The sequence below is a fragment of the Silene latifolia genome, chromosome 10 (genome assembly GCF_048544455.1).
Source record: "Silene latifolia isolate original U9 population chromosome 10, ASM4854445v1, whole genome shotgun sequence".
Taxonomy (NCBI): Eukaryota; Viridiplantae; Streptophyta; class Magnoliopsida; order Caryophyllales; family Caryophyllaceae; genus Silene; species Silene latifolia.
In genome coordinates, this window is record NC_133535.1 from 157,807,883 (window position 1) to 157,949,642 (window position 141,760).

Here is a 141,760-nt window from a genome sequence, read left to right on the forward strand (position 1 = left end):
TCAATTTTTTTTAGAGGGTGGCAAATTTAATTATAACATTTTATCATTAAATGATCTTTTTTTTAATAAAATATTGATATTTTCACATCTTAAGGGAGACTTAGTAATCCTTAAAAACTAGTAGAATAATACTCCGTACCAGTATTTATTTATGTTCTAGTACTAGAATATTTCCTCTTGGCAACTAAAGCTACGGTAAAGTGTAGTTTCGAACCCATTTGAATTCTCTCTATTTCTTTCAATTTTCTCTCAATGTATTAGGATTATATTTTCGGATGATCCGACAGTCCTAGTTTTACCTTGAAAAATGATTGTTCGACGAGGTGAAAAATGAATACTAAAAATTCAATTAAGATAGATAGGTGAGAGAAAATAGAAAGGATTCAAACTTGTTTCAAAATAGGAACAAGGACGAGTTGTCTTACCTTATTGAAAAACACAAATTATCATTTAAGACGGGTAAAATACATACAAAATCATATGACAAGTTGTCTAGGAAATGAAAAAAGTTGTCTTTATTACCCGTATGTGGTAGTATTTGCTTTGTTTTAAGATTGACTTTGTTTCAGGGGCGAAGCCACCTAGTAGCAAGGGGTGGCGGTCGCTACCCCAAACTTTAAAAAATTGGTTTAGAAGACGGAATTTTGCTACCCCAAATATTGCTGAATAGTTGATAAGTAAATGTTATCTCATTAAGTGTACAATAGACATTGTGGTTCAATGGTAAAAGACTTTGGTTTCCAACCTAGCGCCTTGGGTTCGAATCCCACTACCTGCATATAAAGCCTAAGACGGATAAACAAGACTTAGAAAGAACTTAGAAAGAGCTACTTTCTCTATAAAGCCATTAAGATTAAGGCTCGAATCTCAACGACAACCAAACTCTTGATGGCCTGGCAGAGTATTGGCTTCAAAGCTAACAGCCATTTTCAGTATTCTCAGTTCTTTACAACCAGTAAAATCTCTGTTGACGGGTTCACAAAATCGATCCTTGTGTAGTATATTCAAAGTCAGACGGACTATTTTCGTTTTGTTTTGATAAATACTAAAGTATAACTGCTCCGCATTATCTTAGCAAGAATAAAATGAAATTAATCTGTAAAATGAAAATGAGATGGACAAATTTCGGGTGTGTGAATACAAAATCTTGCAAAATAGGATCGGTAAGATCTATATCTTCACAAAGGGGAGTTTAATGTTAGTTTTCAGGTCCTGCTGCAAATAAGTTGACGAGGCCACGAAAAACCTGAGCTGAGAGTTTATGTGCATGAAGAATCTCCCCATCCAAATTCCAAACACCTTCCTTGCCAACCGATGTAAATACAAATGCAGGCGTCTGAAAAATACGAATTCATGCAAATTCCCAACTCTATTATGAGAATCTGAAATTCTAAAAAGAAATGAAAAACTATATTGAGAAGAGTGAGACACCATCACCTTATGGTGTTCGACAAACTTGAAATCGAGGGGAGATCCACCCTTTCGAGCTAGATGGGTAAGGTGCCTGCAGTGAGTAGCAGTATCCATTAGTACAACATAATGGACTGTTCAACAAATTATGTGAACGCCACTAATAACCACTTTAGACTACTGATAGACCTGACAAAACTAATCTGACACGGATGATCCCCTTGTTGGGTATACGGAGTTCAATATATAAGACTTGTATTTCAGAGAGAGAAAGGATTGTACATCAGATGTACTACATCATACTTAATGACTTTTTGAGTTTTTGTGTATTTTTTTCGAGTACTATAGAGGTTATAAATTACATTTTAGTTTTATGATGTCAAAAAGTCAATTTTTTTTGAGCTTATATGTAATTTTTTGGAGTTATAATATAACTTTTTGAGATTAAAGTTTAAGTAAATAAACTCAAAAATTTTAGATTAAAACTCAAAAACTTTATATCAATGCTCAAAAACTATACCATCTGATGTACTACATCTAATGTATAATCCACTTACTCTATTTCAGACAAATGTCCGCTTTCTTTGTTTCTCACTTTTTTTGGCAGAAGTAAAGAAGACTAATGTCAACTACCTCTTGGTCATGAAAACAGCCGAGTAACAATAGCACAACATTACCCCCCTGCCTCAATGGCTCCTGCAAATTGCGAGGTAAGGAGGGGTCGGATGAAATAACAGCCGAATACAAGTCTCAATCAACATATGCCATCATGACGGGAAACTCTTAAATGCAACAAGGTGCTCCTCAAGATTAACTAGAAAAGAGAAGCTAACTCACCACAAATATGATGGATGAGGGCAAGTTTTAATTAAGATAAGATGCAAGAGACCATCTGAAAGGTGTGCATCGGCCACTAAACCATCAGGTGCTCTTTCATTGCGACAGGAGATAACAGCAGCTCCGACACTGAGATATCGTCCTTTAGCACTTAACCATTTTGGTTCACTTGTGCTTGGACTAGGCATACAGCAGATTTCACAGTTTGTTCGACAAATTTCTCGTTCACGCTTTTTATTGTGGTTTTTAAGTGACCGTGTCCCCACCTTCAGGTTACCTTCCTCAAGATGTTGAGTCGTTTCCTCATACTTGAGGTCCAAGTATGACACTTCAGCCTCATATGACCTAAAAAGTTAAACAAAAAGCAACTTAATGAAATATTCGGGTCGGGTCATGCTGGTTGAGTCAATTTATCAGTTCTACATGCAACATAACTTACTTGTGTCTAAGAAACACTTGTGTGCCAGCAACGTCATAGCGTTTTGGACCCATCCAACGATACTTTTCACTCTCTGTTATGACATCTCCGTAGAATCCATAACTGCAAGTTAAGATGCATTAGATTTTGGAAACCTCCATCATATCAGACATATCTAGATGGCAAACGGAAAATAATGCTCGATTCAAGCAATCTTTGCATTATCCAGCTCAAAGAGAGGATAAAGGCAATTGTCGATCTTAAGTGCCGAAGATTAATAAGTGCACAATTTCAAATTGGAAGGAGTGCATAATCACCAACACATTGAACATAAAAAACCGGGACGCATAATGGTCGATACTGAATTTTACAATCCAAAAACAAGTTTTTCTACCATTAGGACTTTACCTATATTGCAAAAGGTAGAACTGCTTGAATTTTCGATAATTTTAAAATTTGAGCATTTAGACTTGCTGACTATGAATTCACAAGAGCTATTCATATGATATATGCAATATTAGATTACCCAACAAAAGAGGCCGTGTAGCGCACAAGAGGTTCAACTTTCGAAGTATTGGTTGCTTTCCACCTCACAACTTGAGCAATATCAAGACCAATCCTTTTTCCGAGGACAATGTGCAAAGCTGACGTTGTGGGATCTCTAACACCAGTTGTACTGCACATAAGAGTGAAGGAAGCTGTGATAAATTATAAACATAATGTACGTCCACTTAAGTAATCGTAACTTCATATATCCAGGAAATGAGAGGACGCAATGGAAACACTACGAAGCATGTTGTTTTAAGCATAATCATCTCATACTTCATTCATTTTATGAATGTGGCACTAATTCATGGACCATGGTCCTACACTCAGTAGTCAGTACCATACAGAGGCGCATGCGTAATTGTCAGAGTGTAGATTTTTTTTTTAATCTATGGATCCAATCGGAATAATGTGGCACTCTCCTACTTGAACCGGTTTTAAAATTCCATGAGCCACATGTCACCGACAGTTGGGGCAATCTCCTTCGGGTACTGAAGGCAATTTAATGGGTTGACCCCTCCCAAGTTTGGCTTTTTCATTCGCAAGAGTCAGGAATCGAACCCCTGACCATTTGTTTAAGAGATGACACAAGCCAACTTTGGTAGCCACATGTCCATCATTGATAATAGATATACTATACTAGATAGAAAAAACAAAAGTCAAAAACTCAGTCAGTCTTCTCATCTAAAATGATCACTGCTCCTCCCCCAACCTAAAACCTCAAAATATTCGGTTACTTACGCTCAAACTAAACCTCAAGATTAAATAGTTAAGTCTCCACTCTTCCGAAGTTATCAACTTACTTTCAATCCCATCTTTTATTTCATCAATCAACACGATATCATCTTCAGACATTATATGCAAAAGTATCGTGACTGGCAAGGAGAAAAGTGCTAAGAGCAACTACTTGACGCAAATTATCATTACGGGAATGCTTGTCTTCTACTCTTCCCTAATACTTGTCCTTGCACTCATACTTACTCTCTCGTGGTAATGATTTCAATATATTTTCGCATAACGCCTTTTTCACTAGATTCTAGTAAGTAATTCTCTTCATACATCATCTACAAATCAATGAAATCCATAATGTAAGGCAATGGCAGCAGTTTATCATACATAAATACTGCATAGCGGATATGACTTACCATATCACAATGGCATCAGTTGAACCACCCGGAATAAGCCCCAATCTGAACCATTTATGAGGTATGGAAAATCCAACATCATCACCTGAAACAAACAAGAAGAAGAAAAGTAAAAAACCAAAGCACTGATGTTCCCAAAGTAGTACGGACTACGGCGTAACACAGTAAAACCTAGCATACGAGGAGAGCTAAAAACTAACCGCTGCTGCATGAAGTTTCTTCAGTTCCTGCAATTTTCACATATACCCATTCACAAAGAAGCACCTAGTAATAATTGATAACTTCAGGACATAGCTTCAAAATTTCTCGAAGCTGGACATGGAGAAGGCTGATTTTCGTTTTAAGTAAGAAATACCTGCAGGTGCTTCATTTGGATCAAAAACCAAGTCACTTGGGTCTTTTTCGGTAGAAGTCAAAAAATCTGGCGGAACTGGGGGACACTTGCCTTTGAACCTTGAAGTCGTAAGACCATTGAGAATCTCATTGAATAAGCCATCACCACCCTGCAAGTGAATAACACAATTTTTTTGCCAAATAGATACTTGGAGAAAAGACGGATGCCTTGGAAGTAGGAACACAGAAAGTAAATACCAAATCAAAAAGAAAACTGCCAATTGTGGACATCATATTTTCCAACTAATTTACTCCTTAACTCTTATCAAATCAATAGATAAAAAAAGAAGCTAGTCTCCTTAACAGTAGAATGTATTAGACATCCGCCTATATCGAGCTCCCTCGTATAATTGGTTTTACCATATTTTTCAAAATATGTGAGGATGTCTGAAAATGTAGTGAACCCAAATGAATACAAATAACATTATACCTCCAGTGATACAATAACATCATACAACCAAGTTATATCTTATCGAGCTTATGTGTAATTTTTTTGAGCTTTCTTAAAGTTAATTTTTTTTATGTTTAAGTGAGTAAATTCAGAAATTTTATGGTATAACTCGACTTCTTTAAAACAAAACTCGAAAACTTTATTATATAGCTCGGATTCTAGAGCATACAAATGGGTACAACTGGTTGTAGGATCTATTAACTGCCCAAATGAATGACGAGAGTCACGAAGAAAGGCAAATAATTAAAACAACTATGCCACGTTTGGTGAAAACTTTGTTGCACCCATTCCGGTACAAACATGATAACTTCATCATTCTCATGTTTAATCATATGAGCAATCAAGTACAACTGTGAAAAAAAAAAATAGAAGTGAACGCTCCGTCGAAAATTACAGTGGCATAAATTCAAAATCATATCTCGAAAGAAAGATGGAAATTCACTAGGCATTATTTTGCTATGGGCAATCATGTCCTTTCCGAAAAGCAAAATACTTTGGTGAAGTGTCAAACGAAATAAGGAAATGGTCCCTAAGTAATACCTATAGGCTATAACTAATTAATAAGTATATAGTGGAACAAACGGACAAACAACCTGATGTGCTTAGGTCTATTGAACCTCAACTTAAGACAAGAAAGCGACCTAAAAAAGAGCAGATGGCGATTAAAAAATCACAAACTTACAACAGCAACAATACCATCATATGTATTAAGCTCACGGCTTGTCATAGATGCCACTTGATCAAAAGCATGTCCAGCCCTCTCTGTAACTGTTACCTGATGAATGATGTGCAAAACCATTTGTATCAGTTAATATTGATGCAAGAACCCAATCAATGTGAACCTCTAAATTAAGCATCAGAACTATAAAGCAAAATGTTAAGACATCTTTCCTACAGTAAGAGATTCTAACGATGAACATCCATACAAACACAGTTACACAAACAGGGGAAAATAATAGTTAAGAAAGCCCTCGACTACATCTAAGGGCAACTAACTTCAGTAAGAAGACTTTGAGTCCCCCGAATTGTGAATCAGTCAAAATAAGAATGTAAACTCACAAAACATGAACTATATCCCAGGGATAATTTTTAATCACGAACAGTTCCAACAACCTAGAGGCCACCAGAGAGAAGAACATTTGGATAATATACACACGAACAAGCATCAATGAAAGAGAGGGGGTAAGCCCAAAGAGAGTGAAAGAAGGAAAACAAGAGCTAGAGAGCAAGGCAAAGGGATCAACAAGATATAATTAATTCGAAAGAAGCTGATCTCGAGGTTGAACTACATAGTACTCCATGCAATATCAGCAATCAGTGCTATTTTGAATGTAATATAATAGCAAATTATCACCTTACGTAAATGCAATAACCTAGGAAGAACTATAATATGCGAGTTCATTAGAGATTAGTTAGGTGAACTAAAAATGAGACAGATGATAGGAAGTAGGAAATACCTGTGCTTTCACTTTAGCACGAGAGAATATTGGAGCTACACCTTCCCATATCTTTTGACCATTTCCTTTACCACTCTTAGGATTGACAAAGACCTATGAGACAAAATTACAATGATTTTCAGAGCTCGTTTGTAGTCTTCGTACGTGCTTTGTAAGCTTAGGTTTTAATAGAGTGAAGCACAATGAGGGTCCGTGGGGATGAGGTGCAAAGCTTTGGGACGCGCCTTATGTACACACGATGTTTTTGCAAACAATTTCTTATTTCAGAATAAATTTCATGTGACAATACCTCTTTTAAGATTTCACAGAGGATTAACATGTAAAGAAGTAAAACTAGCCAGCTAAAGGAGTAGAGGTAGTCGGCAAAGGGAACGGACTAATAAAAGAACTAAAGAAAACATTTGGGGGGTGATTTGCTACATTTATAAGTTAAGGAGCTTAATTGCACGTAGTATCAAACTTCTGGGGGTGATTTGCTATATTTCCCTTATTCCAGTACGACTTATGTAAAAGTCATAACTAAGGCAACCCAAGGTGTTTCACTTAGTGGCTTAGTACCTCACTGAGCCTTGCGTGTAGATGTGCTTTTAAAACTAAGCTTGTATGGGATAAGATTACAGAGAGTATCTCACCAGCAAACTCTTTGGTCTTCCCATTTCCTTGTTAAGGTGGGCAGTTATTTGATCAACTAGCATTTGGCACACAGGCTGGTTCTTGTGACCAAAAGTGTATTCCACCAACTGCCAGAGGGAAGGATTGGCCTTTGATTTCTGCATACCGTGAACAACAAAACGGTGCATCTGTAGAAGGAGAGACGCATTAAAAATGAACTTGGCTTACATCATGAAACAAAACCGCACAATGATCGAGCAATCAACCTCTAAATCCTGATGCAAGAAGCAGCATCCAGCTGGCTGCTGAATCACGCCCCAACCAGTCAACTTAGTAGCATAGACGTCCGAAAAATATATTTCAGCGGCACTTTCAGAACGAAATACACGGCCCAAACATGGTGATTTTTCCTGCTAATCAAATCCATCATTAACTTCAAACGAACTAACAAAGCCTCATAGGGATTATCCTAAGTATATGCATGCAATTTATCATACGATAACTGTATGTGTCAATTAACAACCCTTTTCTAACTTCCTATTAAGAGGCACTAAGTAACTTCAAACTTGTCACTGTTAAAAAGAGAGAAATTTTAGTAGCATAGGGCCATAGGCTATCAAAAAAAAAAAAAATTCATCTCCGCCATCCACCTACATCCCCTTAACTAAGCATTCCGTAACACGAAATTGTGAAACATAATTATGTTCCAACCTCCTATCTAGACGCTTTGACAACGATACAGCATGGATTACATCTCCTTAAGCTAACACAGCCAAAATCTGCCAAACTCCAACAGCTTAAATGATCATCTTTGCATAATTTGAAATTATTACTAATAATTAAGACACTAAATGAGAAATCTAATAACAACCCATTTTCTTAAACTATTCCAACAACATTACTCCAATGCCTGAAATCCTGAAGGACTCCCTCAAATTGCGAGGCAAGGAGCCTTACCCTTGTATTAGCAACACAAAAGGCTGTTTTCGCATGACCCAAGATGAAAATTGCGTCGAGAACTACAATGAAAGACTGATACTTCATCATAGAAAGAAGGGCAACCACTTTAAACTATTCCAAACACACAAAATCATTAAAACAATTGCAAAAACATGATCAAAACCAACAATACATTTACAAAAACAAACAACTTCAAAACAAAATCACAAAGATCATAAATTTCCTCATTAAACCCATTAAACTAATCAATTATGCATCAATTATTCAAAATATGAACAAATTCTTCAACAAATAAACAATGAAAATTTCAAAAACTCACATCACATAAAGAATCTGCAGATTTCCAAGATAACCCAGTTGAACTAAAACAAAGAATGACCTCTCCAACATTATCCAAGAATACTTTAGAACTAAATAAGAATGGTTCACCCTCAAAATGTCCATTTGTTAGACAATTTTCTTCAATTAAATTATCTCCATCTCTTTCCATTTTTTAATTTTTTTTTTTTTGGGTGGATTTTATTAAGAAATTAGTGGGGATTTTACCCAAATTGTGAATTAATTCATAGAAAAGTATTGAAATTTGAAGAATTGATGATGAATTTGACCAGGGTGGAATTGCTAAATTTGGGGGAAATAGTCAAGCATGGGTCAATGTTTGTTAGCATCGGGGTGAAATTAGTTTGACTTTCCTTGTTGCAAATAATTGAGTTTTCTTTTTAATTGTATTTATCTCTATTTAATTTTGATTATTAGTTAGTTATTATATAAACTAATGTATTAATTTTAATATAATTATATTAAGTAATGATATATATTTCTAGGAGTATTTTTTGTTTATTTTGAAGGAAGGTGAGGGCAGGGGCGGATCCAGAAATTGTAAATACCTAGGGCTAAAAGTTTATTAACGTTTTTTTTTTTTTAAGATTTGTATTACAACTAAGTTGACAAGCCCATTTTTTTTTTCTACAAGTACTACACAACTTTAATTTATGTGTCATTTTAACAAAAGCTCTGTGAAATTCGTTTGTATTACCAATATACCGAGTTATGTAATTTTTGTTTGTATTACCTATATACCGAGTTATGTAATTTTAACAAAATCTAACTTGTCCAACAAAACTCCGCAAACAAAATCTCACTTGTTAAATGTAATTCATTTAAAATGATGCGTATTAAATAGGGCGAAAAAGATACCTAAAACTTTGTAAAATTTAAAATTAAACTAAATTCCAAAGAGTGAGTCTCCTAAGAGGCCGTCTCATTATAATTACTTGTGAAATATATCATTAATTACCCTAAAAACTAACAAAAATAGATGGATAAATGTCCTATCACATGAGAGGTCTTACGTAAATACTATTGTGAGACCGTCTTATAGAATACTCCCTCCAATTCACAATAAACCTCGCTATTTCCTTTTTCGGTTATTCACAATAACCTCCCTATTTCCTATTTTGGTAAGTGTTTGTGTGGTCCAAATTTAATTGTATGGTGGGGTAGTGTATTTGTGTGGTCCAAATTTAATTATAAGGCGAGGTAGTGTGTTTCCTTAATTTTTGTGCCAAAATAAAATGGGAGGTTTATTGTGAATTGGAGGGAGTACTTAATTTATAATCCATTTATTCGTTTATAGGAGAACTATTCCCTCTATTTCTTTTCATACTCTATTAAGAAATAATAATTCATAACACTTGAGGATTTGGTCATAAATAGATAAATAATGAATCCCAACTTCATAGTACTTCTTAGGCACTCTAGAGTAGTATTATAGGAGTAGTGACTTACTATGAAAAACAAGTACAGAATTCCTTGCAATAGGGAAAAGTAATCAAAGTGGAGTATTGAACCGCATCTTTCCAGAGTCCGTTTTTGAAATAATGATCAAAAATAAAAGAATTGTCGTTTTGGGTCGGTTTTGAAAACAATTATCGAAATGGTGTCCACGTAGGCTCGTTTTTGACGAGCCTGTATGAGGCTTAAACACGCCATACGTATTGGCGTGTTTACTTCAATGAACACGCCATACGTAATGGCGTGTTTAGGCAGTTCAAAAAACTAGCCCAAAGTCAGTAGCAACATAAGGAAAGACATAGAACACGCCATTACGTATGGCGTGTCTTGAGAGGAAAACACGCCATTACATATGGCGTGTTTTAGCAGCCCAATTTTCCAACCCCTTTCCAGTGACTGATCAAATTGCCAAAAACTAAACACGCCATACGTAATGGCGTGTCTTCCTCTTTAAACACGCCATAGCGTATGGCGTGTTTAGCCAGTTGTATTTTTTTTTTTTTCATTGCTGCACAAATTCCCTTCGTTCTCGTATCTTTCCTTTGCCAAAACAGAAAACCAAACTCAACAATGCTCAACAATGCAAAGGACAACACAAACCATTGCCTATTATAAATAAAAACCGAGTTTACACAACACATAAGTTTCGCACAAGGGGATTAAAATCTAAGTTTTACAACTAAAATGTCAAAGAAATTAACCATCTAAAATGTCAAACAAACCATTAATCTTCTAACTATTACATCAAGTCCTCAAGTCTTCTTCTTGCTTTTTCGTCGAAGGCGATTCCAAAACCCTTTCTTAGGCTCCGGGGTACCTTCTTCATTGACGGGTGACATTGAAGACATGGAAGGCATTGAAGACATGGCCGGCATTGAAGACATGGAAGGCATGGAAGACATAGAGTGTCTAGCCGGCATGGATGAGTTAGAGCGTCTACCTCTCCTTGTGTATTGAACCAATGGTGCATCGTCATCCACATTCATTGAGTTGAGGGAATCTTGAACCATTGGTGAACTTTCTTGCCTTGGTTCTACGGTTGGTTGAAGGAGATGGGAATAGCCTACATGTTCAAGCGATTGAGAGGAGTAGTCCCGTAGGTGTGAAACCATTGTCCGGAAATGTGGAGGCACCTCAAGAGGCATTTGTCGAAGCTCCGTATCACATGTATTATGGACATTGACGAAACCTTGCGCCTAAAACAAAATAAGTTACCATATTTTCCCAAGTTTTCCAGCTATTCAATTCATCCTCATCTAATTGATCAATCTTATTAAACTCAACGATGGGAGCACTAGCAAAGACAAGATCATCATCACCATCTTCTTCATTTGCCAACAAATTCTCATCAAGTATTGCCAATTCCTCATCAATCTCATCACCTTCTAAGTTACCATAAAATTCCCCATCATTTACGTAATTAGTTTCAAGTGAAACAAATTGAGCAACATCATCTAGCCTAATACTTGGTGTAGGAATGACAATTTGACTAGTAGAAACTTCTACAAATATGTCCATTGAAGGAGCATGTGAATGACGAATACTTGCCCATAACGCTTTAAAGGCTCCCTCATTATTAAGGGGAACAATTTTGAAACACCCTAAGACTCGGAAATTTCATCATTACCTTCAATTGAGTACCCAAACTTTGAACACCGATTCCCTTATAAATCTCTTCAACTAATTCAAGATATGTCATCTTTGTACTAGCTAGAATAAAACATTGATTCCCTCCTCTATAGGTTACACATCCATTTTGCTCACTTCTCCATCCCAATAACAAATAAGAGGAAAATCACAAATTTCCATTCTATAAAAAAAAATGAACAAATTTAGTATAAATCAACTACCAATAACCTAATTTCCCTAAAATACATACCTAAACAACAATTAAAAATCAGAAATCGTTCATCCTACCTAATTAGGGTTCGAAAATTTGGGGCTTTTTTTAAACAACCTTAAATTAACACATATAAGTTGTAGATCTAGGTACAAAACAACATAATTACCAACAATGAAGACAAAATAAGCAAAATCTACATTCAAAAGATGAAATTAAATAAGTTAAAAGAATTAAATTACCTTGCTAATTAGGTAGAATGTGTAATTTGAAAAGCAAAAACCCAATATAATGCCGGAGATACGCCGGAGATTCGCCGGAGATGAGTGTGAGGTGAAGAAATAAGAAGGGGAGTGAGGTTTGTTGAGGTTTGTTCTATCGCACTTGGTGTTTGTGAGGCGGAGATGATGAATGTTTTGTTTAATTTGGTAGAAAGGGACGGATATACTAAAAAAAAAAAAAAGAATCTGCCTAAACACGCCATACGTATTGGCGTGTTTCTATCTTAAGACACGCCATTACGTATGGCGTGTTCTATTTTCTCCCATTATGATAGCTACTGGACTCAGGTAAGAAATTTGGGCTGCTTAAACACGCCATTACGTATGGCGTGTTTTATTCTTAAGACACGCCATACGTAATGGCGTGTTTCCTTTCCTTCCTTATTCAGCTACTGAAATTGGTTCCAATTTTGAACTGCCTAAACACGCCATTACGTATGGCGTGTTCATTGAAGTAAACACGCCAATACGTATGGCGTGTTTAAGCCTCATACAGGCTCGTCAAAAACGAGCCTACGTGGACACCATTTCGATAATTGTTTTCAAAACCGACCCAAAACGACAATTCTTTTATTTTTGAGCATTATTTCAAAAACGGACTCATCTTTCCACTGAAAAGTAAAAGTCTCACCACCAGACTCACACAGTGTTAATGATATTTATATACACGCTTACATATATACTCCCTCCATTCAACTCCACTTTACAACTTTCATTTATCACGTTTGCCAACGCAATTTTTAGACGATAAATATCGTTAGCTGCGTATTTGCAAAAATTATAAAAGTTAGATATTTTTAATATACTTTTAAAGACGAATCAAATAAGATCCCGCATGAATATATTTTCACTTATGTATCGAGAGAAAATTGAAGTTGAATGTTCGCTTGTGAATAGTGCGCAAAAGAGAAACTTGTAAAGTGGAGTTGAATGGAGGGAGTATTTTTTTTAACTAAGAAAGTTACTCGGGCTATAGCCCGAGTAGCCTAGGCCCAGATCCGCCCCTGGGTGAGGGGCTAAGTTTTAAGTTGAAAATATTTTTTGATACATTATGTTTGATATCCTCTAATTGGATTATGAGCTCGACCCCTACCGACAATGAACCCGTAAATCTCAATTTATATATTATAATCGACGTGAGACATTTCTATGATAAATCGAATGATTGGCATGGTGATAGACTAATTCGCAATCTCTAGGTGGCTCTAATGGTGGAAGTTGATGGTGTATGTAGCCTAATGTGAGGGTGGGAGTTGATAGTGTATGTTGGAGTGAGAGTTTCAGGGACTATAAGAGATGGAAAAGGATAACGATTTAGTGAAAAGGTAGACGAGGACGATGATGGCTTTACTTGTTATGGTAATAGAAAAAATAGTGATTTAGAGCTTCAGAGCCTTAGAGGTGTTGTATTGTTGTGTGATGATTCAGGTGGATCTAGAATTCAAAATGTATAATAAAATCACTACTCGGAGATTGAAATATCATTTATCATTAGGATAATCAAGTATTCACGTACATAATAAAAAAAGTCTAGAAGGTGAAATTTATAATGCACATATATAATGGATACTAGATGTGAGTTGGGAACGAGAGCCACAATCAGAAAGTGATTAATAGCATATCAAAAATGAGTTAGAATTTATGAAAAATGTTTATAATTATGAGTTGTAAATAATACGGAGTTTACAACCCAAATCAATAAATCATTGCTATCATTGTATAAAGCTTCAGCACATATGATACGACCTTCTACGAAGAACATTGTCATGTATGTCCAGAGATTTTTCCCATTGTGCATCTGATAGAAAAAAAAATAACGGCTGCAGATGTCCTCGTTAAAATTGAAAACATAAAAAAATAGATTTATATAACAAATTAACTCGTTAAAACCGAAAAACATAAAAAATAGATTCATATAACAAATTAACTCTCATGATTATCTCCTAACCTTGAAATTCAACAACCACTAAAACAGTCAACAAAGTTAATAATAATAATTAATGCCACTAATAACAACCTTGAAAAGAATAAAAAAATCCCAACATCATCATAATGTTCCTGTAAAATCCCTTTTTCTACTTTCTCAATAACCTTAAAAATCATCTAAGGAATCCATAAATTCTACCATTTTATCATCTTTCTTCCTTTGATCACTGCACTCGTCTTTTACAACAAACTGGTATGATCAAGTTCTAATTTTTCTTATTAAATTTGTTGTTTTATAATCAAATTTGTTGTTTTTTAGGTTGTTTCGATGGAATTTATGTAAATAAAATGTTGGGTAATTTTTAATTGTTTAAAGTTGATGTCTTTTTAATTATTGCTGTTTTAATTTTCTGGGTTTATGGAGTAATTAGTGCCAACTTTGAGGGGACAATTAGAGAAATTAAGATCATTGATTAAAACTAATTGGGTAATTTTGATCAGACCGTCTTGCTTGTGACCGTCACAAGCTTGTGACCTCTCACAGCCCCCCTCCCACTTGCTCCTCATTGTGAGAGGTCACAAGCTTGTGACGGAATAGTGCAGTCACAAATGAGAATTTGTGAATTTTGATATTGATTGTATATATATAATTATATACCCATGTTCGACACGACATGACACTTATAGAGTTATAGATATGAGTATAAAATGAGGCGGGCACGAAATTATAGGATAGATGGTTAGTGGGTAAATGGGGCGGCTACGATTTTAGACTTCCATGGTTCCACCTGTTGGGGACGGTATGGTTTTGGAAATCTCCGCCATGGGTGATGGGGTGGGTAGGGTTATGAGTTTTACTTGGTGGGTACATGTGTGGGGGAGCCTACATCTGCCCTCTTCCCGTCCCAATGACATCCCTAGCGTCCTCGTAAACGTTTCGTCATTTTAGGGTGAGGTCCTCGTGTCTCAATATTTGCACCTTTGTCCAATGGCCGTACATGAGTCTGAGTAACATAGGTTACAGTTTTGTAACCGCTGCTTATATTATGAATTAGCTGTTGATTGATGCAAATCTGAACACAATTTTCAGTATGGATCATCTGGTTACTTGAAATTTATATTTTCAGTTCAAGGAAAATGTTGCCATCCAATGAATGATATCCTTTATGGAGCCTTTGAGGCAGTGTGTAATGGTGTTTTTATTGGCTTAACGCCTCCAGTTGGGAGAACGGAATAGAGATTAATTGAGCGACTAGGGTTTGCCACTGATTATAGAGGTTTTTGTGCATGCTATTTGCGAGGTTCGCTTTGTCGCTGCTGGTTTCTCTTAGTCTACTGTCACTGACAGTAAAATGAAATCAGCTGTAAACGCCTGTGTGCAAAGCTTGTTACTTGACCATGAAATCTGAAATTTCGGGCTGTTGTTACCCAAATGAGATCTTAAGATATTGACTGGAAGCTCTTTCAGCTGGTTAATGTGTCCTCTATTGCTTATGCAGGTCTATCTTTTAGGTTGCTTCTTAGCTTTTCCGGGGTAAACTCAATGCCCACTGTGATATCTCCTCAGTGGCAGGACAAGGCTGGTGGATTCTTCTCTGCTTCAGGTTTGTTCTGTTCCATTTAATTCTGATTTCTCTTCACAGTTTCAGTGTCATGATGCTTAACCATTGCTACGTGCAATACAGGAGTGAAGCTTAAGGAGGCTGGACATTCAGCCGGGACTTTCGTTGAAGAGGTAGCCAAGGATGCAAAAGAGAATGTAGCTGATGTAGCCGGACGAGTTGGATCTGTTTTTAAGAGTAAATGGTCACTTTTTCGACAACCCGCTACTAAACACGCTGTACAGGAGCGGCTAATTACGGCTGCTGCTTCAACCGGCTTTTTTCTAAGGAAAGGTTTTTCAGAGACCAAGGAAAAAGTTGCTGTAGGAAAGACAAAAGTTGAGGAGGTATTGTACTGTATATGTTTGATTGAGTTTTTTTTTTTTCCATTCCCTTTTTTTACGAGTCTTGCTTTAAGCAACTTGTTAGATATAATAGCAACTTATATCTTGAACTTTCTGCTGAAAAGCTCTCTTACCTAGTTGACTATTCTCCTCTGGAACTTGGATAAATATCTCATTTTGCTCTATATCATGGCATAAAAACAGCTTTAGGCGATTATAAATCACAACGGTTGTGGCCTTGTGGGTGTTATGTACAATGTATTTGTCATAGGACAAAGTAATAGAGGATCCTTGGCTTGCGGCCAACTATGGGGCTCTATCTTATCATCGTATGAGTTATGAGTATCTGACAGCTGATGTCGGGCTATATATGTGAACCCAGGTCTCATGAAATGTGGTTTCTTTTTAATTTGCTAAGACAATATTCAATGATGGAAATTTTTTATTGGGGCTCATTCTAGTCACATAACTTTCCATTGACAAAGGGCCCAAGTCCTAACGAAGCTCCAAGGAAATCCTTGTCATGATAATCTGATGAAGGGCCTCATTCTTGTTTTAAGTAAATTTTTTCTTTCAAAAGCGTAGAATGGTATTGTTGGGGTCATTCAAAGATTATTGATGCTAGTGTATGGCATTTCCTTCAGGTGGCAAAGAAAACTGCGCTAAGGAGTAAATCTATAATATCTGATATTGAAAGGTGGCAAAAGGTATTCAACCTTTTCATTTTTGTTGTTTTTCATGGGATTTGCCCAGTTAACTTCCATGTTTTGACGTCCATTTGCTTTTGTCCTTTCAGGGTGTTGCTAGCAGTGATGGTATGCTTCTCTATACCTTTTGGGATTTTAGAAGTATTATGTTACATCTATACTCTTAGGTCAAAGTTTATCCACTTTATTATTTTTCGACTTTAGACCGTTGCATACTGGAGAATGCAAAAAAATTGTGAAAAGATTGTTAAAGTAGGTTGGGTCAAACCAGTTGATTTACTACATTTTAGAAGCTCATGGGAGATTAGTTTCATTATTGGACTCGTCCTCCCTTCTTCATCCTTGCTTTCAAGAATTTTTTTCTTCGATTGTTGGTAGTGGGTAGTTCAGTACAACAAAGTCCAAAGACTCGACTTGCATAACACTCTAAATATCCTTATTAGGGCATTGTCTTTGTGTTAACGTTTCACGTCGTTGGCAGCTTTGAGGTGGACAATTACGAATATGCTACCCATTTTAAAATGCTATTGAGTCATTATTGACAATCGTGGTACTATGTGATATAGTCTAAGGTTGGGGTAGCATTTTGGGATAACATCTTTGTCATTTTTTTGTTGGATAGGCGACGTTTTTCTTGCTTCCTTTAGATGAGCTGTTAGTGTTATATGGAGAAATTATTTTGCTTTTCAGAAAGCTTAGTAGGCTGTTGCTAGTAGCCTTAGTACTCTCGCATAGTCGTCTCCATCAATTGCTCTAGTTGTAAATTTTACGTTTCTTGGATCTAAGTGGGGAACAATCAATAATATCTGCTCGCATATCATCTGTCACCAGTATTTGGAATTGCTATAGAGGTTACTGTGCAGCGGCAACAATCAAGCAGGCCTATCCCCCAGATTCTGGTCAGATGTGCTGATCACCTCATAGCATCAGGTCATTCTCTGATATTTCTTCAATTTAACTAGTTAGCTTTTTGGATTAATTTATTTTGCTTTATATTGATTAAGTTGATTTTTTTTTCTCCTTATTCTTTTTCGTCTTCGATGCTTATCCTCAGGACTTGGCACACCTTATTTGTTTAAAGTGGAAGGAGACAAGAAGGCTATTCAACAACTCGTTTCTTTGTACAATCAAGGTTCAACCTGATCTTGCTGCTTTAAAAATTCCATTATTTTACTGAATTATGGTCCTAAATGCTGTCGTTGAATCTCAGAGCCCAATGCTATACCGCCAGAGAACGCAAACCCGCTTGACATTGCTGTTCTGATTAAGTGCTACCTTGCGAGTCTCCCTGAACCGCTGATTACATTTGAACTCTATGATGAGATCAAAAGTGCTCGTTCCAGTATCAATGTTTTAAAGAATGTACTGAAGAGACTTCCAACAGTAAATTACATGACGCTGGAATTTGTTACTGCCCTCCTGCTTAATGTCTGCCAGAAATCGGTTCTCAACAAGGTGCGGTCTGTTTCTCCGTTTCTCTATCCTTTTACTTGTTAATTTGCATGCTTTCCTTACAAATTATTCTCTCCAACTCTTGTGAGAAATATGACATTTGTGACCCGGGATGCATCTCTCTTTTTGGATAGGTAAATCGTATTACTGTCAATAGTTTTTGTCCATTGTTCCTCTGCTTGCTCATTTCAAGCCAACCATTTTAAGACATGCTCATCTTTACTTCCTTCTTTTCCGATGAATCTATTCTCGGTGCTGTTTCTCTCAGTTATCCTCTTCGTGTGCGTCCTAGTTTTTTCTTGCAAGTCTTATTGTCAAATGATGGTTTATATTTTCAACTTTTAGAGTGGTTTAGTCTTATCCATTGACGGTTTCAACTTCATTGAGTCTGTATACATGAGTATTGAACAGCGTCTGTGCATGTATCTTTTGCGCTTGATAGGTATTTAAATCTTCATTTCTCTGCAGATGGGCGCTCAAACTTTGTCCGAGGAAATGGCACCTGTTATTATTTGGCAGCATGAGCAGAGGCCTGAGTCCTATAGACAGTTCTGGCACCGTGATGCTAAAGATTCGATAAAGACAGCAAATAATTCAGCACCCAAGTATGGCTCATGGGACATTCTTGGTGAGTAGTCTATTACTCAAGTTATCGAAACCTTTACACACCTTTCATTTAGTTTTCAGCGTCACTGTTTTCATGTTAAATTATCCCAGAAACATTGTACTATTCTTTGTGTCCATGTTTACAGTTTTCTTTAAATGTTTGTCTGCAAAGTTGCCGTGTTTCTTGAATTCTTGGTATTTTTTTTTTCTTTTTTCCCGATGAACTGACATTGCTCATATTATGATTATTTTACAGAGGACAGTGACGATGAAGATGCATCATCCCCCATTCCATTGGACGACGGCTTGCCAATTGACTTTGCTGCAGTGGAAGTTATCAGGTGCCTCATAGACCATCACAATGCTATTTTCACTGACGCTAACGAGACCATTTGGAGATAGATAATTCTTAACGATTGCTTCCGTGTGCATTGTGGCTCAATTTAGTTCCTGGTGTCTCTTTTTTGTCCTTCGTCTGTGTCAACAAGGTCTCGTGGATGCTCGGTTTGGCTATCTAGTTTCCTAGTGACCAGACACTGGCTAGCCTGACCGAGAAGCAACTGCTACTCTGAACTTGTTATTTGTAAATATGATTTAACTGCAGTTTGTCATTGTAAGACATTGTCCGTAAATTAGTCAAGGTTTGATTCCAGTCTCTCTGCAAATCGTATACATTTATCATTTCGGATACACTAAGGCCCTGTTCTTTCTAGCTTTTTAGAGCAGAATGGAGCTGAACTGAATTGAATGGAGCTGAGCTGAACTGAACTGAATAGAGCAGTAATCGAAGAACTTTACGCATAATAACAAACATATACCAGTATTACATTTCTTTCATCAGATTATTGTATAAAAGCAAACAGTATTCCAATTACATACAAACCCTAATTAAGGGTAATGACAACGTCATTCTGAAATATACAGTGCGACTCGTTTTATGAAAACATAAAATTATGGATTAGTTAATTTGTTTTCATGTATAAAAGCGAGTAACACAAATATATTTCAGGGTAACGTTATCATCTCCCTATCCCTAATTCACGATCCGACTCCAAAACCAATGTTCCTTCCAAATTTGATCCATCTTTTCAAGAGGAATATTTCTAGTCTCAGGCAAGAACCAATACACAAACCCAGTCATAATCAAAACCCACCCACCAAAAAAGAAGAAAATCCCAGCTTTGAAATTACAAAGCATTGCCAAAAAAGTTTGTGCAATAATAAAAGTAAATAAAAAACTTACTGCAACTGTAATACTTTGTCCTACTGATCTTATTTCTAACTGAAATATTTCACTTGGTACTAACCATCCTAAAGGTCCCCAAGACAATCCGAAACCGATAACATATACACATATTAGCACCAAAACTATATATGCATACCCTTTACTGATTCCGCCATGGTCTCGTAAGAAAATTTGCATTATGACACCGATACAGACTTGACATAAAAACATTAACCCACCTCCGAAAATGAACAGTGCCCGTCTACCAAATTTGTCGACGATTAGCATTGATATGAAGGTCGACCCCATTCCGACAAACCCCGTTAATACTGACGACAAGAGCGATGCACTTTCGCCTAGGCCTATGGTTCGGAAAAGTAATGGTGCGTAAAATGCAATAACATTAATCCCGGTTACTTGTTGGAAAAACGGTATGGCTATCGACATGACTAATTGAGGCCTACATTCGCGATGTAGGATTCGATTAAATTGGTTGGTTTTCGTCGTAGTACTACTAGCATATATAAGATCATTGATTTCTAGTTCAACATCAGTTGTACCTCTTACTCTTTGTAACAGTAAATTCGCTTTCGACAGTAAATTATTTTTACTGGTGCTTCTTTGGATTAGACTGTTGGGTGTATCAGGAAGAGCAATTGCACCTGCTGTTAGGATAAAAGCCGGTAACCCGGCCATGGCTAAGGACACTCTCCATCCCCATCCTCCTTTGATCTTCTGTGTACCGAAATTAATTAAGTTTGCCATTAATGCTCCGATTCCTATGCTGAACTGAAAGCTGTTGTTGAATGCTCCTCTGTACTTCGGTAGCGCCATTTCTGATAAATACAGTGGCACAGACTGTATACAATGTTACAGTTTGCAAACAGCAAGAAATTTGTTAAGTCAGTGTCGGATAGACCTGGCAAACGGGTCATTTGGGTCGGATTTTTACAAAATTTCCGTTTCTTCATACTTTTTTTTTTTCCCGTTTTTTCAAAATTTCCCTCGCATAATAGACCTGGCAAACAAATCATCTGAGTCGGTTTTTTTACAAAACTTCCGTATCTTCATGTTTTTTTTCCCGTTTTTTCAAAATTTCCCTCGCATAATAGACCTGGCAAACAAATCATCTGAGTCGGTTTTTCTTACAAAATTTCCGTATATTCATGTTTTTTTTCCCGTTTTTTCAAAATTTCCCTCGCATAAAAGACCTGGCAAACAAATCATCCGAGTCGTTTTTTTTTTTTACAAAATTTCCGTATCTTCATGTTTTTTTTCCCGTTTTTTCAAAATTTCCCTCGCATAATAGACCTGGCAAACAAATCATCTGAGTCGATTTTTTTTTACAAAATTCCCGTATCTTCATGTTTTTTCCCCGTTTTTTCAAAATTTCCCTCGCATAACAAACATGGCAAACAAATCATCTGAGTCATTTTTTTTTTTACAAAATTTCCGTATCTTCATGTTTTTTTTCCCGTTTTTTCAAAATTTCCCTCGCATAATAGACCTGGCAAACAAATCATCCGAGTCGGTTTTTTTTAACAAAATTTCCGTATCTTCATGTTTTTTTTTTCCCGTTTTTTCAAAATTTCCCTCGCATAATAGACCTGGCAAACAAATCATCTGAGTCGGTTTTTTACAAAATTTCCATATCATGTTTTTTTTTCCCGTTTTTTCAAAATTTCCCTCGCATAATAGACCATGCAAACAAATCTTCTGAGTCGGTTTTTTTTTACAAAATTTCCGTATCTTCATGTTTTTTTTCCCGCTTTTTCAAAATTTTCCTCGCATATTCTGAAAAACAGGAGGAACAGAAGGAAATGAAAAGAGCATTACTGAGAAAGCAAGTACCTGATTAGCAAAACCGACTCCAACACCAAGCAGAAGGCGGCCGAGAATAAGCATATAAATATCTTGAGCAGCACCACCAATAGCTGAGCCAACAAGAAATGCTGCACCTCCAATTAAGATTGATGGCTTACGACCAAAAACTCGAGTTACTGATGAAGCAAAGAAGGATGCAATGAAGCCAGCAACATAAAGTGATGATGTGAATGAAGTTAGCAACTCGCTGTCGAATTTGCAGTAGTTGCTAACTTGTTTGTCTCCAATCATCTTCACATATACACTAGGGAAGAATTTCTTGAGGAAAGGCTCCATTGATGTCACCCCACCTTCAATCAAACAACAACAACATTAACCCAATGCCGCCATGCCGGGAATATGAATATCCATAATTGTCAAATTACATCAACTAGTTAAGCTAGTTGATATCTGCACTCTGCTAGTATATAAACTACCTAAATGTGTCTTTTTTCTTTTTAGCATCGCTAAATTAAGCTAGCTAACATCTGCAAAATTGTCGAATAATATTAACCAGTTACGATAGCTGACATCTGCACCCTACTAGTATATAACCTACCTAAATGTGTCTTTTTTCTTTTTAGCATCGCTAAATTAAGCTAGTTAACATCTACAAAATTGTCGAGTAATATTAACCAGTTACGATAGCTGACATCTGCACCCTACTAGTATATAAACTATATATAACCTACCTAAATGTGTCTTTTTTTCTTTTCAGTATCGATGACATCTGCAAATTTGTCAAATAATATTAACCAGTTAAGCTAACTGACATCTGCACTCTGCTAATATAGTAACATATAAAAACTACATTACCCTAGTGATTCCCTCAATGGTTTTAACATAAAGCGGGGTAAAGGAAGGTCGGATGTATACCTGAAATACCGATGTCATAACCAAAGATGACACCACCCATAGCAGCCATCATACAAGAGAGTATAACAAACCAAGTGACCTTACCATTATAATTGTCATTATTACTTGGATTTAGGACTATGCCTGCCATAACACTATACAACTTTGAAGTATTAAAAGTTTAGATGTATTTGTATGATCAAATGAGTGAGAGGTTGTGGATTAATTGTGGATGATTTAAGCATTTGTGCAGCAGACATTCTTGACCAATGCTATCTACTGTATTATTATGTCATGTGTTATCTTGGAGTTATTAGAACCTATAAAAACAATAATGGACTTTTCTAATACCTAATTTGTTGGAGAGTAGTACATGGCTAAGTTTTCATGTTGTGAAGTTTGACTGTTTTTAGAAACAAGTTGTATCGGAGTTCTGGTTGATCTGATATGCATGGTTTGTTTGAGATTTTACCTTATTATTAATTAAGTGAAATCATTTTCATAACATGGTCATGATTTTTTTTTTTTAAAATAAACTTGAGATAGTAATGTATAAGACAACTAAGTGTAGACCTCATCATAAGATTCTTAACATGAATCATCTATGGTATTATGTTTTTCTATTAGACTAGTCATTAATTAATCAATATTAATGTAATGAGTCATATTCTAAAATTATGCAAGGAAAAGAAGGTCTACTTCCAATTTGATTCACATTAATTAATCAATATTAATGTAATGAGTCATATTTTAAGGGTGGTTCACATATTTCTACTTAATTGGTTATGTGAATTAAAATCTACCCATTTTATGTATTATTACATAATTATCAAACACGAAAGAATGTAAAAGAGACTTGATTGAGTGTTTTGAAATGAATTAAAAATGTAGTTTTATTAGTAATGATAATTTATTCGGTTATTTTAGACACTAACCAGTAACCATCTTTTATTTCTCTAAATCACTATGAATATTAATAATTTAGACCTTATTATTCTTTATCCAACTTTTCAAGAGAAATGATAACGCCAACACTGAAATGTACTCTGTCACTCAATATATACTAACATTATTTTCATAACTTAATTTTCCAAGACGTATTCTTAGTGGCAAGAGTACATTCTTACAATTTTACGTACCGTTATAATCTACCATTGTTAAATTCTAATCTTTATCTTTATTTTAAAGTCAAAATTCAATACTCCATCAATTTTAACTACACAATGCCTAAGTCGATAATCTTATCAAGAGTTACGATTCCATGTATATAAGTATGTGACATTGTAAAGTCTCAATCAAATTAATATGTTAGTAATTTATATGCTGACGGAATTTACAAAAGATCCACAAAACAAAGCATCACACAACACACTCCTAATATGGCTTGTTTAAGAGCAAGATTAATAGTAAATCACCATTATAATCCATCATCATTACATCAATATCCTCTTACTCAAACGAAACCAAAATCCCAATTATTATCAAAATTGACCCTTTTTAATTATTTCCTTCATCATCACAATTCCACAAACCCTAACATTTCTCTATCTTCTTCTTCACTTAATCACTCATCTACTAGCAAATATACTCCCAAATTTACCATTAAAGCTCACTCATTTTCAACTAATACACCATCTTCATCTTCATCATCAACAATGGTGAAAGCTATTAGGGTTCATGAACATGGTGGACCAGAGGTTGTTTTCCATCTCTTTGTATTATTATGCACACCAACTGTTTGCTGAAATGCCCAACTGAAATTATGATTAAAAATGAATGTTATATATAAATTATGGTTTTTTAATTGTTTTTGTATGTGGGTTGATGGGTGATCATTGATCACTGATTTTTTTTTAACCTTTTTGTTGATGATCATTCGAAAATAGTCTCTTTGTGTTGCTAACACGAGGATAAAGCTGCCTAAATCCAACCCCCTTACCTAGCAATTTGCAGGAGCCATTGAGGCACTTGGGTAATGTTTTTGTTAGTGTATGTTGATGATCATTGTCAATTTTCATTTGGTGTAAATGGGTGTTTTTCGTTATGAGTTATTGTTAAAAAGTTTGCTGCTTTTGCCTTTTGGGTATCCTTTAGGTGTGTTTGGATTGAGGGATTTGGAGAGAAAAGAAAGGGAGAGAGAGTAGGGGATTTAAAATCCTTTGTTTGGATAGCAAATGAGGGTAGAGGGAAATGAAGGGGGGAGAGATTTTCAAGGCTAATCAAAATCTCTCTACAATGGGCAAGATTTGGAGGAAAATTGTATACAAACACCCACACTCCATTTCCCCTCCCCTTCCCTTACCTCCTTCCCCCTCCCCTTCTTTTCCCTCCACTTTTGCTAATATAACTATTTATGTGGCCAGTGATGATTAAAATGTCGGTAGTAAGATTGCGTACATCTGAACCCCTGTTGTGTCGATGTGGGAGTATATGACTCTGGAGGTTTTAGGGTAGTGCTGCTGTGGTTCAGTGCATTTTAACCGAAAAGATGCAATCTTTTAATTGTCCATTTGGGAATTTGTATTCTTATTTGATGATATTTATGATGATGATGATGATGATGATGATGATGATGATGATGATGATGATGATGATGGTGATGGTGATGGTGATGATGATTGCTGTAGGTACTGAAATGGGAAGATGTAGAAGTAGGGGAGCCAAAAGAGGGCGAGATTCGTGTGAGGAACAAAGCAATCGGGCTCAATTTCATTGATGTTTATTTCCGTAAAGGAGAGTATAAGGCTCCTACAATACCCTTCATACCAGGTTCGCTCCGTTTCTAGCTTATGTGCAGTTCTGTTTTAAAAGTATCAATTCAAGCTGTGAAACATGCTCATATCTATCTATTAGGTTTACTTATATCACACAGATAAAATGAACTGTGTATAAAGCAGTCTCACAAAAACTATATGGGAGACTCACTCATTCAAAATTTTTGCCGATTTAATTAGTCTTTGGGCTTAATTGCGTTGATGAGACTGCAGAATATGTTTTTGAATATATATCTGATACGTATGTGTTTTGATTAATTATCCTCTTTCATGAATTAAAATACTGAGTTGGCACGAACGGTATGATTATGGGGACAGGAATGGAGGCAGCCGGGGAGGTGGTTGCTGTTGGTCCTGGTTTAACTGGAAGACAGGTGGGAGACATTGTTGCTTATGCTGGTAGTCCAATGGGTTCATATGCTGAGGAGCAAATACTTTCTGCCAACAGAGTCGTGCCTGTTCCATCTTCTATTGATCCTATTACTGCAGCATCTGTCATGCTGAAGGGTTTGACTGCTCATTATCTCATTCGTCGTAGCTTCCAAGTATGTCTCACTCCTATCTAATTGTCATTTTGAATCCAGCAATGCACTAGGCCATTCATATACTCATTCATATTCGTTATTAGGATTTTGCACCGAAATGCGTATACAAGGTTCTCTGATATAGTATCACTCATTTATGAATTTAGTCTCACCTCCAAATGATTGTTATATGTAAGCTTGTTATTGAGTATGAGGTAGCTCACTATCCTTTGAGAGCATGTTTCATCGTGTGTCCCGTGCTATGTTGCTCAGACTCGTTTAGAAGGATCCGACACGGGTGCGTGTCCAAGTGTCGGACTCGGCCAATTTTAATAAAAATATGCATATTTTGGCTTTAAACGAGGTGTCGAAGTGTCATACACTTGTCTGAGTATCGAGTGTCGGACACGGGTACATGAGGGAATTAGAAGAGTCGGAGTAACATAGGAACTCCCGTGTCTGTTTTGGCATGGGTATGACTATGACAAGGAAAACTTCAATTAAACCAAAAGTATGGGATTTTTTTACATAAAATAGCCAAGTCTAATCCTTGGACACAAACAAGATGTCCACTTGTAACCGAGTTCGAGTAACATTGTTTTGATACCAACATTTTGTGTGTACTTTGCAAATATTCACTCTGCTGGGCACTAGCCGAGTGTTCTTTTGTATCTTCTGACCTTCAAAATTCTAGGTTCAAGCTGGTCATACTATCCTTGTTCATGCCGCTGCTGGAGGAGTAGGTTCCCTATTATGCCAATGGGCGAATGCCCTTGGTGCAACTGTCATCGGTACTGTCTCGACAAAAGAGAAAGCAATTCAGGCCAAAGAGGATGGATGCCACCATGTGATACTCTACAAGGAAGAGGACTTTGTGACTCGTGTTAATGAAATTACAGGGGGACAAGGGGTAGAAGTTGTTTATGATTCTGTTGGCAAGGACACTTTTCAGGTAATTTGCCTGACCTATCCTTCACCGTGGAAGAACTCGATACCTTCTCATACAAATATTCAAAATATTGTCCTATAATCATATATCTACGTCTACGTTACTTCAGGAACAATAAATCTCATTATCATGGTATAAAATTATGGTTTGAGACGCTGATCTCAGAATTGGTCGTTGCGACCTGATCTGCTACGTCATGCACTCATGCCATAAATGCAACTGATACCCGCCTCAAATACAATTGCAGTAACCTTAAAATTATAATACTAACCCGTTCGGGAATCCGTGTTTGGCCATTGGTGGATTCATGGGTCCTAAGACACCTTAAAACAATTTTTTTTTCAACTGTTTGCTAAATTTGTTGTCGGAATAAATATGTCCTATGTATAAGGGCCGTTTTCCAAGAGAATTGCTCTTCAGGAGCTCATCTAGCTCTTGCGTTATTTGCATTTTAAGGTACACAAGTGCATTATACTACTGTACATTAATTTTAAGAAGGAATTTGTATTTTCAGGGATCATTGGATTGCCTAAAACTGAGAGGACACCTGGTTTTGTTCGGTCAGTCATCAGGGACACCTGATCCTGTTCCAATATCAGCACTGGCAGTGAAATCTCTCACCTTAACAAGGCCGACCCTAATGCATTACACAGTAACCCGGGATGAGCTTCTGGAAGCTGCAGGAGAACTATTTGAAAATATCGCTAAAGGCATCCTAAAAGTTCGTGTTAATCACAAGTATCCGCTATCTCAAGCAGCCGAAGCTCACACTGCCCTCGAAACCAGGCAAACCACTGGATCGGTTGTGCTCATACCAGATGGTTCAATGTAACTTTTCTGTTGTTTAAACAGTGGAACTCGCAACTGCTACGTTCAGCGAGATTTGTTCCTGTACTGAACATGATGTAATAATTTAAAGATCATAATACATGCCTGACATTCTCGATTTAAATTATAAGTTTTTATAAAAAAAATCCGGATTTCGATTTTAAAACCTATAAGTTTACTTGGCTTTCGTATTATGTTTCACTCCCCTTTTGTTTTTCACTTTTTCTTTTCTGATTTTCGCTTTTTTGAGGTGTGCGTTCATCCATTGACGGTTCTAAAGGATGATTCATGTCAGCCGACCCCAAATTATTTTGGGATTAAAGCTCTGATGTTGTTGTAATACATGCCTGACATTACTTCATCAACACGGTTTTAGAATCGGTTGAAAATTGTAAGAATTTTTTTTTTTTAAAATTCCCATTGATGCAATATCATAAGCTGATTTAAATGCCAATTTCCGTCACAAATGCAATTGAACACTGGTTTCGCCATGCAAATTTACTCGAAAAATGTAATATTTCCTATAAACAACTGATTACAGAAAATCAGTACTGCAAGTACAATTAACATGAACTAATTACAGAACAAAATCTTAACAGAAGAACCTAAATTCGAGTATCTACACGATGAAGAAAATCCAGAGCTCGAGAAATCCCATGAACGACAAACATTCGACTACTGTAAATCTCCGGTGAGACGATTTCCACTCCATTAACAGCCAAACCATAAGAAACATTAGCATTAGCATTAGCATTAGCATTCACAGTAACCTGAACAACATTCCCTGGTAACAAAGTTGACAGTACAGTCTTTACAGGTAATGCAGTTAACTCAATATAACTATACCTTCGACCGACAACATGATACCTAACAACCCGATCCAATATCCAATTCGACGAACCCACAAACCCGAATTCCATTGGTGCTAAAACAGTAACCGAATCCAAATCCGGGTATTCTTTAACAACCTGATCAAGAACTGAATTCAACCCGATTGCAAACGAGACGAAACCCGTTGAACTCAATGTTCTGATCATCCTTACCCATTCCACTGCTCTCCGATTACTCGAATTAACGGAATTATTACAGTGTTTCGGATTAATTGAAGTGAAGGGAGAAAGAACACCATGAATTGAAACAAAATCATCAAGAAACAAATTGGGATGCGAAACAGTCACATTATTGATCAAAACAACAGAATAATTCAACCCGAAATCACGGAATTTTGTTAAAGAAACATTTTTGGAAGGAATTAAAGTAGGCAAACAAGAATAATTCTGTTTTCCAAAAAGTTCTTGAAAAGTAAGACTAACAGGGAGAGTATGGTATTGCAGTAACAACTGCACAGAAGACGGAGAGACCGACAAGTTAGAAAAGGCGGTGTCGTGGAGAGCGAAGACGGTGGCAGAAGGTGGCAAGGATGAGGGGAAGAGAAATAATTGAGGGGAGAATTGAAGCAGAGTTGCCATTATGGTGAAACCGTTGTTTCGGAGGATTGTTGTTGCGGTAGTGGAGATGGGTGAGTGTGTTGTGGTGTTGGAGACGGTGGTTGTGGTGGTTGTTGTGGTGGTTGACGGTGGTTGGAAGGTGGAGATTGCGACGGCGGCGAGGAAGATTGATAGTGTTAAGTAAATTGGTGCATGCCACCAGTGTGAGCATGAGTATGTTGTTGTTGACATTGTTTTTCAATTTCTTGAAATGTGTGAAAATTTTGATGTGATGATTAATTAATTAATTTATAATATATTTGTAACAGAAAAACCGTTATTTGTTCACAACAGAAACCGTTAACTAATTAACAGAATTCGGGTAATAATATATACTCGATCCTTCTGTTCCAATCATTTGATTACGTTTAACTAAAATACTATTCACAAAAAAAATAAAATATAAATAAATGAATGAGACAAAAGGAGTAATTTGTACTGAAAATTGACAATCGCGCGAGTTAATATTGGTTCTTGAATGAGGTCTACTAGTGTAATGAGTGACGGTTTTGGACAATGTTAAAATATTAGATAATGCTCCGAACATATCCGTTACCTTATTGGAGTAATTTTAATCTGAATTCGAATTAAGTAGAATAATTAGATAAAAGCTAAACATATAGTTTATGAAATCCGTAATAACAAAAAATAAAATGGTCTCGAAGCATATAAAAAAATTATCAAACTTTGATCTTTATTTGATAAGAATAACAATGAAATATCTATTACCCGGTCTGTCTCATTTATTTGTTAACCTTTTATATCCTTTAGAAGGAATATTTTAATCAAAAGTAAACAAATGAGTAAGACGGATAGATCATATTTTTGCATTATTACCTATCAACTCTGAACACTAAGTACACTAAGAACTTAACTAGCTACAGACTCGACATAGTTTATGAAATCCGTAACAACAAAAAAATAAAATGATCTCGAAGCATATAAAAAAATCAAACTTTGATCTTTATTGGATAAGAATAACAATGAAATATCTATTACTTTGTCTCATTTATTTGTTTACCTTTTATATTCTTCGTGAAAATATTTTAATCAAAGGTAAACAAATAAGTGAGACGGGATTTTAACACTAAGTACACTACTACAATGAAGAACTTAACTAGCTAAAACAAACAATGAATTATCTATTACTCGGTACGTCTCATTCATTTATTTACCTTTTATATCTTTTACGATAAATATTTTAATCAAAAGTAAACAAATGAGTGAGACGGAGATATGAATTTATGCATCATTAATTCATTATCTATCAATTCCAACACTAAGTACACCACTACAATGAAGAACTTAACTAGCTAGAACAAACACCACTCCCACCACCATTGTTGCCACTACCACCACCGCTATTACCGCTACCACTACCACTACCGCTACCACTTCCGCTACTCTCACCAACACCGCTACCACCACTACCACTACCACTACTACTACCCGGAGTAATATCAAGCTTAACAATAGCAATTCCAAGTCGAGCCAACCCAAATTCATCAAACCCATCAGTCTCATACCGAAACGTCCATACTTGAACCACGTCACCGACTTTAAATTTCTCGGTCGCAACGACTTCTCGCCACGGAGACACAAGGGCATAATAGGAATTTTCACCCATATACATCTTACCAAATTTTATATACTCTCTATTATCAACCCTATCTAAAGTTGATGGTACCACCAACCTAGACTGAATTTTATAAGTCCGATTATTATTAATCGACTCGATTTCAATACTTGTCAAAAAATCATTGTTTTGCAGACCATCCATCGAAAATATTAGTCGATTTTCATTCGGTTTTACGTCTGTTGAACGTAATTTCTTTTGTGCCATCAACTCTAATTTCTTCCCATGTAATAACTTTTCAATAAATTCCTTGTAATGCTCTGGAATATTTTTTTCAATTGGACCGCCTTGAGCGTTTTCTTTCGACTTTTCTTTCGACTTTTTTGGAGACCGTTTCTTGGTATTCGACCTCTTTTCTTTAGCTATATCGAAATCATTATCATAATCATCATCGATTACTATTCCTTTCGCTTTTCTTTTGTTAGTAACACGGGTTAATTTGTTTTCGAGCATTATTAGGGCTTTTTTCTCTTCCTCGACACTTATCTCATTGTTGACGGGTACTCCAATATCGTAATTTGTTGTAAAGAAAGGAATTTCTTTACACCCCTTGTTAGTTTTTCCCATCTTTTTTCGACCATTCTCATAATTATAATCATAATAATAATAATCATCCTCGATTACTATTTCTTTCCCTTTTCTTTTATTTAAAACACGAGTATTTTCACTTTCAATCATAAGGATATCGTCTTTTTCCTTTCTTCCCTCCTTCTCGACACTCTCATTGTTGACGGGAACTCCAATATCGTAATTTTCATTACACCCCTTCTTGGTTTCTACCTTCTTTTTTCGACCATAATCGTAATTATAATCATAATCATCCTCGATTACTATTTCTTTCCCTTTTCGTTTACTCAAAACACGAGTATTTTCACTTTCGACCATTAGGGTTTCGTCTTTTTCCTCTGATTTCTCCTCCTCGACACTCTCATTCTCGACTGAAACTTCAATAATATCCGAGTTTGTTGCACTCACCGGAGCTTCTTGGATTAATTCTTGCTTCTTTATACGTAATAATTTTTCAGCTTCCATGCTTATTACAAGCCTCAAATTAAATTTTTTCTTAAAAAAAGTTTCTTTAAATTCCTCTTTCGATAAGTAATGTCGAAGATGATCTATTTCTTCCAAAATATCATCTACTTTTTCCGCAAAATCCATCCTTAATTCTTCGTTTTTTTCCGTTAATTCGATCAAATTTGTTTTATTTGACCTAATTACGGAAATTTGCTAATACAAAAACAAATTATTATATTATAGTTGAATTGAAATTGAAATTGAAATTGAAATTGTTAATTTGTCGAATTGTGTGTGTATATATATATAGATATGAAGAAGTACGGAGTAGTATAGGATTAGTAATTAGTAATTGTAAGTTGATCAGGACACAAGAGTTCTTCTTACCATAAATTAACTTGGAAAGCAAGTAAAATATGTTTGAAATATCTGAAATATGGTAATTATTATGTAACCTAATCTTATTTAATTTCCTTATTTCAATTGGTTTTGGAATTTATTAAAAAAATAAAGAAATTGATTAACTAGGTTTCCTAAATTTTATTGTGTGGAAAAAACTAACTTGAGTTCCAAGTATGTGGGATTTATGGTAACTTTCTAGCTAGACATGTTCCAAACACAAATTATCATGTAAATATGGGGGTTTCACACTGAATTAGTGTAAAATTACCTTATATTTTACCGTAACACCATCCTATATTTTTTTTTACTAACGATCTTTTTTTTTTTAATGAGGGTATATATGTCTTTATATTGACGAATGGATTTATTACTATATAAAATCGTTTTAAACAATAATACCAACTCAATTTTCTTTTAATATATAGCGATTATTTTAGTATATGTTTTGTATTTTTGTAAAAATAACAAAACCAAGTAGATAGATGATATAATATCTAAGTGGAAAATCATCCATTAGCAAAAGTAAAGGCAAGATATCCGTTAAAAGATTTAGGATATTGCATTAAATTAATCAATAAAAATTAGTGATGTATAGTAGTAGTACAACACTTCTATACTAACCCTTAATTTGAATCTAAAATATTAAAAAAGTATTCCATTAATTAAACTCAATAACTTCTTAATTAGAGAGCTCTAGATTCAAGTCGCACCAAGAGTATTCTTATTGAGGTAATATTAGGGTTGTTTCTTTTCAACTTCGAGTCTATCACCTCTTTAAAATGGTGGTTAATCTTGGTATATGGTTTGCAGGATATCAAGTATATATACTTGAAAGATATCAAGTATATATACTAAAGGCGACAGTTGCGAGCTTCCTCCTAAGTATGTGGGATTTATGGTAAATTTCTAGCTAGACATGTTCCAAACATAAATTATCATGTAAATATGGCGGTTTCACACTAAATTAGTGTAAAATTACTTTATATTTTACCGTAACACCATCCTATATTTTTTTTTACTAACGATCTGTTTTTTTAATGAGGGTATATATGTCTTTATATTGACGAATGGATTTATTACTATAGTATAAAATCGTTTTAAACAATACCAACTCAATTTTCTTTTAATAACGATCGATTATTTAAGTATGTTTTGTATATTTGTAAAAATAACAAAACCAAGTAGATAGATGATATATCTGAAAAAGTGGAAAATCATCCATTAGCAAAAGTAAAGGCAAGATATCGATCGGTTAAAAAGATTTAGGATATTGCATAAAATAATTAATCAATAAAAATTAGTGCCATAGTAGTACAACACTTCTATACCAACCCTTAATTTGAATAAAAAATAATAAAAAAGCATTCCATTAATTAAACTCAATTAGAGCTCTACATTCAAGTCGCACCAAGAACAATCTTGTTGAGGTAAAATTAGGGTGGTTCCTTTTAAACTTCGATTCCATCACCTCCTTAAAAAGGTGGTTAATTTTGGTATACGTAAGTTTCATCAAAAGTGAAATTCAACCCCATTTTTTAAATTTACACAAGAATTTTAATTAAAAACAATTTATATTGGTATTAAATAATTTATTAAATAACTAAAAATTACTAATTGCAACTTTACGAATTTTTACATAATTTATTAATCATTGAAGAATACTTTTACATACATATTTAGTAAATTATTTATAATTTATATAACATTCATACATATATAATAAATTGTCTATATATTATAAAATTCAAAATAAAATAATTCTCAATATTTAATATAAATATAAAAGTTCTAAAATTATAAAAAATATATTTTATATTTGATAAATTGTATTAAAAGTAATATTAATATAAGAATTTGGTGAAAATTATGAAAATGGGGTTGAATTTCACTTTTGGTGAAACTTAAGGGGTTTGATTGCTCCAAATAAAACTTATGGGGCCTAATTTCACAATTGAACAGAGTTAAGGGGCCTAATTACCACTTTCGCGGACTTGAAAGATATCAAGTATATATACTTGAGAGTTTACCAAGTGCATACTAAAGGTGACAGTTGCGAATTTTCTCCTCATTGTATTGTCAAAATTAAAAGTAAACAAATGACCGATATGAAAGGGTACTAAGATATAAATCAAATTGGTAACAAAAAGATGATCTCATTACTCTCAGGTATATATAAAATCAAATTCAAATAACAATGAAACAAAAACAAATGAAATGAAAAATCAAGAACTAACTAGCTAGCTAGAACAAACACCACCATCACCACTATTACCGCTACCATTACTCTCACAACCACCGTTGCCACTACCATTGCCACCAGGACTAATACCGGGACTAACATCAAGCTTAACAATAGCCATCCCAAGTTGATCCGACCCTTTATCACCCTCATACCGAAATGTCCACACTTGGATTACATCACCCACTTTAAAATTATCGACCGCGACGACCTCTTTCCAAGTACTCACAAGAGTATAATACCAATTCCCACTCATTTGCCACTTACCAAGCTTTATAAACTTCACATTAACTCCATCCAACGTTGAGGGCACCAACAATCTAACATCAATTTTATTATTACAATCTTTTTTATTAATTAATTCAAATTCTTGACTTCTTAAAAAGTCAACGCGACATTTTATTGGAAATAAAAGTCTACCATGATTTGGATTTACGTCTGTTACTGTTAACCTTTTTTGTACTATCAATTTCTTTTCCAACCCATGTAACTTGTTAATACCCTCAACGTACGGTATTGGAAGACCGTCTTCGACTTGAGTCTCCTCTTTTTTAAAAATAATTTTACACCCCTTCTTGGTTTTTGCCTTCTTTTTTCGACCATTCTCGTAATTACAATCATAATCATCGTCGATTACTATTTCTTTCCCTTTTATTTTACTTAAAACACGAGTATTTTCACTTTCGATCACTAGGGTATCGTCTTTTTCCTCTTTTTCCTCCTCCTCGACACTATCATTGTTGACGGAAACATCAAAATCCGAGTTTGTTGCACTAGAAGGAACTTCTTCTTGGACTAATTCTTCCCTCTTTTTACGTAGTTGTTCAAATTGCATGCTTATTATAAGCCTCAAGTTAAACTTTTTCTTAACAAAAGTTCCTTTAAATTCCTCTTCCGATAAATAATGTCGAAGATCATCTATTTCTCTCAACAAATCATCTACACTTTCTTCTTTTTCGTTCATTCGTTCCATGATCGAGTTTATGCTAATTACGGAAATTTGCTAATACAAAAACAAATTTTTTGAATTAAATAAATAGAGAAAATTAGAGATTGAAGAATTATTAATATTTAGACGTGAAAAAATTGATGATTTTTCGAGTTGTATATATAAAGTAGTAATAGTAATTTTACGTTGATCAGGAAACAAGAGTTCTTCTTACCATAAATTAACTTGGAAAGCAAGTAAAATATACGGAGTACTCCGTATTTGAAATATCTGAAATCGAAAATAGAAATTAAATAACGCTATTGAGAGACCGTCTCTCTAAAGTTTTTGTAATCTGAAATATGATATAGTAATTATTATGTAAACTAATTTTTTATTCCAAATTCCTTGTCTCAATGGGTTTTGAATTCATTAAAAAAATAATTAAGTATATTATTTAACTGGACTTTCCTAAATTTACTAATTTGCTTGTGAACTAACTTGAGTTCCAAGAATGTGGGATTTATAGTAACTTTCAAAAAAAAATTATCATGTAATTAAGACGCAGTTTCACACTAAATTAGTATAAAACTACCTTATATTGTACCTGAACACCAACCTATAATAATTTTTTTTTTATCAACTACTCGTACCTATGTTTTAGTGAGGGGTATATATTTCTTTAACGAACATAATTAAAGCACTTTAGTGTAAAACCGTTTTAAACAATACCAACTCATATTTTTTTATTTACATCGCTTATTTCTATTTATTTTTGTATTTTTTTTTAAATAACAAATTAAGATAATAAAACCAAGTAGATAAATGACAATATATATATCTGAAAAAGTGGAAAATCATCCATTCGACCATTTAGGTCTCCTAAGAGACCGTCTTCCACTAAATTAGGATATCCGTTATAAAAGATTTAGGATATTGCTTGAAATTTTCCATTAAAAATTAGTGACATACTAGTACAACACTTCTATACCAACCCCATAATTTAAATCTAAATAAAATAAAATAAAATAAAATAAAAAAACTTAAGAAATACTAATAAAAAAATAAAATATGAAAAATTATTAATTAATTTATATAAACACAATCCTCTCTACTTGTTTTCACCACAATTACCAATTTCAATTACATGATCACCATTGTTATTATTATTATTATTATTACCTCCAATAACTTGACTAGGGGACTTCCTCTTAGGCTTAGCTTCTTGTAACATTGACACAACATCCCTCATAGACGGCCTATCGACCGGGTTTCGACTAGTACATAACACCGCGACTCTAAGAAGTAACATCATTTCTTCTTTAACTGATAAACACGATGCACCGGCATTTGTGTCGAGAATGTCGTTGATTCCATTTTTCGATTTGATTTTGGACCGGACCCAATCGACTATACTCTTTCCATCACCAAATTCTGACTCTACAGATCGTTTCCCACTTAAAATCTCGAGTAGTACAACTCCGTAACTGTAGATATCACTTTTCTCGTCGACTTGTAAGGTATAAGCATACTCTACAAAACATAAGTAACACCCATTTAATCAAGTGTGACAATTGATATGGACTTAATAAAGAAGGAAAAAGTATTGAAAGGTTATTAGTCAATGTAATGTATTACATCAAAGAACGCAAATTCTTATTTCAGACAGATAAAATACTATCATTTCACGATAAAATGTTAACAATTCCTGATTAAAATTCTCTTATCAGTTTATTATTAAAAACGGCAATTTTAGTTATAACTTTTTATCACTTTTCTCGTCGACTTGTAAGGTATAGGCATACTCTACAAAACATAAGTAACACCCATTTAATCAAGTGTGACAATTGATATGGACTTAATAAAGAAGGAAAAAGATTGAAAGGTTATATATTATTAAGTCAATGTAATGTATTACATCAAATTAAAGAACGCTAATTCTCGTTTCAGACAGATAAAATACTATCATTTCACTTTAAAATGTTAACATTTCTAGATAAAAAGTTTTTATCAATTTATTGTTAAAAAGTGATAATTTTAGTTATTACTTTTTATTAAAATGGTGATATTTTTCTCGTCTTAAGTTAAAATCGTCGCAGGAGGACTAAAGTAGGTTAGAATGTTAGAAGCTTTTGGTTTGACAAATTTATTGGTGGGTCCAAATTAAAATGATTTTAGAGACAGAAAAAGAAAGAAAATTAAATAAAGCAATTCACGCGTAATAAGTAGTGGAGCTACAGAAATATGAGGAAACATGAAAACAGTTGAAAGGAACAACAACTAGAAAGCCACTAATAAAATTAAAGATAATTGAGTTTTAATTAATTAAAGAGCTAGTGTGGAGTATATGTCAAATTTAGTTCTATGACAAAAATAAAGTTATTAAATTTGCATTATTCGGTTTGATTTCAGATGGAGTGAGTCGGATTACTATATATAAAAGTACTTAGGATTTGAAATTACGCCTTTTTATTAAAAATGTATATCAGTTACGTGAGAACGTGTTTCGGTAAGGTTTGAATGAAGTAATTTTTTTTTATATAATCGGTTTTTTTCCCCGAGTTTTACTTGATTGATCAACATCACTAGGTTGATTGTGATGCTAGCAAATAATTCCATTTGCATGGGTAGATTTAATTTTTGTGCCCACCAAAATGAGTGAAACAAGCATGCTTCCAAATTTTTGAACATGGATGTACACAGTTTTATGCATTATGATTGAATTCATAGATAAGAACAAATGCATTTGGACCACAACTGTTATACTCCGTATATTGAAAGTTATGATATAGTATATGCACTGCACTGGCGAAGCCAGAATTTGAACTTAATAGGGTTGAAAATCTCAATTAGGTAAACAGGTAATGGCATAAGGTTATCTCCAAAAATGTTAGAAAACTTTAAATAAAAACTGTGAAATTTCATCCTTCAACGGGTTGAGCGCCCTGCTAGCCATTCCCTTGCCCCACCACCGATTATATGATTATATTTTATGGAAACAAAGACTGTTCTGTTTCTTATAGGTGAAAAACATAAAAAAATTGTAATGTTGTAGAAGAAAATCATCCTTAATAAACTAAAAAGTAGTTGCTCTTTTACAAGAGCATGGATTCTCTCCATTTTTCTTCTCTAATACAACAATATTAAATCATTATCCATTCTCCACCTCACCAAACGATGAACCGTTAGATCATTTCGGGATAAAATCCACGCCAGTGAGGATAATGAAAGGAAATGAAGAGGGGAAGAAATGGAGAGGATCTCAATTGCTTTTACACTATCGACATCAAGTATTTAAAACTATAGATCAAATGTGGATATATATGCACATTATATAACTAAATGCAATTATAATTAAAAATGTGAAGAGGTAAGAAATTTACCTGGTGCAATATAACCATAAGATCCAGCAATGACGGACATCGACTCATCGGTTTGAATAAGCTTAGCGACCCCAAAATCCGCTACCCTAGCCTCCATGTCAATATCCAAAAGGATATTACTAGGCTTCAAATCGCGGTGAACAATAACAGGATCACAATCATGGTGAAGGTAACAGATACCTTGAGCGACCCCAAGAGCAATCTTATACCGAGTAACCCAATCCGCCAACAAATTAACCCCTTTATTTTTACCATGTAGTAAATCATCAAGACTTCCATTAGGCATGTACTCATATAACAACATTGTACTATCTTTATTACTACAACAACCTAATAATCTCACAATATTCCTATGTCTAACATTCCCTAACACATCCACCTCAGCCAGGACACCTGTCCGCCTTCGCCGTGACGTCTCCTTTTGTTTCCCCCAAAGCTTCTTAATAGCTATTGTTTCGCCACCCGGCATCTCGGCCCTGTAAACCGTCCCGGCGGACCCCATTCCAATTATCTTGTCACTCATTGCCAAACACTCCAACACATCATCTGCTGTGAAATTCAGCCTTTGGAAGGCTGTTAATTTCCATGGACCAACCTCTTTATTATTACTGTTACTTTCACTAATCCGCTGACTGTAACTGGAATGAAAACACCTAATCCCGGCAATTAAAACAAATAATCCTACACTAAATGCAGCTGCCATAATCCACACAATCGCGCCGGGTTTCCTCCTATTCCCCTCTTGATCCACATCTCCTCCTCCTCGTCCTCCTTCTGGAACCGGAGAACCCGACTCACACGGTTTTCTGAGTAATTCACCACATAATCCTAAATTACCACTAAATGAAGAAGGATGTAAACTTGGGAAAATGGACCCTGAAGATGGGATAGGACCACTTAACATGTTATATGACACATTAAATGTCTCTAAAGTTCCACAATTATCAAAATTTGATGGAATTCTACCACTTATATGATTATAAGCCAAATCAACAACATTAATTGAAGGCAAAGTAGAAATTTCCCAAGGAATAATTCCTTCCAAAAAATTATCCCTTAAATTTAAAGTCACCAATTTTTCACAATGTCCTATATCCCAAGGTATAGGTCCATTTAATTTGTTACCTTCCAATTCAATTTGATACAAATTTGAACACCCTTTTAAAAAATCAGGAATTTTCCCTGAAATTTTACAAAATGATGCTGACAAAATTTGTAAATTTGGACCACCCCAAATCAATTTAGGCAATTCCCCATCAAAAAAATTCATTGAAATATTCAAATTTTCCAATTTTGGTGCAATCCCAATATCATTAGGGATAATCCCACTAAAATTATTGTTACTTGCATCAAAATAAACAAGATTTGGCAACATTCCCAACCCATTTGGGATACTTCCATTTAACATGTTATTCTCAATTCTTACCCTTACCAAAGAAGTGCAATTCACAAGTGAGCTAGGCAATTCTCCATTGAATTCATTGTTGAACAATATGAGCTTTTCCAACTTGTTCCCAACACATAAGTCCTTAGGTAAAGGACCACTCAACTTATTCGACGAGACGTCGAGTTTTAGAAGATTCCCATTGGTTCCTAACCTTGATGGCAATGACCCATTTAGGTTATTACTCCATAGAAGAAGGAATTCAAGATTTGGGAGATTCGCGACGTCTTGAGGAATTTCACCACTTAGCTCATTTCTTAGTAAACTTAAGAAAGTAAGCTCCTTTAGTGATGAAATCCCCTTAGGGATTGAACCCGAAAGCGTGTTGTTCGAGAAGTCGAGAATTGTCATGGCTTTCATGTTGGAAATGGTTGAAGGGATGTCTCCTGAGAGATTGTTTAAGAATAGTAACAATGTGGTTAAGTTTGATAAGTTTCCAAGTTCTTTGGGTATGTTGCCAAATAAGTTGGAACTTGATATGTCTAAGTATTTCAAACTTGACAACATACCCAATTCTCTTGGGATAGTACTATTAAAATCATTGTAACCCATTTCAAGACGTTGAAGTTGGTCTAAAAACCCGATTTCCGAAGGTATTGAACCATTGAGTGAGTTCCCGGCTAAATGCATGAAAGTTAGCCTAGGAAAAAATCCATAACTCCCCGGTATACCGCCTTCAAAGTAACTTCCACCGAGGTTTAAGTACTCTAGAAACCGGTTTTCGACTAGGTCTAGTGGTAATGGGCCTACAAAGTTGTTACTATAACAATTCAAGTGTCTAAGGAACTTAAGGTTGGAAATGCCATGTGGGAAAGTTGAGTTGAAGTTGTTGTGACTTATATCAAGTGTTCTAAGGTTGGAAAGCTGAAAAATTATGGAGGGAAAGTTGCCTTCAAATGCATTTTGGCTCAAGTTAAGGTGGTTTAAGGATGATAAAAGTCGAATCTCTGGCGCAATTGCGCCAGAGATATTGAGTGATGAGAGGTCTAAGGAGATGATTTGTGAAGTGTTGAGAGCACATTTTATGCCAAACCATGAACACCAAACATGGGAATTGTTGTCCTTAGAAATTTGGGTATGATCCCAACTTTTTAAGGAGTTTTGAGGGTCATTGAGGGATGATTTTAGGGATAGTAAGGAAAAAACTTGAATTGGGATTTCTTTAGTGGATGCTAGATGAAGAAATAATGGAGAAATTGAGAGGAAAATTAAGAGGAAATTCATGATTTTGATAGTGAATTGTATGAAAATTTGGAAATGAAAGAAATGGTGTGAAAGAAAGTAAATTTAAGGGAAATATGGTTAAGGGTATGATGATTATTATGATGAGTGATAGGAGGAGTAGAAGAAATGCTTTTTTGGAGTGCTTGATGTTGAGGAGATTTCATGATGGTTTTTTGGTTTGAGTGGGACTTTGGGGTTGGAGAAGGGTATGTATGAGATAGATTGACAAAAAGAAGATTGGAAAAAGATGGCATGGTAATTATAGTATTTGTCCCCTCATTTTATCCTTAATAGTGTCCAAAATATATCAAAGGTAAGGTAGTTATAGTAAATGTCACCTTATTTTATCTCAAATTACTTATCGGTCGGTAAATTACAAAATTACTGACGATACCATAACCGATTGCTTATACTTCGATCGGTAGTTTACCGATTGTCATACTAAGCACCGACTGTAGCCAGCCGATAATTAACTTTTTTTACAGATCCATTTTTGTCTGATCGGCCTTTTTAGTAGGTAATCTAACTAGTTCTAGTAGTGAACAATCTTACTGGCTAACTTGATTAACATTTAATTTATCTATTAATATTTCTTTACATATTATTCCATCGAGTTTTAAATATTTTAGTTCAGCTAGCAAATGCATGCAGATAGGGTTTTCAAAGTGAAGATATTATCATCATTATTATTTGAATATCTTATTATATTCCCCGTTAACTTAGCTGTCAACTATAGATATCTCTATATTATTGATGGATTATTAACTTTCATCGACTATTATCGAACATGTCAAATGTACAACATATATGAAATTAAGTATGAAATAAGTGAAGTTATTATCTATAATAATTTCTTTTTGGTTGTAATTCACCATCTTTATAGGTAAAAAATTTTAGAAGGCAAATTTTAACTTTATCTGTGATGCTTCTACAAATGTTTGGTGATGTTGGGGATATCTTTCTCTTTTCTTTTCTTTTGAAATTCAACTTTTTCATCATTCCTTGTTTCCTTTATCTTTGGCTATCAAATTGATAGATATGTGTTAATATTGACACTTATGTCACGCAGGATCCAATAAAGTTTATTTCAAGTACCCACCTTATATTCTCTTGCTTCTCTTTTAAGTACTTGTTATCATTTTTATACAATTTTTTTTATTGTCTCATACTCTCATGCTCTAAACTATGATCTAAAAGTAGTTATAGAAGTTGATGAATAGAATTATATTCATTAATAAGTCATGGTATAAATAATTAACCGGTTTTAGCTTAACTGAAAGCAAAATGTGAAAGAAACGATTACAATTAACCCGTTTTAGTTTAACTGAAAAAACAAAATGTGAAAGAAACAATTACAATTAACCTATTTTACACAAACCCTTATGTAAGCCAGCCTCACACAAAAATTTCTATTCAAAATAAACTTTTTTAAACATAATAAGAATGGAGTAATAGCTAACAAGGGTTTAAATAAATCATTAATTTCTCGATTCAGAAACCGCTTTTAAAACTTTGTATACATGTCCAAAACTTACTCTTTTATAACTTGGACCACAAAATATAAATGGTAATTACATGAGAATAGAGACATTAGGGAATGATAGTATGATACCATTTGAATTAGGAATTATTACTATTTTTAGAGACATGTATAAGGGATTATTTATATTATATTGGATCTAGAGAATTATTACTATTTGTAGAAATTGGAATCTCTTCCACGAGCTATCCCTAGGCCTAATACGTACGTTGGAGATGAAACATTATTGAGGCTTCTTCAACATGCCAACACCCATGAAGAGAAAAAGTGAATATTGTCTAGCCTTGTGCATTTAGGCATGTCTTCTTGTATATGATGAGCTATGTCTTTAATACTTTGAGACTGAAAAAAGTGAATGAAAATTTAAGGTTTTGTTGTAAGGAACATTTAAATTTTAGTTTTGTGTAAGACGGTTTAACGTTAATATAAAAATTAAAGTATGGAACTTATTTGAGTAATTGTTAGTCTACTTATCTATTAGAGGATCATAAATACTTCTGAAAACGGTCTTACACGAATATTTTGCATAATTATGTCAATTTATTATTACCTTCACACTAATATCAACGTGATTTTCCCGTTATTTGAATTTGTTCGACACAATTATTGTAAAAATCGTCTTATATATAACATTAACCATACTGACCCTATAATAATCTAAGATTTCTAACTCTGTCCAGTGTGTGTTAATCATTCATGTTGGAACAGTGACGGAGCCAGGCTTGGGCTAGCAAAGGTGTTGTCCCGAAAAAATTTGAAATTTTCAGTTGAATTTTCACTTTTCTTTTAACTCACCTTATTTTATTATACCTTAATGTATTAGTAGTTCATCCCCATTAAAATTTATCGCTTTTATAATGTAAAATTCTGACTACGTCGTTGGCTCGAGATAATAATAATCAAAGAAATTTACACAACAAATAGTCTCACTAGAATAGAATGGCGCGACAATTTTGAAAAAGAAGTAGGTGGGAGATTTGTCCCCACAAGCCACTATATAATTCACGAGATGGGATTATGACCCTAGTAGAGATATTAATTATTAAGCTATACTTAGATTATTAATTATGTTTCAAATGTGATGCATTAAGGTTAATTTAATTTAACAATGGTAGTAATATTAATATTCGTATAACCGGTACAAATGATAAGATATATACGCTTTTTTTTGCGTATAAAGAATTTAAGGGCGATTTTAATATTAACGGATTTGAATTCAGGTCATGAGTAAAATCTTTTATGACTTTAGCTAATAAGTCATCAGACATTTACAAATACGTTTATTATGAACGGTTTTTCTAACCTAAGTTTAAATCCCGTCAGATCAAAATCCGCCTATACTAGTGATTTCCTTTAGACCAAAAAGAATTGTCTTTGGAAAGTATTTAAATCAAAATAATACTTTTAACATGTAATAGCTAGTCTTGCCATAGACGGATATATCCGTCTATAGCTAAAGACAGGTCAAATAGTTTGAAAGTGGTGATATTTTTGCCTTCATCACCCCACTTGTTGCTTGTCCTATTAAGAATGTGGTATTGTATTTTGCACGTCTTTAATTATAGACGAGATTTTGTCTTAGGTGTGACAGGTATGAAGGAGACAATTTGATTTCTTTTCTAAAATTCTTTCGAGAGCCCCACATTTATCGCCATGACTTTTTTTTTTTGTTGTGTGTAGAGGTGATAGGCCCTTTAACTAATCATAGCTCCTAGTAAAATTCTTTCTCTTTTAGATTTCTAAATTCTTACACAAATTCTTAATAGTCTTGAATTTAATCATGATGCCTTTGAAAATAATAAATTTTGTTGTATATTTAAGTCTATGTGGATGTCCAAATGGCCAATTGATTGACAAAAAATTTAAAATTTCAAATAATTTAAAATTATAATATATTCATCTTCATAAATTAAGTGGTTATGAAGATTTTTTCTAATTTAACCGGGTAAATTAATGAGATGATAGTAATGACGTGATACTCATTGCTTGAGTTTAAACTCCGTTAGTGTTATATACATACATCCTTGTGACTCTTATTATACTAAAATAAAGAATAAAAAATAAAATATGTGATTATCGAACCTATCTTTTATTAACTAATAGACTAATCTAATGAAATTTCGATATTTCATTATCTCTAAAATAACCGAAAAATATTAAACTACGTTCTTTTTCCTAGTTTAGACCCTTAAAAAGTTTTACAGAAAATAAAAAATTACATTTCTCTTAATCATAAAGTCACAGTGATAGTCAATTTTCCCTTTGTGACACACTTTATTAATTAAGACTTTGTTGCTTTTAACTAGTAGAGGTGAATTGAACTGAGCTGAACTGAATGGAACTAAAATCGTATGAATTGACTTGAATAAAACTGAACTAAAATTAAGGCAAAAAGAACAGGTCCTAAATAACCATTAAATTTAAATTAAACTCTTTAGTCTAGAGCACATTGTATAATAGAATCTCATTGTGCTATGTTTCTCAAAGTAATTATCATGACAAAATTAAATGTTATAGGCAGTGATTAAGCTTATAATGATCACATTAGTCGGCTACTTAAACTTGAAGCATAAATCATGAAGATACTTCATCTAAGCTAATGATTAATTTTGTCTTTAAGGGCACCAATGATGGAAAAGTGGTAATTATTCATCATAAAACCCCTTTTAACTTAAGTCAAAGCATAAGGTGAAACAAATTTACAAATACTTGTGAGATAATGTGTCTTATTAAATTATTAAAAGATTATTATTTTTGTACCTTAGTTTTAAGTATGTTTGCAATCCTTTTATTATATATTAAACTGGGACTTAAAAAAGTACGAGTAACTGTTAATTTAGTATTTGTTTTCGTAAAACGATTCCTCTAACATGTATTTTAGGGCACACATTATCATAAGATTTTGTCATGAGATATTCAAGTATAAACTCATTTTTAGTATAATTGGTGAGAATATCTTGTCAATTTTATCATATAATGTATGTCATTAGTACACAGCATGAATATAATCCTTCATGATTTTACCAACTAAGCAAGTTGAAATCTCCATCCTAAGACAAATTAAGCAGCTCATGACATGACTGTAGTCTTGCTTAGGACGGTGTTGTGTTAAGACATGTCACAACGATCTTTTCAATTTAACATTATTTAAATCGATTATAAGTATCATCTTAAATCTTAATTAACTTAAGATAATATGTACTAAATAAGAATTTGTGCATGATATGAGTATGTGCTATGTTTATTTTGTAGATAAGTGTATAAAAATTATGTGTAATATACATTTATATATATTTCACTTTTGAAATAAGATGATAACAATGTCGGTAAAACAAAAACAAAGTATAAACAGTTATCGACCGTAATCCAAAAAAGGTATTAGAACGAAAGATTTCGTTGCCTGCAACAGAAAAATTATAATACCTGATGCACTAAATAAGTATTGCATTTATAATAATGAAAAAAAAAACAGTTTTAAGTAATGAATTTGCTACTAAAATTCACAAATTCTCATTGAAGACATGACATATCCGTCACAAGCTTGTGACGGATACCACTTTACCTCACAATGTACCCACTTTTTCTCTCTCTGCAATACTATTCATGTGGTCCCCTTTCTCCACTAACCCATTTTATTACCATTTTATCTCACAAAATATGCCACAAATGGTAACCCGTCACAAGGGAGACCAATTGACTAAAATTATAGTGAGGCTTTAGACAAATTACTTTTTTTATATAGATAGATACGATAAAAATAAGAAAATAAAAATAAAAATAAAAAACTCTTTATGTTAAACTAATCATGTACACAAATTCTTATTTCAAACCGCCATATCCGTCTGAAATGATCAAACGGATACCATTTCCTCTCACAAAAAACTCATTTAGGGTGTGAGTGGGAAAGCACATGGGGGTGGCCCACCACCCATGTGCTTCTCACTTGTGATAGGTCTTATTGCGGTCTGAAATAAGGCGGTCTTAAGCAAGACGGACTGAATCATGTAAATTGAAACTACCTGTTACCCAATAAAGACCTAAAGTCCCTAATAATAAGCCAAAATCCCATGTACAATTAGTCACAAACGCGACAAAATCAATACATACAAAACTTAATATTCACTAAAAATTTATTAAAAGAAAAAATAGAAAATTTGTCCTACACCTATATAAAATGTTAAAATTTGTACTCTATAATGTCTATAATAACTTTCGGTGGGACCAAATATAGTGTTTTTAAAAAGCACAAATTCTTATTTTAAATCGTCATATTCGTCTGAAACGGTCAGACGGATACCATTTCCTCTCACAAAAAACCCATTTAGGGTGTGAGTGGGAAAGCGCATGGGGTGTCCCACCACTCATGTGCTTCTCACTTGTGAGAGGTCTTATTGCAGTCTGAAATAAGACGGTCTTAAGCAAGACGGACTGTTTAAAAAGTTACACTGTATAAATACAAGCATGCCTCATCTCATATCATAGGCTATCTAAAAAACTCATTGACTTCACAGTCACCTTCTTCCTTTATCACACCGCAAAATGTAATTCTCAAAGTGGAGAACAAAATTATGACATTTCTTGAATCAAATTGATGCAAGCATGTGATTTTTTCTTGATTTCTATACTTTTTTTATCTTTCAAATTATTTGCAACCCATTTTGTGGAGCCTTATTATATATCTAGTGGTTTTTTGGGTGCATTTGATTACACTTGATTATTATATTAGTAGTTTAGTATTCCTAATTTCCTTATAATCACAAATTTTAATAGGACTTGATCCAAATTTTGGATAATGAACTTATGAACATATAAGAAGATCTATTTTAGTGAATGAATTTTGTACGAGACAGTATTATTTGTGAGACCAATCTAATTTTTATGTACGTCTCATATAGTTATGACGTTAATAAACTCCGTAGCACAAATTTTTGTGATACCTAAATATGTTGACCTCACAAGGTAGAAGCATTGTATGATCTTTCATAACTTAAATTATCATTATCCAGACGAGTATGATTGAAATTTTATTGTTTTAAAGTATTTGTTTGATTTATAGGTATATATATTTAAAAAATTTACTTAAATTTGGATGCACTACGGACAAGAATCACAAAGAGTGACTACTTAAACTTATTAGGAATATATACAACTCGATAACTTGTTAATGTTTTATAAACCACTTAAATAATATTCATTAATCTAGTCCTGAACCGAACTGGACTAACCTAGGTACACCGAAAACCAAATTAGGATAAACCAAGTGTGCCTTTGTGGGATTAAATGATTTTGAAGTACTCTATTTGCTAAAGGTAGGACCTTTACACAATCATTAACTCTTAAGAACTTCTTCCATCATTTGGTGTTCCTATTAAAGGTTGCTTTGATTTTAAGTCAGTAGGAAATCATAGCTCCACCTCCAGTCCTCCACTAATTGTCACATAAATATACTCAGAAAAAGACAATAATTTGATTTACGTTTTGTATTTTGTTGTTGTTATTATACTCGTACACAGATTTTGAGAGACGAGTTTTAGCAAATTTTTATTTTAGTTGTGCTTTTGGAATACACACTTCTCCACTATTTCTTAGATTAATTATTGTGTTATTAGTGATAACTTTTCAGATTTGTAAGATCAAGCATGTCAGTATTTTAGATTTGTAACACTGCCATTTTGCAGCTCTATTAAAATAATATATACATAATTTATTATAAATCACTTTACGTAGAGCTTGTATTAAGGGCATCAACAATAGAGGTTTGTCAACCAAGGTTTGTGTACTTTTTAGAGGTTTGTTGACAAACCTCTCTATTGTTGGGAATGAGGTTTGAGGTTCATAGATGAGAATGGTTACACATTTGTATACAGGTTTGTCGGATGGCGTAAGCGAGTGGTGGTCCAAAATGTACCCAACATATGAGAGAAAAAAAATGGATAATTGGAAGTGGGTCCTATAATATGAACCTTGCAAAGGTTTGTCTATTGTTATGTATAGATTTGTTATTGGAGAGGTTTGTTAATTTAGTGATGTGTCAAGTGACAAACCTCTTTAGAGGTTCATCTATTGTGGATGCCCTAATAACCGTTATGAAATAAACTTGTACTTATTGTCAAAAAAAAAAGTCTGCTAGACTTAGAAATATCAGCAAATCTTATTTGTGATAGTAGTTCATAAGCTTGTAACATCTGACAAAGTCACAACCCCTTTTATTTTTAACATTATTTAAATCGGATGTGAATCGTCACAAGTTTATGACCCTCATAAGTCATAATAGTTGTTAAACTCCCGATCCGGATAGTAGGATCTTACCAAGAAGTGGTGACCCATCCCGATCCTAGGTAGGGTCTTAATTTTGTAGAATCTTACGATCCACCTTGTCTCAAATTTTTGTAAACTAGAATCCTAACCCGATCCTACGATCCTACGATTATACGACTCAATCCTACATAAATAACATTTCCATTTTTTCGGTTATCATAACTTTATATATGACTTTAAGATAGAAAATTATGGACACATGATAATATTGTAGTGTTTTGAGGGAAAAAACGAGATTTAAACATAATTTGATGATACGATTTATCCAAAGTAGGATCCTGATCCTAACAACAATACTCATAAGTCACAAGTACGAATTTGTGTAGAAGTATAATGCAGGAGGTTATCTTCCCAAGATGACCCTTCCTATACAATTCAGTTATGCAGATGGTAATTAATCTATCTAATTAGTAAAATTACTAAGAAGTTTTACTCATGAAGGTAAAATGAATACTCTATATAAATTAACCTACTCCTAAGTCCCGAGCATAAATTTTGATCGATAGATAAAATAATTTCAAAGTTATGGAGTAAAGCCTTACCTTTGTGTAGTTAAAATTGTACTGGCATTTGCCACCACGTCTTGAGAATCAACATCAAATAAGGTAGCGTCCTAGGTTTCGTAGCGGTAAATCTGGTGTAAATCCAAATTAAGATAAGAAACAGAAATTACCACTGCAAAATAAGCACAAATGTCTCACCCAGTATTACAAAGGGCGTAAATATCACACCGGAAATTGTCACAGTTCAGTCTGTCTCAAGTTTGTGAGTGTGTGACTACAAAATAGAGATATATGAGATGACCAATAATTAGGAGATCGAGATTTACAACATTCTGCCAAAGGATACCATAACTAAACAGCAAGGCCTTTTTTTCGTTGATGCTATAATAATATATTGACAAAAACCCGTCTTTCCTACTAATATGGCCTTCCGATATTTTACAGGGTCACCATTGGATTATACAAAGGCGCTTCGCTTAAGAGGCTGATTCCCCGTCCCTCAAAAGTTCCTGCAAGAATGCAGTTGGGTATTTTCAGTTGTGTTTTGTATCGTTCAAGCCAAAAGGAGGATATAAAAGTTTTTCGTAGGAACAGAATAAGAAAAAGGCCGAAAGTAGAAGAAAACGGGTGGACTTAAGTGAGACAAGCTTACATGAGAGACCAACCCCTCAACAACAATAACAACATTACCCCAGTGCCTCAATGGCTCCCGCAAATTGCGGGGTAGGGGGGGGGGGGTCGGATGTACGCAGCCTTGCCCTTGTGTTAGCAACACAAAAAGGCTGTTTCCGAATGACCCAAGATGAAAATTGCGTCGAGAACTGCATCGAATGGCCGCTACTTCACAAAAGACAGAAGTGCAGCCACTTTAGTGAGCCTAGAATTAAATGGGTATATGCAAGGAATTGGGCTGGTCTTACGTGTGACGTGAGATTGTCTCATACAAGAGTTTAGAAAGGCTTTGTCAAATACACTAATGACTTCAATGGAGTATGTGTATACCTCTTTAGTTGCAGAAATCGATAACTGCTGTCGCTCTTTCTTTTCTCGGTGACACTCTCCACACCAGTTCGAGAAATCCTTTTGGTACTTCTTCAGCTCTCGGAAGACAGAACTGTATGTATACAAAAAAAGCCAATAAGAAGCTTCTTCTTCACACGTACAAAGAAATAAAGAGTAATTTATGTCAATATTACTACAAGGGGATGCTATATCAAATTGCAACCGATTTATCAAGGTTACCACGACTGCATTTTGAATTATTATGGGCCATATTTACAGCATAATAACGAAATTGGGAGGGAATCGGTTTCAAGATCAAGTCTCAAACCAGCTCATACCACGCCTAGAGCAACATTCATTGAAAACGTTACACTTGCAACTCAAAGAGTAGTCTTCAATTGATCATTGCAAGGTCGAAATACCAATCAGTCAACACATTTTCGATTTTTCTCCCGGTCCACCAGCCAACGGAAAACCAATTCATTGTCTGATTGTAGGAAACAGCTGTTTTCGAGTACAAATGTTTTCATACTTTTCAAAAGCAGCAAATTGTCATATACGGAGTATAACCATATGAAAGTGCTTGTTTTTATCATAATTACCAAGGTAATAATGATGAGTGAATTCACTGAAAGCTGGCATCTCCACTCTAGAACACTCATACCATGCGTCAGTCACTATGCGCTCGCTAACTACTTGGTTGCATGAACTGTTGGACACCCTCACACCCACAATTCATGATTTCACCAACTTAAACCAGAAACATATAAGAATTGATGGACATGGAATCTATTACAGTGAGAAATTATTTTCCTAACTGGCCCCAGTCACTGGATATCTCCCTTTTAAATAAGAAACATTAAAAATGATGATTTGCACTATTTCTTTTCTCAAGTTCCTCTTCCCACATTCAATAGTGCATCATCAAGCAGCTTTCCTAGGTTTATCACACTATCTTCAGTTGTGCTTTAAATTAGGGAATTTCAGGAGATTTTGCATCTCATAAGATCCTGCCTCCATCACATTAATATTGTCTCCATTTCACTTGAACGGTCAGAAAATGGCACTTTGACCGACATTTTCTTACTGTGAAGTATGTACAGTAGTGAATTTTTCTTGAAAATAATAGTATGAAACTATGAATAATATGAGAGATCAAACATGATTAAGTTTACAATGTAGCTCTACATATATTTGGAGAAAAAATATTGGTCGAAGTTGATAATCATCAAAGTCAAATAGAGACGATAATTTTGGAATTGAGGTAGTAATTGGTAAGTGCATGGGCAACCGCTTGTATCACTGACCACTGATGATTATAGGGCACTCATTGCTCAGTGTAGAGTCCTGTAGACTGCCAAGATACAAAAACTACACCAAACTAAACTATCTAGGACTTATAAAATAACTCAATCCTAACAATGTTAATGAAGTAATAGCCATTGACTCATTGTTAGCAACCACAAGATTGAGAATAAGCAATTATTTGGAAAGAAATGGGGTAAGATCTGGGTTTAGAAAAAAAAATAGAGCTTTGATAAGCTTAAATTGAGTGTTGTTTAATGCAAAAAAATAAATATGACACAAAACTAGATAATTTACAAAATATATTGCTCTGAAAATACCTTCTGCACCATAAAATCATGTTTAGCCTTCGCCCATCAGTTGTGGCTCTAGCACCATGCCGATGACGACCACGATGAAGAATAGCACGTCCACGAACATGGGAATAATCAAAACTTTCCTGAATAGACAAGGAGAAATAATTTAAATACAAAGATCATCTATTGTGCATATTGAAAAACACTATTTGCATATAAGAAATTCTAACACAGTTTAATAGTTTACAAACACAAGCACTTCAGAATTACACTCAAAGAACAAAGACATACTCAGAGTAACTGAAAATATTGTAGTGACTTCCTACCTACCAAATGATATCACGGCAGAAGGTCCAACACACATTCAAACACAAGAGCAAAATATGAAGATAAGAAAGGAAGGGCAGAAACGCCATAACATCAAATTAAGAACTGGTTTCTGAGCAAAAAAATTACTGGAATTGAATCCTCACTGACCAATAAAATAACAAAAATTGCATGTGTCCTTTACCTCTATTCTTAAATAGTATCTCCCTTTTTATCAATTTCAGAAAGATTCAACGTCTAGATTAAAATAAAAGGCGGAAGCATAGTCAGCAGCTTCATTATACACACACACGAAAAAATCCAGGGGTGTCTAGTTGTCAACATTAAGTGTGAAGTATGTATGAGTGATCAGAAGTCCAGAGCAATTACATTACGGCAAAGTTTGATCAAAAGCTTAGGGGAATAAGGATTGTAAACCAGTACTTGAGGTATGAATCACAATTAAAATATAGCAGAAGTTGCAATGCATATAAGGCAGAATGGTGCCAAAGAGAAGCAGCCAATTCCATATACCATACAGAGACACTTAGCCACTGAAAAAACAAAACAGAAACATAATTCAACAAATTATCTAGGCAACAAAACTGACTACAAGAAAAGGAGGCGAAATTCATAAACGAAAGTACCTCGGGCTGTGTTTCGGTATTAACATGTTTATCACATCTAACACCTCGAAAGAACAATTCTCCACCAGAAAATTCCTTGCCCAAGCATATGTTCAAAGTAACTTCAGCATCATCCACATGGAAACCTATGAACCAAAGAACTTGAAGAGTTACTAGATGTCACCCAAATGTACCAAACTGACTGAATGCCAAACAAAACGAACAAGAAATAAGAAATTCTCAGAAGCCCTTCAAGTGGCTGAATAACAGAAAGACGGTAGCCAGGAGTCCACGACTTTATTCCATTATCTTGATTCCCTCCAAAAGCCACTAACTATAATTTTAACAGCGCTGAAAGTTGAAACAACTAAGAATTCTAAGACTATTTGGGTAGACGCTTACCCAAGTCAACATCTTTGTCAGGTCCATATTCAACAACAAATCCATGATGAGAATCTAGCGTGGATCCACCAACTTCAGGGAAGAAAACTGCAAAACAGAACCTTTTTAAAGCGAGAGAATTCTTAAAACACACTACCATGTCCCGTGACCTAAATTAAACTCGAGAGCTTTAGTAGAGGAAAAAACGCAATACCTTTTGATATGGGACGTACAAAGTCCTCCATCAGCTTATCAAGCATAGTTTCAAAGCCAAAATCATCCAAAACAGCACCAAAACGGTTCATTGTATTAGGCCTCATGATTTTGCATCTTGTATCATCAACCCACTTGTAAATATTTTCTACCTAAGCAAATAATATTTCAAACAAATGAAGAAAATGGAAAGCCAGATAAATTAAAAAAGCAACACAGAAAACAAAGACTAGAAATGAGACCCCGCACAATACCTCGCTTATCAACCAATCACAGAATTGAGGCTGCAGCATTTCAAATGTGAAAATTCCAGGAGCAGGCTCAGACATAATGCTTCTAAAGCTTTCCTCTGTATTTTCATGTATTGCTTTAAGAAATGCGGAGGAAAAGAAGTTTGTAGCATGCATACTATAAAGCTCTTTGTGAAGTGGCTGCAGATAGTGAGAGAGATAAGAACTTGTACAGGATCAGTTAGCTTTATAACTATTATTCCAAACAAAAAGTTTGCTTAATAACTAAAAATCTGACATCACAGAAAGAGAAGTGTACAAATAGATTGTCGGACCAAAGTGTTATCATCGAAAATTCGAAACAATCCAGCCAAACAAAACCATCAGATAGACGAACAAAAGTTGGAACCCAACTTCCAAATTTAAAGGAGAAAAAAAAATGTGAAGTCACTCTTCACAGGCGCAAAATAAAATCATCAGTACAGATAAACTTTTCGCTAGATAGATACCCACAAACGACGTGCATTTCCTAGTTAAACAATCAATTACATTGGCTTCCCTTCAACCATGTCAAGAAATATGCTCAAACAACATAACCAGCACCATGGGTAATGGAACAGAGCAAAAATAAGGGCCAAGGCAGTTGAGCCAAATTTCATCATCATCATCATCATCATCATCATCATCATAAGTAGGCCAATGAAAGAAATCAAAAACATAATTTACGTCTAGTAAAGTACAATTATCAATTATCTCAAGACTGAAAAAGTTCTCAGCCAAAGGCTACCTGACAAGTACAACCCGGAGGGGAGAGGTGGTATCTGAAGCCAAAGACCGGCTCATACGCAATTCTCTCCACCCTAAAACTAATTGTGAAAAAACGATAACTCCTACCAAAATAAACAGTCTCCTAACTACTGCTCTGCTCACTCTTTGGGAAATTAATTACTGCATACATCCTTTCCCTAAAATAAACAAACACAGAAGCTCCCTATCAAAAATGCAATTTGAGCATACAGCTTGCTCTTCCTTTCTTTCATTTAGCTAAGAAATCTCCCACTTATCCATCAGCTGCACACATTCTAATGCCTATTTAGTAATGTGCATGTTCATACCCTGCAACGTTCTTTCTGACCAGTCACTAGAAACCATGCATAGTGTGACTATACATCACACACATTATTAATCCCTTCACATCAACAAATTCTGTCAACGGAAACATACCCTCTCTACACTCCACAAAAATAACACTGTATGGATAGAAATTTCGGAGGGAAAAAGAGGAGAGCAAATTGGCGGGAAAGAGAAGCAAGGAAAGGGTAAGGAACGGAGACAAAGGATTCAAAAATTTGAACCCTCATTTCCCTCCATTCCTGTCAATCCAAGCAATGTACTTTGAACCCTCCACGTCCTTCCCCTTTATTTTCCTCCAATTCTAGACTTCTATCTATCCAAATCAAAGTGTAAAATTTCATAATTCGGTCACATTCTGTTTCCACAAAGACCAGGTTTTGCTAGCATCATAGATACCTTCATAGCTATAATGAACCTTATCCCAAATTGACAATTTCCTTCCTACAGAACAACCAAATTAACTTTCTCCCACTCTTCTCAATTAAATAACCTTCAAAGTGTAAACTGATAATCAGGTAACATCCTATTTCCCCAAAGACCAATTTTGTAATCATTGTAAATACCTTCATACTTCATAGCTATGACAAACCTTACTAAATTGATATTTCCCTTCATAAAAAACAATCTAACATATTTTCCTCCACTTTTCTCCATAACATCCAAGTATCTAACAATAACATCACCACCAACAATAAAACAAACACAATACCAGATACTCTGCTATGATCACACTTCATTGCTTAAATTAATTAAATCACCCGAAAAGAGGCCATCTTAAGCGCAAGATGATCTTAAACGACATTTCATACAACCACCACCACCGCCACAATACCTGAAAATTCGCTCTGATCATATTCATTGCTATGACGAGCTACTCCGCTATTACCACACTTCACTGTTTAAATGAATCAAACTGTCTAAAAAGAGGCTATCATAAGCTTAATACGATCTTAATTGACATTCATACAACCACCACCGCCAGAATACCTGAAAATTTGCAATGATCATACTTCATTGCTCTGACGGGCTACTCCCTTAAGCTTACAACATAATCGCTATTATGTATAATTAAATGAACCACACCGCCTAAAAAGAGGCTGTGGAAAGCTTAAGACAATCTTCAAAGACAATCTATACAACAAGAACCACCACAGTACCACACTACCTGAAAATTCACTATGATCATACTTCATTGCTATGACAAGCTACTCTTACTTAAAACCGCCTTAAGCTTACATCACAATCACCATATATATTACTAAATGAACAACAGCGCCTAAGAAGAGGCCGTCTAAAGCTTAAGACAGTCTTAAATGACGTTTCATACAACCAAAACCACCACAATACCTGAAAATTTGCTATGATCATACACATTCATACTTCATTGATATGACAAACTACACTTGCTTAAAACCGTCATAATCTCACAACATATTCACTATTTCTATCACTAAATGAACCACACCACCAAAAGAAGGCCATCTTAAGCTTTGTACGGTCTTAAACGACATTTTATACAACAAAAAAAACACAATACTTGAAAATTCGGTATGATCATACTTCATTGCTATGACAAACTACTCATGCTTAAAATCGTCCAAATCTCACAGCATAGCCACTATATCTATCATTAAATGAACCAATTCACCTAAAAAAGCCGTCTTTAACGACGTTTTATACCACAATACCTGATAATTTGCTATGATCTTTTGCCGATACTCCTTAAACTTCAGCGCCTACACAAATCAAAATCAAAATCAAAAAACACATAAAAATCACAATTTGAGCCAATTACACAAATTAACAACACAAAACCACAAAATTGATCATTTCTCACCCTAATTCTCTCCCCTTCAGGAGCATACTTAAGCAAAATCTCCCTCATAAACTGCGCTTTCGCATCGCGAGACGACGATAACACCGACGCCGGTAAATACCGCTCAAGACAGCTAAAAAGCAGCGGATTAAACCCTAACATTAAGTCATCATAACTATCAGGTTTGTGCTCGGTGTTAGGGCTTAGACTTAGCCGGTGCGCCGCCGTGGAAACCACCACGCCGTTGCCATTCACAGAGGATGTCTGCGGCGGTGCCGGCGGTTCGGTGGTGGTTGTTGGGGCGGCGATTGGTGGCGCGTCGACTGACATCATTGATAGAGAGAGAGTAGTATGAGGGTTTGAGATTGTGAGAGATTTTTGGTTTTTTTGGCCGTTGGTGGGAAGTTAGGGCTTGTGAGGTTGTGACTCAACCCCCTCAAGTAAATTTTAGGGCTCTTTTATACGATCAGTTCCGTTTCCGTAAGACGATTTTACGTTAATATTATACGGAATGTAAAAGTATCTTATAAACTCTATATGGCAATGAAGTGAGTTTGGTGTCGTAATTGCTCACATAATCCGTTAATTATATAAAGCCATTTTGGACAGCTCGTGTCAAATTAATTTTATGCTAATTTTTATGTAAGCCGTGTTTTGGATAGGGATTTGTGTTTTCCTCATCCTCTTATTGGTTTATATGGTAGATAATAAAAGATGATCATGGATTATGAATTGATTCTCATTCGTCGTATCTAACACTATATAGGTCAGTTATTGATGTTAAGATTTTAGATTTAGTAGAAAATATCTAGATACGTTGTCATTGTTACAATGCATTTAATACCTAATTTTGCCAACTCTATTTGTTAATCTCGTTATATCAATAACACCTACCTTAAACCAGCCTATGCAAGACAAAAAAATTAAAACAAAATAGTTTTTCAAAACCAATATAAATAACCGTCATTCAAAACATTATAATATTATTCAACTTAGTTGATAAAAGTTTTATTGGGCTGGTTTCAAAGTCCCTTTTACAGGGGTTTCTAGTATATCTGGGATTTTCGTCTCGTATATCTAGGTTTTTGGATGAATAGTGTTCTTCTAGGTGTAGTTAAATTTGCAACATAAACATGCATGTGCCTTAAAAGCTACACGAAGAGAGTGATACAATGACTAGCCGAATTGTCATATCATGTTTTGAAATCCTTAGTTTTACTAGAAGAATTTGTCCTTTGACTTCTATTAGAAATGTTTTCGATTATAACTATCTTTTATAAATGTCGTTTTGCGTTTTATTAATGAATTGATCTTTTCTTCAAAGAAAAGAGTTACCGATGATTAGCCTCAAGCCTCCTAATTGAATACTTAGTACAAGTAAACCGTTAAAAAATTACAAACAAAAAAAGTTTTACAAAAGTAATAAAACTAGCGACATTTGGAATACATACCGAGACTAAAGACCCTTAGTGTTATATACGAAGTATGCGTTTTCCTCTACCTTAATTTTACATATTATTTGTAAGTACCGTTTTAACACATACTCATAGCACATATCTGTACAACGTAAATGGATTATCTTCACATTTTCGACTCTCATCTTGTGTCCCGTCCTTTAATCTTTCAAATCATCATATCTTATTTTAATAATTATCCATAACACATCCTTCCTAAATGAAGCTATGTAACACAAGATGAAATACTTAAGGGTAAGATTATTGGTAGTTTTGAGACAAGACTTTGGTAAGTCTTAAGACAATACTCACTCAAGACTACTAATAATCTACCCTAGTCTTGGCAAAGTCTTAAGTTGAGTCTTGGAAATCCAAGACTCAACTTAAGACTTTTGGTTAGTCTTGACCTCATCTTAAAGGAAAATTAATCAATTAGTGAATCTCATGTGTCATTTCTATTTCTTTTTTGTGCAAAAAAAGGAGTAAAGTGGAAAAGTAGAGTCTGAGGTGAGTCTGACGGATAATGTATAAAGTTTGAGGTGAGTCTGAACAATAAAGAAATAATAAAAATTAATGAAAAGCTGATATAACAGAGTCTTAAGACTTGGGATAGTCTTATTGATAATCTCACCCTAAATGAGACACAACACCTGGTCTGGAACCATACTCTTATACTTGGCAAACAAACCAGGTTATGTCGTATTCGAGTTCACTTTAAATTGATCACTACTAACTCAACCCTAACCCGACCCAATTACATAAACGGGTCCTATGTCTTAACCCTAATCCGACCCATTTATTTTTTCTATAACCCAACCCGACATGTTTAACCCATTTATCTTTAAGCATGTCATTTTTAACCCATTTGACCGTTTAAACCAACAAACTAATAAAATGATCTACTTTTAATAGTCGTATTATCCCAAAAAATATGAATGAAAATGCTTATTTTTGAATTATGACACTTTTAAATAAATGAGTTTTACCCGTGTCGGGTTCGTCTTAAAAGACCCCAACCTCAACACAATCCATTTAATTTTTTTCATGTCGTGTCGTGTCAAACTCAATTACTTAAATCTGTCAGAATGTCTTGAGTCTTGACCCTAGCCGCTTACTTTGTGTCGTGTTTTCGGATCGAGTCAATAATTGCCGGCTCATTACACCATCCCTACTCCCTAGTCTATGCAAATAACTGAATCTGTTGGACCAACAACCGCGAGATCAATCAAACAATGAAGAAAGACAAAGAAGTGTTAACGGTTGCGACATCGCGCGACGGCGTCGGCGAACTCGGCGAAAAATCAGACGATCCCTCGCTTCGTCCCTTTCGCTTCTCCGCTCGTAACGCTTCTTCTAAATACGATTTCGTCAAGGTTCTCAATTTTTTCGCATTTCGTAATCATTAATCTTAATTTTCGCAGCTTAATTTGATTCAATTAATCTTCATTTTATTGCAATTCATTGTTATAATACTTTAATTTCGTCAATTTAGGTTAAAGTTTGGCTTGGTGATAACGCTGATCATTACTATGTTTTGTCGAGATTCTTACTCAGTAGAATGCTTACTGTTACAAAGGTATTACAAATTTCAGCTCAATTTACTTGTTTTAATTTAATTTGAGATATATGATCAAATTACTGTTTTATCTGATTTCATAATGTTATTTTTTTTTACAGTAGACAAATGATTGCAATTTCAGGCATGTGCATAGATTATATTGTGAAATGAAATCGTTTGTCGGAGTTGCGGATTTTGTTGATTCAATTGCATAACGCTATGTCGTGATAATCGATTTTTATTCGGTTGATTGCATGTACGTGCGTTGGTCAGAAACAATTAATCTGGTGATACCATGATAGTTTGATGGCATCATAACTTACTGGTATTGTGTAGTTGAAATCAAGCTGTGATTGTGTAACAAACAATGAGGACAGTGGCATTAACGAGTGTCGAGTTTATACCTCGTAGAAGTTGTCTATTTATCATCATGTTAATGCTAGATATGTTAACCAAGTGATGTTAGTCCAGTGGTAGCCGGGTTAAACCTTGAAGCTTGCAGAAATGCGGGAGTTGAGAGGTCCTGAGTTCGACTCTACGAGCTGGGGCGATGATAACTTGACCACTGCAGCCTCCGAAGGGTGGCTTACATGGTCCATGTGGTGGTGCGGGAATGCATGGGTGGCTTACATGGTCCATGTGGTGGTGCGGGAATGCATGGGTCTGGGGGGAATTAGACCCCCTCGTCATCAAAAAAAAAAAAAAATGCTAGATATGTTTGAAGACAATGACATTAACTTGTGTCGATTTTATGCCTGGTTGAAAATGTCTATTGATCGTCATATTAATGGAAAGCTTGTTTGAAGATAGTGGCATTAACGAGCCTCGACTTTATAACTGGCTGAAAGTGTCTATTGACGTCATGTTAATGCCACATATGTAGATTTTAGGCATGCACATCAATTATATATTGTGAATGAATTATTTTCTATGAGGTGAGGATTTTGTTGATATAGCCAAATAGGGCTATGTTGTTGTCATTGATTTTTATTCGATCGATCACATGCAATGGGTTTGTCTAGAAACTTGTAATCTGGTGATACTTCTATGCTGAGTTACGGATACGGGAAACGGTTCGAGCATATTTTAAAATCCATATATAGAACACTCTTGTAAGAGTGTATCGCGTATGTAATGTGGTCTATTCGTATCAAATTAGGTAACCTTGCTTTGATGACATCGCAACTTAGTAGTAGTAATCGGTTGAAACTTGAAACTAAGCTGATCAGACTATGAAGACAGCGTCGTTTAGAGCGTCAATTTTATACCTGGTTGAAAATGTCTAGTTCTCGTCGTTTTAATGCTAGATAGCTTTATTGTTTCTACCATTGGCTGAACAACCTTCTTTTATGGTTAGGGATTAATCTAATTGGAGCATTTGACATTCTTCATAAGACAGAGTGTTTCATTAAGTCAGTGATTTTGTTTTCTTTTTGCACCTGTCACAGATTCCTAATCATGTAGCTATCAAGATTGCTCTGGAGTTGAAAAAGCTGCTGATAGATAACAGTCTTCTTGATGTGTATGTCATATCTTTTTTATAATCCGTTTTTTCCGGATACTGTATACCAAACTATAAATTAATATTGCATGTCGTTACGCAGCTCTCAAACTGACTTGGAGGCTAATCTGTTCAAGGTATATTGCATTTTGTTTGGTCTTCAATATGTTATGGTATCTCATTGAGGTCTGATTATATTCTTCATCGTAATTCGTAACTTGTCAAATTGCTTTTCTGCAATTCCCGAAATACATTTTTGTTTCTCAGCTCCGTATTTAGCAAATTTTTGTACTTTTGAAGGTTGCTAGGTGTAAGATCACATATAACATAAAAATACAGACTTGTGCTCAGCCATACATAAAGCTAAGTTCCTGCAAGCACAGACAGCGCCTTAAATACTTGAACTCTGAAAAGTCAGAAGCACTAAGATCACAAGCGCACACCAACAGCACCAACGTTAAAGCTAGATCAAAGATTCAGAGCGCGCACAAATTGATTATAGAGACTGTCAAACACCTATAGAAATTATTGAATTGAAATTTTGGTTAACAAAATTGATTATATAAGGTAGGGTGGTTAAATCATCTGCAAGGTGCAGGGGAAGTTAATCTAGTACTGAAGACAGGTTTGGATGGTCGAGGTTCATAGTGCTTAATCTTATATTAGAAATAGGAAAAAGAACGTGGAACAAAGTGATCTGTGGAAGAGCAGAGTAGCATACTCTCTTTTTTTTTTTTTACCAGAGATTCACAGAGTAATTCTATTACTTGCGGTCTTTGTGTACAACCGCTGCTAACATATAGATTGACTCTGATTCGAAATTTTGAACGTGATTTCATTTATTACTTCTCATTGAGGTTCTATTTGCAGCTCATGGAACGTAGGGGATATGGCGTAGAGTACATAAACCGGTATAAGCTGATGACCAGGTAGGCCTGCATGATTTATGATATATTTATTTAATTGTGTGCTTCAAGGTGTCATCCTTGCTGCAAAAGCTGTTCTATATCGTCAATCTTTTCCGTCTTTCATTTTTGCTGCAGGTTTCATCATCAGCGAGTGCCACTGGTGATTCTTGTTTGTGGAACTGCTTGTACGGGAAAGTCTACTATTGCCACACAACTTGCACAAAGACTAAATTTGCCAAATGTCTTGCAGGTGAATCCTCTTACGTTTATCTTTATGAATTACAATTGTTTGTTGAGCAAGTGAGCAAGTTTATAACGTTTCTTCTTCTTCTTCTTCATGTACTGATTTGTTTCATATGGCCATTCTTAAACTGCAGACAGATATGGTCTATGAACTGCTCCGCACATCTACAGAGTAATAACTTAGTCTCTTTTTTCATTGTTAATGTGATTGATGTTAATTATTTCACGTTGCATTATGTATTTCAAATTCTACGGCTCTTGGACATCCAGCCTGGATTTATTTAGCAGACCAACCTATATATCACTAGTTATATCTTTAGTCGCTTCTGCTTCTGGTTAGATTTCAATATGGCGATATGATGCTTGAGCCTTCAAGACGGAATTTCCTGTAGTGATGTAGCTTTATAAGCTACAGACATTAATTGCTCCTGTTGGCTTCTGCAGAAAAGCTAAAACTAGATAAAAACTAACTCTAAATTAACGTCAATGGCAATTATTGTCCAAATTAATGCAGTGCTCCATTGACATCTACTCCTGTGTGGGCAAGAGAGTTTGGTTCTTCTGAGGAGTTCATCACAGAATTCTGTAGAGAATGCAGGATTGTTCGTAAAGGTGATTCACTGATCTTGTTGGACTTATGTATTACAAGGAAACGAGAAGAATGGGATTAAAGGGAATCATAACCAATTGATATTGTCTGTATCATTCACATGTAAATAGCAGGAGGGATAAGATTGACCCTGAAAAGCATTTGTTACAGAATATTTGATTTCTAATCCATTTTAAGCCATATCAGAACACTGTTGGGTATTCTGTTAAAGTTAATTTTCAAGTAATCTTTGGCATACTGTTTTGCTGGTGCTAGTCAGAGACTCAGAGCAATTACTACCTTCTTATGTTCTGTATAGTCTAGAAAACCACTTCTCCAGCTCATCTTCTCCTTCAAGTTTTGTAATGAACATCATATTTTCTCGTCAGTTGCAATCATGGAGCTCTCTATTCATTATGGTACACATATATGCACCATTGTTTTTGCATGCCGTGTAAAATTTTTGTCCTCTGATGGTCAGGTTTGGCTGGTGATTTGAAGAAAGCCATGAAGGATGGAAAACCAATAATAATTGAGGTACTTTTTAGCTCCTTTATGGTCTGCTTCCTCAGTGATAGCCTCTAAAGTATATTGGATTACATTTGTTAGGTTGTCATTGACATGGCTTGCACGCCATATTTGGCTTTTCTGGTATTAGCAGTGCATTTTTCCTTTCAACTGAGCAATTTTCATGTGGAACCACCACATTGCTCGTCTAGGAAAGAGTAACAAGGACACAAGTTTTGAAACGACTTTCTTGGGACAATTAGCAGTGCCATTAGCACAGTTCTTTGTAATTGACGTGCTTGCAATTTTTCTTTTTTGCTCGTTAGGGAATACATCTTGATCCTAGTATCTACTTAATGGATGATGAGAGTAAAACTTCCACTAATCAGCAACCAAAAGTTGAGGAGTCAAAGGTTTCTTCTGATTCTGCACCAGGTAATTCTTCCAGTTGTGTGGATGATCAACTTGGTTCTGAAAGTAGAAGCCCAGGTCCTGAAAATTCTAGCACCAAGGAAGTTCTATCTAGCGACCAGTTGCACGAAGTTTTGTGCTCGGTTGCTTCTGTCAATATAGAAAATAAAGCTCCTGTTGAGAAAGGTCAACTCTTTAGCCACTTGTGTTGTTTCATACGTATATTGACCTTCAGTAGACTTTCCTTAACACATATCTCATAGTTGACTGCAGTATGGCAAGCAAGAATTTGAGAATTTTTTTTTACTGCTTTTGTTGTCTTATAGTAGAAATTTGTGAAGAACAGAAGACAGATACAAATCCTCCGGCAAAGAAAGAGAGATTAGGACCTGAACCAATAATTGTACCGATAGTTCTGAAAATGGCAGAATTTGACCATGAGGTATTGTTTTGTTATTTCCCTTGCTTTCTTTTTCTTCTTTTCATTCCTTTCATTTGAACTGTAGAATTTACCATAAGAGGATGCTTGAAAAAAAACTCTTAATGGTTATTGTTCTCATGTGTTTTAACTTTTATGCATCAGCATCCTGTCTAATTCTGCCACTCTTCAAGCTGTTGTAATAGTGCTACTTACACCTTTATTCTTTACCTATCTAGATTCCAGCTATAATTACGACGTAATAAGCTGTTGCTTGTGCATTTTTAAATTTAAAATATATGAACTATTGCAAGAAAGGGATAATGTTATGTATAATAACCTATGCTGGTAGCAGGATTTATTATGAGATATTTGTTTCTTTGTATTAAACATTGTTTCAATATGATGCTGATGAATTCTGTATTTTCTTTCCATCTCCCTGTACTTGGCATGCAAAGGCGTTACTAGAAGAATGGATACCTACTCGTACCTTCAGCGATAACAGCATCTTAAAGGTAAACATGCCTTTATTTTGCTGTGTGATGGACTTTGGATAAACTAGCTTTGCTTGACGTGTCACTTTTGACTAAGTTAGGCTGTCAAATTTATCCGTTCTGATACCCCTGTTTTTGGTTCATACGACTGATAAAACTTCCATTCAGTACCTTCCCGTACATATTTTTGGCTCGCCGAACTTCTTCTTCTGCTTTTTTGGACTTTGAATTGCGTTTCCAGTCGGACTTTTAAATTTTAATCAGATTTGATTTAGTGATGTATGCAAATCAGCAAATGTGACAATTCAGATGCAATATAGTGAATGGATGCTCTTCTGTATAGCTGAAAATATTTGGTGATATCTTATTAAAAAAAATAAAAATTCTTATTATAAAACTTGGCTTCAACTTTTCAGGATAAGGATAGGCTAATAAAGAATTTGAAGACAATCCAGGACTATCTTTGCTCATTTGAGTCACAGGTTTGCTATGTCCATATATGTCTGCTTCCATCTTATGTTTGTTTCTTTGCTCATTTGAGTCACTAAAACAGTTTTGATGTTGGCGGGTCCGAACTCAGGTCATGAATACAAGTATACTTATTCAACCTAAGCTAGTGTACTTATTCACCTTTGTTATGATGAGGATCGGCGCCTTTAGTTTAGAAATTTGTACATTGTGACCTATGTTACTCCGACTCTTCTAATTTCCTCGCGTACCCGTGTCCGACACTTGACACTCGACATGGGTATGACACTTGGACACCTCATTTTAGGCCAAAATATGCATATTTTTCAAAAAAAACACCGAGTTCGACACTTGGACACGCACCCGTGTCGGATACATCTAAACGAGTCCGAGTAACATAGATTGTGACCATTATGAACTCACAAATGCTACCATTGAACATATAAGTGTATCAGTGTATGTCAGTCCAAACCAAAGTACCAAACCATGGAAAGTACCAAAATAAGCACCCATTTGGTCCTGTCAGATTTGCGAAAATGGCGCACTTGGTCAATGTCACCAACTGGAGGTCTGGAGTTACTGAACCAGTGAACCCGTCAAATTACTCATCATTTCTCCTTCCCCCTTCTCTTTTTTCCTCTTGTATGATAAATTTGTTATTACCAGAAACACCATTTGATCGATGATTTGTTTCAAAAGTTCCAAACCTGCTCTGCCTTTAGAGTTTAGAACGACACTTAGAAGGAAAACAAACTAATACCACAAATAGTTTGAGAAAACATGCGCTTCATTTACGCATTTATTATTATCATCTGGCAGGGTCTGAGTGTAGTAAATATCTCCGCAACAACATTCCCCCAAACGTTGGATTGGCTGCACGGGTATCTTCTTCAGGTACTTACTAATTTCATTCAAGTTCTCATATAGTATTACATTGAATCCGGGACAAAGGAGATGTTTTTGCTAACTTGAAAATTTACGGTTTTTTTTAGTGCATTGAACAAGGTATATCATCTTCTACTCCTAGCCCCAAGAAACAAACCAAGGATTAAAACATGTATGCCCAACTTCTGTAGCAATTGTACTAGGTATCGAAAAAGGTTACAAGTTTAGTGATATATCTTCATATAGTACCATTTATTTTCTTCCAAGTATAATTGTAATCTTTTGTAACTTAGACTTTGATTTCGTCGTCCCGAACTCTTGGAGTAGTTTTATCAATAAGATGCCGTCCTATTATCATTTTTCACTCTTTCTTATTGTTGATCATATATATATAAGACAAACTTATAAATGCGTACTGTAATTTTTTTTTTTTTTTTTTTTTGGTAAAGCGAAGCGGAATGCGTACTGTAATTTGTGATAAGTAATACCGAGTAATTATTTGGTGGTTTGAGCAATCGATTGTATAACAGAAGATGACTACCAAATTTCAGACCGTTTTTGCAGTTGTAACATTTTCTAACAAACAATTCACATTCGACATTGTAAGTAACAGGTTTTGTTGTGTCTGCTTTTTTCGCTTCAGATACATAATTAATACAGAGTATAAGATAGAGAGTCTAAAACATCAGCTACCAAACGATATGCCGTAAGACAATAAAAAGGCCTTTTGCGTTCTACTAGCGATGATCAAGTTTTTGTATCGCAGAGATTACATACAATACAAATGGAATACTTTTTTGGTGTTACAAAGTTTTTTAAAAGATATCAGAGGTGAGATCAAAAATGGGAAAAGTCAAAAGTGGAACACAAGAGACCAAAGGCTAAAAAATAACACAAAAACGCCGTCTGTGGGGATCGAACCCACGACCACGTGGTTAAAAGCCACGCGCTCTACCACTGAGCTAAGACGGCCTGTTTGTTATATTAGTTATATTTCGATTTTAATATCTGTTTATTAAAAATGCTGAGAGTTTACTGCCACTTAAAAAAAAACACAAAAACTTTTGAGAGACGGTCTCTCAATAGCGAAAGACGATCTCTCAAAACACCTATTGAAAAAATAGAAGGCTCAATTTAATTTACAAATTTTTTTTAGAAAGAATTAATAATTTCCTGACCGTAAATTACAACAAAACTAAAATTCTTCCAAGAACAAAACCAAAATGATCATTAAATATTTGGTCGGTTGCATTAATACATGAACTATTAGGAGTACAAATTTACACAGTAGTGATTACATCTCATTTCGTCATGAAATACATTGTCAAGCAACCAAGATAATTATAAATGGATATCTTCTGTTGTCCTAGGAAAAAGATATACATATTTACATTGTGGTTCTACGGCTCGAGCCCTCCGATTGAGGTATTTTCCTTTTGTGCTCTAGGGCTATTTGACTATTTGTGTAAACAAACATGGTTGTACATCATCTTAGTTCAAAATCGCTTTACAAGAGACCTTTTTAGTAATACTACTTAGGTCTGGTCTCTTCTTCCAATTCTGTTATATCTCGATACTGGTTTGTGAGCATGTATATTAAGGTAAAGAATAAAATGGGAGTAAAATAGTTTGGTAGAGTTTCGTGATAGGAGAGAGGGATGGATAATTAGGAGTTAAATAAGGAATTGTGAGTCACAAATATTAAGGGAATGAATAAAATAGGGGTAAAAGAGTTGGATGGAGTTTGGTGATAAGCGAAGGAGATAAATAAAATAAGAGTACAAGTTTCAAAGAATAGAAAAGAGAAAAAAAAACTTGAATAATCCGTTTAGAAAATAGGGAAGATTATAGTGAATAAGAGGGAGTAAAATAATGATATTATATTCACGATTAGTTTTGTGGCATAAAAAACTTACCAAAATATAGATCTCGTAACATTAGTCAACTCTTTTGATTAGTCTTTCGATTTTAAACTTATTTTAAACTTATTTCCTAAATCAAAATTCAAGTACGAGAAATGTGAAATTAATAAGTTGTTTATTAAAATAAAAAATAATGTACTAAAAAACTACTTATTAATCTATTATCACAAAAACATTTGAGAGACTACTTTATCGTACCATTAATATATGTTTCGTACCCCTTAATCTATTATACCATGGAAACAAATGAATATATGGGTATTAACTAAAAAGGCTCACCTCTTTGATAAATGTAATGACATAATAAAATATTATTTTCTATAAACAAATTTGAGAAAAATAATCCAAAAAGCTATCAATTTTATTTTGCAATAAAAGTGTTGTAAAGAATTCAGATTTGGCGCTGTTGAAAAGTAATTGCTATTTTGTTTTATTATTTTTTGTTTTTTTTGAAAGAAAAGAATAATTTATTAATAGAATGTCATATGTCAATTCCAAAGAATATGTATAATCGAAAACAATTCTAATGGAAACCAAAGAAAAATATTTTTCTTATAAATTAGGGATCTCAAAACAGCATCTGACAATTTGGCTTGTCCTATTATCGCTATTTTCATGTAACTTTTAATGTGATCATTCGTTTGATTTATGAGATACCTCTGGTTGGTTCCAAAGATCGTTGACAAATCACTTGTACCCTTTGAAAGAACACGCTACGAACCATCAACGAACTACTCTTGACTATATTACTGATGAAACTAACCCTACGAATAAATAGAAAAACCCTGAAATAAGGGACGGAAAAACGATTCTCACGAAAAGGAAGACTTTTATTGAATAGAAGATAGATATGCATAGTATTGATTGAAACAAATTTGGGGCTTACCATCGATCGATTGATAATTGATGGGAGCCCCGTGTATAATTGATGGAGGCTAGGGTTTTTTAAAGAGAAGAGAGTATTCGACAATTCGTGTTCAATAATATTGTTTACTGTTGTTTTTTTTTTTTTTTTTTTTGAGAAAGCACCCCAAGGGTACAATTAATATATTAATGAATCAGCGATAACAGCAATGTTCACAATCGGAGGTAACACATCCGACCACTCAGACCGACCTACTACTCTAGGAAATAAATGAGCTAAAGCATGCGCTACAGAGTTATTAGCTCGGTTGGTATACGACCAAATAACAGAATTAAAAGAGCAAGATAAACTTAAAATATCACTTAAAACTAAAAAAAATTCAGAACGACCTTCTTTCCTCTTCTTCAACGCACCGATTACTTGGAGACAATCGCTTTCAATGATAATGTTTGAGTGTCCATGCCGTAGAGCCGCTACAAGACCTTCCAACACCGCAACAGCTTCTGCCACATGTGGTTCCCACACCTCCTTCTAAGCCCTCGACACCGCCCATAACACCTGTCCATGTTCATCACGGCACACACACCCTACCCCTACTCCATCGCCCTCCTTCACCCCTGCGTCGACATTGACTTTCACGAACCCCTCCTTGGCCCTCTGCCACCCTTCACTCCGGCTTACCCCAGCCGACCCATCTCCCTCCCTTACCTCTGTCCTCGTCATCCAGCCTCCCCCCTCAATCTCATCACTGACATCCCTCGCGCGTTTAATCACTCCTAAATGATCAGCCACCTTCTCCTCGAACACAACCTTATTCCGATGTTCCCATAATGCCCAACACCCTACCATTGATTGAAACAAATTTGGGGCTTACCATCGATCGATTGATAATCGATGGGAGCCCCGTGTATAATTGATGGAGGCTAGGGTTTTTTTAAAGAGAAGAGAGTATTCGACAATTCGTGTTCAATAATATTGTTTACTGTTGTTTTATTCTTTTAATTAACCTACTTTTATTTTGGGCCAATTCTTTTATTGAGCACGTACTATGCTGTAGGATAATCTTATAGGATAGTTACTATTGGTTTTTTATTTGAGAAGATGACGTTATGATTTAGAATAAGTACGAAGTATTTGATTTGGGTCTTTTAAGAAGTGGTCTGGTTTTATACTATGAGACCGTCTTGTCTAACAATTTGATTTATGGGCTATTAGTTTTTTATTCGTCTTAGAGACTAGGTAGCACGGACACTCCTCCTAATTGGTCTTTTTGTGTCGGACACACGTCAAAACTTGTCCGACGACTATAAAGTCGTGTCTAACTTTCTTCTTTTATTTGCCCACATGTCCATGGTGAACATATTTTGGACACAGCTTCACACGGAACAAGTTGAATTTAAGGTAATTGATGTGTGTTGTTTTATGGTTAAATTGGAGGCAAATGATGTTCTTTAGACGAGAAATGAGATGTCGAAAACGCTTGATTATAAGTTTAGTTTTTTGTTTTAGAAATGAGAAAATTTCTTTTGGCATTTTTTTACAAGTTAGAGTGTCTCCTGATGATGACATTCTGCCGTTCAAGGAAGGTCTCGAACTTAATATACGAGTTGCATACGAGGAAGAAGGAATCACTATACACTGAATTTTGGTTTTTAACGCTAGAGACAATCCAGTCGACTTAATATGTACTTTTTCCGGCGAACATTGGAAGATTATATCTTGGTAAGCCCTAAGAAAATAATATTTTCTTGGTTTTCACCTGATCTTAATTCTATCGATTTAACTGTTATACTTGTACATGTACCGCAGTCTGTCCCTCCACACCCACACCCACACCCAATCCCTCCACTGTCTCAACACCTCCTAATTCTAGTACCTCCTCCAACCGCACAAGAGTCCGATGCCAAAACCCGTGAGAGTCTCAGCCTCCCGTCCATTGATTTGGTAGAGGGAAAGTTGTACAACCTCATTTATACCATTTCGTTTGAGCGGCCTGATGGTTCTCGGGATTATTACTTTAAAGGGGTTGGTTTGAATACTTGCAAGACAATGAGTTCATTGTTGGTCAGACTATTGAATTCTTCCTTCTATCCGGATAATTGTTCCACCTCCCACTATCCCTGATGAAGCCGCTACCCCTGACAGAGTTGATGTTGATCTCCCTCCGTTGGCTCCTCCTCCCCGTAAAAAGCGAGGGGGATCTTGATGCTTCTTCCTCAAAAAACTACAAGAATGCCGGAATATAACATTCATCCCAACTCTTTTGAATCATGAAATGTGGTTTTATATCGGGATTCGTTTAAGTGAACTAAGACAATGTAAACTAGGACTTTCTTTTCAATGGTAGAAATTTATTACTGGGGTTCATTCAAGACACATGCATGTTTCTTTACTGTTTTTTGGCATTGAATCATGAAATTAGTTCTATTACCCGTGAAATTCACGGAACTAACTATTTTGTCACGTTATTGTTGTTATGTAAGTCCAGATTTGTGATCGCATTGGGTCCTGAGAACAAAAGTGTCTCGTAAAAAAATATTTTTATTAATCAATATGTATATTGACATAATATATTGTCAAAGTATATTTATGTTACCTATATGACCACAATTTACTAAACTTTTGTCAAGGATTATTCGTATTTTGCCACGAATATTGCTACGTTTATTAATATTTTGACACGATTATTGTTATTATTTTTTTTTTTTTTGATGACGAGGAGGTTGGATCCTCCCCGGATACAGGACCCCACCCTGCTAGGCGCCTGTACCATGTGAGTTCTTTCCCGCGCGGATTATTCCCTCTCCGGGCGTCAGGTCCCCAGGAAAGTGTTCATCTAGGGAATCGAACCCAGGACCTCGCAATTCCTCCTTAGGAGGCTTTGAGGTTACCCTGGAATTCCACTAGACTCACACATCTTGGGTGATTATTGTTATTATTGTTGTTGCTGTCTTTGATTTTTTTTTTTATTATACTCCATCTGTCGCGGTCATTTGTTTATCTTTAATTTTTCTTTCATTTAAAACAGTTGAACTACGTAATTAATTCAATCGAAAAGAAATTTTTCAAAATAGAAATTTCTATATTTTTATTTACGAACAATAATTTAAGATAGATTGAATGATTAACATTGTTTTGAAAGTATATAGTGAGAACTATAAACACTGAATAAATAAATGATGATTTTCTCATAAAATTAATTCTAACAATTAAATCCCAAAAGTTATCTGTTTGTTTTGATGCTTAAGGATTGTTTAGGTTACATTTAGAACGAAAAATCGAATTTTAATGATTGTGTTTAATGCTACAAATATTTCAACATTTTAAAAAAAAAAAAAAAATACATAATGACGTGATTTGCTAAAATTCTCTCAAAAGAGAAATTGTGTAATGTTATGCTTTATCATGCCTTTTTACTATACACTAGTTTCGTGACCCGTACAATGCACGGACTCTTTAATAATGCTTCTGTCATTGTATTTACAGTTGGACTTAAAAAAAGAAGTTTTGCACAAACGTAATTCTAAAATCACCCATGGTCTACCCATTTGACTATGTAAACTTCTTTATAGCTGCATTTTGATAAGTGATTTATGTAAATTTAATACCAAGTAAATGGTTTACAATAGTTTGCACACAAACTTTTCCTACACGTGTATATTGATAATCTTTCTGCCAAAATACTCTTTTTTTTTTTTTGGGAAAAGTGTAAGTAGTATATATTAATAAATCACCCATACAAAATTGTTCAATGCTTTTTGCACTTTCCATACAAAGTTATCATCCCCTACAAATCATATCTATCCAATCTTTGACTCTTCCTATTTGTGATTGTTTGTTACTACCTCGTATTCTCATTATAGTCTCTTTTTTACATTTGTGAACCAATACTCTAGTATGTGGTACTAGTCCATCAATTCGACATTTGTTTCTGCTGGCCCATATCTGATAACATAAGCTTGTCAATGCCATCACTTGCTTTATCAGTAGCGATTTAGTTATGTACTTGACCCACCAATCAATAACCCCCGCCTATACTAGGCACCTGTATCATCATCAACCATGTCTGCACCATAGCCAAACATCTACTGCTAAAATCAGATTGAAAGAAAAGATGATCAACGGATTCAGCGGCAGCTCTACATAGATAGCATTCATTGAGCTGGATTATGCCCATCCTCAATAACCTATCCATTGTTAGTAACCGCCTATGAGCAATCATCCAAATTGTGAACTTATGTCGTGGTATAATCATGGAGTTACTAACCCAGGGATGCCACTCCTTGTCAGGACCCTGCTCAACTAGCCACTGGTAACCCATTTTAATGGTGTAACTATCAAGCCCCTGAGTGAGGAAATGAGGCTTAATGATATCCTTCACCCAACATATTTTTTTCCAAGCCCAACTAGCTCCAACCCCATTCTTATAATCAAGCCACTCCTGATTCTTGATTTACACAGCATGTCAGCATGTATCCAACGCACCCATAGATGGTCTGTCTTAACAGCAAGCCACCATACATACTTGGCAACTGCTGCAACATTCCACCAGTACAAGTGTTTCAGGCCTAGTCCACCCTTCTTTAAAGTTTGACAAACCTGATCCCAGACAACCAGAGCTGGACTCCCCTTACTATCAGTTCCATGGCAGAGAAATTTCCTGCGGCTTCAATTTAGTTGATGATAGTTTTTGGTAATATAAAAATGCGTGCCTAGTAGTTATGCAAGGTACTCAATACTGATTTGATGAGGACAACTCTCTCAGCATAGGAAAGTTTCTTTGCTCCCAAACCTTGTATTCTAGCAGTAATTCTCTCAGTGAGGCATTGACAATCTTCCACCCCAAGTCTCTTAGGAGTGATATTCACTCCCAAATACTTAAATGGAATCTTCCCCCTTCTCATCCCAGAAACTCTTTCAAGCATTATCATGGTGTTCTCATCAACTCCATTACTATACATATTAGACTTACTGTGATTCATATTTAACCCGGATGCTTGAGAGAGAGTTTTAAAGGCTCTTAACAAAACCAGCACAGACTGTTTGTCCCTTCTGCAGAATATGATCAGGTCATCCGCAAAACATAAATGACTTATCTGCACCCTCTTGCAAAAGGGATGATATCTGAACTCTGGTTTGATCTGAAGCCATTCTAGAATTCTGCTCAGTTATTCAAGACAGATAGTAAAAAGTAAGGGTGAGAAGGGGTCACCCTGCCTTAGACCTCTTTTGCCCTGAAAAAAACCAAACAAGTTTCCATTGAGAGAAATGGAGTAGGTGGCAGTGGACATACATTGCATCAGGAGTGCCACCATGTGATTAGGAAACCCCAAAGCCTCTAGCATCTTTTGCAGGAAAGACCACTCAACACTATCATAAGTTTTTTGTAGATCCACTTTCATCAAAATTCTAGGGGAGCAAGCCTTCCTCTTATACATTTTGATCAGATCCTGAGTGAGCAAGATATTTCCAACAATGTCCCTGCCTTTCACAAAGGCACTCTGAGAGTGACTAATAATGTCAGGCATAATGGTACTGAGCCTATTAGAAATAACCTTAGCAACACATTTATAGATTATGTTGCAGTAGGCTATAGGCCTGAAATGAAGGACACTATCTGGGGCATCAGTTTTAGGGATCAAGGTTATGGTGGTGGTATATATTACATACCTTCAGCAACTTTCCAGAATGAATGGCATTCCTCACAGCATCAGTCATCTCTTTTCCTACAATAGCCCACGCATCCTTAAAGAATTTGCTACTATACCTATCGGGGCCAGGAGCTTTGGTGCCAGGGATAACGTACATAGCCTTTTTAATAGAGCTGATCGTTTGCGGGCTTGGGCAGGACACGGGCCGGGCCTAACCTATAAAAATGTGTCCGGCGGGCTTAATTTTCATGTCCGTGCCCGCTATGGCGGGCCTATTATAGTTGTCCATATCCGCCCATTACTAATTGGCGGGCTTGCCCGCGGGCTTACGGAATTTAAAACATAAAGAGCTGAAAGTCTTAAACATAAACGAAGCTGCTATAATACATAAAAAAAAGGCTGTTACAAAAACATAAAATAGGCCAAAATGTAAACTTTCATCAAATTATCACTGTATGCCAATTTGAGAGTATAAACTTAAATTATTTCTCATACATAATGTCTCAAGTTTTATAAATAAAAAGATTCAATGTCACATGAAGGCAGAAACATCTTCCTCGTCCATATCTTCGCCTTCATCGTCATCTAAGCCAAATGTATCACCATATCCAACCAAAAGTGAAGGACCTTCAAAGAAAAAAGAAATAATGAACAACGTAGAATAAGAAATCGTATTATATTTAGCGCTTGTTGAAAAACAAATATAAGAAAGTAATTTACCCGATGACAATTTTTTAGCTCGTAGCCAATCCTCATAACAAGCAAGGGCTTCAATAGAGGACTTTCCTAGAGACGCTCTCCATGGGTTGATCAATTTCTTACCCATACTAAATGCAGATTCGAAGGGACAAGAGAGAGACGGAATCGCCAAAATATCACGAGCCATACATGAGAGGTTTGGAAATCGGATAGAATTATTTTTCCAATATGGCAAAACATCAATATCTTCAACCCTCTCCTCTAAGTACAACTCTAGTTCTGACTTTTGGTAATCAGACTTCCTTTTCCTATTCATAAAGGCTATAAAACCTATCTCGTCTTGATCCATACCAAAGACTAGTAGTGGCGTATTAGTGCTACTAGTTGTAAAGTAAGAAGTGGAAATGTGATCAGATGGCCCTTTATAATAATCAAACAATTCAATCAAAGTCCCCTTAATATGCTGAGCAATTTCCTTAGCATATGTATCGCCAAACAACTGTTCATAACAATACTCAACCTTGTCCAATTTATAACGAGGGTCCAAGACGGCAAAGACAAGAAAGCAATAGACGTAATCCCACCAATATTTCTCAAATTTCGTTTCCATCTCCTCTACCATAGTATACAAAGAATTTAAGGGGTTTTTTGAAACCTCAGTCAATTTTTTGTGAATCTTCCATACCCCATTAAAATAAAGATTTGAAGTCGGACTCTTAGAGGCTGAAAACATGTTAGTGACGTCATAGAAAATTTTTAAAAAATCATGGAGCTCTGAAACTCGTTTCCACTCTTCCTCTGTGAGAGCAAAGCCTTTAATATCCCTATCCCGACCAACTACATGATCAACTACCTCTTTGTAGTAAAGAAAGCGATCAAGCATCAAGAAAGTGGAATTCCACCGATAAGATTATCCCCACGCAACTTTTTTTTTTTTTCAAAACGAAACATTGTTTCGGCTACACCAAAAAAATGTTTCTTCTTAGGGATTGAATGTTTCAAATGCTTGACTATACTTCTAATTTTTAACACCACATCATCAATCAAGCGTAGTCCAGCTTGTACAACAAGATTAATTATATGACAAGCACATCGAATGTGAAAAAATTCACCACCAAAGAACAAAACTTTCTTTCTTGATAGATCAGATTTGAGATAATCAATCATTGTATCATTATAGGATGCATTATCTACTGTGAAGCCTAAGACTTTACTATCAATTTTCCATTGTCCCAAACACAAGGCAATCTCATCAGCTAGAGATTGACCATCAAATGGTGGTGTCAAAGCTCCAAATTTAATTATTCTCTTCTCGCAATTCCCAACTACACAATCCAATGGGCAGTAATACACATATATTCATCATCAGTGTGCTCACTTCTCCAATTATCTGTGGTAAAACTAATTCTGCCACAAGTGTTTTGAAGTAGTTCAGCTACATCATGTTTTTCGTCCTTAAAATATTTCATAGCATCTCTTTTCAAAGTATGCCTACTTATTATATTAAACTGAGGACACATTGTCCTAATCATGTATTTGAACCCGGGTTCCTCACAAGTAGTAAAAGGATGCGCACCAGCTACAACATATATGCATATAGCTCTACGAACCTCTTCTAAATTAACAGACGGATTTTTCATAGACAACAATGTGCCACTACCGGTTTCAAGATTACCAGCTAAGCAATAGTTCCTAATGTCTTGATTAAATCGTTTAGGACAAGTTCGGATATGCCTTTTAAGATGAGATGTCCCACTGTTTTTATTAGCGATTAAAACAAGAGAACAATAATAAAGAAGTGGCTTTTACCGATTTATCGTAGTTCTTCTTCTCGCCATATGTTGCCACACCTCTGACTTCAATTTCCTTCCCTTATCATTCACTGGTGGCCCCTTAGCATTACAAGGAAGTTCCTCTTCCTCATCCACCACGACTATTGGTGATTTTACGTTCCCTGGCGCCATTATACTACAAACAGAGACAACAGATAAAAGAAAACATAAACAACATTGAATTACATTATAATATTATAATACAAAACAATATTTCAAAAACTAAACAAATATACACAACACACGTAACATTTGCAGACATGGTGAAGTAAATCAAAGATTGTTAACCCCAAATTATTACCTCTGTTATTAATTATTATGAGACTATATATAATAGTAGAAATTTCATACACATCGCATGTATTTGCCAACAATTATATCTGATTTCCAAATTTTGATTGAATTTAAGACAACACACAGTAAAATCGAATCACAAATCTAAAAATAAAAATCAATTTGATGCATAGAAATTAGAAATTTAGAATACATACCTGATAGATCCGACGAACTGTGTAGTTTGACAAGATGCAATACTATATCTAAAGAAAGATTGGGATAATTAATTGAAAGATAGATTGGGAATTGAATTGATGAACCAAAAGTTGGAAAAGGAAGGGTTTGACAGTTTAGTAAATAAGGAATTAGGGATTAAGAGAAAATGAAGGTATTGGGTCATTACTACATTAGGCGGTTGAGTCGTATGAAGAATGAAGGATACTTGAAGGGTTTTGACTTTTTTTTTAGTGTTGTTAATTATATTATATTGATGTAGTGTATAAGCGGGCTTGACGGGCTGCCCATGGACAAATTTGTTTAGTCCGTACCCGTCCGTTAAAATAGCGGGCCAACTTGAACTTGTCCGTTAACCATTTTTTAAAATATTTTACGAGTCCAAGCCCGCTTCAATAGCGGGCTGGACGGGCCGGGCTGGACGGGTTGGCCCGGAGATGATCAGCTCTACTTTTTAACCTCCTCATCAGTTACTGGAGCAGTTAAGATATCCCTATGAGCCTCAGTGATGCATTTTCCCATCCTGACTATTCCTTTGTTTACAAAACTAACAGCTTTAGAACTACCAAAGAGGTCTTTGTAATAAGATTCAAATGTCTCATGTATCTCGTGTGGTTGAGTACACAGAAGGCCATTCTTATTCTTTACTTGATACACCTTATTCCTCAGTCTTCTATGTTTGATACTAGCATGATAGTAGGCTGTGTTATCATCTCCATCTTCCATCTGATTTTCCTTAGATTTTTGAAGTAGGTATTGCTCCCTTGCTTTTTTCAACAGGAGTAATTCCTTAGCACAAGCAGCTTCAGCCTCACACCACTCCTTAGTAAGAGGATCCTGAATCAACAAAATTTGAAATTCCCTAAGAGATATTTCAGTCACTCTAGTGATGTTCTCAATATCGCTAAAATTTTTATTGTTCAGCTCTCTAAGGCCTCTCTTCAAATTTTTCAATTTAGTCACCACCTTATACATTGGTGTGCCTCTGATATCCTGCACCCAACTCTGTTTCACTGTATCTTCAAAATCATCTACCAGTGACCACATATTAAAATACTTAAAGGGAGCCCTCTTCCTAGGTTCAACATTTTTTAAATTAACCTGACAGGGACAATGGTCAAAGAGCCCTTCTGGTAAAAAGTTTGCATAATATTCAGGGAAAGAGGTCAACCAATCAGTATTAATAAAAACCCTATCTAGCTTACTTTAAACCTTAGAGCCACTCTCATGCTTGTTGTTCCATGTGAAGAATGCCCCTACAGATTTAACCTCAGCTAGATTACAAGTTCCCACCATTTGTCTCATAGGCAGCACCACATTCCAAGAAACTGGAGCTCCTCCAATTCTCTCATTTAGATTCATCAGGTTGTTAAAATCACCACAAACCATCCAATCAATATTAATACCAGTACTTAATTGTGTGAGCATAGGCCACAAACTAGCTCTCTCCTGCTCTTTATTAAAACCATAAACTGGGGTGAACCAGAAAGAAATGTCCCTAGGTTTGTCATAGACAAGGGAGTGGATCACATGTGCAGTGATACACCTCACATCTACTACAAATTGACTAGGCTACCATATTAACCAAATTCTTCTTCCTTTATGTTTACTACTGTTGGTGCAAATATACCATTGTTGGCAAACATTATTCTTAACTTTTATCCAATTGCTACTTATAATCTTAGTCTCAATTAAGCCAAACAAACCAACATTATTCTGATTAAGGAACCATTTTATTTCACTCTGTTTATTTAAACTATTCATATCCCTAATGTTCCAAAACCCTAGGCTACCCATTCAAGCTGCAGTTTCATTAATCCTCTATTTCCAGCACTAACACTCCTTGAGATAGAAAGATTTAAGGCATCCATAAATGTTATACCTCTGGGTGTGTACTGCCTACTATCAGGGAATTCTTGCCTCATCATCCTCGAGAGAATTCTCCTTGGAAAATATTGCCCTGCTCCCACCTTAGTAACTTCCTCCACATGAGAATCTACCCGTGCTGGGGCAGTCTGTGTTGGAGTACATACAGGTGTACTATTAGGAACAGCTTACACTGGAGTAGATTGTTGTACTGGTTGTTTAGGTGCAGGTGTGCGCTGCTTAGGGCCAGACTTCTGCTGAGGGTGTTGTACAGCAGGTAGTCGTGGCTTTGGTCTCCACACTTTCTTTGTAATTCCAACAGTCTCCCCTTTCCTGCAATGCTCCTAGAGATGCCCCATCCCCTTACATTTGATGCAAGAGAGGGGTAACCAGTCATATTCAACCTTAACTTTCTGTGTCTCACCCAATTCATATTTGAAATAATCTCCTTAGGATAAGACTGCCCAATCTGCACTTCAATAAGCACCAGGGTATACCCAAAGAAGCTTCGATTAGCTGTGGAGTCATCACACTTGATAAAACTCCCAACCTCACCACTAAGCTTCCTCAAGCTGTCTTTTCCCCAGAATTTAACCTCCAGTCCATACAATTTCATCCATATTAGCACCCTTTGGACATCATGTTTAATGAGTGCAACATCAGGACTCCACTCCTTAATTATTACTGGTTTATTATCAAACAACAGATGACCATTATTAAGGATGGCCTGCTGCTGTGCTTTTGTTTTAAACCGCACCATGAATATCCCATTAGGTAAGAAGGAAATCCTGTCAACTCGATTATTTGGCCATACTCGTTTGACAAAACCTGTTACCACCGAACTGGGCGGATTGGCTCTGAGCATATAGCAAAATACCGCAGTTGACCAGAAAGATATCTCACTTTCCACATCAGCGAGTAAGAGCTGAAGCATGAGACGCTCCTCTGATGGGTCTTCTTCCACTCCAGTATCACTATCATACTCTTCATCTTCAACAATAGGATCAATTTCCGTCTCAAATCGCAAGGGCGAAACCCTAAGTGAAGGTCGTCCTGCAAGATTTGGGGGAACCTGGCGATTTATTATTTTATTATTATTATTATTATTACTACTAGTACTAGCTTCAGATAAGTCTGATTGTTTTTGATTTTTTTATTAATACTGATATTATTACTAGTTTTGCTGAGATTATTATTCGATTTCTTCCGTTTCGCCATTGCAGAATCGAAGAATTCAAGGTCTTTCTCTCACTAGTTTCTCTCTCATCGTTTCCTGCAAAATACTCTTTTGATGTTTGCCGTTGTCACGAAAATCCTCTTTTCATACGGTTTTTCGATTTCACTTTACCATAAAGGTCACAATAATCCTTACAGTATAAACTACTTAACAACACAAATTCTTGTTTCAGGCGGGTTTAAGTTAAGACGCACTCACAGTCAGTATGAATAACATTAAAGGAAAAGGGACTGTCTTAAGCAAGAATTACTGATTTAACAAGGGTCATGCTCTTTCATGGACATGATTTACTCAATCATGGACATGAATGACCATTATACCCTTGTCATTTGCACCCCTCATTTTACATTTTGTTTCATAATCAAATGAATCAATCCAATTCCCATCAACAAACCACCGGTCGTCCCCCACCGCCGCCTCACCTAATCGACCGGACCACCACATCTTTTCTCTCCCATTTCATAAAAAAGGAAAAAAAAATAGAAAAAGTTTAACGAAAAGAAAAAAAAGAAAAGGATAGAAACAAACAACGTCTGCATATCATTGATTTTCAAATTGTATCATTGACTTCAATGACAAACCACTAAACCAATGAACCACCCCTGAAATTCACGTTTAACTGGGAGTATTTTTTAATTGTCTCGAATGTCGTGTTTAATTGAAAGTTCTTCAAACCCTAATTTTTTTTGGTCTAGATTAATTTTAACTACCTAATTTGATATAGTCTAATTATAAATTTGAATTATTACTCGATCGGCATGAGAAATACAGTCTATAATTGAGTAATTTTGATGGATTTAATTAATTTGGGGGGAAGGAAATTAGAGAGAATTTGTGTATTTTGTTTGTTAGAGGAAGGGTAAGATATGGAAAATTAATGGCAAAAAGTCCGTGAAAGAGTAATATTTGTACATGAAAGAGCAACTACGTTTAACAATTATTAACATTAAGACATCAACTCGTTAAGCAAAGAGTCAAATACATTCCAAGCTGAACCCGAGCACCGTCTCGTGGAGAATTTGAACCATATATAGTTGGGTATACCACATTATCGTACAAAAGACCTGCAACCGCTGCCCCAAACAAAGGTCCGACCTAATAACCAAACTTGGTTCTTGAAATTCCCACTAACCGCGGCCACCCCAAAATGAGTACACCGGGTTCATTGACCCACCCGAAAAGGAACCTACTGCTAACACATTTGCTCCTGAAGTAATCCCAATGACTATGGGCCCAAATGAACCCAATTGTTTATGTTTTGGATCACTTGCAAGTTGCAATGTGAATTTTGAAGACTAACCCAAATGTCATCACACCTTCTAAAATGGATGTTCTGAACCCCGTCATTTCTCCTGCTATTGCATGGGTCATTACATTCTGTATCATCACACATTAATCAATTCTCTGTGACGGTCTCTCAACAATGTCCGTCTTCAGCTTGTAACGTTTTGTAACAATAATACTCCCTCTATCCCAGTGAATAATTTACATTCCCTTTATTCCGTGAGGGGAAAATAAAACAAATGTAAATTATTGACTAGGACGTAGAGTGTAATAATCTTCCAAATAAGAGAGATTTTGATCAAATTACCGACCCACCCCATTAATTAATTAATTAATTTCCAGGTAGGCACAGATAAACAAAGCAAATAAGTAACTTTGTTGACAACTAAATTAGAAACGGCGAAACATCACTAACAATAAATCCATCTAAACATGTGTAGCAATAATAGTTAAACTACATAGTTTTAATTAAATAATACTCTCTCTGAACAGGTTCTTTACGTTTTTTATTCTTTTGTGAGGAGTATTTTATGAAACGTAAAGAACCTGCCGAATAGGAGGGAGTAAAGGTAATCTAAATTACATACAAATCTAGATATCCAATGTAGGTAGATTCATCATCACTATACATTATAGAAGATGAGTTGGATGCCTTTGGTAGCTCTTCGAGTGTCTTCTTAAATTGATCAGCATTGTGACCATCAAACCGAATTCCATACCGAGAAACATTAATCTTTGAATAGCATATAAATAACTCGTTCAAAACTGATGCGTTACCAAGAAGAAATTTCATCATATTTAGTTCTCTATCGCATCCACAGGGATTGTTTATCACAATTTGTCTGAGATGAGATTGAAAACATGAAGGGATATTTGTAGTTCTCCAACCTTGGGCTTCCAAAGCAGCTATCTCCGAATCTTCACGACCACTAACAACACATCTATCATTGTCATGTACAAAGAAACCCTGCAATCAATTAACACACTACACACCATATCACAACAGTTATCCAAATAAAGTTTAAAACAGGTAAGAGGCTGCTGAGACTCGGATAATTTATGCAATAATAAATTATCAGTAAATGACTCAAAAAGAGAGAATTTTTCAATTAGATTGGGACGTTTTACGCAATGTGATACATGAGAATTATCCAAGTCAATGCTTGATATCCAACAAAAAGCTTGTTGTTTCATTCTCTTGGACACTACTTGTGTTGCAGCAGCATCCTTGGTTGGGAGGATCGACAAAATTCGAGTCAATAACTCATTTGGTAAACTGGTCAATCTGTCTACACAACACGGCCTCAATAAACTTCTCCTTTTATACGAGCTTGTAAGGTTCCGGTCTATACTTGTCATCGCTCCTCCTAATCCTAAATCCTAATCCTAATCAAAACAAGAAATAATTAAACATCCCATCTAATTTAATTATTTGAATCATACATCTGTAATCAAATTTAATCATAATTAAATTTCCCATCTAATTATTTGATTCATACATCTGTAATCAAATTTAATCATAATTAAATTTCCCATCTAATTATTTGATTCATACATCTGTAATTAAATTTAATCATTTGGAAACTGGTAAATCTGTCCACACTACACGGCCTCAATTAACTTATCCTTTGATGAGCTTTTGAGGTTCCAGTCTATCATTAATCCTACTAATTAATCAAAACAATAAATTAAACATCCAATATAGTTATATGATTCATACTCTCTTTGTCCTGGTAAATAGTTTTAGAAAAGTCGATGAGAAATGAAACCTATAATTAATCAGAGTCCGTCTCATTATAGACGGCCACTATCTATAGACATATAGTGGCCCCCTCACAAAATTAAAGGGATAGGGCAAGTGGGTATCCATCTATAGCTATAGACGGATAATGTCCATCTATGATGAGAATTTGTGATAATTAATAAGAGAGGTTTGAGATATAATGGCAATAGCAAATTAGATTCAGATCATACTCCTATATACAATAGATATGAGATTTCAATTCAACAAAACATATGAAAGATAAAAACGATTAATAATAAGGTACTAACTAATTGAAGGATTGAGAAGAGGGATAAACAAACCTTAAAAAAGAGGATGAATTACAAATTATTCTTTATTAAAAATTGACAAAGGAACCCAACGTTTCAAGATTTCTAATCACTAATTACTCCTTTTTATACCCCTTTTGGCATATAATTATTCCTAATCACTAATCACTAATCACTAATTACTCTATAATAAATAAAACTCTATAATAAAACCAAACTTTACAATAAAACGGGCCCAATTTAACATAGGCCCAAATAATTCAAATATTTGTAGATTAATTGTTTTCAAGATTTCAGATCAAAGCTCTTAATTTTCTAAATTATCCAACTCTCTTATTCTTATCAGTAACTCTCATATAGGACCGTCCTATAACATAGGACTGACCCAAAAGGAGAGAAGCCCAAAAATAACACCTCTAAGTTAATTAGTATTCTATTTTTATTTTAACAACACGACATTTTATGATAAAAACTAACATTTAAATATACAATTTATTAATATAAAATTTTAGGTTATCAAAATAAAATATTTTTTTTACAAGTATATTAAGGACTTTTGGTTATTTGATTAAAAAGGGGAGCTTTAAGTAATTGTTTGGGCTTTTGGATTATGGGTTGGTCTTATGCTATAAGACAGTCCCATACAATAATTTGTGTATTCTTATAGGGTTGTGCTATAGCATACTTATCCCTCCAAAATTAATCTGCTTAAATAAGGAAACAAAATAATTAAAATAAAAACAAAAGTGGTATAATTCATTAAATGCTTGGTCACATTAATGCATGAACTATTAGTACAAATTTACAAAGTATTGTTTACATCTCGTTTCATCGTGACGAAATACATTGTCGTTAACCAAGTTAATAATGGATGTCTATTGTTTTCCTAGGAAAAAGATGTATATATACATCGAGGTCCCTTACTGGGAACTAGATGAAATACTCGAGCCCTCCAATTGAGGCATTTTTCTCGCGTAAACAAACATGGTTATACAACATTTAGTTCAAAATCGCTTTACAAGAGACCTTTTTCAGTAATACCAGTTAGGTCTTGTCTCTTCTTCCAATTCTGTTATATCCCGATACTGGTACCATTCGCTTCCAGCCTTCCCTATAGGCAGAGGTGATCGGATAAAAACTTCAACGGGTTTTGGGACATGTACTTTAAAATGTAATTCGTCGATAGGCAGTTCAGAAATCGGATTGGATGTGACGAGCTCTTTGCTGATTGGTTCAATGGTGATCCATCCTAGGCCTGAAATGGCTACATCACAGAGCGGCCTAACAAAGAGCGAAATAATGATATCAGAAGTCAGAACACAACCGAAACTAAGCTTATCAGTATTGATGGTCATAGAAAAAAGAAAGAAGACCGTGTCGGTAGAGCTGGCAAATAATAACACGACACGAACCCTACACGAAATTAACGGGTTTGGGTTGAGGCTTAATGACCCATTTATGTAAGTGGGTCGACACGAACACGACACGATAATTAATTGGGTCGGGTTTGGGTTGAGCTCTTTAAACACGAACCCAACACGAATGACCTATTTACTAAATTAATCCTAATTTTTCTTGATTCTCCATCACATAATTATACTTAAACTTTCCAAATATGGGCATGACACGAAAACACGACACGAACCCGACACGAAATTAGCGGGTTAGGGTTGAGGCTTGATGACCCATTTATGTAAGTGGGTCGACACGAACACGACACGAGATTTAATTGGGTCGGGTTTGGGTTGGAAGGTTTGTGACCCGTTTACATGTGACACGAACACGAACCCGACACGACCCGATTTGTTTGCCAGGTCTACGTGTCGGTAGTCAAGGGACATCGAGACATTTATATTATTCCGATTTTCTCATTTTGATTCATCCCAAAATAATTGGTCATTACTATATCTAGTAAAATAAAAAGTGAACTTATATTATCCATAGGTAATTAACATAATGGCACGGGTAACGTGATATCTGTAGATGTAAACTTTCAAGTAAAGGGATGATAATGGTATTTTCATCGCTAATTTTTAACTATAACCTCTAGTGAAATTGAGACGAAACAAATGTGATGGCGAGAAAATAAGATAACGATGAAGAATGAAATTCAATCAATACCCCTCGACTTCATCAAATCTTAGTTGCAACATGCGGTGAGATTCAAGTCCCTTCCAGCTCTCCGCCCTTAGCTTTCCCTTCGGAGGTGTTAGTAGCACTCCTATTTCTTTCTGCAACCATGAAATTCACCACCATAAAATGAAATAAGTGGGGTAGGAAGTAACACGAACCTACGATCCTTTAAACCTTCTTACAGAAACCTAATCGACAAAAATTTCTACATAATCACTGGCATGTGAGTAGCTTATTGTCTAAATGATCAGCATCTTACAAAAAGCCAACAAATACAACAACAACAACAACATTACCCCAATGCCTCAACGGCTCCCGCAAATTGCGGGGTGGGGTGGGGGGGGGGGTCGGATGTACGCAGCCTTACCCTTGTGTTAGCAACACAAAGAGGCTGTTTCCGAATGACCCAAGATGAAAATTGCGTCGAGAATTGCATCGAAGGACCGCTACTTCACAAAAGAAAGAAGCACAACCACTTTAGTGAGCCATTTTGATTTATTCCATTATAATCCATAACCAAAGAGTAATAAGTCTTTGGCTCCATAGGAAATATGGAATACAAAAAGCCAACAAATAACCTTGTAAAATTCATCGGCTTCCTTTGTAGGTACCACATGAAGCTGTAAAGCCTTTGGTCCGTAAAAGGTCAAACGCGTGCAAGGTAGAACCTGGAATATTCAGCATCATTAGTTCATTGGTCATTATGAAATTCCATGATAATTTAAATGCAATTAAGATCAAATGCGGAAATCTGAACCTTTAATACATCAACTCGGACAAGACCACCCCAAAAAATTGAGAAACCCTCCAATCCATTTGCAAGTGATATGACCTCTTCGCTGCTTTGATTCGACCCCTGAGGATTTCAGTCAAGTGGAATCCATAATCAGGGTTCAAACCCCATACTGTTCTACTGTCTGGTTTCGACTTTGACCGTCAACTTTAACCATTAATTTCTCAATCATAAGTAAAGGTAGAATATTAAATTTGTGATTTTGATTTATCAAAACAGCTATTTTCATATTCGTTTTGTGGAATATGTGAGAAACTCGTGGTTAAAGTTGACTACCAAAGTCAAAGGGCAACGATATACAAGGGATAGAGGGAGTACGAATAATAAATAGCAAAAATGACCTACAGGAAATGATCGACCCTTAAGCCGACTTTGAGGAGCAAGGGCAGGTAAATCATCTGTATGGACTACAGCAGCCTGCCTATGATGGAGATGCACACCGGGAGTGTCGTATAGTTTCTGCACAAAGTCAATTACCATGTTGATGCTGCCAAGTTTTGAACTTAGGTCAATAACTTTACGAACTAAGCGAGCTGATATCAACAGATCTTAAGAATAAGAGAATGGCTCGACAGAGTGATAAGTTTACAGGATTTCATACCCCTCCTCCAAAGAAAGCATCTATTTGAATGGGACCCAGGGTAGTTCCCGGAACAGCAGATTGAATGGGCTTATATTTTTGAGCTGCTGCAGCAACAGGATCCTTATCCGCCATCAACCCTAGGTAACAATTATCAGAAATCAGTTACATTAATTAGACGTAACACGTAAATGCCTATAATGGAACAAGACAAAAAGGGTTGGAAGAGGGGAGAATGGACAAAATATAGCAAAATATATTATTAACGGGAGTCGCGAGAAAGGAAAAAGAACAAGAAATTTAATCTTACTCAGTACGGCATTGATAAACGCAGATTTTCCAACATTAGCTGTTCCCTACAGAGAAGAATTGAATTAACATCACGTTAAGGAGTTGAGATGACCGAGAGGTCCATTAGAACATCTTCTAAGAAAAATTTGGAGATGACTCTAATTAACTCCAATGTTGAAATCAAGGAATCTACTAACCAGGATGTACACATCTCGTCCCTGCAAACAGAAGGGAAGGCATCAGGTTCAAGACTTACAGCTACAACCTATTGTACTGAAGAAATAACGCAAATAAGCAACTATCATGAATAAAATTACCTTAGGCCTAATAAAGAGACGCCCATTACAGGCTGGGAAAGGGAGCTAGGAGGTATAGAACTAAAACCATACATAAAGCAAAAGACAAATTTGGCATTGGATTGCAATATTTATGCAATGCCTCCGATTACTATTTTGCGTAAAACTGTCCTACAGATGCTTCTATCATCAACAGCATCACCAACATTGACACTATCCCAATGCCCTCAAAGGTCCAGCAAATGGCGACGCAAGGGGTCAGATGTACGCATCATTTGTTAACATAAAGAGTGTTTCCGGATGACCGAAAATGATAATTGAGCCGGGAATTGCGTGGATTTAGTCCTTCAAAATAGAGAAGTTAACATAACCAGCTTAGTTTGCTTTATTGCATCATTATGCAGAACCACAGAATAATTAGTCTTTGGCTCCATTTAAAATGGAAACACGGATGCCTCACACATATGCAATTAACTGTATCCAGTAGTTCCCCACTGCAAATCGATGTTGAGTTCTCTAATCTAACATGTTACATCTATTACCACAATCCTACGCATGTTTTGTCATTTTAGTTCTCAAATATTGAAACGCAAATTCTGCTGAAAATTAACGGACCTTTTTCTCCTTCTGAATTTCTGAAACAACTCCAGTAATTCCAACCAGGGACTTCGAACTTGTCAAGTGAACACTTATGACACTGTAAAAATGTTCAATCGGATAAGAATCAACACATTTATCGGCACACATACACATATGAGGCATGGGAAAGAAACAAATACATGAAATTAGGTTCCCAAATCCCAACCATCACATCAAAGAAAATATGAGCTGGAAAGTATGATGCAAGGTGTCTAAAAACCTCGGATTTTGCCACTTCTCAGTACAAATATATTGAGAAGTCAACAGGAGAGAAGATTGGGTTATATGTTATGTAAGTGAACCCAAAACCATTTAAAATGGAAGTAATCATCCTGCAGACTGCATAAATTGAAGGTAAATGCCCTAACCTCACCGTTCACATGTTGATTTTCTTAGGGAAATAATGTCCAATGGTCAGTCATCCCCCTCTACTCATTATATTTATTAACATACTTTTATATCTTTATTATGGAGTCACACCGAAAAAATTACGTATAGAAGAATATAGATCTTAGAATTGGCATCGGTATACAAGCATGAACTCTCATAGCTTATATGCTTGTATGAGTCAAAAGCATTATTATCTAAAGGTTACACAAAAATTGTGCAATGACAGGTAATTTCTCTAGGATCCTTTCCGTGAAGGTAACCGAAAGAGATGAACAATAACTTTCACTCAAGATTGATAGTCCAAGTTGTCTAAAACTTACTTCAACTTTTTCTTTGTAGTCGCTTCAACAACCCAATCGCCAATACAGTTCATGTCAGTTCCTTTAGGGAGGAGGTCAACCTGAATGGATGTACAAGCACTGAATCACAAGCAAGGCGCGGCAGCATTATCGTTGATAAAGCTCACATACCAAGAAATTACTACCAAGAAATTACCTTGGTGACAACTAATATGATCGGATTTGCACCGGAAAGATCACGCACACGATTCAAGAAACTGCCACTGAAATCAACAATGTCCACCTACAAAAAAAACCCTAAATCAATGTCATGGAGCACCTGTGACATGCTGACGACTAAGCATATAATTCTCATTCGACCACAAACAAAGAAAAATTAAGACTCCAACCAATGGGAAGATTCAAAATGTGAATTCTGATTCCTACATGCATGAAAACAATGGAGGACACAACTTTGATTGCATGACCAGTCCACTATAAATGAGCATCATTATATTTTGTTGATGTCAATGTAATATTCTACTATCTTGTATGGAAAAAAAAAACTCAGACTAAAGCAAGGAAGTGGAAAATAAGTAAGAGCACACGAATGTGGACACAATGATGTGATACAATGTTCTTGGTGGCATGTTACATGATTAACATGGTATTTTAAACTAACAATGCTTTAGTTGAATAACAGATCTTACCAGTTTAACAATCAATGCTTTCTCATGGCGCAGATGAGATAACTTATCACGTAACTGCTCAGCGGTAACAAATTGCTTCCCTCCAGCATAACCTCCATGCCCACCAACAGCAGTAATCATGTGTCCATGTGACAGAAGTTTGCATCTCCCACAAAGAACGGTTCTGAGCTGATGATGCTTCTTTTTCTATGTCCAAAAGAGAAGTAATACAGTAAGTTTGGATGCATTCAATTAGTACATGACAAGTACAATATTTTAGTTCAGTTTCTTAGCAACCACCACAATAAATAGCATAGCTAACTATCTATAAGGCCAAAATGAAATCATGAGTTATATTTATGGGCGTTATGGCCATAACAGAACATACATATCCGCAGCATTTAGGAACCTCAACAAGAACTCTAAAGGGCAACCATTAGAACACTCCAAACAATTTCGAGTTACAAAGTCACTGTTATTCAAACAAGATACCCTTTTGGAAAGAGCTAAGATTTGCTCTTATAGGAAACCTTTAGACAAACAATGAAGTCCCCCATCATAGCCCGCAATACAGTGGTAGATGTTCGCCTCTAAACACCATTATGCAATCAACTAGTCCCCCATACACAATGCTAGAAAATAAAACCAATGCCCAATCACAAAGCACCATAACTATCTGGTGAGCTATATTGTGACCAATCACTACTCACTTTCCAAAAGCTTCAACCTGCAATCACCTCGTTCCTTTTTTTGGTAAATCGCCATCTCATTCACCCTAAAAAAACACATTTCACGTTGCTATCATTTTCAAACTAAAGCTTACATTATTAGCGGACCCTAAATCATTTTCAAACTAAAGCTTTGCTATCATATCAAAACTCCTACATCAAATATCAAAGACAACTTGCAATATTCCACTGTAAAATTCAAAAACACCAACCTGCAGCAATCTTAAACAAGCCCAAATACCATCACTGAGCTCAACCCAATTATTAGCAGTAAAAGGAACTAGCTTTCACACTTAAAAACCCACATGCAATTATGAGCTCAAGACATCATCAAACACAATTTAGGCAAAAAAAGGAACAAACTTTCACACTTAAAAACACCACAAAATTTCAAAATTACAAATTGCAGGATATGGGGTAAGGGACTAGGGGGGGGGGGGGGGGTCAAATGCACGCAATCTCACCCTTGTGTTAGCAACACAAAGCGACTGTTTCCGAATTATACAATTATCAAACACAATTTATCAAAAAATTACCAAACTTTAACAAAATTACCAACTGATAAGTATCCAAATCAACAAAACCAGGAGCATCAGCTTCATTCGTCTGCAATGGAGCTCCACACCCATAACAAGAAGCAACCAAATTCATCACTTTAACCGACCCACTCAACAATTCATCATTCTTCTTCTTTCTTTTCTTCTTATTAGCTGAAAGAACAATCTTTGAAGCTGCCTTAGCTTGATGATACTCCAAGAACACCTCCCCCCTAGTTGGGGCAGATGGTCCAGTACCTACGGTTTCGGTTTCGGAGTCGGTTTCGGGTTTTGAAACCCTGATGTTCTGTGTGGTTTCATAGGTAATTGGGTCTGAATTTGCTCTACACTTGATGATTTTTAGTTTTGAGAAGTGGGTTTTGTAAGGAATGTGGAATTTTGAAGTGGGATTTTGGAATTTTGGATGAAGTATGGGAAGATTTGGGAAAATTGTGAGGGTTTTAGGAGGCATTTTGGGGGATTTTGGATGGGGTTTAGGAGATTGAATGAAATTTTACTTCTTTTGAGTAGGATAGGGATGAATTACGAATGTTTCATTTTACAAATTTTTTATCATTTATATATGACTTAATTTCGTCTTTCTTTAGTTTAGCTTATCTCAACTCAATTTAACAAAAGATTTATACTTCAGTTTAGCTAAGATTACTTCTGTTATGGGGTAGTAGTTTCAAGACTTTCAATGGGGTTTCGGGGTCCTACAATGGTAGAATCGGAACCCGAAAGCTCACTTATCAAGCTCCATTTGTTTTCGTGGTTTAGGTTGCTCCCATTTCGCTCATTGCACTCATTAATTCATTTGCTCGGAGGGTTATCGAGGCACGGAACCTCAACTGGAGTGAGAAGACGAAGCGACCACCTCCCTAAATCAAGCTTTTGAGCACAAACTTCGTTTCAAATTAAAAAAAATAACTGGTTCTGATTATATACATCATGTATTCTCATTTTTTAAAAGCATCTACTATACTTTAAGCTTCATGAAAAGTTTTACAAGTGCACAAAGACTTTGAAGAGACAATACTTGATTAACATAGTGAGAAACTATATACTTTTCCTTGCCAAATAAAAATAATTTATCTTTTTAACATGTGTTTAAGCCACTTTTGATTGATTGCCAGCATATAGTTCAAGACATTAATGACGTCATGTAACCATAAAATCATAGTTATGAAGCGGTAATATAAATTCAAAACCACCTATACAAACTTCAGGGTCTTCAGTAATAGAAGTCACTAAGACTTTATAAATATTCGCAATTTATATAGTAAGATCACTAATAATAAGAGGTGACTTAAGTGATAGGAACTCGTTTATTTCAACTTTAATTAGGGGTTCGATTCTTAACCGCTACATAGTGCACTCATTTAAACAAAATAATGATAATAAGATTATCGAGTAATTCACGTAGCCATCAAGAAAATCAATGTTTACCTGTTCATAAACATCACATTATGACAATTTAAGCTCATTCGATAAATGGTATATTGAATTTTTTTCTACATCTTTAATTTATCAATCTACTAATTTGAATGTCTGATTATTGAAACAAAAGATAAGAGCTCAATCTACTGCTTTATAGTACGTGGGTCCCCCTACAATATCCATTTAGGAGGATTGGTAAAAATGACAAAATGGACAATTTCACAAAAAAACGGCAATATTATTTGCTAAATTAAGATTTATTACCAAATACTCCCTCCTAGTCTCTTTGTTCTTCCCCTCCAACATTTGCACAAGAATTAAGAAGGAAAAATAAAAAAATAATATAGTACATGGTGGACCTAAGGGATTGGAGAGAGGGATGGATGATTAAAGATGATTAATTAAGTTTAAGATACTTAACCTTTTCCTCCAAAATATTAAACATAAAATTAGAGTTTAAAGTTCCCTCCACTTATGTGGGAAATTACAAACCTGATTAACATTACTTAAAAATACATATTCCGCTAAACTGGATTAACATTACTTAAAATTACAAACCATAAATGTCTCCAAATCTAATAAAATTACAATTTTCTGTTTTCGCTTAAGATATTCAAATTACAATGCTGAAAAAAAAAAAAAAAGTTAACATTTGGACTCCAGGAATCCAATTATGGCAGCCTGCAACCTTCATGTTGGACGTCCATCATCAGTGAACACATCAAAGCAAGTGTTAAATAAAGGACACTCAAGTTACATTCACGAAACAGAGTTGCAGGCACAATGGAAACTAAGTGCATTAAGTCTGTTAACAAACAAGTAATTAAGGACATGATAATAAGAATTGTTGTTCCAGCAATTAAGGAAAAATGGCCTGAAAATGAAAGCAAGCACATTATCATACAGCAAGATAATGCACGCCCACACATCAAGAACTCGGATCCGTTTCATCTGCTGCAAAAAACCAAGATGGGTGGAATATTGAGTTAAGTTGTCAACCCCCTAATTCACCAGACTTGATTGTCTTGGATTTGGGGTTTTTCAGAGCAATACAATCACTTCAGCAAAGAACAAATTGTTACAAGTTAGATAAACTTGTTATTGAAGTTAATAAGGCATTTGCAAACCTAGAGGTTATTAAACTTAAGTATGTGTTCATAACACTACAGGCATGCATGTTAGAGGTCATGAAAAGGAAAGGAGGTAATGATTACCCATTGCCACACATGCACAAGACCAAACTAGCATACCGCAGCATGCCGCCGAGTATTTAACTGCTGACATTCATTTGGTAAATGAATGTATAGCATACATGAACAATGTAGGAGATAGTTCTACCATAACTGCTTTAGTTGATGCAGTGAATGCACATGTTAATGCTGTTGTGAATGCTGTTATTAATGATATGAATGAGCCTGTTGGCAGCATTACTGAACCAATTGGGTGCAGTAATGAACCAACAGGTGCATCAGTTATTGACCTCACAGAACAGCAGATGCAGTAAGTGACTCAGAAAGACAAGGAAGACAACAAGACATTTTGAACATCAGAAGGAAAACAAGACAAGCATGTTTTGAACAACAAGATCAAAGAAGCATATTTTGAAGCCAATAAACACAAGACAAGCATATTTTGAATATCAGATGATTGGCAATGTAATTTTACGCTTTTTTTATGAACTTTGCACATTAATTAAATGTTATCTGGGTTGCAAACTTTATGAACATCAACAAATGACTGCAACAAACTTGGCGTACAACTTTAAAAACACAGTACCAGATGTCAGGGTACTTAATGCATGCATAGCCTCTTCACAAGGACTTGTGGTGGCATAATGCATGCACTAAGTGACCCATGGTCACAGTATGCCCTCAACAAATGATCATTGGGCATTATTAGAAGGCCATAAAGCCAAAATGGAAATTAATTATCATCATTAGTCCATATACACAACGCAAACAATGAAAACAGCCGAACAATTGATAAAAATAGGGATATAAGAAATCAACCTCCTTCAATCTTCACAGATCTGGAGTTAAGGAGTCAACTCTGATAGTTTCATTGTCAATTTGAAGATACGACATGATAGAAGATTGATGAAAATGAAATGAGAGAGAGATGCGAGATCGCAAATGAAGATCTGTGTCTCAGATTATGAGAAATGGAGGATTAGAGGAAGATGGAAGGTAGAGAGATGAGTAATTAAACGGCGGGAGAGATTAGGTTTTCTGGGTTGGGAGTGAGGGAGATGAAGATTGAGAGAAAAGGGGATGAAGTGAGGCTGCTAGGGTTTTCTTAGTTGGGGATTGGGAGTATAAATGGCGGGAGGGATTAGACTAATAGGGGATTTGGGTTGGGCTGATCACTTTTGTTGGGTTTAATTGGGTTGGATTAGGTCTAATTAGGTCCACTAATAAATGGCAACTTTTGTAAAATGTAAAAATGGACAAGGACAATATGGTAATTAAACAACTAAAAAACTTACTAAAAATGGAAAGGGGGAAGAAGATCCGACTAGCTTCGATAAGGAAAGAGGGAAGAACAAAGCAACTAGGAGGGAGTAACTTATATGTATGTCATTTATAATCTGATCAAGCAATTCACTTTTACTAATGATATTCTAGTGATATCAAACATAATTTTATTACTCTCTATATGACTTTCCCGTGCCTTTAGATAAAGTATATTATTGGAATATTCTACGGTGTACCCTCGAGTTTATCGGTATTCTATTGTGTACCCCTACATTTTTGAAATTCTATGGTGTACCCCTGAACTCCGTATATCAGTCCATACCACGACCTTATTTATTGTTTGCTAACTTAATTTCTTAATTGACCTATTAAATCGTTTATTTATCATTCTAATTACTCGATAACTTACGTATTTACTTCTTAATTCGCCGAATTACTCAGTATCCCACCAAATAGTATACAAAACTAACTTAAAGTTCATCAATTCTCCATTATCATGTCATAAATCATAACGGATATTTTAATATTTAGTTTGTGCTTATTAAAGGTAATTTGTGGCATGTAGAATGGTGATACAATATTAATACGTCAAAATAAAGGTCAAAGTACGGTTGTTTTATAGTGATAAAGTTAATTGAGAGTTAAACGAGGCCATGATGGAGAAACATGTAAGAAGTTTAGGGGTACAATGTAGAATATAAAAAAAATTGGGGTACAACATAGAAAACCGAAAAACTCGGGGGTACACGGTAGAATATCCCTACATTATTTTATTCTCGAATGATTCAACTGTATGTCAAAGTTAAACCCGATTGCGAAACGTCGTCGACGTTTTATAACGAATCGTCGACGTTTTTTTTAAAAAAAGACCAACATACCCTTACCCTCTTATTACTCCCTCTTTCAATCTTACCCTCTCTAACTCCTCCTTACCCCCGACCGCACCACCACCACCGCACCACCACGCACCCACCGCAGCAACACCACGCAACACCGCAGCAACATTTCTCCATTTCTCTTCTCAAATTCCGATAAAAATCAAGTCTAGAAGCTTGAAAGATTATACCTTTCCGATAAAAATCAAGTCTAGAAGCTCAACCCCGGCTTTCACATCGTTTATTCGTTTATCTCACTTTGTTGGCTGCCATACATAACAAAAACAATCACCATCGACCAAAATGAATGAAAAACACAATCTCACACTCAAAACCAAACCCGAAACCACAAGTTATCTTAAACATGATTAGCACTATCAAAATTACCTTATTTGTTGCCATCTAAGTGACATGGCAATATTACCATCCAAGAACCCAACACGCATGAGTTTTGGGCAAACAATCTTCCCGGTTCGAACCGATACCGGGGCGGAAACCACAACTGAGACAATCACCACTTGTTTGATTCAAGGGATAGACGTTGAGTTTCAACGTCCATGATGGCTAGGGACGTTGTAACCCAACGTTGGGTGTGGAGGGAGACGAGCAGATTGCTTGTTGGTGGTGGAGGGGGACGTTGAAGGTGTCCGTCCAACTAGGGTAGACGGTAGACGTTGAAACTGATCGTCCATATTGGAGATGGACGCCTCTTTTGCTCGTCCATATATGGCCCAGACGTTGGGTTTCAGCGTCCACATATGACCCAGACGTTGGGTTTCAACGTCCCCATATGGCCCAGACGTTGGGTTTCAGCGTCCACATATGGCCCAAACGTTGGGTTTCAACGTCCCCATATGGCCCAAATGTTGAAACTCAATTCTATTGATTCTAATTCGGTTAATTATAAGATAATTCATACTAGTCCACATTCATAAGGTAATTTGAATATAAATTCAATTCAAACGAGAAAAAATAAATTTATACCGATGATTCGTCGCTAGCCTTTGATTTAGGTTACTCGTTATTTGACATTGAATCCGAATAACATTAACAAAATCTTGATTTTTTTTTAAAAATGTTTGTTGTTTTGGAGAATTGGGAGAGAATAGAGGAGAGAGTGGGGAAGGGTAGTGATGGTCTTTTTTTTAAAAAATGTCGACGACGTTTCGCAGGACCCGTTTTCACCCAAGTTAAAAGAGTGATATCGAGTCAAAGTCAATAAAACACGATAACGCCATTTCATTTATCCATATTCCATAATGTGCCTTGCTTAAGACGGGTGCTATCCGTCTTAAGATTAAGACGAGAAATAATAAAGCTGTAATTTTGTGTACATTTGTCCCGTTTTAAGTTTAAGACGGACAAAACTGGAAATTTTTGTATGATGACTTATTGTACAAGAAAAGAGAAAACCCCCAACAAAACCTCTCACCCGGCGGCCATCCCAATTTTCCCAAATCGACCCCTCTAACTTCCTCCAATTCAAATGGCGTCAAAATCAACCACCATACTCCGCCGCATCAACCACCTCCTTCACAACCACAACCACCGTACACCGCTCCTGCACACCTCCCCTAACCCTTATCTAAACCCTAATTTCCGCCGCCACCCGCAATTCCCCCAATTCTCCCCTTTCTCCACCGCAACACGCCGAAACCCTAACCTTAACAAAAAAATCGACATCGGAGCACGAGCGCGACAACTCCAAACCCGCCGTCTATGGACATACGGGTTAACCTTCGCCGGCATAGCTGGATTTGTAGTACTAGTGTTGAATAACTTTCAAGATCAACTTGTTTTCTATGTTACGCCTTCAGAAGCGATGGAGAAGTATCATTTGAATCCGAGTAAGAATAAGTTTAGGCTTGGTGGACTTGTTCTTGAAGGTAGTGTTAATCAAGCTGCTTCTAGTGCTGAGATGGAGTTCGTTGTTACTGATCTTGTTACCGATATTCTTGTTAGGTATGTTGATTTCATCGTTTTTGATATCGTTATCGTTTTATTTGAGTGTTTGATGTGGAGATTTGACGGAATTATTGTGTTCGCAATTTGTGATTTTCGGTTTCGATTTGTTGTTACTGATGTATTCTCGCTAGTTATGGTGAATTTGATCCTTTTTGATTGAAATTTGATAGAATTCTCGTGTTCGATTTGTGATTTAATTTGTTATTGCCGATATTCTTGCTAGGTGTGTTGTTTTGATTGATTTTGAATGAAATTTGACGGAATTGATTTGCGAATTGGTGAGATTGAGCTAATCTGGTGAATTGATTTGAATGAAATTGGTGATTTTGATCGTTTTTGATTGAAATTTGATGGAATTCTCGTGTTCGATTTGTGATTTAAATTTGTTATTGCCGATATTCTTGCTAGCTGTGTTGTTTTGATTGATTTTGAATGAAATTTGACGGAATTGATTTGCGAATTGGTGAGATTGAGCTAATCTGGTGAATTGATTTTGAATGAAATTTGACGGAATTGATTTGCGAACTGGTGAGATTGAGCTACTCTGGTGAATTGATTTGAATGAAATTTGACGGAATTGATTTGCGAATTGATGAGATTGAGTTAATCCGATGAATTGATTTGAATTAACCTTCTCTGGCATACCTGGATTTGTAGCACTAGTGTTGAATAGCTTCCAAGATCAACTTGTTTTCAATGTTACGGCTTCGGATGCTAAGGAGAAGTTTCGATTGAATCCTAGTCGTAATAAGTTATCAAGTTTCGGCTTGGTGGACTTTGAAGATTAAGGGCTTGCTTGGGATGGGAGTAATAAGTCCCATATAATGCGATTGAAACCTAGTCGTAATAAGTTATCAAGTTTCGGCTTGGTGGACTTTCAATCGATTAAATTCATTTGCAATTCGGTGTGGTTGAGCTAATTTGGTGAATCCTAATCGTAATAACTACAGCAAACTCAGATGAATTTATGACTATTCCATTAAATTTCCATATCCGAGTTTGCTGTAGTTGATTCGCTCTTTGGTTTCAACTGAGTATTTGATATGGAGATTTAATGGACTAGTCTTGAGTTGATTGCGATTCATTGGAGGTTGAGCTAGCTAGTGAATTGACTCGAAACGATTGATCGACTTGAATGTCTGATATGGAAATTTAATGGAATAGTCGTAAATTCATTTGCAATTCGGTGTGGTTGAGCTAATTTGGTGGATTGATTCGTAAAGATAGATCAATGGAGTGTCTGATACGGAAATTTAATGGAATAGTCTTTAAGTAATTTCTGTTTCGTTGGGGTTGAGCTGATCTGGTGAATTGATTCGAAATGAATAAATGATTGGTTTAGTTCTGACTTTTTTTGTGATTGAGCTTGGTAGTTTTGTTTGTGATATCGTGATTTTGCTTGGTCGATTTGACTTTTAATGCTAAAACCTGGCTAATGTTCACCATGTGTCATAATTCCAGTCTTTGAATTGGAACAAATTGGTAGTATCAATATATGCAAATTTAAAGCAAGCGGTATAAGAAAAATTACTTTGAAGTTGAGTAGTTTGAACGGATTAGATTTAGGTTGAGTTGAGCGAATCTAGTTATCCAATTCAAAATTATCAACTTCATTTGTATCTTTGAGTTCAAACTTCACGAGTCCTGATAGTGTATTTGTTTATCATGATTCCCCCTTTCCGATTTGGAAGACATCACAATTGGCTTCATTCTAGTATTGTAATCAAACTGTGCTAAATATTAACCATTTGTCATAATTTCCGTTATTGGGCGTGGAAGACAAGTTTGAAATGTACTTTGGTATGTGTGTTCGCGATTTGCCGATTAGGTATTGGAATTTTGATTAGTCACCGCAAGTTTCAACATTGTTGTTTGTGTAATTGCAGCATTTGTTGGTTGCGCTTTATTTTTGTTTAGCATCTCGATTTTTATTCAATATCAATTTATTTTTGCTTTGTTAGGTATCAAGGATCACTGCCTGATTTATTCAGGGAAGGTCATTCGGTTGTTGTAGAAGGGTTTGTGAAGCCTTTTACAGACGAGCTCAAGACAGCAGCAGGGAGTGAAAAGAGCAAGGAAATTACAGCAAAGGCGAGGAGTGGTGACTGTTTCTTTTCTGCAACCGAGGTGTTGGCTAAGCATGACGAGAAATACATGCCCAAGGAAGTGGCTGCTGCTATCGAGAAGAACAAGAAGAAGCTTGACGAGGAAGCAGCAGAGGCTGCCGAGGCAAAGAAAGCTGCTGATGCTTGAAAATTCTCGTTGTGAGTATGAAGCTAACATGCTTATAAAGTTTTGATCTTTCATTATTTATACAGTTCAGGGTTTGTATTGGTCCGTATTAGGAAAGTGGTGTAGATCTATACGGGGGGGTTCACGGATACTTATCTTATCTAAGGCGGTTTTACATGAGTATAATTGTAAAGTCACATCTTGTTTACCCGAACAACCCTGTAAAAGTCTTTACCAGAAAGTACTTTTGTATGGGTTTTGGGGTAAATAACCTGGAATCTACAAGATGCTAGCGTAAAACCGCTTTACAAGAGACTTTTTTGGTGTAGGCAATAGTTTGGGAATAATTGAAATATTAAATACAAGAATTTTGGGGATCTCCGGTAGTAGGGTATTAGAATACTGATTGTCTGGCTTTATTGCCATCGCATTATATTGTATTTCTCACTTGCACATTGTTTTGCCCTGGTAATAAGCAGGGAGCGGTATATTCATGGTATACTGTGGTGAATAAATCTGATTTATTTCTGTCAATTTTTTTTCTTGCATAAAGTTGTTGTACGGGTATTGTTTTGTTCTTTGTTCTTCTGATTGATGTGATATAGACTGCATTTAGCGAGATTAGACCGTGCACTGCGACCACGTTCAAATCTGAGATTTGATACCATGATGCTGATTGCTGAGTATAAGAATATCAATATTTGGGATTTTTCTGCATCATGTAACCATGTTCTCTGAATATATATATTCGCTTGTTGAATCTCGGAGGCAGCTCTGTTCCATCAACGGTGAAAACCATTGCTGTGGTTTACGGAAGACTTTTACCAGCCTTGAGGCTTGTTAAAGTTGAATTTGATCATATTATGGTACTTAACCGGAAAACTCATCCAAGATGGAGGAAATTGTTTGGAAGCCGAAGGAGCATCCAGAGTCTGTACTTATGAAAGCGACAAAAAACTATCGAAATGACTAATGCACCAGCCTTGTTTTTTTTTTTTTTTTTGGTCATTCGAAGCGCGCACTTAGTCGCACCAGCCTTGTGAGTCTGAGCCTTGCGCTGTGTTGTTATGTTTTGATTTTATCGTTTTGGGAAATGTGGCAGATAGGACCTGCTATGACGATCAACGACCGACTGATTAGGTTGAATTTCAAGGCTGTACTTGTTTGAAGCACCTTACCATGATCATTAGGACACCTTTACCCGAGTAGTAAGTCGTGTGTGTAATACGTTCAGTTTTACTCGACAGTTCTGCTGTGGCTAGCACGACAGCAGTACTAGACTATACAACCAAGTGACATTACAATTACAACTGACTGTCTAGAACTTTAGCTTTATAATGAATTATTCGAGCTTAGATGTATTATGTATAGTTTATGAGCTTTATTTGAATGAATTTGAGCTCATTTAAAAATATGTTGAACTTCAAAAATTATAAAGAAACTCAAAAACATTATATATAAACTCAATTAAATTAAATTTTAACGTTAAAAAAAGTTAAAACATCACTCAAAAAATTATAAAAGCTCAAAAAAAAAATGATTAAAACACCACTCAAATAGGCAACTTTTTCAATGATTTTTCTTAGCTTTTGTACAATGTCTAAAACGATTTATAAAACGAAATATTGAGAGTACTATCACATTATTCACCAACAATAGGGAGTATGTTCTATAGCAACTTGAACAAATAATATTTCTCGCTTTAAAACTAGACCTAACAAAAATAAACCTGAATTTGAAAATCGATCAAAAATATTTGAATCGGTAACTGATCGAACATCTGACATGAGTAATCTGAATAGTACTCAAAACCTGATTTAATCTGAATCAAACCGAAGCTGAATGAAATTCAGTATACCCGAAGGGATCCAAACTTAAATACATCTGAACTAATAATAACTAAATCGATTATTCTGAAATACAAATATTTATTAGGAGTTTTTCATTGATTCTTCATTTATTAGTGGTATATACTCGAATCACTATTAGATTAAGATTGAAAAATTTGAGGAATATTAAGCTAATTTCTTAACGAGCTCAAGAATATTATCCCCTAGCTCACCTTTACAGATATAGACTCGACCCGATTCCTCCGTCACTCGAAATAACACAAACCGATTAAAATGGTTAATCGTAATAAATCCAATCGAAATTGAGCTAAAACCAAAATTAAAATAATCCAAATAAATTCAGTTAATGTATTATACAACTGATTGTATATACACTTATTCAATGTAGTTGAGCTTTCTCTCTAAAAAACCCTCTCTCTCTAAAAAAACCCTCTCTAAAAACCTAGCCTCCATTATTATTCGGGGGCTTCCATCGATCATCCATCGATGGTAAGCCCCTCAAAAGCTTTCTTAAACAACTAATTTTATGCAGATCTATCTTATTTTCAATAATAGTCTCCCTTTTGGTGAGATCTGTTGTTCCGTCCCTTCTTTCGGGGTTTTTCCATTTTTTCGTGGGTTTGTTATCAATAAAATAAGTTTTAATCGACGGGGAGATTATCAGATTTGTTTCGTGGATGAATACATCAAGACGGCTACACTGTTTCCCTCCATCAAGAAGGATGCAAAGACATCGATTATTCATAGATTCAAGAAATTTATGATTTTGGAGCGCGCGTATTTTACCAAGTAATTAGATAGTTATTTTGAATGTATTTTTTACGTTAGCAATCTTGATTTTCCTTTGTCTATTTGTTATCTTCATTGTAACCTACGCTTAGTTGATTATTAATGAGATGACAATTTCAAAAAATGTAGTTGAGCTTTGTTATAGAATTATCGAGCTCTACTAACAAAATTATCGAGTTATGATACAAAGTTATTAACCTCAATAACTTTGTAAAATAGACCAATAACTTGTAAAATAGCTCAACAACTTTGTGTAGAGCTCGACAACGTTGAGACGGTTGTACAATGCTACTGTACAACTCGTTGTTGGATAGTATTTGTGAATAAATTTGACCCGTTTGTCCATTTTAATTAAAACTGCAGTCTTGACTTTTGATCGAAGAACCTCCCACCAAACACTAATTGTCCACTCTCCCCTGAATCTAGCACTCTGTACAAAATCACCCTAATTTGGTCAATTTCTCTCTATTCCATCTCAATCGTGCTTACATTTTTCTGGGTTTGATCAAATAACCCAAATTTTACAACACAAACTTAAACAATTAAACATGATGGGTGAAGATGAGACATCAAGATATGTAAAGTTGACTAAAGCTCAAGTTTCTGCTGATGAACAAGAGATTGAACCTGGTGAACTTAATCAAGCAATTCCAACTTCTCAGGTTTCTCTTTTACTTCATGATTATTCATAATTTTATTGGCATTTTTGATTTTGAGTTTTGGATTTGACCCTTTTGTTATTACTGTTTGATCTACAAAACCCATGTCTTGAATTTTTTATTTAGTTTTTGTTTTTGTTTTGTGTTTCAATTTGATTGGAATGTATGTTCAATTGAAAAAGATATGAACTTTGATGATTGTTGTGATTTTTTGTTGTTTGGTGTGTTGTGCATTGTGTTGATGTCCAGTTATGATGGTGAATGTTGTTTATGTTTGTGTTTGCATTTGATTGAAATGTAGGTTGACTTGTAAAATACCCCCTCTGCCCCGGTCATTTGTTGTCCTTTGGTTTTGGCACAAAGACCAAAGAAAGGGAAATTGGCCAATTACTAAATGATAAGTGGAACAAATTGAGTGTGAATGATCAAATTGCTGATCAAGTTCATTCTTAAAATACAAAGGTCAACAACTCACTGAGACACCCCAATATGGAAAAGGACAACAAATGAACGGGACGGAGGGAGTATATGATCTTTAATGATTGTTGTTGTGCATTGTGTAATTTTGTTGATGTTTAGTTTTTTGATGGTCAATTTGTGTTATCATGTGAATTTTAGGCATGAAAGTGTGATCTTTGATCTTTGGGAATGTTAGATTGTTGGGTTTTTAGCTCATATGATATGATATGATCATGTGTTTGTACTTTCCCAAGACCCGATCTTTACCAATTTGATAGTAAGCTAAATTGTAGGAGTATTTATGTGGGAGTGTGTAGCATTGAAATATTTCGAGCTATACTCCCTCCGATTCTTTGAAATTACCCCGGGTTTCAAAATCTGTGAGGGGGAGTGGGGAGATTCTGTAGAATTGGAAGGAGTTCCATCTAGGCGGTTGACGTGGTGATGGAGATGACCAGGGTTACCTAATTCGCTCACCTAGGGTGCGAATTGCGAATTGATAAGCGCGTATCAATTCGCAATACGTTTTCGAATTAATTCGCACTAATTCGTGAATTATGTATTAAAATCAGCGAATTCTAAAAGCAGATTAACAACTTAATCAGTGGACTTATTTTGGTTTTGTCTGGTTTCATCACTTTGTGTTTACTTAAGAAACCAGAAAAATATGGTCAATAGACTTATTTTGGTGGTTCTTGCTGATCTTTATGCAATGAACTTATTTTTTTTGTTATTATCATCAAGTAAATGAAGCGTATTAGTAATTAGGAATTTGCGAATTGCCCCTGGAGATGACTATGTGCTCAGTTTTACTTTCTAATGGGGTTAGGGCGGTAGAGGATTTGGTTTAGGAGATAAGATTGGTTCTATTAATTAATTACTTAGACCAAGATTGATCCCTTTTTGGTTTAAGATTATGTATTGGATGGATGTGTTTCTACTTTAAATCCCGCGGATGGTTAGATAGATTGTTTTGGAGATAAAATCGAAGTTACTCTGAATACTTGTTGAAAGTTACTGTCCAAGTCCAACAAGATGTCGATTTTCCTTAGCATGGATACTTTAGCATATTCGGGAGATAAAATCCCGAGTATGATTTAACTAATTTTTTTGAATTTGCCATGTTGCTCTAATCGATTTGTAGTGCCTGTTCAACTCCGTAAACTTCTTATACAAATTAGTACATTGATGATCACTTGATCCCTTTGGCTCAATGGTTGATTAGCGATTATATAAAACTGAAGGTCAAGGGTAATTTCTTGGCCTCCTTAGTTTTTTTTTCCGTTTCATTATTTGACCTGTCATTGCTGGTTTTAAATGATTACGCATGTTAGCCGACTCCAGAGCATTTTGGTATTAGGGCAATTTTGTTGTTTGATGTTTGGTCTTCAACCCCACTGACTCCCTTTTGTCTGTGCTATATGCCCCTTCTTAAAATGCTCCCCTTGCGTGCTCTTGATTGTGCAGTTGGATATTCGGACTTGTCATGAATGCGGACAGGCTCTACCTGAAAGCTATCAAGCTCCTGCTAATGAACCTTGGTCCACTGGGATCTTTGGATGCGCTGAAGATACTGACAGCTGTGAGTTCTTATCACTGTTTCTCTTCTCAAAGTTGATTTCAAAATTGTAATCGGAACCGTTTTAACATTTCCAGGAACTTGTGAGTGTTATACTGGTAATAGATTCTTGTCGAATATGCTGGTAATCTTAATGTATCCAGAACCCCGCATATAGAAGCATTATAAAACATCGAAAACACTTTTATAGTACGTATGATTTTCACCCTCACGCTGTCATAAACAATGTTTACAGTTCACCCTGCTGGCATTACAATCTCCGTTGGCTGGTCAAAATTTCACAATAATATCCCACGCAAAGCAATGCATTCGAAATATTTGTACTTGTGTTGCATTTTGTGTAGAGATTCTTGCTTGGAGATTAGGCAACAGGATCAAAAGAAGTGGATGAACTGGTTTTATTTTTTTCAATACGCGCGCCCCTTTATTCTGAACAATTTACTAAACCCTTAAACCTTTTTATTTTTTGCCTCTCAGGTTGGACTGGACTTTTTTGTCCATGTGTCTTATTCGGACGGAATATCGAAAGGTTGAGAGATGAAACCCCTTGGACTACACCATGCATTTGTCATGCAGTTTTTGTTGAAGGCGGAATGGCACTCGCCGGTGTTACAGCTTTCACCTATGGCATTATTGACCCTAGAACAACATGTCTTATATGGGAAGGCCTCTTTTTTGCATGGTGGATGTGCGGAATCTATACTGGTCTTGCTCGACAAACATTGCAAAGAAATTATCACCTCAAGGTGACTTATTATACTTGCCCCCTTTTCTCTTTTAACATAGAGCAACGTCACTTGCGTCACACCGTCAATTGCGTGTAGATCTCACAGATTTATTAGCGGGTCATATTGGGTAAGGTTCAGTTAAGGTTAGGGGTCGTTTTGGTTGGCGGGGTCAATTGGTCATTTTTCGGTCATAGTTATTAAGGTTTTGGGTATTTTGTTATCTGGTCATTTTTGGGACCGTTATTTATTTATTTATTTATTTTTACAGCTTAAGTTTTTATTCGGTTGGGGTCAGTCAGTTTTGCTCGAATATTGCTCACTTTTAGGTAGACCTAATATTGCTCACTTTTAGGTAGACCTGGCAAAAGTAACCCGATCCGATTGACCCGACCCAAAAAGACTGACCCGAGACCCGAAGTGACTCGAACTACATCACCCGAATGTGACCCGAAAACACGAATTGACCTGTCCCAAACCGAACCGACGCGAACATGACCCGAGCTTATTGACTCCTACCTGGCCCGACCCGAAAATGACCGGATCTGAAACCATCAAACCCGAAAATGACCCGACAAAATATAACTCTAATTGAACCGAAAAGACTTCAAATGGTTATTTCTCTTTTATTCATTGACCCGAAAATGACCCAACCCAAAACAACCCCGACCCGACCAACAAACCCGACCCACTGACCCGTTTTGCCAGGTCTACTAGGTGCCGGTGTGCTAGATACTAGTCTACTACTATAACAATGTGAGTCTAATATGCGACGTTTATGTAAATATGCAGGACTCCCCTTGTGATCCATGCATGGTGCATTGCTGCATGCATTGGTGTGCCTTATGCCAGGAGCATCGTGAGATGAAGGCCCGTCTCTCAGATGACGCTGCCATGTCCATGACTGTTATCAACCCACCGCCTGTTCAAGAGATGACTAGCAGGGACAACCATGAGCCTACAACCACCTCCGAAGGGAATGCTAAAGACGGATCAAGTTTAGAGATGCGAGCACTTTAGTCTAAATTTTTCATCCTACGCCAATAGTGTTAACCCGCATAGCCTCTCAAAGGGTTTCATCCATGGCGAGGTGAAGGCGTCAGAATTTTGCAACTGTAGCCTACGCTGAAGATTCTGTAAGATCGATGTAGGCGATATTGTTTTCATTGAATCCAAAACCGCAGAAGTTAAACCGAGAATTTTTTGCTACAAACTTTTTCAAAACTAACAAAATTGATATCATGCTTAGGTTCTCAATTTTTTTTCAAGAACAATTATTCACAAATTCTTGTATAAACTGTGTGATATGCTTGAATCTATTCAGTCCCCTTTCGAATTGTGCGGGATGGCACTTCAATAGGTCCCTGACCGTCTCTCTGAAGTTTTTGTATTATTGGCATAGTTCTTCATTCAGAAATCTGTAATAACTACTCTAGATCGATAAAATCTTCCTTACCTCTAGATCGTGGACTTAGCTAACAGAACGTTAATATATGAACCATTTTAAATTTATTTATTTTATTTTCGTTTGTTATTTCTTTTATTTTATGCATCCGTTACAACACATTTGATTGAGAAAAAAGATTGTACATCAGATGTACTACCTCATATTTAATGACTTTTTGAGTTTTTGTGTATTTTTTTTAAGTTCTATAGAGTTTATAAATTACATTTTATTTTTATGATGTCAAAAATCAAATTTTTTCGAGCTTATATGTAATTTTTTTGAGTTATAATGTAACTTTTTGAGATTAATGTTTAAATAAATGAACTCAAAATTTTTATAATAAAACTCAAAATTTTAAAATTAAAACTCAAAAACTTTATCTTAATGCTCAAAAACTATACATGTATAATCCACATACTGCATTTGATTAGTGACATATTACCAAAGTCTTATTAGTATTCAAAATTCAATTCCATGGAATTCACCTAATCATAGATTCATAATCACCAAATAAGAGTTTCTATATATATTTTTTATTTTGGCATTAAGGGAGCTACAAGGACGAATATGCTGCTAATGAGGTTTGAACCCGGATCATGAATACTAACTCTCATAACTTTACCAATTAAGCTAGCTGGCGTCTACAAGTTAATATAATATACCGAGTAAATGCTAAAATCTTCATGTTTAGTTCAAATTTTAAACAATACATGCAATTAATAAGTAAATACTTTACGTTTGAATGAAGTGATCACATTTACGTAAATTTTAAAGATGTGACACATCAAGATTTTATTTGTTATCAAAATAAGTCAAAACGGCATATCTGATTTGTTTAGGTAGAAAATTCATTTATTTATTAACCAGATAACTCATATTAGTGTGCAAATATACATGGATTAATTTTATGGCAACAACAGTTGGCATGATTGCATGAACACAATTAAATATATTTTTTTTTTGGTAAAATAATTTAATATTTTTTAAAGTCAACTACATTAAATTCGATATTAATAATAATAAAATAATAAAAATGGACTCACTTGCTTAATATATATAAGATTGGGGCTTACGTCATACGTAATAAACATGACAATTTGGAAATATGATGTCATCAAATTTTGCAATAACAAATAAATTTATTAACCAAGGAAACTTCTATTAGCACACAATTTTATTTTTGTTAAGTGAATAATTCTATTAATATTATTATTCTATTTGAATAAAAACATTCATACTTTTTCATATAAAAGTAATCTTAAGAGTTAAATTTGATATATTATTTGAATAAAGTTAATAACATTTCATTAAAATCTTAATGTTTTGGCAATATTTACATAAATTTATGAGATATAAAAATTTGACTGAGTTGTCTTCCCATACATGAAAGATCTTTGACATTTAACACTTTCACCTTATAAAAGGATCATCTAATCACAAGTTTTTTTACAATCAAATAAATTAACTTGCAATTAAAGTCGTCGTAATTATCGAGTTTAAAAGTTTTAACCATGGTTGCCAAATCATCATCTTCATTCAAAAAGGAAGATAATAAGAAGATGAAGGGTGTAATTATCGACGATAATGAGGAGAAAATCACGTCTCAATTATCAAATAACGCATTTGATCTTAAACTTTCAAGTTTCGATCAGAAAGAATCATCTCAACCAAAAATTTCGACAGATGAATCATCATCTTTAGAAGCGAAGCCTACTACAAGGGTTTTTACGTGCAACTATTGCAAAGGAGAGTTTTCAACGTCTCAAGCTTTAGGTGGTCACCAAAACGCTCATAAACAAGAGCGTGCTAGGGATAAGATGAGACGAGTTACTAACACTGAACTCGTCCCATCTTTTAATTTGTACCAACCCTATACGGGTAATATGTACAATTTAATATACGGTCCATCTTATTATAAGAGACCGCCCCTTGGCGTGATAACAACAAATTCCATGATTCATAAGCCTACCTACTCGTGGCCGTCGAGTCCTGGATATCGATATGGTTATGGTAGGACGTCGATTGGACCGTCTAAACCATTGATTAATCCTCAACCATCTTACGATAAAATAAGATTATTAGGTAACAATATTACTCGTTCCGCCTTCAATAACTTCAATAATCTTTCAAGATCTTTGCCTACAATTAATGATGAGATCCGTGATAATACAAATAGTGGAGCTGATCGTAACATCACTCGAGATTTAAACCTTAAAGTGAAGGTTGAAGACGATAATCCATGCCTTGATTTGTCCTTAAGGCTTTAAACGTTATTTCTTATGTATTGCTTAGAAAATTTTGTACTTCGTTTACTTTATTTTTATTTTTATTTTTACATGCACGATTTTTTTTACGTCCTTATAGGATTTACCGATGATGTCATGACCTAGTCGTCAAGATTGAGGTATTGATTTTGATAGATTATTGATAGTTCTCTCGAGTTCAAATAAACGTCATTTTCTTTGATTATATTTCATTTATCGTCCATAATACATTAAAACAATTTTTTTGATAGACCTTATTTTTAAGTATTGGAGTGTAATTAATTTTATAATATGATATTATGATGTGCATGCATGCATATGGGTTAGTTCATCGTTCAATTATTTTTTCCTTTATTACACGTATAACAATATATACTTAGCTTGCATGGTTGCATTGCATTAATATTTACTTTGATCTCTAATATTCATGTACCAATCAATTCGTTATTATGAGAAATAATCTCAAGTTTCCATTAAATGATGCATGTAATAATAATTGATACCATGATTGAGACAAAGGGAGTAACAATTAACGAGAAGCCATATAACATGCGTAGGCCTTGCTGCCTTGGCTTTTAATATGACCCGACTTAAACCCAATCCTGAGGCTCACTATGACCCTATTTGGTAAACAACATATTAGGTGAAATTAGTAGATTTTGGCTTAAATAGTAATTTGACCCATCCTAATTTTATGTGTTTGGTTAATGATATATTCAGATAGCATATTTGCCGGATTCTACTATTTTTGAATATGCTGCTAATAGCAGCATATTGTAAGTAGCATATTGAGTTTATACATGGAAATGGTGGATTTTTCATATAATCTGCTAGTTACCAAACACATTTTCTTAGGCTCCGTTTGCCAAGACATTTCAGGTACCTGATTTGGTCAAAGTAGCATATTTGACCAAAATTCCAGGTACCTTATTTTTTCTGTAACGTTTGGCAAATAGCTTATTTAACCTGAAATGAAATGCTACCTAGAGTAACATTTAAGATTTCAGGTACCTGATTTGATTTGTTTTTCCGTTTTTACCCCCTTACATTTATAATATTAAATAATTATCATATACTTTTACGTCATTTCATCAAAATCAGTTACCTTTTCGGTTAGTTTGCCAAACACTTTTTTATATAATCAGCTACCTTATCAGTTCCTAATTTTCAGCTACCTTATCTATTACCTTTTCAGTTTTCAGTTAGCTTTTCAGTTTTCAGCTCCCTTTTCAGGTTTCAGCTACCTTTTCAGTTAGTTTTACCAAACAGAACTTTAATTCTGCTAATTTAATATGATGGTCAAACCTGCTACTAAAATCTGCTAACGCTATCTGCTATTATTAATTTGCTTCTACCGTTTACCAAACAGGGCCTATATCATACATTCATACTCACTTGTTAGAGGAAGTTGGAACCTGAAACATCAAGAACATACACAGTATTGCCGTATTGGTATGTTCAGAACCTCAGTCGATGTGGTAACGCGGTACTCCCTCAGTTTCGGTTATTTATTTACCTATTCGATCCATTTTGGCCGGGCATCTCAGTCAATTGTTTACCTTTTTATATTAGGAATATCTTTAATGGACAATTTTATCATCTACACTCAATTTTACTTGTGTCATCTAATAATTGGTCACTTCCTCTTTTCTTGGTCGTTGTGTCCCAAAACTAAACGTAAATAAATGACAGTGACCGAGGGAGTATTTTGGAGGTTTAGTATTTTGGTATCATTGCTCACAAGTCATTATCATATTGGTAAGACATCAAAAGCTGAGTTAATGAACATCTTAATCTCTTGTTAATGCTTTGATTAATACTCCATTTTGTTAATACATTCACGTCCAACAATTTAGGAACTCACTGGAAAAGGATAATCAACTCGTAAACGCAAATTCTTATTTCAGACGAGCCATTTTTGTCAAAAACAATAAGACGAAGTTTTGTGACCATTTGTTGTAAATGGTCTCAAAATTCCGTCCTATTGTTTCAGACAGAAACGACTTGCCTTAAGGAAGACCAACTCGTAACGAAAACACTAAATCTCATTGAAGACGGACGATATCCGTCACAAAACTTGTGACGGATACCGTTTCCTCTCACAAAATATCCATTGAGAGGTGAGTGAGAAGCACATGGGGGTGCCCCACCTTATCCCCTCTCCCTTTTTGTGAGAGGTCTTCAGCTTGTGATGGGATTAGCCCGTCACAAGCAAGACGCTTTGGAACGAAAAAGGGCTAAGGGTATAAATAGCAACATGTGTAAAACTAGATAACTTTAATTATGTACAATTATATAAGCCCTCAGCCCTTAGCAATCAAATTTGCATCAAATGCAATTTAAAGAAGAGAAATACATTACACAATTTTATATCGTTATAAAGATAACTAATTTAAATCCCGCACAATTTCGATTGCTAGTGTAATATTGTACTAATAACGATGTTTTGGAGCAAACGTGAGTTTGGAGTTGTCTAAGGAAATCGGAAATGGCGATTTTAGCACTTTGCCTTATAGCAATGCTCTCTTATGCAGGTGATCCTTTTGTCTTAAACTTTGAGTGACCATCCATATATCTTAATCACGAGTTCCAAACTTGACAAATCTCATTTTTCAAATTTTGTACTTGGAAAGATGATCGATTTGAGAAAAAAAAAAATCGTCAGTTTCTGTACTTCTAAACACGAGTTATGACCTCTTTTCTTGTGTTGTAGCTGCATATGATCCTTTGGACCCAACCGGGAATATAACCATTAAATGGGATATTATGTCGTGGACCCTCGATGGCTATGTGGTATCGTACTCCCTCCCGTTCACTGATATCTTCTAGTTTTCTTCGTTCGTCCATTTGTTAATTTTTTACATACTCCGTAAGTTCCAGTGGCGGAGCCAGGAATGTAAGATAGCGAGGGCGAAAATTTGAAAATTTTAACTAAAAATTTCAAAATTTTCAAACGCAAGCGGGGACGACCGCCCCTGCTAGCCCCTCCCTGGCTCCACCACTATCCGTAACAATTTGTGATTATTATTTGAGCGAATTATACGCAGGCAGCAGTATCGGTACACAATCTCCAAATGTACCGACAAATCGGGCCTCCGGGATGGCAATTGGGCTGGACATGGGCCGGGAAAGAAGTAATATGGTCAATGGTTGGAGCCCAAACAACAGAGCAAGGAGATTGCTCAAAATTCAAACTAAATACACCACATTGTTGCAAAAAGACCCCAAATGTTATAGATCTCTTGCCTAATGCACCTTTTACTCAACAATACACCAATTGTTGTAAGGGTGGGGTGCTTCCATCCTTTGGCCAAAACCCAAATGCATCATTAGCCAAATTTCAAGTCAGTGTCGGTGACGCCGGAACCTCGGTCGATACCGTTGGCCTACCTCAAAACTTCACTTTTTTGGGCCCTGGCCCTGGTTACACTTGTGGCCCTGCTAAGATTGTTCCCTCCACCATTTTCTTTGCTCAGGACCGTCGTCGTAAAACTCAAGCCTTGAGTAAGTTTTGTTTAACTCTGTAACTCTCGTATTAAGGCTTTGTTCTTTTCGGTTGAACTGAACTTAATCGAATTTAATGCAGCTGAAGTACTTAACTAAATTGAACTGAAATGAACTGAAACTAGTTTAGCTCCCGTGCAATGACACGGTATATATAGAGTTTTACTTTTTTTTTAGTGTATTATATTTATGAAATTTAAATTAATTAATCTTTTTTTTTTTTTTACATTTTTCATCGTTATATTTTGATTTGAAAAATCAAAGTAAAAATCGTCGTATTAATCATGAAATGAGTATTTCTAGAAAGTTTTTCTTATTACTGAGAGATTAATGGTGTTATTTTATAAAATTTTATTGATGATATATTTTTTACCGCAACTTTTTATCATAGAAAATTAATGAATTCTTTTCGTATGATTCTTTAAACAAAAAGAAAGAATTCCTTTTTATATCGTAAAAAGATTGAAGATAATTTTGTGTAGAAAGTAAAATACTAAATGACATAAATATATAAATCTGAAAGATTATGTGTATTATAGCACACCATATTTATAAAATATGCTAAAAATAACAAATTTAGGCGGGAAAATTTGGAGTTTCGCCTATTCTTTTAGTAAATAAGGGATGAGCTGAACTGAATAGAGCTGAACTGAACTAAACTAAATGATGATAATATGCAAGCACTTTGCTTTCAACATTTTTCATTCGATTCGAATTTGAGATTAACATGTTAATTTAAGCACTTATACATGTTGTGTTTGTTAATTTAATGATTGTAGTGACATGGAATGTGACTTGTACATACTCAAAGTTCCTAGCCGGAAAATATCCGCCTTGTTGTGTTTCGTATTCAGCATTCTACAACGAAACAATCACTTCTTGCCCGAGTTGCGCCTGTGGATGTGAACATATAACAGACTGCATCAAGTAAGCAATACATACAACATACATACTTCCTCGGTTCACTTCAATTCCATACGTTTCATTAAAGTATACCTCACATATATTAAACAAACGTATGAAATCTAAATGAACGAAACAAAAAAAGGGTGTTTATCATAGAAAAATACACTTGTTTCCTCTACTACTTGCAGACAGTGGTGGAGTTAGGGAAGACGAGAGACAGTCGCCCCCCCCCCCCCCTCGACGGATGAAATTTTCGAAGTTTTTAGTTAAATTTCCGATTTTTTTCCGAATGTACTTTATGAAAATAGTCATTCGGGAAGAGAAAGATCTCTATGTTCGTCAATATGCGCGAGAATGATTCGCAGCCTTAACTTTCAAGGAAAAGGAAGCGGCAAGCAGCAGTTCTACCAGATCTACCAGGACGATCTAGTCACAGGGTTTCACTTCTCAGTGTGCAGCTTTTTAATTAATTCTAATGAAAGACTTTAAATTGGCTAGCGGGCATGAAAGATCTTAAGTGGGGTTTCTTCGCTTTCTGTACACCCCAATAGTGTTCCTCAGTAGCTCAGTGGTAGAGCGGTCGGCTGCCCCTTCTTTCTTTTCAGGAAGAGGACATGCGCCTGCTTTCTGCTGACTGGGCTGGTTGAAGGGAGGGAAAAGGATAGACAAAGTAAAGGAGCCCTATTTTTGTAAAATAAAACCTTGAGGGTAGTTCGCTTGGAAAGTAGTTTTTCGTAAGCAGGTTGGTACAGTAGTGTAATATAAAATGAAAAAGAAAGCCACGATACCCCCCTCCCCCTAAATTTTTCGCCCTCCTAAGTTCAAATCCTGGCTCCGCCACTGCTTGCAGAAGTGATTCGAAACTACTGAAGACAGCGGGGATACATACTCCGACAAAGGATAACACGCCCTTGCTTCAATGCACCCGCCATATGTGCCCAATACGAGTACATTGGCATGTTAAAGTCAATTACGAGGACTACTGGCGCGTTAAAATCAGCATCACCAACTTCAATTACCGAATGAACTACACACAGTGGACACTCACTGTTCAGCACCCTAATATGAAGAATATCACCCAAGTCTTCAGTTTCGACTACACCCCCACTTCTCCATATCAATCAATAAGTAAGTTCTCATCCTCTTATTTCTAACTAAACCTGTCAAACGGGTTGGGCGGGCCGGGTCCCAAGTCGGGTCATACAGGTCGGGTCACATACGGATCGGGTCATACGGGCCGCGGTTGGGTTAGGGTCAGAATACGGGTTAAGAAATACTCCCTCCTATTCCAAAGAACCGTCTCATTGTGAATATGACACAAGAATTAAGGAAGTGAGTTTAGACCACACAAAACGGACAATGGCACAGTTATATGAATAGACGGAAATGAAATTGAATTTAGACCACACAACACTTACCAAAAATAAACAATGAGACATTATTGTGAATAGACGGAAATGGACAATGAGACGGTTATCTGGAATAGGAGGGAGTAATTTTTAACGTCTTTTTTAAACTATTTTTTTAATTTAAAAAATAATTTTTAAAAAATAAAACATATTTAAAACTATTATTTTAATCATATTCAACATTTACATTATTTATATTGACATAATTATTAAATAAAGTTTTTTAATAATTATTTTATTATTAAATATTATAAAAGTTATATAAAATTGACTTTTTAGTTGAATTTACAATTTTAAGTAATAAAAAATTAATTTTTTAACTATTTTTTCAAATATAATATATAAATATTAATATTTTTAATAAAATTCATGATTTTTCCTTGACCCAGCGGGTCGACCCGTTCGGGTCGGATCTCAGTCCTAGAATAACGGGTCATTTCGGGTTCGGATCAAACGGGTCGCGGGTCAAAAAACCGGGTCGGGTGGGTCGGGTTTTCGTTTTGACAGGTCTATTTCTAACGCTAATATGAAAAATATCACCAAAGTCTTAAATTTTGAGTTTTAATAGTGTTTATAATGTTACAGATGATACGGGAATGTTTTACGGGATGAAATACTACAATGAAATGTTGATGGAAGCTGGAAAATTCGGAAGTATACAGTCAGAGATCTTAATGCAAAAGGATCCAGACACTTTCACATTTCGGCAAGGTTGGGCTTTCCCTCGAAAGATTTACTTTAACGGTGACGAATGTACGCTACCGCCACCCGACTCGTACCCTTACTTGCCCAACTCTGTATACAAGAGATCTGTCTCAGCCTTAGCAACAGTTTGTTCACTGGCAGTAACCTTTTTAACCCTAGCAATGCATGTAAATTTTCATAATGTTGTCTATGATTGTGTGAACAATTTTTAGATGACTCGGTCCAAATTTCGTTGGATTGATCTTAATAGAAAAGAGAACCAAGGAGGTATTATATTTAGCCCAAGTGTGTTTGGGCCAAAATTTTGTTGCTAGTTTTGGACTCAACAATTGTCGTGTTGTTTTTGTGAATCCTAAAGTCATGTTTTTTTCAGCTGAAAAGAGCTGAACTGTAGTGAACTTAACTTAGGGGTTGTTTGGTTCGAAATATTGGAATTGTTTGGAATGGATTGTGATATCATAGTGGTGTAGAGTTAGAACCTCATACTTGTTCATGAGTGTTTGGTTCGATCCTGGAATGGATATAGAGGTAGGAGTAATATGGAATGGAGTTAGAAACTTGAGTGAAAACATGAGTATGAGATTCCAAGGGGTTGGAATGGAGTTAGAATCCATTGTGTATCTAACTCCATTCCAAAAACCTCAAACCAAACACTAAAATGGATTGAATCCATTCCAATCCATTTCAAAAGTTCCAACCAAACACCCTCTAATGTAGTTGAGTTAAACTGAACTGAAGTAAGGGTTAATTTTTGAAGAGATGAGCTGAATGAAAATGAACTGAATAGATAGAGCTTAACTGAAATGTGTTAGAAATTAAGTCCAAAACAACAGGGCATAAATAAGACTTGTGTAAAGCGTCTTACAGAAATATATTACGTTCAAGTTCTTTTTCCCAAAGAAGTCCCGCTACAACGACCCGAAAAGCACAAATAGGATTATACATCCAGTTGTACCATAAGCATTGTACAATCAGGGTATAAGAATCCGAGCTTATATGTATTTTTTCGGAATTAATTCAAAGTTCATGTTTTTAATGTGTAAATGGATAAGATCAATACTTTCTAATAAAAAAGCTCATATTATTTAACATAAAGTTCAAATACTTTATCACAAAGTCCAGATTCTACACCATACAACATATAGGTTGTATAATCCATGAATTGCCCGAAAAGTCATCTGCTTGAAAGAGTCCTCCCTGCAGTGCGCCCTTCCTTGAATTATTCAATCATGCAATACTTATTGAATACAAAGAACAAAATGAATTTCAATCCCGACCTAGTTCTCAAAAATTTCGTGGCACCGGGCATGTGGTTGAACCGTCTACGATGAAGATATCTAATGCGCAAGAAAGAAGAGCTTAGATAAGAGATTATTGTTTTTTCCTGGAAAGCTCGACCAGCGATCAAACAAATACTTTTGGTATTTACATTTGGACATTATCGATCGTGTTTTATGCAGTTAGTCATATTTTATGTAGATGGTATCCGATTTAGATAATACGGAGTAATAACGTAACCGTGTTACAAAGCACTAGATGTTAGAACTGAAATCGAATACAAATATATATAGTCCATGACATGTAACATTCAAATTCTTACTCGTGATGTCAAAGAGTAAACGACATAATTACTTGTAAAATTATTGCTCATTTACTAAAGTTGATTGATGCAAGTATGCAACTGATGCAAAATTGCGAATTATAAATTCTCTCATTTCTTAAATAAGTTGTTGTGATAATTTCCAGCTTTTACAATTTGTTATGAAATTATCCAGTAGAAAATGTTCGTCGTTTGCCAGTGGTGTAAATTGACCAAGGTCTGCTAAAACGTCAAACTAGACATAATAAATATAGTTTGGTGTGCAATGCGCTAAATAATTGGCTAATACTACTGTACAACTTTGATTATTATAGTCAATATAATTTGACTAATAATTTCATCTTCTTTTATTTGCGTTTTATTTATTGTTGTTAAATTATGTCCACTAAATTGTTTAATGACATTATTCACGTGATTCAAGCTCTTTTCAATATTAAAATTTTTGGGCCACCTATATTAATTTTCTTCTTATTCTTTAAAGTATGATTGAAAATCGACCTCATTAATGTAAGTTTTTATTTGGTACTCCGCATAAGTAAAATGAATTAATTTACAGTGTGGCTGCTCTTGTGTTTATGTAGACAAAATTTCATAAATTTGTGCCTTTAAAATGCTTTTACAAGAAGATTTAAAGATATGTTTTTGTAATATTATCTTTTATTCTATATATGCATATAACCACATAAATCTGCTCGATGACCTCCTTTTTTTTGACTTTACAAGGATATACGGTATTCATTTTGCACAAAACTAAGAATAAAAAAATAATATGTCAATGAGAACATATTAATAAAATATTAGTCCTAAGTTCCTAACATGTTTTCACTTGGTTGATATGAATATTGATTTACTCATTTAAACCGTAGTACAAAGATTTTAGTAAATTAAAAGATTTTAAAAATAAAATAATAAAATAAATAAAATAGATAATTTATGTAACACCGTAGCTGTCAGGCCTATCACGGTAAACTAGACATTTTGTTGTTGTTCTCTCTGCACTGCAGAAGATCTCTGCATAGGGAAAGGGAGCTGCACGGGAGCCTGCTTATTTAAAACTCATTAATTTAATAATTGTTGAATTGGGAACAAAATAAAGTTGCCGCAAATGTCTCAAAAGACGGATTTAAAACAGGTTAAATAGTAATTACGGGTTTTTTTAACCTATGCCCACATAAAACAGGTTAAATAGTAATTACGGGTTTTTCTAACCTATGCTCAGTAGACATAGGTTAAGAAAGCCAAAAATAAAAAAATTTTAATAATGTCTTCGGAAATTTTAATATACAATTACTTTTACTTTTTTCCCAAGAAAAACATTAAAATCTTTCTATTTTTGCTTTCTTATCTTATGCCCTCTGGACATAGGATAGAAAACCCGTAATATTACATCCATTAGATAGAACAACTCAAGTTAGTCGTTATTTAATACTCCCTCCTAGGGGTGAACAGAAAGTGGTCCGGACCGGCAAACCGGACCGACCCGGACCGGCCGGTCCGGTCCAAACCGGATACATACCGGTCCTGTCTCCGGGTCCCAAAAAATATGGTGACCGGTCTCCGGTCCGGTCCACATAAAAAAATAAAACTAAATTGCCTTATAAATTGCCTTATAAATTAGTACCGGTCCGGTCCAAACCCAAAAAAAACCGGACCTAAAGGGTTCCGGTCCGGTCCGGTCCGGGTCCCCTTCTAACCGGTCCGGTCCGCGGTCTTGGGATATGTGGTTATCCGGTCTGCGGGTTCATCCGGTCCGGTCCGGTTTTGGACCGGTGATCACCCCTACTCCCTCTCATCCAAACCAAAGGTTATATTTGACTTTTTGGCACTATTCATGATTGTAGAGAATCTTTGATATTATTAGTAATGTACGGAGTATAAGAGAAAACATAGTCATGCGAGATCTTAGCTTGTTTGATTCATCGTCATGAATGCTATAAGAATATCAAGTTTTTATAATTTTTAATAATGGGTAACTAAAGATATTCACGTTGCAAAGTGCGTCTCGGCAAGCGTAATAAACCAAATGTAACATTTGATTTGGATGGGAGGAAGTAATAAGTTGTTTTCTCTATGTATAGTTGTATACTCTTCAACCCATTTAGCAAATGACAAAATTAAAAGGTATTACGTGAATTTTTCGTTATTTTTATTTTATCTATTATAATGAATAGTCAAATTTACTATAATTTATTAATCGTAAATTATTAACGTTTTCCGCTGTTACGAATCTAATTATATCCTTCGTAATACACAATTGACCATATCCTTGAGAAGTTGAAAATCAAAAATAGACGACGCACGTCATCCACTAAAAATGTCCACTCAAGTCCACGTCGCCACCATGCATGACCAACTCAGCAATCATACTGGCCCCACAAAGAGCATATTTGCGGAAGAATATAAACGTCCACGTAATCAAATTCTTTCACACGTGGATGCCACGCTGGCTTTTATTGGTCCGGATATGGCAACTAGGCAAGGAATATCCGCTATATATAGAAGGTATATTATAGTTTTATGCTTCCTTAATATCCGAATATGCCTTTTGGTGCATTATTGACCTCTAATTATTGGGCACCCAAATCTCTTCTACTTGCCCTACTTGTCTTTCGTTCTTTTTCACTTTGTTGCTTAAATATTTGAAGGACATCCTAGATTCCTAGCTAAAGTGCTCAACTCCTTAGTGCACTAATTTTCATTATCGATCGCAAATTTATAACGATCAAGTATTATTCATATAAAGTAAAGCGTTTATGGAATAACAATCTGTTTTATCTTGAACAACACTACTAGTAAATAGTAATAATTAAGATCGTATTAGTAAAGACGTATATAGTGATGAGCGTTATGTTGCATGCTGGAATTCCCTTTTTTATTTATGTTCTACGACCTTTAATTTGTGGCATGTTTGATCCAATTAAAAAACTCCTACTCCCTATTAGATATGGCTTATTTGCTTGCAACTTCTTTTCATTATAAAATTGATGTTATTTTTGGCGGTTGTACCACATCGTTATACACTGTAACCAACGAAAAACCTCTTACAGTATTTCCTTAAATTTAGATTATACTTCGTTATTTATGGCTAATATTGTTAATTCCAATTTCTTATTTACCTGGTGTGTACGATAATATAATAAAATAGGTGGACGTAAGAATTTCTTTAAACAACTCAAATGAACTTAGCAAAATATTGCAAGAAGGCAAAGAAAATAAATGGAATCATTTCTGTTATTCTTAAGTACTAGTTCAACATTAACATGCATGAACATATTGGAAAATGAGAGTGTATATATAATTAAAAATCATTATTGACAAAGTATATATTCCAATCCCCCTTATACTAAAAGAATAAGAAAACTGAAAATTTTCCCGCCTAAATGCTTTTAGCTAGAAAGTGGGCCTAACTTTATCTAGATATGTATTGGACCTAATATATGGCATTTGTGTGTCACAGACTCACAGTATCTTATCAAACACCGCATGTTTTATAGTTGGGCTAAATATATTTTATTCATTATTATCTCATTAGTCCAATGTATGTATCTTAAATGTTTTAAATATTATATTTAAAACGTATGCAGATTTTACTCATATTATTAAAATCATTGTGTGTTTTTCACTTTTTTGTTTTTTAAATTTTTTAATCCATATATAGTAACAAAAATTACAAAAATAGTTATATGCTTCAAATGCGCAAAAATGCATAAGTTTTGTAATTAAACTAACAATCTTATTTTTTTTAATCATAAACTTATCCCCGAGTAAAAATGTAAGATTCGCTTTATTTTAATTCATAGTATTTTTACACATTAACAATTGTAGATAATTAAAAATAAAATTAAAAGTTCATTTATATATTATTATTAGCTCTAATTATTAAGTTCTCTACACATGACCATCTAAAATACCGTGCATACGCACGGGCTCTAAACTAGTTGTTAATTAATCAATCATAAATCAACGTTAACATGCATGAACGTATAAGATGTATACTAATTCTTTGACAAAAGGAAAATGTCAAAAACTTTAATTTTGCTATTTGCATGATATTCTAAACGTGCCAATCACCCTTTTAATAGTATTTCAACATCTTCAAATAAATTGACGTTCTTATTAATGGTTCATTTGTTGTTCTTTTAATTTGAAAATGGATAATATTGCTAAAAAGTGGTACGTAGAGTATGGACCAACTATTTAATTGGCCACAATAAATAATAAATAATAGTGACAAACAACACCGAAAAATTAGAATTATTTGACGTGAATGGATGCAATCATACATAGAGCTGAACTGAACCGAAATGAGCTGAATGAGATCGAGCTGAAATTAAGCTGAAAAGAACAGGGCCTAACACCTAAAAATTAGAATTATTTGATGTGAATGGATTACAAACAAAGTTGATCTCTCTTATAACGGGTCATAAATTATAACGGACAAAATATAACGCGTTACTTTTATTTTTAATTATTATTTGTGTAGAAATAATAGAGGCCATGCAATAATATTATGGTATACTTGGATACGAAAAGAGCATAGTTGAAGTGACTTTACTAGAAATTCCATGCATACTTCGCTATACTATTTCCACGTACTACTTCCCAACTACTCGTACACAAGTCTCTTTCGTGCTATTTTTTTTGTCAATCACCCATTCACATCTTTCAGCCTCTTATTTTTCTTTTCCGATATAACTACACGAACAGGTTATTTACATTTGATTAATACATTTAAAATCAGACGAGACACTTGTTATACTCGTACTTTTTAAAGTAAATAAATATTTAGATATAATCCGTATAACTTTATACGGAGTAAAGTAATTTTCAGTACTATTCTCATGATGTAAGTTTTGTATTTTCAATTAAGCAACTCTATATATTGAATAAAAGTCAAATAAATTGAAAACGACTATTATGTAGTTTATGTACATAAGAATTAAGAACTGTAAAGAGTAAAATTTTATTTCATCATAATCGGAAACAAAATTACATCAAAAGCTACATATATAGTCTTTGTATACATAATTGCTCTAATAGTTTCTCTTTTGTGATCAATTGACAATTTTTGGAGGTAAGCAAATAATTATATTCATAGTTTTCTCACATATTTATACTAGGTTACATGTATTTTGTTCTCAATTCTATTCTATCGGTGAAACGATGTCTCCTTGGAAATTGTGGTTAAACGAGAGATTTGAGTTAGCTTAGCTCGTGAAAGTTTGAAATTTGTTATTAATACATGAAGATCAAGTCTTATTAAAATCTCATTTTTGATTTTTTTTTTCTCCTTTGATGCGACACCTAAAACTATTTTCGAGTTTACAAATTTTCAAATTGAATGCGATATTTTCCCTCACTCTTTGATCATAAGCTATATTAGAAAAAACGTGTGACCAAGGCCCAATTTATGTGTATTTATTTTCATATTCATAAACGTCATTTTCTATTTGACTTTTTATTTAATGAAAAAGCACCCTGCCAAGATAATGAAAATTGTATCATCAATTCATCATATACCGTATTAGTAAAAGTATCATTTTACTTTCTCATTTACAATTCATAGGACTATTTATACGATATAAAGTACTAAAATTTACTTCAGCTTTCTTGTAAACGACAATTCACGATGAACGTAATCAACGTATTAACTGGAAAGCCTCAAATTCAAATTTTATGAAAGTAATTTAATTTATAAAGACTTGTTTGGTAATTAACGAATTAACTCACACATAAACATATTGTAAATTAGATTATAAATGATGGGAGTAGATTTTATCAGAGATATGACCAACATATTTTAATTTTAATTAGCAACATTATCAAACCCCTTGGTAATTGCATATTCAGATTACTAGAATACTATTTCCTCCGTTTTTATATGATTTACCCATTTGTTGAATATATGTGTGAATTATTTTAATAAAATGGGTACATCATATGAAAATGGAGGAAGTAGTATATAAGCCCCGTGCAATGCATGCACGGTGTTCATAGAATTTTACCTTTTAATATATTACTCCCTCCATTCAACTCCACACTACACATATACCATTTTCATCCATTCAACTCCACACTACACCTTTCCTAAAAAGGAAATGAAAAAGACAATTTTATCCTAATTCCAACAACTTATTTACATCAAATGCCATTGTTGGCCCACTCTATTCCACCATAAAACCTCACATTTATATTTTTTTAACATTTTTAACCCCACCATTCTTTTCCCTATGTACTTTTAAACGTTTTTTTAATCCGTTCCTTAATACCCGTGCAAAAAGCATAAGTGTAGTGTGGAGTTGAATGGAGGGAGTATATTTATAGAGTGTAATATGACAATTCAATATTTTTTAACGTTTTTCATCATTGTATATTGATTTGAGAAGAAAAAAAAAACAATTTAAGTCATACTCAGAACATAAAATGTGCATTTTAATGAAAAAAAGTTTTTACACATATTTAATGATATTGTTTTATAACTTTTTAATAGCATATCTTTTAACTACAGCTTATCTTACCGAGAACAATTTTTTTATCCACAAAAAACCTAGAAGCAAATCTTAAATAGGGAACTATATTAAAATAGGAAAGAAAATAAGAAATTATATCAAAAATAGGGGAAATATTTTAGGCGGGATTATATTTCTTTGTAAAATGAATTAATTTTTTAGAATACTATTTAGTGAAGTATATTGTTTACTAAATATCAAAATTCGGATTGATCAAATATGTTATTTGCCAAACACTTTCGTAATATATCGCAATACGTCCATTAAATAATAAAAATAACGATGGCAAATTCCACCATTAGAGGAAGAAATTTTAATAAGGGAAGGCAGAGTCGTAGACGTAAACCCTAAATACAGTAACATAGAAGACAGTGATAGGATATTCAATCCAATTCAATTATAGAAAAAAGCATATTCTCACTGGTATGCGACTACACTGAAGCATATTCCTCCTCTCTTTGGCTTTGGCTGCCGCATTTTCCTTCTAATAAATTTTACTTTGTCACGCAAGAATACTAGCATTGCCATTTGCCAACATTATTTATATACTTTGTCAAAAAAAAAAAAAAAAAAAAAAAAAAAAAAAAAACAATATTTATATAATATCCTCTCATCTTATTCTCCAAAAAAAAAATTGTGAAAAATACGGCGTTTTATTGTCGATATCGTATCTTATTATAACGGTTGTAAAAAAGAAATAACGAGTGCAATAGAAATAGACTTGACACAACACAAGGCTAAATGATATCACTATACCAGAGACCAGACTTGTCTCGACCCAATTCTAATAGAACCGTCTAGAGACGAGTCTTTACCCATTAATGACTCAAACCCGCTTCATAATCTAATAGTGAATTAGCAATGCGAATCCAATTAACAAGATAAACTTAGGCTCCGTTTGGCACTACATTTCAGGTAGCTTATTTGACCAAATTAGCTAACTTGACCAAAATTTCAGCTGCCTGATTTTTTGCAAGTGTTTGGCAAGTAGCTTATTTGGTCAAATAAGGTACATGAAATGAAATGCCACCTCAGGTAGCATTTGAGAAATCAATACCTGAAATGACTTATTTTCCATTTTTTATTCTTTTATTCTATAATATTAAATAGTTTTCATATCCTTTTACGTCATTTTACCAAAATCAGCTACCTTTTCAGCTAGTTTGTCAAACACATTTTTATATAATCAGTTACCTTATCAGCTCCTAATTTTCAGCTACCTTATCAGTTAACTTTTCAAGTTTCAGTTAACTTTTCAGTTTTCAACTACCTTTTTAGGTTTCAGCTACCTTTTCAGGTAATTTTGTCAAACAGAGCCTCAACATCATCTCTAACTTAAAAACAATTTAAATAGACACGAGATTATCACTTCAAACTCCGAAAAATTAAAAAGTGAAATGTGTCCGACCCAATAATGTCCTATATTAAACCCGAGTTGACATGTCACTTAATAATAAACTATTTGAGTTATAACTAGACTCACCCTGAAAGAATACATTTCCCGAATCAATCTGAATCCAACATAACTTAAACCGAAACCAATCCGAGTAACCCGATTATCAACATTTTTTCCCATAAAAAAACAAAAATGTCACTCGGTCACTCCAACGCCCATTTATTTATAACAAGCTCAAAACGTTACTCAAAAATTCCAACATTCATTGTTCAGAAAGCAACCTTCTCTCAAGAAGTCTTCAAAGTGATAGAAAAAAACAGAGAGGATAAGGAAGTTTCAGAAACATTCAATCAAAATTAAGCTCATCTCTTTTATTTGGTATAATTTCTCTTCATTTTTATTCTTATTTACTCTTTTAATTTTATTTTTTACGTTCATATTGTTTGTATTATGGTTTGTTCATATGTTTGTAATATTGTATGATTTTATGTTTCAATTTTGAGTTTTTATTGACTAAATAATAAAGTTAGAAAATGGGTAGGTGTTGAAATTTTAATAATTTGAGTATAAATTCTGGGATTTTACTTCCATAGTAGAAATATTTATTCAATTATTCATCATTGTTTTGTTAATAATTTGTATGTTTGATAAGAAAACATGAAGAAAAAGTGAGTAAATAAGAGAAATTTGTGGGTATATCACTGGGACGAAGCTCGGTTCAAATTTTACATACGGCCGAAACATCAATCTTATTAGGTGTATCATGTCATCGTAAAATAAACCAATAAAAATATTGGATTTGCGAGCATTTTTCGCGAATTACTAAGGCGAATCAATCAATTTTTTTTCGTAAATTAGTAATCAATACATTGAATTGTTGGGTTAGTCAGAAAAATAAGGATTTGTTTATTTTATGCTAAAGTTTTATACGTATACTGTTTTTATTAACTTTTAACTGATAATTTTGGAGCTTTGTGCTTCAAAGATTTGTTCTTTTACAGTTTCTCTTTTATTATTTCATTTCTTTGTGTCTATGTAATATGTATGATGTTGGTTTGTCAAATTTCTGATTATTATTCACTCCGTCCTGATCATTTGTTTACGTTTGATAAAAACACTCCATCATAAAAAAATAAAAATTAAACAAATGATTGAAACGGAGGGAGTTCTTTACCGTATTATCGTATTAGCAGGAAATAAAACTGGAAATGTTAATATGAGCTTCAGTTGTTTTATCTAACATTAGAAGATTTTTTTTGATTTTTTCATCCCAAATTGATTATATACATTACTGCCACTGGTGATTACAAAGTTGTTAAAATTCATGTTGTTTGTTTTTGGTCTCAATGACGGAACCAAGATTTATAATTAGAAGACGGATTAGTCCTGCAATAAAGTAAACTAGAAAAAAGTTCGAAACTTTAAAAAGAATTTTCAATTTTTTCATTGTTTGGATTTCGGAACCTTCCATACTAGCCACTCTTTTTATCAGAGAGTTTGCTTGTGACCGTCACAACACTTTCTTCTTGTGACAGGTCACAAGCTTGTGACGGAATAGTGCTGTGACAAATGAGAATTTGTGATTTACCTGTTTTGTAAATTTTCTTCAACCTGATTTTTTTTTCTTACTGTTTACAGCTTGCTTGATTTGTTTCCTACCAAAGAACCAGGATTCTGTTCTGTTCTTTGCTCAACACCAACAAAAGTTGGATTCTTCCGGTTCTTCGATCAAAACTCGACTTAATTGATCGATTTATCAATGGGTTCAATCCATGAAATAGATCCTCTTGTGGTAAAAGATGAAAGGCCATTAGGGATTCGAGTAATCGAGAATTCTAACAAAAAATCCCTCTCATACCATACTTACCAAGCTATTGTTTTAACTGTAACATTTCTATCCTACACAACTTATCATTTAACTCGAAAGACGACGAGTATAGTGAAAAGTGCCCTTGATCCACAAACACCATCTGCAACATCAATAGACTTGAAATCCTACCCATGGCAAAGTAATTACCTTAATAACACTCTTTTGGGTGTTAGTAATGATGGATGGGTGCCCTTCAATGGGAGGGATGGCACGAAATTACTCGGGTACCTTGATGTGGCTTTCTTAGGAGTATATGCTGCAGGAATGTTCTTTTCAGGGCATATTGGTGATAGAATGAACTTGAGAGTTTTTCTGACAATCGGAATGTTGGGTACTGGTTTGTTTACCGCGTTATTTGGGTTTGGATATTGGTTTAATATCCATAACTTCTATTATTATTTGATTGTACAAATGTTGGCTGGAGTTCTGCAATCAACAGGTTGGCCATCAGTTGTTGCAGTTGTCGGTAATTGGTTTGGAAAAGGCGGTAGAGGTTTAATAATGGGTGTTTGGAACGCGCATACTTCTGTTGGTAATATTGCTGGTTCTTTGATTGCATCGTCTTTGTTGAAATACGGTTGGGGATGGTCTTTAGTTATTCCCGGTCTTACTATCACTCTTTCGGGATTAATTGTGTTCTTTTTCTTGCCCGTTAGTCCATTGTCTTGTGGGATGCATATGGGTGATGACGACCCGAGTTCTCCTAAGAAAGAAGCATTGGCAGAACCCTTCATACCATTTTCTGATTCGATTAATGAGTCAGACGATGAGGAACATGGAGCAGTCGGGTTTATTGAAGCTTGGAGAATTCCCGGGGTTGCTAATTATGCTCTTTGCTTGTTCTTTGCTAAATTGGTTGCTTATACCTTCTTATATTGGCTCCCGTTCTACATCAGTTCCACAGGTAAATCTCGTTCTTTCTGCATCAACTAATCTCGACTCACGAGTATAACCACTCAATTACTTTACCAGTTACTACTGAAATGTGCATCAACTAATCCCGACTCACGAGTATAACCACTCAATTACTTTACCAGTAACTACTAAAATGTGCAGCAATTACTTTACCAGTAACTACTGAAATGTGCATCAACTAATCTCGACTCACGAGTATAACCACTCAATTACTTCACCAGTTACTACTGAAATGTTGATCAACTAATCCCGACTCACGAGTATAACCACTCAATTACTTTACCAGTAACTACTGAAATGTGCAGCAATTACTTTACTAGTAACTACTGAAATGTGCATCAACTATTCTCGACTCACGAGTATATATCCATTTAGAATTAATTTGCTGTATTTATCTTTTTTCGGCCATGACACCCTGTAAAGTTCCTGTTTTTTCCGTAACCTGCACGTTTCCTAGACCTTGTGTCAGTCGTAATTTTTTTTCAAACTGAAAACCTCTTAAAGACGGTCAATTTGAAAAAAAAAAGTTAAGTTTATCGTATTCTGAACTTCTAACCAAGAGTTATTGACGGTCAATTTTTTTTTTTTTGCAAGAAAAGCGGGGTACACGAGAGAATATCCCTAGAATTAATTTGCTGTATTTATCTTTCTCGGCCATGACACCCTGTAAAGTTCCTGTTTTTTCCGTAACCTGCACGTTTCCTAGACCTCATGTCAGTCGGAAATGTAGCGAGTAATTTTTCATAGAATTAGTATTTGTGCCGATATTTTGAGGAACTAATCATTCTTTTTGCTTTGTATAATACAGAAATTGGCGGAGAATATCTATCAAGCGAAACAGCAGGAAATCTATCAACATTCTTCGACATAGGAGGAGTAATCGGAGGGATATTAGCGGGATTCTTTTCTGATAAACTCGATGCCAGAGCAATTACAGCAGCTTCCTTCACATACTTTATAATTCCAGCTTTATACTTATACAGAAACTACGGATTCCTCAATCTTTACCTTAATATTCTGCTAATGTTTGTAACCGGGATGTTTGTTAATGGACCATACGCTCTGATCACGACTGCAGTCTCCGCTGATCTTGGTACCCACGAGTCGTTGAAAGGCAACTCGAGGGCGCTTGCTACGGTTACAGCTATTATTGATGGTACTGGCTCTATTGGAGCTGCTGTGGGCCCACTGCTGACAGGTTACATTTCGAGTATTAGTTGGGATGCGGTTTTCACAATGCTGATGACTGCTGCTCTGATAGCAGGACTGCTTCTTACTAAGCTTGTTATCGAAGAGGTTCGTATTAAGATTGATGGAACACGAATCCGGAGGCCTAATGTTTCAAGGGATCATGTTGTTTGAAGTACAAATTAAAGCTAGTTTAACTGATAAAGTCCTTCGGAGATTTTGCGAGTACATTGAATTCATTTAACTGTTGACACTGGAGGAGTGGAGGGTCTACCATTTCCTGGAAACCGAAAGTAGGAAAAAAAATGTGTGTGTGTGTGTGCGCGCGAGTGTGTGATTTCGTCTCGATAAAAAGTATTAGGATTATGGAGAGGAAAGGTTGTTGTTGTAAAGTATAGCAATGGAGAAATGATGTACAAAGGGATTCCATGCTGTATCTTGTATCTTATATTGATCTGTATGAACATTCAAAAAAAAAAGATGGTTCATTTTACCATATTTTTTATACATGTATTTGTACAAATTTGTGAGATTATTTGAAAGTTGTCCTCATTTTATGCAATTAATAGATTATACCTCGAGTTGTATGGTTTAGCATCTAAGTTCTATACTAAAGTTTCTGAATTTACACCCCTAAACATTAATAAAAAAAAAAAAAAATTGAATAGTTCAGAAAAATTATACATCAGCTTGGATAAATGTATAATGGTTGTATAATGCTTATTATAGAATTGGAGGTATAGTAATATTTGTGCATTTTATGCCTCATGTTAAGTTTATTCTTCTTTTATTAGGTAAAAAGAAATGTACAAGGCTAGCAAATAACGATTGGGATTTGAACCTACGACATGAGGAGTGCAAATATTTTCTTAATAACTAGTCTAAGACCTCTATTCTGATCTTCAACATATAAAATTCGCAACTTATTACTAGGGGTGAGCAAAACCGGATATCCGATCCGAATTTCAAAACCGGATCGGATATCCGAATTTAAAATTATCATTTTTCATTATCCACATCCGATCCGAATAATTCGGATATCCGAAAATCTGGAATCCGAAAATTCGGAGATCTAGATTTCGGAAACCGGAGTCAATCCAGATTTAAATGTATAGTAAAAATTCCACCGAGGCTTTTGGTATTGGGCTAATGGCAGACTAAAATTAAAGGCGATTTCGGCCCATTTCGCATTTTGCAACCCACTAAAAAAGGTAACGTCTTCGATCGCATAAATTACAAGTCTTGATCGCATAAATTACAAGTTCGATCGCATAAATTACAAGTCTTAATTGCATAAATTATAAGTTTTTATTACAAATTTCAAAACTATTCTAAATACCGCATAAACTAAACATAAAGTTTTCCTTTTTTTTTCTATATAAATTTTTAAAATTCGGATCGGATTCGGATATCCGGTTTTAAGAAAATCACAATCCACATCCGATCCAGTTTATTCGGAAAAAACCGGATCGGATTTCCAATTTAAATGCTATCCATATATTCGGATTTTTTTCCTGGATTTCGGATCGGATTCGGAAAAAAAATTCGGATCGGATATTTTTTGCTCAAACCTACTTATTACCCTGAAAGTTGTGTTTTTTCAAGTGTTTTGGTACTTGGTAGCGAGACATTTTGTTTAACGGAGAAGGTTTTGGGTGACAAACTGACAATATCGAGATATATTTAAGATATTGGATTGGAAATGGTTTAACATTTACATCACCCTTATATAATTAGTTGAATTTTTTGGAGTCTAATTTAGTCTAAGCATGAAACATGCTTCTCCGAAGCACAAATTCTCATTGAAGATATGACATATTCGTCACAAGCTGAAGACGGATACCATTTTACCTCACAATGTACCCACTTTTTCTCTCTCTGCAACACTATTCATGTGGTCCCCTTTCTCCACTAACCCATTTTATTACCATTTTATCTCACAAAATATCCGTCACAAATGGTAACCCGTCACAAGGGAGACCAATTGTCTCCGAAGTGACATTCGGTGGCATTTCACAAATATTCATCACCTACTAAACATAAAGACGTTAACGTTAAGAAACGTCTTTTAAGCAAGTGATAGGAGTTCGAGGAAAAAACTAAACTTGAAGAATAACGTTTGAATTTACATAATTTTCTTCATTAAGTTGCATTCAGTATCCGAAAAAAATTGATTCTAGAAAAACATTGTCATGTTTCCACTTACAAGGAACATGTAGTGATGTAGATTAACCCTAATGTAGATTCTTGCACCTTGTAACATGATTGGTTTCAACTTTCAAAATAGGGACGTAATACTTCTTCACTATTGGAGAATAGAAAGTACTACGTAGCTATCAACATATATAAATAAGCCAAGTTATTATGAAATACGAAGTAATATATAATTAATTAATTAGTGACAAAGGTGTTATTATTTTAATTTTATAATTTTATAATATGAAATACCAAAATGCGTGAAGTTGGTTCCAGTTGTGGTAATGATTCCATTTGAGAAAGAGACTTATGGAGAATTGAAGAAGTATTGTAAATTTGCAAATTGCAATCGTCATTTTTTTTATCTTAACTATGAAGTTGGGGATTTCTATTCTCACCTGCCATATACTTCTCTCATTTGAAAAAAAAAATATTTTATCATTATTTTTTATGAACCTGAAACACATGACCGTGGGCTATTCGTTCACAATCCAACCCATTTAGGCAACATAGGCCTCATAGCATTGGGTATTGTATCAACAATTCTCATTTTAAACGGACTATTTGTTTGAAAGTTTAAGGCAGCTATATATGATCATTTTTATGGTAAAATGTGATCATTTAATGACTAAATATTATGACTAGTGTTTATTTATTGTTCAGGTAACTTTTTGTCAAAAGTGTTTATATTTAACTGTAAATGGATAACATATAACCCGTCTGAAACCTTCATACTTAAATGAGCTTATGAATGAAAACCTCCAAAAAAATAATTTTTTTATGTATATATTAGATAAATTATTGTAAGTAGTGAGTAGTGAGTAGTGACTAGTGACTAATGCGGCAAATATAACGAGGTCACAAGGTTGGTGATCATCATCTCTTCTAGACCACAAATAAGATACTAGTGCGTCCTTAATCACTAAATTTAATTATTGCTAATGTAATATTGTAATCCCTAATCACAAGGTTGGTTATCATCACCTCTCTTAGACCACAAATAAGAAACTAATGCGTGCTTAATCACTAAATATAAGTATTGTTAATGTTTCCTTTGGACTTAATTAGGAGTACTAACATCATTCTTTAACCATTAGATTATTCACTAACGACTTTTTCTTAATGTTATCGCTCGCTCTTACTATAAAATGAAAATTTCTAATATTTTAATAAAAATTTGCAAACTTTTTCCGAATTTTCCTAATGCTATTACCCGTTGAAATTTTTTGACCATCTAAGTTAAAATTATGTCTTCGTCCTTCACTACTAAGTATATAATAGAGTAGACATGTACTTGGGCCGGGCTAGTGCCGGGTCGGGCGGGCCAGGCTCTCCTGCTTAGACCCGGGCCAGGCCATTGGGAGGGGGTGGGCTTGGTCGGGTTGGGTCGGGCAGAAATATGCTTGACCCGGGTCAGGTCCCGAGGTGGGTCAAGAGCGGGGCGGACTGACGGGCCTTACCAATTTATTTATTTTATTTTTTATTTTTGCTAAAATGGCGGGCCAAAGACAGGCCGAGCTGGAATTTTAGGATCTGGGCCAGGCCCGGGCAAACGGCGGGCCAAGATGCATAAAACAACGGGCCAAGGCGGGCTAGAACCGGATCGGGTCGGCCCATGCTAATGGCAAGCTCTATAATAGAGAATATAATATATAAATTAATGTAATATTTTGCCGTTATTGTTAATAATAATATCTTGATTATTTCAGTATTATCATATTCATATAAATTGTATAATATTATGTCATCGATAATTCGTATTCCCTATATCTCATTCATTCGTTTACCTTTGATTAAAATACTCCTCACAAAAACTAAAAAAGGTAAATAAATAATTTAGACAAAGGGAGTAATTTTTTGTACGAGTATGATTTTTTTTTTTTTTGTGAAATGTAAGTATAGTATAAAGATCAAAAAAACGTAACCATACAAAGATTGTAACTAGCACAGTCTCAGACTCTCAGGTGCCGTTACCAACCCAGACTAACACAAAGACGGGCCAGAGAGACCCATCTAAAGACCAGAACTCAAGTTGGCCCAAGTCCAATGGAAACTTGAACCAAATACCTCTAACTTCTTATTACGGAGTACAACAAAACCAGATACTCACTCCCTCCGTAAACTTCACTTCGCATATTTGCTTTTTACACGGGTATTAAGAAACGGATTAAAAAAACTATAAAAAGTACATAGGGAAAGAGAATGGTGGGGTTAAAAATGTTAAAAAAATATAAAGGTATGGTTTTACGGTGGATTAGTGTGCGGTATAGATGACATTTTTTGTAAATATGAAATGTAAATAAGAATAGAATGGTCATTTTTTTTACCTAAAAAGGAAACATGGAAAATGGATTTGAATGGAGGGAGTAAAAAACAAAGGATTATTTAACAAGAATACTCTGAACTATTGGTGGTCTTCTCAAAATACTCCGAACTTCAATTTAACTCACAATATACCGTACAATTACCCCCATCTTCTCGTATTGCACTTGACTCATTTTTAACCTGTAAAATCAGGTCAAATAGTCATGTGGGTGGTGATGGATCCCACTACCATCACTACATACCATAACCACTAACTTCTTCTTCTCCATTCACACCATAACAACCGCATAAACCACCTCCTAGCTACGCACCACCACCATCACTACACACGTCTACACCCTTGCTTTAAGGTACCACCCACGCCACACTTAACCACCAACTGCCTCATTCCCGAATGTTTCTCCACCAACTGCACCATTCACGCCATGTTTATCCACCACCATGGTCACCCATAAACACTACTTCTTCCAATTAAACCCTAGATACCTATTCACATCACGTATCTCCACCACCATTACACCACCATTCACACAGCCAACACCACATCGAGTCATATCGTTGCCTCCTTTTCTCCATTGCCCCACCTTTTCTTTCCCATCTATAAACCAAATGTAACAGCCTGCCCTTTCTTTTGTCGCCGACTACCACAACTCCGGCCTGGTGCATCTCACCTCTTCACCTTCGTCATCGTCGTCCTTTCCCTCCTCCTACAATCAGGTAAATCCTAGATCCCCAAATTAATTGGGATAATGTTAATTTGGGTTTTTGGGGGTTGTGGGATGTCGTTATGGTGGTCAGCGGAGGTATGGAGGCGTCGGAAGTCATTAATTAAATTAGGATAGGTGGTTATGGTGGATGGTGGAGGTTGTGGTGTTGGTTATGTGGTTATAGATAAGGGTTAGGTGGGTTATAAGAAGAGATAAGAGAAAGGTTACCTGCTAAAGAGGTAGACACGGGTGGCGGACCCCAAAGGTGCCACAAATATGCGCAATTATCATCACTGCTTGTTTAATGCACCAGCCGGGAATCGAACCCGGGTCTGTACCGTGGCAGGGTACTATTCTACCACTAGACCACTGGTGCTGATTTGTACGAGTATGATGATACTAACTTGTATTGCTATTTTTTTTATCATGGTAGAGTCGATAAATAATCATACACAAATTGTATTGCAAATGTGCAAGGGCCTCGGAATATGTGATCTTCACTTGGCCTTTTGGGCTCTTGCAACTTTGGCCCCAAAACTTTTCTTATAACGAACATATCGACAGTAACCTCACTTAATCTTGAAATTATTGTCTTTTTTAACATTATCGAGAGACCGTTTCAGTATTGTGTTTGCTAATTGTTCCAACGTAAAATAAAATAAAATGATCGTATCCTAAACCCTAAACCCTAAATAAAAAAAACGAAACACAATTTACGGTCCCTCTAGAGTATCCCATTTTTTCCTTCTGATTTCGATCAACGGAATATGTAAGCTTCAAATGTTTGTAAATCACAATGCAGTATATTCATCAGTTCCCAAAATTGCGTGTAACCTCACAATATAACCCTATTATAATCTAGCATCAACCGAAAATCCTCTCACCAATTCAGAATCTTAGTTGAGACCGTCTTAAGCTAAAGACCCTCCTTCATGCTACATAGTACATCTAACGATCGCTATAATAACTATGTTGTACACATAAGACAGTAAAACTAGCTGAATCGGCAATAATCACAACTAACAAGTACCGAAATCACAAAAAAAAAAAAAAAAAAAAAAAAAAATTAACCTATTGAATTGGCAAATTTGGGATAAGCAAAAAGTTCAAATGCAATCGCTAAAACATTTGGTGTAGACTACGAAATATATGCATTTTCAGGTGAAAAAAAACACGCGACTATGTAATTGAATCGTCCAGTGGGTATTTCATAAATTCATTTCCTTTTCCGCGATAAAAAGAACAGGGACAGGATTAAAATGCTACAAAATTTACTCACTAACTCACCCATGTTCCAACATTTTGAAAAAAAAAAAAGATACAGTTGACTTTGACTTACGCGCATATTTGCCAAAAGAGCGTATCAACAACAGGAGATGATAATATTAGCCATGGGTCGGCATATTACTAAGAAGAACTTCTTGAGGCAAGAGATTGTAAGTGATCTCTAGGGAGTCGAAAATAGTCTTCATCTCCAACACGAGTTCTGTTCTCCGTCTGCTTTTTTCTGGATAATTTTGGAAGTTCATCGTGTGATTGAAATATAGAGCCATCTTTATCTTATTTATATTCTCAATCTCTTTCACGACTAAATTGTGGGTTGGATGCCAAATGAACGGATTTTTCTCCAGATACCTGCAACGGAGTAGAAGAAAATAAGCGGCTTCACTTCATGTTCAAATCATTTAAACCTACACTGCTGAATTGCTTCATATTTTCCAGCTTTCAGGTCTTATGACTTTATGAGTCATACAGCTTATACAAGACGCGAACGTTTAGTAAGTTGTTTTGCTCTATTCCATCATATTCCAAAGCCAAAGATAGTGATTCGTTCGTTCCATTGGTAATGGAAAAGATTTTAGAAATCCATATAAGAATTAGTTAAGCTTCTTTAGTATATCAATGTAGCCAACCAATTTTAGCTCCATCTCTTTTCGGTAATACGGCCAGAAAAATCTAAAATCTTGAAAGGGAAAATGCACGCAGTGCCCTTGAGGTTTGCCTTTTTGCCCGAAATATCCAATTTTTTATCCGAAAAAATTTAAGAGGCCATAACTCGTGTTTACGAGTTCAGAAAGTGATAATTTTTTTTTCAAATCGATCATCTTTCCGAGAACTACGATTTGAAAAAAAAAAAATTATCGTACTTTGGATCCCGTGGCTAGGAGTTATTGTATGTCAAAAGTTTTTTTTGACCGAACAAACTTTGAGTAACCATATCTCTTGGTCACGAATTTCAAACTCGACAATTTTTTTTTTCAAGTCGTAGTTCTCGGAAAGATGATCAATTTGAAAAAAAATCATCATTTTCTGAGTTCGTAACCACGAGTTAGGGCCTCTTAAAAATTTCCGCATCAAAAAATTGGGTATTTCGGGCAAAAAGGCAAACCTCTACGGGCACTGCGTGCATTTTCCCATCTTGAATTGGTTCCTTTCAAATATTAGGAGGTGGAGTGGGGAGGAATAAAATGATAAAACATAGCAACAAAACGCGTGAACTTACTGTTTTATACGTTCCTTCAGCTGCGCAATCTTTGGCAACGGTGTCCTGTAGTCAATTGCGAATTCTAAAGCATCTCCTTGATCTGGACTCCTATAGAAGTTGCTGATGGGTTTAGTAGATAGAACAGAATTCGGATAATAGACCTTCTCATTGTCGGCTTTCAGAAATACTGTCGTTAAGATATTCATTTCTTCAACTATCAACTGCAAAAACATAAAAGGAATAAAATCGCGTGCAACTTAAATATTTTAAAATTTCAGAAAACAGATGACTGGCTGAAATAATTACCATTGTTCCATCAATGACACAGCGATCACTAACATCAAAGGGATGCATAACGAAGACAAATATGATTGCTTCAAAGATCGTCTTGCAAGTGTTGCCAAAAATGAAAGCTGCGACAACAAGTTGTGAAGAGAAGAAAAGAAGCATCTTCGTAGTAGCAACCTCCGTCAGAAGAAGCCAGAGTATAATCATTATAACAATCAGTATTCCAATCGCAATCTTGTTGAGCTCATCTACAGCAGTCTTGTTGTCATTTAAAGCATGTTTAAGTGCTTGTCGATCTTTGTAAACTCTAACCTACAATGGAAAAATAATTACGAGAAAAAAAAAATCAACTACAAGAAAAATATCTTGAATCGGTGACCAAACTACAGATATAAGCAGTGCTGTACTACAACAGGCTGACATCTACTTGGAAATTTTAACAACAATGACATTACACGGCCTGATAATAGATAAGTCGACAGAAAGTAAAGGAAAACAGTCGCAATATCTCGAACCGGTGACCAAACTACAAGAAAAATATGAATTCACTTTAACAACAATGAAAATTTTTCGCCTCTCTGAGTTTGCACAGGGAGATAAAACCAATAAAATTTGAGCGGAATTAGAAGTTATCAGTTATGCTTCATCCTCCAATATAATTTGCACAGGAAGATAAAACCAAACTCTTTCAGTTTATTCTCAAATGAGCCTCTCGCGTACCATGTCAGAAACACACAACGCCTAAAAACCGGGTATGACACTAGAACATCTCAGATTCTCAGTCAAGCCAAAACACTAGGGTTTTTCATAAAGAAGCCATGTCTAACACTTAACATGCATCCAAGTCGGATACTTCTAATTGAGTCCAGGTTATGTGGGGACATGCGTAGAACTACGTGGCTAAAGAAAGGTGGTGTTTGCTTGATTTTTAGCCTCGGAAGTTTGAACTATCCTGATGAAAACATGCCTTATTCAACCATCATAGCAGCAACTGTACTAACCAGGAATGCTACTAAGAATGACAGGAGGATGACAGTGGTAAAACGCTAAAATTACCATTGATTTACCAACAGGCATATGAAAGAGACGAAGACGTTAAACTTACCACCCAGTTACAAAATGCTTTCAAATCAATATGTCCCTTCTCATTGGCATCGAAAAACTGATAAACAAGATTCACCTCTTCCCATATCATGAACCTACGAAGGTCATCTCTCTCAATATAACTGTAAACACAAAACTGAAGTTAATTAGACGATATCTAGCTAGACCGCCACAATCAAAACAAGAACTGAAACAATCGAAAACACAAAATTATCTTACAGTTCAATCTTATCTCCAATGACATTGTAAAATATTCTAACAGCTGTGGCAATAGCAGCTTCCTCACTAGTAATCTCATTATCATCTAATTGAACCCCTCCTTCAACCACATCTTCGTTAAGGATTCCCGACATAGTAGACAACCCTGAATTCGACACCACATCAACCAACAACTTCATAGTCCAAGAAGGTACTTTCTCTTGCTTCATTTGATGAAGTTTACCCCAATCAACCACCTTCTTCTCCTTTTGATTCCCGGTATTCTCAGTAAAACTAACTAACCCACCAGAACTCTCTTGCTTACTAATTTTCCTAGACAATTCAACAACAGGACGCCCGGAAAGCGTCTGCAACACATAATGATGAAACACAGCTTCCTGAATCCTTTCAAAAAACCTATTCAGATGAAAAGAAGATGCTAATATCTTCATCAACGTCGTTTTCACTAACCATAAGAATGACCCTATGAGCAATGTAATCAAACTCCATGTAATGAAATCGAGTACGCTTTTCGCCTTATGGGTTTTCCTCACATCAGGCTTTAATAACAGACACCAAGTACCAAGTACAACACCAATCCAAATAAACACAACCACATTAGTCTGCAATCCATGTGTAAAATACACAACATTCTTTTTCAACAGAAATTTCCATTCAATTAAAAACACAATCAAATGCACAAACCATTGAGTTACCAACATGCCTGAAAAAGTTACCATAACAAGCACAAACCATTTCCATACTTCTACACCTAAAAAGACTCCACCTTTAAACTTTTTAACTGCTAAACTGGAAAGCAAACAACCTAAAATCAACAAAAAAACAGTAAACTCAATTAAAAATTTAACAGTCATTTTTTTCCTATTTCTAGCAGTAAGTTGACAAGTAACCCTTTGGTAAATCTCTTTTTCATCAGGACCATCATCTTTATTCTTGATATCTTTATCTTTTGGAGTTTTTACTGCAAAAGAAGGAGAATGTTCAAACATTTCTAAAGTTTGTGAATCAAGTGGAACTGAAGGTTCACCAAACCTGGTTTTTGACTTAAATGTCCTTCTCCTGATTAAGGGTGAATCAGGAGATGGGTATTTTGGAGGTTTATTAGGGCTATGGCTAGGGCTAAACTTGGAAATTTCAGGAGATTTGCAAGAAATATTTGTAGGGTTTTTGTCAATTTCATTGCTTTCTAAACCCAGATTAATTGCAACTTCATCATTTTCTTCAGGGTTTCTCATATTCTTGTCATTGTTGGTTGCCATTCTAGTAAGTTGTGAGTACGTCTTAACTTAAGACCGTCTGAAACAAGAACTTGTGATGAATGAATGAATGAAAGATCAGTTCTTTAATGGTTTTTGAAGCTCTTAAGAGTGTTCATTTTAGCATGTGCTTAATTTGACAGAGATTAATGAATGTGAAAGTAGGTTTTGGAGTGTGAAACAGGGGTTTTGAGACAGTGGTGGCTGACTGACATTAAAAGACAAAGACAAGTCACAAACTAAAGTATTTCCTCCATCCAAACCAGCAGGCAGCAGTGGGTCTTCCTTCAGACCATTGTTTTTGGTCTGAAATAAGACGTACAACATGTTATCATTTGACAGTAAAATGTTTGTATTTTTCTGATAATATGTTACCATTATTTTCCCCACTATTTTCAGGGTAAAAAGTGACACCTCTAGTGATAACATTTTGTAGATTCACTGCTTACATTTTCTCAAAAAATGGCAACATTTTGTCGGTCTTATTT

General features: G+C 35.1%; 14 protein-coding genes, 2 long non-coding RNA genes and 2 other non-coding genes across 25 annotated transcripts; 8 read left to right on the forward strand and 10 right to left on the reverse strand.

Annotated features, from left to right (window-relative positions):
- Positions 1-973: 973 nt before the first annotated feature.
- On the reverse strand, positions 974-8,922 carry LOC141606562 (ceramide kinase). Of its 4 annotated transcripts, XR_012526758.1 has the most exons (14): positions 8,549-8,898; positions 7,536-7,682; positions 7,290-7,457; positions 6,658-6,750; positions 5,883-5,975; positions 4,712-4,859; positions 4,557-4,583; positions 4,357-4,441; positions 3,192-3,341; positions 2,687-2,788; positions 2,248-2,592; positions 2,044-2,106; positions 1,438-1,504; positions 974-1,336 (listed from the first exon to the last, which is right to left on the reverse strand). XR_012526758.1 is itself a non-coding variant. In XM_074425739.1 (13 exons), the coding sequence occupies exons 1-13, from the start codon at positions 8,717-8,719 to the stop codon at positions 1,199-1,201; spliced, it is 1,731 nt and encodes a 576-aa protein (XP_074281840.1). In that variant the 5' UTR covers positions 8,720-8,922; the 3' UTR covers positions 974-1,198. The 4 variants fall into 4 exon arrangements, 3 of the variants coding, with proteins under 3 accessions (XP_074281840.1, XP_074281839.1, XP_074281838.1); XM_074425739.1 differs by lacking the exon at positions 2,044-2,106 and having other exon boundaries at positions 7,536-7,679; positions 8,549-8,922; XM_074425738.1 differs by lacking the exon at positions 2,044-2,106 and having other exon boundaries at positions 4,357-4,444; positions 4,560-4,583.
- A 5,105-nt stretch (positions 8,923-14,027) lies between these two features.
- LOC141606564 (putative Rho GTPase-activating protein At5g61530) lies at positions 14,028-19,445 on the forward strand. Its single transcript, XM_074425741.1, has 10 exons — positions 14,028-14,323; positions 15,570-15,674; positions 15,756-16,018; positions 16,660-16,722; positions 16,812-16,830; positions 17,554-17,652; positions 17,777-17,854; positions 17,933-18,177; positions 18,643-18,802; positions 19,037-19,445. The coding sequence occupies exons 2-10, from the start codon at positions 15,614-15,616 to the stop codon at positions 19,180-19,182; spliced, it is 1,134 nt and encodes a 377-aa protein (XP_074281842.1). The 5' UTR covers positions 14,028-14,323; positions 15,570-15,613; the 3' UTR covers positions 19,183-19,445.
- Positions 19,446-19,581: 136 nt separating this feature from the next.
- Positions 19,582-22,981, reverse strand: LOC141606563 (hexose carrier protein HEX6). The gene is made up of 3 exons (XM_074425740.1): positions 22,745-22,981; positions 21,857-22,179; positions 19,582-20,863 (listed from the first exon to the last, which is right to left on the reverse strand). The coding sequence occupies exons 1-3, from the start codon at positions 22,872-22,874 to the stop codon at positions 19,814-19,816; spliced, it is 1,503 nt and encodes a 500-aa protein (XP_074281841.1). The 5' UTR covers positions 22,875-22,981; the 3' UTR covers positions 19,582-19,813.
- Positions 22,982-24,020: 1,039 nt separating this feature from the next.
- Positions 24,021-27,964, forward strand: LOC141606566 (uncharacterized). The gene is made up of 5 exons (XM_074425742.1): positions 24,021-24,420; positions 25,351-25,492; positions 25,816-26,042; positions 26,716-26,973; positions 27,485-27,964. Exons 1-5 carry the CDS (start codon positions 24,103-24,105, stop codon positions 27,800-27,802), a joined length of 1,263 nt encoding a protein of 420 aa, XP_074281843.1. The 5' UTR covers positions 24,021-24,102; the 3' UTR covers positions 27,803-27,964.
- Positions 27,965-36,561: 8,597 nt separating this feature from the next.
- LOC141606567 (uncharacterized) lies at positions 36,562-41,782 on the reverse strand. Of its 2 annotated transcripts, none has more exons than XM_074425744.1 (2): positions 38,888-41,735; positions 36,562-37,037 (listed from the first exon to the last, which is right to left on the reverse strand). In XM_074425744.1, exons 1-2 carry the CDS (start codon positions 41,553-41,555, stop codon positions 36,616-36,618), a joined length of 3,090 nt encoding a protein of 1,029 aa, XP_074281845.1. In that variant the 5' UTR covers positions 41,556-41,735; the 3' UTR covers positions 36,562-36,615. The 2 variants fall into 2 exon arrangements, with proteins under 2 accessions (XP_074281845.1, XP_074281844.1); XM_074425743.1 differs by lacking the exon at positions 36,562-37,037 and adding an exon at positions 37,197-37,310 and having other exon boundaries at positions 38,888-41,782.
- Positions 41,783-50,063: 8,281 nt separating this feature from the next.
- Positions 50,064-57,699, reverse strand: LOC141606569 (2-oxoglutarate and iron-dependent oxygenase domain-containing protein CP2). The gene is made up of 9 exons (XM_074425748.1): positions 57,247-57,699; positions 57,098-57,145; positions 54,300-54,476; positions 54,047-54,197; positions 53,854-53,940; positions 53,473-53,597; positions 52,544-52,662; positions 50,919-51,030; positions 50,064-50,425 (listed from the first exon to the last, which is right to left on the reverse strand). Exons 1-9 carry the CDS (start codon positions 57,556-57,558, stop codon positions 50,393-50,395), a joined length of 1,164 nt encoding a protein of 387 aa, XP_074281849.1. The 5' UTR covers positions 57,559-57,699; the 3' UTR covers positions 50,064-50,392.
- Positions 57,700-59,823: 2,124 nt separating this feature from the next.
- On the forward strand, positions 59,824-67,028 carry LOC141606568 (uncharacterized). 3 transcript variants are annotated; one of them, XR_012526759.1, is made up of 15 exons: positions 59,824-60,052; positions 60,172-60,255; positions 61,686-61,759; positions 61,842-61,875; positions 62,609-62,667; positions 62,782-62,896; positions 63,024-63,061; positions 63,404-63,501; positions 63,960-64,015; positions 64,312-64,582; positions 64,726-64,838; positions 65,273-65,329; positions 65,725-65,986; positions 66,178-66,670; positions 66,769-67,028. XR_012526759.1 is itself a non-coding variant. In XM_074425745.1 (15 exons), the coding sequence occupies exons 1-15, from the start codon at positions 59,912-59,914 to the stop codon at positions 66,826-66,828; spliced, it is 1,344 nt and encodes a 447-aa protein (XP_074281846.1). In that variant the 5' UTR covers positions 59,824-59,911; the 3' UTR covers positions 66,829-67,028. The 3 variants fall into 3 exon arrangements, 2 of the variants coding, with proteins under 2 accessions (XP_074281846.1, XP_074281848.1); XM_074425745.1 differs by having other exon boundaries at positions 64,723-64,838; positions 65,725-65,790; positions 66,596-66,670; XM_074425747.1 differs by having other exon boundaries at positions 65,725-65,790; positions 66,596-66,670.
- Positions 67,029-67,561: 533 nt separating this feature from the next.
- On the reverse strand, positions 67,562-67,633 carry TRNAK-UUU (transfer RNA lysine (anticodon UUU)). Its single transcript has one exon. It is a non-coding gene; the product is annotated as a tRNA-Lys (tRNA).
- Positions 67,634-75,458: 7,825 nt separating this feature from the next.
- On the reverse strand, positions 75,459-75,931 carry LOC141609429 (uncharacterized). The gene is made up of 2 exons (XR_012527425.1): positions 75,820-75,931; positions 75,459-75,726 (listed from the first exon to the last, which is right to left on the reverse strand). It is a non-coding gene; the product is annotated as an uncharacterized LOC141609429 (long non-coding RNA).
- Positions 75,932-82,940: 7,009 nt separating this feature from the next.
- LOC141609430 (uncharacterized) lies at positions 82,941-84,725 on the reverse strand. Its single transcript, XR_012527426.1, has 2 exons — positions 84,613-84,725; positions 82,941-83,494 (listed from the first exon to the last, which is right to left on the reverse strand). It is a non-coding gene; the product is annotated as an uncharacterized LOC141609430 (long non-coding RNA).
- A 606-nt stretch (positions 84,726-85,331) lies between these two features.
- Positions 85,332-92,543, reverse strand: LOC141606570 (putative nitric oxide synthase). The gene is made up of 13 exons (XM_074425749.1): positions 91,952-92,543; positions 90,690-90,875; positions 90,197-90,283; positions 90,022-90,101; positions 89,288-89,369; positions 88,574-88,594; positions 88,396-88,441; positions 88,107-88,225; positions 87,851-87,964; positions 87,470-87,568; positions 87,291-87,380; positions 86,701-86,810; positions 85,332-85,860 (listed from the first exon to the last, which is right to left on the reverse strand). The coding sequence occupies exons 1-13, from the start codon at positions 92,402-92,404 to the stop codon at positions 85,611-85,613; spliced, it is 1,737 nt and encodes a 578-aa protein (XP_074281850.1). The 5' UTR covers positions 92,405-92,543; the 3' UTR covers positions 85,332-85,610.
- Positions 92,544-98,121: 5,578 nt separating this feature from the next.
- LOC141606571 (cytochrome c-type biogenesis protein CcmE homolog, mitochondrial) lies at positions 98,122-101,452 on the forward strand. Its single transcript, XM_074425750.1, has 2 exons — positions 98,122-98,683; positions 100,648-101,452. Exons 1-2 carry the CDS (start codon positions 98,208-98,210, stop codon positions 100,937-100,939), a joined length of 768 nt encoding a protein of 255 aa, XP_074281851.1. The 5' UTR covers positions 98,122-98,207; the 3' UTR covers positions 100,940-101,452.
- A 2,464-nt stretch (positions 101,453-103,916) lies between these two features.
- On the forward strand, positions 103,917-108,491 carry LOC141606572 (cell number regulator 6-like). 2 transcript variants are annotated; one of them, XR_012526760.1, is made up of 5 exons: positions 103,935-104,219; positions 106,143-106,257; positions 106,732-107,000; positions 107,772-108,077; positions 108,164-108,491. XR_012526760.1 is itself a non-coding variant. In XM_074425751.1 (4 exons), exons 1-4 carry the CDS (start codon positions 104,106-104,108, stop codon positions 107,997-107,999), a joined length of 726 nt encoding a protein of 241 aa, XP_074281852.1. In that variant the 5' UTR covers positions 103,917-104,105; the 3' UTR covers positions 108,000-108,491. The 2 variants fall into 2 exon arrangements, 1 of the variants encoding a protein (XP_074281852.1); XM_074425751.1 differs by having other exon boundaries at positions 103,917-104,219; positions 107,772-108,491.
- A 1,446-nt stretch (positions 108,492-109,937) lies between these two features.
- On the forward strand, positions 109,938-110,693 carry LOC141608728 (uncharacterized). Its single transcript, XM_074428072.1, has one exon. The coding sequence runs from the start codon at positions 109,938-109,940 to the stop codon at positions 110,691-110,693; it is 756 nt and encodes a 251-aa protein (XP_074284173.1).
- Positions 110,694-113,441: 2,748 nt separating this feature from the next.
- Positions 113,442-117,426, forward strand: LOC141608729 (COBRA-like protein 4). Its single transcript, XM_074428073.1, has 5 exons — positions 113,442-113,483; positions 113,738-114,194; positions 114,974-115,121; positions 115,951-116,228; positions 117,095-117,426. The coding sequence occupies exons 1-5, from the start codon at positions 113,457-113,459 to the stop codon at positions 117,424-117,426; spliced, it is 1,242 nt and encodes a 413-aa protein (XP_074284174.1). The 5' UTR covers positions 113,442-113,456.
- Positions 117,427-126,974: 9,548 nt separating this feature from the next.
- LOC141606573 (putative glycerol-3-phosphate transporter 1) lies at positions 126,975-131,215 on the forward strand. The gene is made up of 3 exons (XM_074425752.1): positions 126,975-127,097; positions 128,358-129,493; positions 130,313-131,215. The coding sequence occupies exons 2-3, from the start codon at positions 128,479-128,481 to the stop codon at positions 130,864-130,866; spliced, it is 1,569 nt and encodes a 522-aa protein (XP_074281853.1). The 5' UTR covers positions 126,975-127,097; positions 128,358-128,478; the 3' UTR covers positions 130,867-131,215.
- Positions 131,216-136,225: 5,010 nt separating this feature from the next.
- TRNAG-GCC (transfer RNA glycine (anticodon GCC)) lies at positions 136,226-136,296 on the reverse strand. The gene has a single exon. It is a non-coding gene; the product is annotated as a tRNA-Gly (tRNA).
- Positions 136,297-137,106: 810 nt separating this feature from the next.
- On the reverse strand, positions 137,107-141,514 carry LOC141606574 (mechanosensitive ion channel protein 10-like). Its single transcript, XM_074425754.1, has 5 exons — positions 140,017-141,514; positions 139,799-139,919; positions 138,712-139,005; positions 138,424-138,626; positions 137,107-137,555 (listed from the first exon to the last, which is right to left on the reverse strand). Exons 1-5 carry the CDS (start codon positions 141,273-141,275, stop codon positions 137,306-137,308), a joined length of 2,127 nt encoding a protein of 708 aa, XP_074281855.1. The 5' UTR covers positions 141,276-141,514; the 3' UTR covers positions 137,107-137,305.
- Positions 141,515-141,760: the final 246 nt, after the last annotated feature.

What these genes read in the sequence shown, in the direction of transcription:
- LOC141606562 (XM_074425738.1), bottom strand. Translation starts at nt 8,719, where the DNA reads ATGGAAAGAGATGGAGATAATTTAATTGAAGAAAATTGTCTAACAAAT. An exon ending in GAAGACCAAAGAGTTTGCTG is followed by an intron (nt 6,751 to 7,289) that starts GTGAGATACTCT and finishes TTTGTCTCATAG; the next exon opens with GTCTTTGTCAATCCTAAGAG. An exon ending in TCCAAATGAAGCACCTGCAG is followed by an intron (nt 4,584 to 4,711) that starts GTATTTCTTACT and finishes TGAAAATTGCAG; the next exon opens with GAACTGAAGAAACTTCATGC.
- LOC141606564 (XM_074425741.1), top strand. Translation starts at nt 15,614, where the DNA reads ATGCCCACTGTGATATCTCCTCAGTGGCAGGACAAGGCTGGTGGATTC. An exon ending in TGATCACCTCATAGCATCAG is followed by an intron (nt 17,653 to 17,776) that starts GTCATTCTCTGA and finishes GCTTATCCTCAG; the next exon opens with GACTTGGCACACCTTATTTG. An exon ending in TGGCTCATGGGACATTCTTG is followed by an intron (nt 18,803 to 19,036) that starts GTGAGTAGTCTA and finishes ATTATTTTACAG; the next exon opens with AGGACAGTGACGATGAAGAT.
- LOC141606563 (XM_074425740.1), bottom strand. Translation starts at nt 22,874, where the DNA reads ATGGCAGGCATAGTCCTAAATCCAAGTAATAATGACAATTATAATGGT. An exon ending in TTATGACATCGGTATTTCAG is followed by an intron (nt 22,180 to 22,744) that starts GTATACATCCGA and finishes GTTTGATTGAAG; the next exon opens with GTGGGGTGACATCAATGGAG. An exon ending in GAGTCGGTTTTGCTAATCAG is followed by an intron (nt 20,864 to 21,856) that starts GTACTTGCTTTC and finishes CATTGTATACAG; the next exon opens with TCTGTGCCACTGTATTTATC.
- LOC141606566 (XM_074425742.1), top strand. Translation starts at nt 24,103, where the DNA reads ATGGCTTGTTTAAGAGCAAGATTAATAGTAAATCACCATTATAATCCA. An exon ending in ATGAACATGGTGGACCAGAG is followed by an intron (nt 24,421 to 25,350) that starts GTTGTTTTCCAT and finishes TGATTGCTGTAG; the next exon opens with GTACTGAAATGGGAAGATGT. An exon ending in TCATTCGTCGTAGCTTCCAA is followed by an intron (nt 26,043 to 26,715) that starts GTATGTCTCACT and finishes TCAAAATTCTAG; the next exon opens with GTTCAAGCTGGTCATACTAT.
- LOC141606567 (XM_074425744.1), bottom strand. Translation starts at nt 41,555, where the DNA reads ATGAATTTCCTCTTAATTTTCCTCTCAATTTCTCCATTATTTCTTCAT. An exon ending in TTATGGTTATATTGCACCAG is followed by an intron (nt 37,038 to 38,887) that starts GTAAATTTCTTA and finishes TATGTTTTGTAG; the next exon opens with AGTATGCTTATACCTTACAA.
- LOC141606569 (XM_074425748.1), bottom strand. Translation starts at nt 57,558, where the DNA reads ATGATGTCAGTCGACGCGCCACCAATCGCCGCCCCAACAACCACCACC. An exon ending in AGATCATAGCAAATTATCAG is followed by an intron (nt 54,477 to 57,097) that starts GTATTGTGGTAT and finishes CACTATCTGCAG; the next exon opens with CCACTTCACAAAGAGCTTTA. An exon ending in CGATTTCTGCAACTAAAGAG is followed by an intron (nt 50,426 to 50,918) that starts GTATACACATAC and finishes GCATTCTTGCAG; the next exon opens with GAACTTTTGAGGGACGGGGA.
- LOC141606568 (XM_074425745.1), top strand. Translation starts at nt 59,912, where the DNA reads ATGAAGAAAGACAAAGAAGTGTTAACGGTTGCGACATCGCGCGACGGC. An exon ending in CGGTATAAGCTGATGACCAG is followed by an intron (nt 62,668 to 62,781) that starts GTAGGCCTGCAT and finishes TTTTTGCTGCAG; the next exon opens with GTTTCATCATCAGCGAGTGC. An exon ending in ATTTGCCAAATGTCTTGCAG is followed by an intron (nt 62,897 to 63,023) that starts GTGAATCCTCTT and finishes CTTAAACTGCAG; the next exon opens with ACAGATATGGTCTATGAACT.
- LOC141606570 (XM_074425749.1), bottom strand. Translation starts at nt 92,404, where the DNA reads ATGCCTCCTAAAACCCTCACAATTTTCCCAAATCTTCCCATACTTCAT. An exon ending in AAATTCAGAAGGAGAAAAAG is followed by an intron (nt 88,595 to 89,287) that starts GTCCGTTAATTT and finishes TTCTGTTTGCAG; the next exon opens with GGACGAGATGTGTACATCCT. An exon ending in TCCGAGTTGATGTATTAAAG is followed by an intron (nt 87,381 to 87,469) that starts GTTCAGATTTCC and finishes TGAATATTCCAG; the next exon opens with GTTCTACCTTGCACGCGTTT.
- LOC141606571 (XM_074425750.1), top strand. Translation starts at nt 98,208, where the DNA reads ATGGCGTCAAAATCAACCACCATACTCCGCCGCATCAACCACCTCCTT. An exon ending in GTTACCGATATTCTTGTTAG is followed by an intron (nt 98,684 to 100,647) that starts GTATGTTGATTT and finishes TTGCTTTGTTAG; the next exon opens with GTATCAAGGATCACTGCCTG.
- LOC141606572 (XM_074425751.1), top strand. Translation starts at nt 104,106, where the DNA reads ATGATGGGTGAAGATGAGACATCAAGATATGTAAAGTTGACTAAAGCT. An exon ending in CGCTGAAGATACTGACAGCT is followed by an intron (nt 106,258 to 106,731) that starts GTGAGTTCTTAT and finishes TTTGCCTCTCAG; the next exon opens with GTTGGACTGGACTTTTTTGT. An exon ending in AAAGAAATTATCACCTCAAG is followed by an intron (nt 107,001 to 107,771) that starts GTGACTTATTAT and finishes GTAAATATGCAG; the next exon opens with GACTCCCCTTGTGATCCATG.
- LOC141608728 (XM_074428072.1), top strand. Translation starts at nt 109,938, where the DNA reads ATGGTTGCCAAATCATCATCTTCATTCAAAAAGGAAGATAATAAGAAG.
- LOC141608729 (XM_074428073.1), top strand. Translation starts at nt 113,457, where the DNA reads ATGTCGTGGACCCTCGATGGCTATGTG. An exon ending in GGACCCTCGATGGCTATGTG is followed by an intron (nt 113,484 to 113,737) that starts GTATCGTACTCC and finishes AATTATACGCAG; the next exon opens with GCAGCAGTATCGGTACACAA. An exon ending in TTCTCCATATCAATCAATAA is followed by an intron (nt 116,229 to 117,094) that starts GTAAGTTCTCAT and finishes ATAATGTTACAG; the next exon opens with ATGATACGGGAATGTTTTAC.
- LOC141606573 (XM_074425752.1), top strand. Translation starts at nt 128,479, where the DNA reads ATGGGTTCAATCCATGAAATAGATCCTCTTGTGGTAAAAGATGAAAGG. An exon ending in GTTCTACATCAGTTCCACAG is followed by an intron (nt 129,494 to 130,312) that starts GTAAATCTCGTT and finishes TGTATAATACAG; the next exon opens with AAATTGGCGGAGAATATCTA.
- LOC141606574 (XM_074425754.1), bottom strand. Translation starts at nt 141,275, where the DNA reads ATGGCAACCAACAATGACAAGAATATGAGAAACCCTGAAGAAAATGAT. An exon ending in AAGCATTTTGTAACTGGGTG is followed by an intron (nt 139,006 to 139,798) that starts GTAAGTTTAACG and finishes TTTCCATTGTAG; the next exon opens with GTTAGAGTTTACAAAGATCG. An exon ending in GTGTCATTGATGGAACAATG is followed by an intron (nt 138,627 to 138,711) that starts GTAATTATTTCA and finishes ATGTTTTTGCAG; the next exon opens with TTGATAGTTGAAGAAATGAA.